The sequence below is a fragment of the Meriones unguiculatus genome, chromosome 6 (assembly GCF_030254825.1).
Source record: "Meriones unguiculatus strain TT.TT164.6M chromosome 6, Bangor_MerUng_6.1, whole genome shotgun sequence".
Classification (NCBI taxonomy): Eukaryota; Metazoa; Chordata; class Mammalia; order Rodentia; family Muridae; genus Meriones; species Meriones unguiculatus.
In genome coordinates this window covers 65,637,128-65,781,306 of record NC_083354.1, presented here as the reverse complement: position 1 = coordinate 65,781,306, position 144,179 = coordinate 65,637,128, and the positions used below count along the sequence as shown (strand labels likewise).

Genomic DNA, 144,179 nt, shown 5'->3' with positions numbered 1-144,179 from the left:
ATTCTAGGTGTTGATATTTGGAGTTGTCTTTAGTAAGTTTGTGGTGTTTCATTTCTTGGTTTCTGTTGCTTTCTTTGGATCTTAGGAAAGTGTGTTGCCTGTGGGTTGCCTTGTTGGGAATGCTTCTAAGACCCTGCCAGGTGTGGCCACTGTGGACCCCAGGAAGCACTTGTTTCTAGATACTGGGGATGCTTAAAGGAATGGAGGTTGGCTAAATGGGGAGATTAAGGAAATGCTCAGGTAAGAACTGTGTCCACCACACAGTATGGCAGAGTTCCTATTGTTTAGAGGTAGGGTGGAAAACAAGCTCCCTGAAAATAGTGTGCTGTAGTGATGTGGATGAGATTAAAGACATTGGACTGGACTACAAAAAAAGATAGTAGGAATCACTCACCTCTGTCCAGCTTTATTATGTCTGCCCAGATCCCAAGTAGAGAGTTCTTTTACTTATTGGTCATTCACACAAATGAATGGGAGTAGAGCAGAAGAATGGAGTGAACCGGTCCTCAGAAAGCAGGAACTCTGGATTCACTGTAGTGTTTGGCACAGAGTCTAGGGAATGGATATAGAGTTGTAAGACAGTTCCATGGAAATTATCTGTTACAGATTTGGAAATGAAACTAAGGAATCTGCAATGGGGACCAGGAAGGAAAGTGCAGCTGGCCTAGGTGATACATCGATGGTGTTTTCAGAGTGTTCCCAGGTAGATAGTGTTCCTAGATATTGTTAGTTCACACAAAGGAATGGAAATGGACTAGAGGAAAATCTGATAGTTAACAGCAAAAAGGAAACTAGAAAATCACAAGTGATTATCTGTATAAAAAGTAAGAACATGAACACTCCAAGGTACAGTTGAAAGGAAAATCTTTATTATAGATATGAAAAATAGTAAAGCCATAGGCATCTGAAAGAGTTCAGAGAAGGGAGAGAATATGGTAAACTAAAGAAGATCAGGCTCAATTTGAACATGTGATGAAAAAGTGATAGGAAGAGTAAGAGTGAGACAGAAAGAGGAGATATAGTGAGAATCAAGAAGAAAAAGGGCTAAGAGAGAGGGGGCTAAGGAGACCAATAGAGACCAATGTGTACAAAATCAAAATGGGATTGAGAAGCTGAGGGGGAAGATAATCCCATGAACTGGAGAAACTTATGTTATGGGAAGTGTGAGAAGAGATGATAGCAACCAAGATGTCAGCATGGACTCTGTAACAAGTGCTTGAAATTCTGAGGGCCTGGAAGCTATAACATGCTTTTTATGCTAATATGTACCACAAGTTAGCCATATGTCTCAGGTTCTTTTGGACCTGACATCTGCGGTCCTCATGGACAGAAATCAAAGAGGTACTAGAGACCCTTGCAAGAGGATCTTCTTTTTTAATTGTTTTGTTTTCTTTCTCTTTGTTGTGGAATTAAGTTAATACTGAGTTATTACTGAAAGAAATGTACTGGTTCTAGATAATCTTGTTCGAGATATTTTGGTTTGATAACAGATTTTAGAGAAATATAAATGAAAACATTTTTCTATTAAACCACACTCACTTAGAGCCATTAATTTTATTTTAAATACCAAATCCATGGCACAAAAGTGCAAAGGTTTGAAAAATTATGATCCATACGCTCATTCATTCCAGTGCTTTGTCATTAGGGAGAGGCCCTGCTTGGCAGGTACTATGATCTTATTGAAACAAGTGTGACCTTGTTGGAAGAACTGGGGTTTGACTCTGTGGTTTTAGAAACCAGGGCAGATCCTTCTTCTCCTCATCCTCCTTCCTCTCCTCTTCCTTTCCCATCCTCTCTCTCTATTTTTTGCTTATGGATCCAGATTAAATCTGTCAGAACTTCCCCAGCACCATACCTACCTGCATGCTACCAGACTTCTTACCATGATCACAATGAACAGAACGTCTGAATTCATAAGCTATCCCTAATTAAATGTTTTCCTTTAACAGAATTGCCATGGTCATTGTGTCACTAAACAGCAATAATAGAACACTGATTAAAACAGGAACAGTACAATAAATTGCCTCTTCCTTTTTAGTAAATAAGTTAATGCTATTTTGACCTTTATTTTTCTTATATAATTTCCCTTCAAATTTGTCACCTGCAAATATATACAAAGAAATGCTATTGATAATATTTTTATTATTTATTATTTTTCAGATTATAATAGAATTAAATCAGGTTTACCCTTTTATTTCTCCCTCCAAACCCTCCTGTATATCCCTGGCTGCTCTTTTTCAGATCCATTGCCTTTTTTCTCATTAATTGTCATATATATGTGTAGAAAATCACAAGTGTATATATGTGTATATATGACAATTAATATATATATACACATACACTAACATACATAAGTACAAACTGCTCAGTCTATATATTACTTTAAATTGTTTTTACAAGAGTGATTATTTAGTGTTGAGTAATCAATTGACATGTTCTCCCAAGGGAAAAGACTTTTTACCACTCTAATAATGTCTTTGTAGTCTTTAGTTCTTTTATTATATTTCAGGCTATGAGGGCTTTCCCCTATGTAGGTTAGCATGTGTATTGGTGTCATCCTCATTTATCTCATGTATAGACATATATATTGGTGAGACTTTATGAGTATAGTATTGCTGGGATCACAATCTCATGACAAAATACCATTACCTTGGTTCTTAGAATGTTACCATCCCTCCCTTGCAATGAACCCTGAGTCTTGGGTTCAGAGGTTGTAGATGTATTCTTGGGTCATGGCTATACAACTCTTCTTTAGGTTGAGTATTAAACTTATCCATGGGTACAAAGACAATCATGTTGATCTTTTATGTGGTTCACAGCTGAGAAGATTATAGGGTACGAAATATGAAAATATAGTCCTGTGGTTTCTTGAAAATGAATAGCAGGAAGAACACTTTAGTGAACTCTCTCTTTGCTCCATGCTTTTTTGCATTTCAGGTGTTTATTTTCTTTATTTTTTATTGAAGGTAAATGTTTTTCTTGTACAATAAATAAATTCAGACTACACTTTGCCTCCCTCTACTTTTTCCATCTACCCCTTACCTCCTTCCAGAACCTGCCAGCAAAGTCAAACAGTACCCGAGTGGGGAGTGAGGATCGAAATAAATCAATACACAAGAGGTCAGCTTGAGAGGGCTGTCAGTAAAAATTGTAGCCTCCTGTTTTTTCCACAGCTCCTTTTTATACTCAGAGCAAAACACATCAATACAAGGAAGGGGTTCATGGAGCAGTCAAACTTGTTTTCTTAGAACACCTCTCTGTACAGCAGAAATGGTGCAAGATCACACAGTCAAGTTAAAGTAGCTTGGTAGAATATCCTGTTATTTTCAAGGTAAAGGCCAGGGAAAACCATGTATTTCACTGCTTGCCAAATAAGCAGCTCTCCATAACCTCCCTTCTAACCTAGAAACACTCCTCTTTCATTTCCTCTTTAGAAAAGAACAGGCCTGTAAGTTTGTAACAGTCAAAAAGGAAAAAGAAAATACAACAAAATAAGACAAAGCCTTCATAGAGAGTCACAAATGAACTCATATTTGGAGCGAGGTACCTCAAAAGGAGAGTATATACAGGTTTATATTTCTGCATCTGAGTTATCTCACTAAGCATAATATTCGTTCTAATTTTATCAGTTTATCTGTAATTTTCATATTTAAAAAAACAACTGAATAGTATTTCCTTTTTCTTCCTTTCTTTTTTTTCTATAATTGCATCATTTTTTGTCTGTCCTTTTTTTTTCTCTCTCTCTCTTTCTGAATAGTCCCAAACACCTCTCCTGGCTCTCTGTCAAATTCATGCCCTCTTTTTTTCATTACATTTTATTAAACACATGTATGTATGCATATATCCTCCTAAATAAAACTTGTACAGCCCCTTTAATGTTATTTGTATGTATTTTCCAGGTCTGATCATTTGGTGTTGGGTAACTTGTAGGTAGGGGCTTGCCTGGAGAAGACTAGTCCTCATATTCTTAGGCTGCTTTAGTTCCCTGTAGATTTTTTTCTGTAGGGTTGATTATTTATGGATTCTCCATGGATGACTTTATCATGCATATTTGCATTTTTTTCTTTTTCAGTTCAAGTTTACGCATTAATATTGGTAAGACCTATGGCTGTAGCATCTTACATTACTAGAAAACATTCATTATTCCAGAGCATATGCTAACTTTCTGTCATTTACACTTTTCTACCCCTTGTTTTGTACCTTCCTTGAGCCTTAGATATGAGAATTGTTTGAAAGATGCATCAGATGTGACTATTTTCCATAATTCTGCCTTTTGATTGGTCGTGGCCTTCTGATTATTTTTGTGAAGAAAAGCCTCTTTTGTACATGGTGAATTATACTTATCTGTAGGTATAATGAAATATGTTTAGATTGATATTATTCTACTTTATTACAGATGATCATTGCAGGTTCTCCATTTAAACTACATTTGTATATTTATTCATGAACTTATGAATAGGCATTTTTAGGTAGATATTTTATAGTATGATTGCTTATGGCTTTTACAGATATATTCACTGTCTTATGCCAACTTCCTTCATTTGAGTTTATCTCCTGTATTTATATAAAGAGTACCCTTTGTTCTCCTTTCCTCAATCCAATAATACATACCCTGCTATTCTACTGTCCACTGCTTCCATGGCACTCCCATATCTAATGATAACATCAAAAGCCAGGAAGCAAGCACAGTTATTTGACAAAGCTCCAGCAAAGCTGAGCTGCATGTTACAGTAGCCTTCATGCTGTCTTTCAGGTTTGGTCTTGTTCTCCACTTCCTATATGCTTAGGAGGCTTTCAATACATGCACTTCTTGGGGACATTAGATCAATGGGGAATTTTTTAATGAATTATTTATGCCTTTGCCCAAGAGTACTGACCTAAGCTTCTGAGCATAATACACCTCTTATTTTTAGGAAAAATATACATTTTCTGGCCCTAAATGAAGGTGTTCCTTGTGCTCTGGAAGTTGTAATTCATATAAAGATGGCAGAGAACTCCTTATGAGACTCCAACTCCAAGATAGTCTTGCAAAATCTGCCCTTGCACTTCCTCGAAAACAAAATAATCAGAATAAAGTACTCTAAAAAAGGCAAGCAAAGTTCGTAATACTAGAAGAGTTGGCAGCATTTGAGATTAAAAGCCTCTTACTACTGTATCCTTAGGTGATTACATGGCATATAACATTAGGGGCTGTATATGGTATGACCCTCAATGAAAATATAGAGCTATAAAGAAATGGCTGGAGACATTGTCACCTTAAACTTGGGCTTATAATGATGGACAAAAATTTTTTTTTGAATGATAAAATGGTGAGGTATTAGGACCTCCTTTTCCTAGAAATATCAGTTTGGACAGTGTCACTGTGGTGTTGTATGACCAAATAACAAAAGAATACCTAGATTAAACATATAAATAAATTCAACAAAGATATGAGTTATAAACATTGTATTATTCCAGAAACTGAATAATAATGGTTGCAGCTTTAGCCTAAATTGTTTTTCTTGGGGCTGACCATTAAAATATGTTAGTATACTTCTTGGGACATAGCAATATGCCCAGGCTGGCTTAAAGATTTTTTTATCTATCTACTGCCATTTGAAACTGAAAAAGCTGAAATCCTGAGAATGGGATTTCAGATTTTGGCAAATATGCCTCCAGATTCTCAAAAGCTTAGGTTATGCTATTGATGAAGAAAAGTGATAGTAAAAGATAAGATTTATCAAAGATGACTAAATTTATAACCAAGAGTCAGTAAAAATACTTGTCTAGGGACAAAAATGATATCATCTATGTTTTAAAGCACTGTGAATCTATCTTTTATTATAGAATTCTGTCTAAATAAAGAAGTACTCTGGCTGCCAGTCAGTCAAGACTCTATGTTTCTTTGGACTACCATGCCTAATTCATTTCTGCCATGCCTTATTCTTCCCTTTTCTCTCTCTTTGTCTCTGTCTCTCTCTTTCTGTCTCTCTCTGTCTCTCTGTCTCTCTGTCTCTGTCTCTCTCTGTGTGTGTGTGTGTGTGTGTGTGTGTGTGTTCTCTCACTTACCTACTTTCTCTCATCTCCCTGATTTTCTGTCTCTACCTGCACCTCTCCCTGGCTTCTTTTATTGGAACTGTGAATCCCAAGATAGCTATTCCCAATTAATATGAATTCATCATCTCTAACTTGGCTTGAATTGACTCATTTTATTCACTGGAGGAATGCTTATCACAAAGAAATAAACAAGATAAGAGCTGGCTCTCTTTGAGGACAATTGATATTCACAGACACTGGGCTCAAATAACCCCCTCAAAATAGAAGATTCAAATTAACAGAATCAGAAGTGACAGGAAAAAAACTACAACAGACAGCAAAGAAATTCAGAACATTGTAAGAAACTATTTTTTAAAGATTTATTTATTATTTACACAGAATTCTGCCTGTATGTGTGAGTGCAGCCAAGAAGAGGGCATCAGATCTCATTATAGATGGCTGTGACTGCTGAGAATTGAACTCAGGACCTTTGAAAGAAAAGGCAGTGTCTTAACCTCTGAGCCATCTCTCCATCCCAAGAAACTATTTTAAAAAAATTACTGAATTCTAGCTTGAAAACATACTGAAATGGATACATTTTAGATTAGGAAAAACCACCTAAATTAAAACAATAATTTAACATCATAAAGAGACCCATAACACATTGAAATTGAAATATTAACAAAAGATCCCTCACCTCTAAAAAATTCCATGTTCAGTTGAAGTCACATCAGAACTTCTACCAGACATTCAAAAAGGAGCTATAATAATCCTTCCTAAACTATCAAGAAAAGAAAAGATGAGAAAAAAGAAACAGAAGTAGTCCTTCAAAATTTCTAGAAAGCCAGCATCGCTATCATAACCTAACCATTTATAATCACACAAAATGAAAACCACAGACCAACTCCTAATCCTGCCTCTGCTGCCCAGTGAGTCTTGAGACTCTGTCCAGGCTGGGCCTTGACTGGTCAATGAGAAAGGGATGGGGAGGAAGAAGGTGAGAGCTTTCCTGATTTGATAGTAGTTGGCATTAGCAATGAGTAAGCAGGAAATCAATTGTAGATAATCACTGAAGTCTAACCTGGTCATGTTTTGGTTTCAAACACCAAGCAAATAAAAAATCTAGATATGGACATGAACTTATCTCTAGAAATGAAATTATTGTAGTTGCATTCATTCAACCAACACAGAAGATCTTGACAAAGTGGTGTGGCAGTGCCTAACAGGAATGTTATTTTTTCATGTCTAAAAATGTACAGTCTGAGAGAAAATGTGTGTGTCAGATTTGGTGTACTCTGTGGATATGTCTACTTCTGGAAAATACTGGACCATAAAGCTTTTATCAACATTTAAAAGTGATTTTTTGAGAATATACTTAAATCATTTCAATCTTCTCATTCCTTCCCACTATTCAGTCTCAATTCCTAGTTAAAAGACTGAGGTTTAAAAAAAGATAAAAAAAAAAAAAAACAAACACAAAAAACAAAGCAGATCTGCCTACCAGGTTCTCCCAGAATCCCTCATTCCCTATGTATTGCAGGGTAATGGTTGGTGTACCCTGTCCTCTAGCCCAAGATTTGTGCAGTCCTTCTCCCATTTGCCCTTCTCTATGTAATTCAACCATGTTGCTTACCTGTGTTTTGTTGTTGTTGTTTGTTTGTTTTTTATAATTTATCATTTACTGTCCTAGTCTCTTGTTCTGGCTCCCCTCTACTTCTCTCTTCTGTCCCCTAACATGGCTCAGGGTCATGTCCACCCTAGACTCTCCCTGATGTGCCAGGCTGGGTATGCTCTCTGTTTTATATATAATAGTATTTCTACTCCATCATACTTAGGAACAGTCATGTTCTTTCCTCTTTATTTTTCATTTACCTCCCATTTACCATTACTTAAATTTCCAAATCCATAGTCACATTTTGCCTTCACTTGTTGTCCCTGTATGAATTTGATTGAAGGTTTGCTGCAGGATTCCTTAGCTATGAGGTAGAAATGGCTTCACTTGACATCAAGAGTATAATAGAATTTGCACATGAAGACCCTATGCCATATAAGGTGAACATGTGCCCTAGGAGAGTGTAAGATTTTACTAAAAATAAAAATGTAACCAATTATGGCTCTGTCTGCCCCATGGAAAGGCAGTGTTGAGAAGGCTTGTGTCATCCTTCTGAGCCATTTGATCTCTAATTATCCAGTAGAAGAGCTGATATAGTCCTGATGCCCAAATATCTGCTCCAAGCTAGTGATGGACTCTGGCAAGGCTTCACAATCAGGACAGAGTACCATTGGGAGGTAGACTATAGGTTATTTCCAGTATTTTGCTGTGGTTCTCCTCTAGCAAGATGTGAGTGAGACATACCCAAGCCCTGAAGAATTATGGGGTCCCTGTCACTACACCAGGAGGAGCAGGTCTGCTGAGCTATCAGAGTCCAACCTCTTGTGACTGGAATAGAAGCCAGACTGTGGTTCTTTTCGTATACCTAATTACAAGAGCAGAGGTCTTTGGCCTATGAGCATTCCTGGCTGTGGATTTCTTTGGAGGGGGAGGCTCTGCCACTTTGGCCATAGGAAGCTCTGATGCTTATAATATCACTGTCCACATTATTGTACTAGTTTTGTGTGTTGTGGGAAGACAGGTTAGAAAAATTAAGGTCAAATTTCTAGAAATTTTCAACATTGCTTTCTAAATTCATTTTTTTCTGATAGAATTTACACATGTTAGAAACTGGCGTGAAGGAAGCAATGTGGATCACACTTTACCAATAGTTGGCTTGCATCCTGTAACCTTTCCACTAATAGCAGCTACAATGATGTGCCTTAAAGAAATCAATCCAAGGGTATAAAAGGAGTTTCTAAACTGCAGACGTGTCTCAAGTGTGCATGGTGTTATGAAGTTAGATATGATACATTTCACATCTTATGCAGATCTGCTTTGATGCCTTGTTGGGTAGAGCCTTTCTCAGGCCCTTTGTGGTAGGCTCCCATTTTCTCACTTTTCCAATGTCTGTCCCATTTGCCTTTCTGAGTGAGGATTGATAATCCTACCCAGGTATCATCCTCCTTGCTTAGCTTCTTAACTGTACAGATTTTAGTATGTTTATCCTTCCTTATATGTCTCATAACCACTTATAAGTGAGTATATACCATGTGTGTCTTTCTGCTTCTGGGCTACCTCACTCAGGATGATCTTTTCTAGTTCTTTTCTTTTCTAGTCTGAAAATTTCATGATTCCCTTGTTTTTAATTGTTGAGGGGATGAGGGAGGGTACTACAGAGGAGATATAAAATGATAAGAGTGCTGGCTACTCTTCCAGAGGTCTTGAGTTCCATTTCCAGAACCCATAAGGTGGTTTAAAATCATCTATAATGAGATCTGGTACCCTCTAGCATTCAGGTGTACATGTACACAGAACACTGTATATATAATAAATAAATTTAATTATTTCTTGACCTTGACCTTCAAGGTCCCCCTGACCCTGGCTCCAGAGTATACTAATTAAATGTGTTACAATATGCATTTTTTTGTTTTAACATTATTTGCTGATGGTCCTGGAATGTGGGTTTTTGTACATGTCAAGCATATGCTGCTGTTTTGATTTTCATTTATATCTACATTTGAATTATTAAATTTGGTAGAGTATATTCTATTTCTTAAGATGGCCTGTGTTTACCACATTAATACTTCCTATGTCTTCAGAATCATTGCATTCCAGGTGTATGACATTCTTCCTACCTGTCTGTTTTGAAGTTTTTAAATGAATGAAAATGAGTATTTTACCTGTATACATGAATATACATGTGTGCCTCACAGTAGTTAGAAGTAGTCCTCACAGTCCTCAGAAGATGACTTCAGAGCTCCTGACATTCAAATAATGGATAATTGTGAGCCCCATGTAAATACTCACAATTGTGCTCAATTATTTGCGAGAACAGCAGCAGCTCTTCACTGCTGACCTATTTGTTCTGCCGTATATTGCTTTTGTATGAGCAACTCTTCCATTGCTAATATTTCATTTGTCCATTCATAACTGTTTAAACATGCATTTCCTTTTAGTAAGATGTTATTAATATTATAGTTTATACTGGGACCCTTCAGGTTTTTAGAAGATGAATACAGAACTGGAGTGGATGTATAATTCTTTGTAGAAACAAATCCTGTGAGTTTTTTCAGTTGTTTTTGTTTATTAGAGTGCTTTGTGCAGAGTAGATAGGGCCTTAAAATGTACGTGTGCCTGTCATAGAACACATAACAGTCAGGCTGGAATCGAACTTTGTCTCTGCCTTCAGAGTGCTAAGATTAAATACATGAGACAACACTCTCAGCTTGCCCATCAGTTTTTGTAGTTATTAATTGTTCATACAATTTTTCTGATGTGTGCTCAGTACTATTTTTCTGTTTGTTGTGTCTCTCACTCTTTTCTGTGAATTAGCATTTCTCTTGCCAGGAAATATCCTATTCAGAGGCTGCAGAAAATTAAAAAGTTAACCTCATTATTCAGTTTCCTTTTAAAATGACTTCGGGATTACATTAGTACTGTTATGTAAGGAAATAAGTTAGGGGAAGCACCAGAATTTCATGAATATATTTTCCATAGACTACATATTTATGTAATGTCACTATCATGTTTTCTGTTGTACACATATATGGAATATTTCAGGATGCATTGAACTATGATGCTGTGCATGTGAACTTCACCTGGGAAGAGTGGGCTTTGCTGGATCCTTCCCAGAAGTTTCTACAAAGATGTGATGCTGGGGACCTACAGGAACCTGTTTGTTATTGGTAAGACTGTGAATTTTCTTTCACTTTTTAAAACAATGAGATAACTGTTGCTGATGCTGCTGATGTTGTGGTTATTGGTGCTCTTCTGTAATTTTAATTGTAATGAAGGAAGAAAAAGCTGAATAAATCAGGCATTATTCTACAGTTCATAGAAGATAGTAACTTAAAATTTGTGGAATTTCTAATAGTAGATCATACATTTTCTTGTACACATTTTAGATTACAATTGGGAACACCATACTATTGTAGAATGTTGTCAAGCTTCTGGAAGGCTTGGAAGGTGATTTTCATGTACAAGCTGATGTGAATATGAGTTTTCCCAGTGCCTCTGAAGAAATGTTAATGTGTCCCAGAAGTTTTAAAGAAAAGCAACTGTGTAAAAAAGCACTGCTTCAAGTTTTATTAATGAGTATTACATTCTCACAAATCCAGATACCTCAATGTCAGGTATCTAATTTTTCTTTACAAGGCATTCTTCTCAGAAAGACAAGGAAACAAAGAATTAACAGATTTCAACCATCTGAATCATAAGCCCATCAGACCTATGCTGTAGAACTCCAAATCTATATCTTCTCATACCACACAGATGCAAAATGAATAGACATTGGATCGGTGATAAGTTTATGTCCAATAATCTTCTAATAAGCAAATAGAACACAGTAAAGCTGATGTTACTCATTCATACACTTGTTTAGTGAGAGGGACATTCTATGAGAGTGAAGATGTTGTTGTGGAGAAACCTGAATCCCTATTCCACATGTCCAGGAGGTGCAAAATGTCAAACTGCAGGAATGTGGTAATCTTTGACTTGTTATTTTAATTTTAATGGTATATCATTTGTCAAAATAGTTGCAAGAGAAGCAACGTATTTTTCTCTCTGAGAACAGTCTGAAGATATGTAGGAGTCCCCACTTTGAATACACTTTCTAAATGTGATACAAGATTACAGTTACTTTATTATTAAATATTAATTAGTTAATAATGATTAAATTATTATTAAAATGTGAAAAAAATCACTGTTCAACTTATAGGAGTGAGGTTCATGTAGGTCTCCAGCATTACATGCTTGTAGAGACTTTTGTTGGAGCAAAGCATACTCTTCCTAAGCAAAGTTCATATATATGTACATCAGCATAGGTCAGTGCATTCTAAAATATCCAATATATCTATACAAGAGAAAATTGTATAATGATAACACTGTGAATCTATACTTTCATTTTTAGTTAACTCATTAATTGTTAATACATTAATTATAAACTGTATCACTTTCACATAATCTATTCTATGTTTAGGACTACTAATACATTAAACTAATACAATTAAGATGGGAAAGCTTACACATGTACCAATTGTCTTTGCAGGCATGAAAGAACACATACTGGAGAGAAACCCTCTGAATGTAACCAAGGTGATAAAGCCATTTCAGGGGACAGTCAATTCCAAAGACATAAAAGAACACATACTGGAGAGAAGACCTATGAATGTAACACATTTGGTAAAGCCTTTTCATTTCACAGTAGTCTCCGAAAACATAAAAGAACACATACTGGAGAGAAACCCTATGAATGTAACCAGTGTGGTAAAGCCTTTTTCCATCATGGTAATCTTCAAACATATAAAAAAACACATACTGGAGAGAAACCCTATAAATGTAACCACTGTGGTAAAGCTTTCTTATATTACAGTAGTCTACAAATACATAAAAGAACACATACTAGGGGAAACCCTATGGATGTAATCAGTGTGGTAAAGTCTTTTCACAAAACTGTCATCTCCAAAACCATAAAAGAACACATACTGGAGAGAAACCCTACAAATGTAATCATTGTAATAAAGCCTATTCACAATGCAGCCAGCTCCGAAACCATAAAAGGACCCATACTGGAGGGAGAAACCCTATGAATTTAACCAGTGTGGTAAAGCCTTTTCAGATATTAGACATCTCAAAATGCATAAAAGAACACATACTGGAGAGAAATCCTATACATGTAACCAAGGTGACAATCCCATTTTAAGAAACAGTCAAATCCAAAGACATAAAAGAATACATACTGTAGGAAAAAACCTATTAATGTAACCAGTGTGTAAAAGGCTTTACCACACTGGTTACATTCATAGGGTTTCTCTCCAGTATGTGTTCTTTTATGTTTTCGGAGACTACTGTGAAATGAAAAGGCTTTACCAATTTTTTCATGTCACAGTAATCTCCAAATACATAAAAGAACACATACTGGAGAGAAGCCCTACGCATGTAACCAGTGTGGTAAAGTCTTTCCACAAAACTGTCATCTCCAAAACCATAGAAGAACACATACTGGAGAGAAACCCTATAAATGTAATCAATGTGATAAATTGTATTCAGGACACCTTCACCTCCAAAACCATAATAGGATATATACTAGAGAGAAACCCTAAGAATGTAACCAGTGCGATAAGGGCTTTTCAGAAGATACTTATCTTCAAATACCTAAATGAACACTTACCGAAGAGGAACACAATCAATGTAAACAACATGATAAAGGCTTTTCACAAAACAGTCATCTCCAAAGACATCAAAGACACATACTAGAGAGAAACCCTATGAATGATTTTAATGATTAAGCCTTTAAATATTTCTATATAGCCTTCATTATCATGAAAGAATTCATACTGCACTGAAACCCTGTGAATGTATATAATATGGTAAATGAAACCTTTGCATTTTCATCTATCTGGTAGAGATGTAATGAAGTAAAATAATCACGAGTCGTCTGTATATCTCACATCATAGTTTGATGTTGTATGGATGTGTCATTCCACAAGTCTTGTTCTCAGTAAAGATCCATTTGACACTTCATCTTGAAGTATGTTCTTTTTTAGAATTATGTAGTGAAGGTAGATATTGGAACAACAATGAGATTTATTTTAAGAAATTCTGGTATATTTTTATATGTGTGTATGTATGTAATTGATTATTCCAGTTTATAGACCATGGCACATATGTGGAGACTGGAAGCAAACTTCGTGTGGTCTAATTTTAGCCTGCCTTCCTGGTGATCATAGATCATATTGCTGGTTTTCACACCGGGATATTTCCCCCTGAGCCATCTCATTGATTCTTAAATAACATTGGTTGAAACATTATAATGTAAATACATTGTCTTCTTTTCAGTTGTAATCATTGTCATCTAGGGATGGAGAAAACAGGACAATTTGAATAATAAATCTCATTTGCAAAGATGAGAACATATTGCTGTATTTTTTTAATGTGTTAGTTTATTTTTAGGTATATGTTATGGGTTCAGGAATAGTCACAACCTGACCACTTCAATGTCAGACTCAAAATCAAAGTAGCTTATTGAATGCTGAACAAAAACTGATTGGTCAGGACACAGCCTGGCTGCGGGAACAGATTGTGACACCAGTCTGTTTCTAAGATGAGCCTCTTATAAGAAAAACCTTAAGCAGAAAACAACAAGATAACCAGATGGGAAGCAAGGGAAGGCTAGCATTACATAATTTTGCCTAGCAAAATAGAGAATTGATTTTGTTCCAAGTGTATTGTATGTAGCTAGTGAGACAATGCATTTTAAGCTGATTATTTGGCTATAGGCTTGGAGACTTTCCAGTTCCCTATCATTCTGGGAGAAAGGAACACAGAAGGGTATTGTGGTTTTGTTTAAGTAGAGCATATATCATTAATTCATCCAGAATGTTTAACAAGTACTGAATTGTAAGTAAAAGGCTATTCAAGCTCTCAGGCTGGCAGAGCTTGACAATGTGAACTTAATTCTACCTTCTGGTCAAAATGGATACTTAAAAACTAAATGTCTATGGTTGTTAGGGAGTAAGGTCTAGACATGCCTGGACATATCTCAATGTTGATACCCCTAAACAAGTAAACAGTGTTCATAACATTTCTCAGAAACGTAAATATATAGCAAGGAATTGTCTCAGTATTGAAGGTTGATGCCTGATAATCTGTATTCAGTTTCATACATGTTTTCTGTCATTTGTATGCTTGGACTGTGGCATATGCACACTTAGGCACCTGCATATATATAAATAAGTTTTAAACCTAAATAAGGGCCAATGAGATCACTTGAACCAAATGACTCCCTTGGTCTCACCTCTAGAACTCACTTTGGGGAAATAGATTGTAGATAGCAATAAGTTGACCTCTTACTGCCATCTACATACCATCACACACACACACACACACACACACACACACAGACAAACAGAGTTCATATATTTTAAGTGGATGAAATTAATAAATCAAAGAAAATAACCCAATTATTGAGAGAATATATGAAATTACTTGCCAAATTATTATTATAGAATTTAAAGAATTATTATTAGTAATGAAAACAATAATAAATTGCAGGAGCCTGCCAACAGAGTAAAACAGTTCTTGAGTGGAGAATGAGATTGAAAGAAAATTTAAAAACCAACACACTACCTGTGGGATCTGTTTGAGAGGGCTTTGAATAGAAACGGTTGCACTGGTTTATTCCACAATCCCTTTTTCATAGTCAGAGCAAACCACCTGAGTACAATGAATGTGTTCATAGAGAAGTCAAACTTGTTTACCTGGACCACCTGTCTCTGTGATCCTCACACAAACAAAAGGAGTGAACATGACAAAACATACCGCCTGCTGTCTCAAAACAAAACATGATGTGGACTTGTCAAAACATCCTGCTTATCCCTGACTCCAGCTGAAGGGCAGAGTCAAAACATGTTTTTCTGATGAGAGCTCAATACCAAGGCAGCCTGACAAACAGTGGCTCTCCCCAATTGAAGGACATCTCTCTTTTCTATATCACCTCATATTATTCCTTCCACAAACTCCAAGGTATTTTTTGAGGAGAGTTTGCACACTGAAAACATTTGGTAAATGTTTTAAAGTATGGATTACAGTTAAAATAGTCTTTAATAAAAACATTAATTAAAATTAATAGGTATCATATACATATATATATATATACATCTTTTTGTATGCCTCCATGAAAGACTCATGTATACTATTAAAAGTTTTAATAGTATAAGTTATTTAGAGAAAGCATTTATATTTTCCTGAACAATGTATTCTTGTTTCATGTGAAGTGATTGCTAAAGTGTACAAGAATTGTGTTTTCGGAATGTGGCTCTCTTTATCAATTTGTTTTACTTCTGGGAAAACAGAGGGATAAAAGTGTTTATTCTTTGATTTGTGGCTTAAGGCAGTTGTATAGCTTTAGCTACACATACAACTTCATTCATTTTAGTACTTTGTCACTGAGGCATTTAAATCATGCACAGACAAAGCAAAATTCTAGTTTTGAGAGACCATGGTACACCTGGCATGGGGCAAATGCTCTGTCAAGCTCCAGTGATCTTTAACTTGATTTTTCTCTCTCTCCATGACAACTTCATTCACTTTCCTCTTCCTGTGTAAAGAGCATTACTCTGTTGGAGGTTTCCTACATTCCTTTCATTTCATCCTTTGAAACCAAAAATAGATGCTAGAAAAACCAGCAAAGTCTGTGTTTCCTTACCATATTCCCTTATTTTCTCAGCTGTAGTGCTGACATATGACCTAGGAGCTGAGGACTGTTCATGGATTTGAAGTGTATCCTCTCAGGATTAACTTGTAAGTTCCAACAAAGCAAAATAACTTTTCAGGACTTAAAAAAATAGTGTGACATAATAATTAAGAATTAGGTTAAAATGTTACGCTCACTTGTTTTATTCTAAATCAGCATGGAAGAGAAGCAATAGAAACAAACATGACTTGTCTCTGGCCCTGAACGAAGTAGGTTATCAATCAACATCTTACCCAATGCATGTTTGGATGCATACCATCCAACTGACACAGTCTGGAGAATAGGGAGATCAAAATATATGAGGAGAAGGAGTAGGGCTCTCAAAACAGTCCTGGGTCTGTTCTTATTAAATTAAATACATATTAGTAAACCTATGAGATATATAAATTAGTAATCAATGGCAGGAGCACACACATGCACAGATGATTCTGGGATGTGTAGTTTGCGTCCACTCCACCTTCCGGGCTGGACATGGAATGATGTGAATTCAAACGATCCCAGAAGTCTTTGCTCTGCAGCCATATTTGTAGTTCTCACACAGGCCCCGGGGCCGGTGCAAAGCATTCTAAGATTGATTGTAGTTCTTGAAAGGTGGAACGCTCCGCTGTTAGAAAGGAAGGGAAAATTCTGGGTCCGTGATAAGATTTGTGTTTACAGCTCGGGAACACGGTAGAGTCTCCCTGAAGACAACTACAGACACGGAAATCTCTTCTCCGATCTCCCAAGTGTGCTGCCCTGGCTTGCGTGGAGGTACACCTGCAGGCATAACGCAGTAGCGCCTGGGCACTGCTGTCCGGGTAAGGTGACTCCCTTAGGAATGAAGCTGGGCCCCTAGCAACCGCTACTATGTTCCTCTCAACCGCTACTCAGTCCCTAGCCAAAGGTACAGAACCCCTAGCAAGTGCTATTTCGGTCACGTGACACAGTTAGGAATTAAGCAGCAGAGCCTAGCTACCCAAAAAGTCCACATAAAAGAGGGGAACCTCTATCAGGTTATCAAAGCAGATGCGGAGACTCATAACCAAACTTTGGTCAGAGAATCTTATGGAAGAAGTGGGACATATAAAGACCTGGAGTGTCCAGGAACTCCACAAGTAGTCCAACAGCCAAAAATATCTGGGCTCAGAAGATTCTCCAGAGGCTGATGAATCAACCAAGGACCATGCATGAAAAGGACCTCGACTCCTGGTCAGACATAGCCCATGGGCAGCTCAGTTTCCATGTGGGTTCCCAAGTAAGGGTTGTCTCTGACATGGACTCAGTGGCGGGCTCTTTGATCACCTCCTCCTGGTGAGGTGGCCTACCTAGGCTGCAGAGAAAGAGTACAAACTGTTCTGAAGAGACTTGATAAGCTAAGGTCAGATAGTAGGGGAGGAGGGCCTTCCCTATCAGTATACCAGGGGAAGGACATGAGGGGAGAAGAGGGAGGGAGAGTGGGACCAGGAGGAGATGAGGGAGGGGGCTACAGCTGGGATTCAAAGTGAATAAATTGTAATGATAATTATAATTTAAAAAATGTAAAGTAGAAAGGAGTATGTGTGCATACATATATGTACATAATGACAATTAATGAAAAAAGACCATGAATTTGAAAGAGAGACAGGAGAGGTATTTGGGAAAGTTTAGAGGGAAGAAAAGAGAAGGCAGAAAATTATGTAATTATATTTTAACCTCAGAAATTAGTTAAATATTAGTTTGTGATTTTAAAATGAATTACTACTCAGGAGTTAGAAAAAGTAAAACTTGCAGGTAAATGGATGGAACTAGAAAGTATCATGTTAACTGAGATAATCTAAACACAGAAAGACAAATTTCACATATTTTCTCTTCTGAGGTTCCTAGCTCAAAACTGAGTATGTATGTACTCAGTTGTGAGTCCATATCTGTCAGTAATTGCAATAACCAAGAATGAAAAAGGGACCATTTCCAAGGTGAGAATGGAGTTGTTGTGGGGGCAGTAAGAAGTAGAAGGGTATAAGTGATTTAAAAGAGGAAGTGGATAAAACATGAGGTGGTTGTAATAATTAGGGAGGTGAGACTGAGGGAAATAAAAAAGGGAGTACAGTAAAATAACAATAAGGATATCTGAAAAAGTGATATGGAATCATACTAGTAAAACATTTATAATACATGTAAGTTGTATAAAATGAAAAATTTAGTTTAAATGAAGCTTTGTCATTTGTAATGACAATAATCCTGCCGTCTAACAAAGACTCCAGGCATGAAAACTTTTGAGTTATTGGTGAGTTTTGTTTAAGAAAATCCTCAAACATTGTATTCTACTGCTATTTCCCTTTTTGTCCCAAAGGTGGGTGGCCTATCCATATTGCTGATGACACCAAGCACTTCATACACAAGCCCAGAGACATCTGAGCTGAAACCAACTTGAACACACCCTCCCTGAGGACTAGCATTCATGGATCAGAAGGTGCTATTGACGGTTCCAAAGGTGGAAATCATGCCACAGCTCTTTCTTGCTATGATGCCTATGGACCATAACAATGATCAGCAACAAATGATAACCCTGAGGGTGAAGTAGTGGCACCCATGCCTTGGCACTAACTAAGCAGCACAACTCCTAACTTCATCCTAAATATTTGTCCTTATACTTACAGATAAGTGTAGTCTTCATCCCACATTAGGAACTTTCTCTTTGTAATTGAGAAGGAAGGGGTAGAAACATAAGAGACAAAGGATTTTGATTTAAGATTTCATTTCTTTGTAATATATATAGTTGCACTCAAAAAATAATTATGTGTATGGAAGTGTTTGGAAGAAGGAGAGAATAGGGGTTAATGATGAAATTATAATTGAAAAATAGAAGAAATAATATAAAGAATAAATAAAATCACAGGTGTTTGTTTATATTTGCAGTTGATGAGATAGAAAATTCAGGGAAATGAAAGAAAAGAATAGCTCTGTTTCTAAAACTGAAGAGCTGGAAGAACAATTTAGTGGTTTCTCCTTTTTGTGGAGAGCTGTTAGTTTGTCAAGCTACTTTATTATTGAGTATTCAGCGAAAAACATGTTTTCACCCTGGCCTTCACCTTGAGACAGAGATAGGAGGATGTTTTGCCAAGTTCCTTAAAATTTGTTTGTGTGACCTTGGACCATATCTGCTACAGGGAAGTAGTTTTAGAAAACAAGTTTGACAGTTCTTTCTTGTATTGATGTGACTTGGGTTTGCTTTGCCTATAGAAAAGAATTGTGGAAAAAGACTCAAACAGCAATCTTACTGACAGTGCTTTCTTGCTGATCCTATATGTAGTGTGACTTGCCTTAATTATTTCAATCCATACTCCCCACTCATGACCTGTTTGAATGTGCTGGTGGGCTCTGGAAACCTTTGAATGCTTTCTTAGCGCATAATTTCTTTTGTAAATTTTTATTTTTTTTTCTCTTGGAGATTGATTTGAGGACATAATTTCATTACAACATTTCTTCTTTTTTTTTCTCCCCACAAACTGTCCCACATACTTTGCCTGCCCATCTTCAAATTTATCTTTCTTTCTTCACTAATTGTTATTTCATGTGTCATATAAACATGTATTCTGAAATATAAACTGCTCATTTTGTATAATACTACCTGTATGTATGTTGTTGGGGCTGAATATCAATTTTCTTAGAAAATTAAATGTTCTGAGTGATTATAGTTAACTATACAAATGAAAGGTATCCTATACTAATCATTTTTAAATCTAAGGAAACAGCACAAAACAACAAAATAATGAGAATTTATAAACATCTTTCAGTAAAACCTCAATAGGAAGAGATTCCATTTTACAACTAAGTGGTAAAAAATATTACATAAAAATTTTAATTAGAATTTTTTCTGCCTTTAAAAAACTTCAATCTGTCAATGATGATACTTTTTATTATTTTTATGATTTCTTCCATTTTTTCAATTATAATGTAATTTCAAATATGTCATCATTATCCCCTCCTCTTTCATCCTTACAAACACTTCCATACATTCTTCATTGTTCTTTTTCAAAATCATAGTGTCTTTTTTCATTGTAATTAAACACACAGACACACACAGTGTTTGATCCCAGCAATAGAAACCCTAACAATATCTGACACTAAAGAAAACATCTCAGTCTGGAAAATGCTTGCTGAAAAATAACCCCATGCTCAAGAATAACTGCCAGCATAGACAATTCCTGAATGAAACGTCCAGAAATGTATACACTGAACCCCCACCATGATATACCCTTCTCCTCATAAAGCCTTTTAAAACCTCAAGTAGGCAGTATCACAGCACATATTCTCCACTTCCCTTCAAAACTCTAGCCCATCAGTGTTCTGAATGGCAGAAAAATCCCTGCTTCTGTTGTTATGATACCAGTTCATGAGACCCCCTAAAACCACCAGGAATCAACTCCACTACAAAACACATGAGGATCTTTTATTACAAGCTTGAGCATGAGTTGCTAAACTTTCTGTGGAAGCAGGAGAGTAATGTGGCCCCATGGTCTAGGGGAACAAGGTTTTTAAAGGGAAAAAAACACAAGCAGGGAGTTACATGCCTTGGTGTTACATGATTGGGAAAGGGAAATTGACTTTTGAAATGATTGGTTTACTCTAAGTGTCAAGACTATAAATGTTTCTGTCCAGGCCATTTGGTTCAGTTCCTAGCAAATGTGTCTCTAGTGAGGAGGAAAAGAATGTGTAAAGCTAGTTCCTTTGCCCAGGTGGCTGGACATGTCTACACCTGCCTGGCCTTAATCCCGGCCTGTTCTTCAAACCCCAAGCTAGTAGCCAAGAAATCTTTTTTTTTTTCAATTCTTTGGCCTCTCACTAGAAATGCCTGTCTTCTTTTATTCCTGTGTCACATCCATCAATCCTGATCTGACAGACACTACAACATTCACTGAGGAAATCGGAGAATCATAAAATGTTCTCCCTTATCATCATCTCCATCAGGGTAAGCTCTCCAGCACTGCTCCAGCTAGGCTTCCCAATGCTACCATCAGCTTTCCTGCTGTCATACCCTTGGGGTGGCTCATCAGCATCTAGAGCTTAGGTCTTTATGTTTCCTGTTGAGTCCTAAGAAGTTTAAGTATATCTACAGTAGTGATATAAGACATGACAGAGTCATGTTGTCAACAAAGGGGTCAGGAGTCAGGGCCTATGGGCCCAGGACACCTGAGCCCTAAGACTTCATGACTGTCCTGTTACAGATTGAGAGAACAGAGATCAAAAGAATAGAGATGACTAGGAGATCTGGTGCTTGGAACCAGGTGAGTCAAGGCTCAGGGGTCAGTGATTAGGAAAGGGAGGGGCCTGGGAAAGAGCTGGAGACACATGTGACAGGTGAGAAGCTTGGGGAGGGGCCTGAGGCAGGCTCAGGAGGTCATGTGACCTTTTGTTATGGTATTCTATTATATTGTATTGTTCCTTAGGCCTTTGGTCTTAGGTGCTGACCTGTCCTTGTCTCTCTACAGTGCTGTTACAAGATGTGATGATGTCATGGATGAGTACATGTGGTCAAAGAAGGGGTCAGGGCCAAAGGGCCACAGGGCTACAGGAACTAGGACACCTGAGCCCTGAGTCTTCATGACTGTCATGTTAAAGATCGAGAATAGAGAGATGACTGAGGGGCCAGATGCTTGGAACCCAGGTGGCTCAGGCTCCAATGGTCAAGGTCTGGGCTTAGGGCTTAGGCTTGAGGCCTCAGGGCTCAGGGCTCAGGGCTCAGGGGTCTGGGTTCAGTGCTTAAAGCTTAAGGTTGAAGCTTGAGGCCTCAAGGCTTCAGGAATCAGGGGTCAGTGCTTAGGTCATATAGCTGAGGCCTCGCGTCAGGAGTCATTGTTTAGTGCTTAGGGATGAGGCCTTAGGCATACAGTTCTTATTTTGTCACTTAAGATAGGGTCAGGAAACCAATAAATTTTGTATTAGGATTTCCCCTAAATACTTTCACAATGGCTGTTTGTGCAGGAGGTGCCCACAAATACCCAAAGTCTCATGGTTCTGAAAAGGGTAAGAAATAATGGTCAGAGAACCCAGAGTGCCTTTACATTTGTGTTAGAGGCACAATACTGATTGAGGTTGTAGTTCTTACCTATTCCAGATAGCCATTCTCAGCTCTTTGTTAAAGGCAAGACTCGCTCACCTCATCAGGGCCTCCTACTGAATTCAACTGGAGAGTGCCTTTAGACACAAACATCCCTAAGCACATTTGATGTATGGCCTCTGACAGAGCTCCCTGCTTAGCTCTCCCCTTTCTCAATGTTCATTCTGTTTTTGTTTTGTGAAGTAATTTCAGGAGTATTGGTGTTATCTGGTAGAATTCTAGGCTAAGAGATTCTGGCCCTGTGCTATTTGATTGGGAGCTATTTAATGACTGCTTCTATTTTTTTTAGGTGTTATAGGTCTATTTAAATTGTTTATCTGGTCTTGATTTAACTTTGATATATGGTCTCTATTGAGAATATTGTAGTGTCCAAGAGGGTTCCTAGTAATGGGAACAGGGACTGTCTCTGACATGAACTCAGGGGCTGGCTCTTTGAACACCTCGGCCTGAGGGGGTGGGGGCAGCCTTACCAGTCCACAGCAGAAGACAATGAAACCAGTCCTGATGAGACCTGATAGAAGAGGGTCAGATTGAAGGGGAGGAGGACCTCCTTTATCATTGGACTGGGGGGAGGGGCATAGAAGAAGAAGAGGGAGGGAGGCTGGGATTGGGAAGGGATGGGGAAGGAGGCTACAGCTGGGATATAAAATGAATAAACTAATAAGAAAGAAAGAAAGAAAGAAAAAAAGTAAAAAAAATTCAAATTTGACAATTACAAGTTTTTGAAATAGGACCTAATGATTCACTGGATTCCCTCAGTATCAATAGTCACACCTCTCTTTCTGTTTCTGCTTTTGTTAATTTGGATATGATCTTCCTGCCTATTAGATAGTATTGGTTACTGTTTTTCTATCTTTCTTATTTTCAAAGAACTACCTGTTTCGTTGATTCCTTGTTTTGTTTTCCTTGTTTCTATTTTTTTTAATTTCAGCCAATAAGTTCCTAACATCTAATCCTCTTGGGTTTGTTTGGTTATTTATGTCCTAGAATTTTCATGTTTGCTTTAAGTTCCTAGTATGAGATTTCTCCAACTTCTTCATGGAGTCCATAGCCTCTTTTTTGGCCCTGTGTTTTATAGTTTTTTTCTCATCTGTCTGTCTATCTATTCATCCATCTATCTATATCTATGTCAATGTCTATCTCTATATCTGTATTATCTATATCTATATCCTATCTATCTCTTTTCTTATCTTCCTCTACATTTTACTACTTGCACAGACTCTGTGCTTCCATGGTGTACTTCAGTCTAATTACCATGTTTAGTCTATTACTTTCTCTCCCTGCTCTGAACTCTTCCAGATCTCTTCTTCATATCTACATAAAAACCTTCCACTCATTCATAACTTGGAGGGTTCATATCCTAACTTATACATGGGGATCCTCATGTCAGACTCAGATTTCCTCTTTCCTGTGAACACTGTCAGCCTTCTTTCTAGCCCATTCCCATTTCTAGTGTCAGCCAACCACACCTGAAGACCAAAGAATCCTTTGAACACACCAGTTTAGGCTTCAGGTAGGCTAGTTGCAGTCTATTTTCTGTCTTCAATTCCGGATTTCTCAGTCTAATTTCCAAACCTGTAACAATATTTGCAGGTACCTGTCCTCTGATCCTACATTCATTCCTGGGTAACTATGCCAAATCCTACAGTGGCCCCAGATTTTCTCCTTCTCAGTCCTCAGGACCTTCTCAGTCCCCTCTTCCAACCCAACCCCATTTATTTGTATCAGTGACAAATATGTAAAAGCACTCTAACCACATCAAAGCTGGGTACAGGCAAATGATTCATACTGTCTTTTGTCATACCCCAGTACAAGCGCTTCATTCTCAACCACAGTGCTGCAGCACACCCCTTTCAGAGGTTTGTTCTTCCACCCTAACTCCAAACAATTGCAAATCCATGATAACTTGTGATGGAATCAAAATTCTTTTTCCTGAGCATGCTCTCAGCCTTCCCTCCTAGCCCATCTTTATTTTTTAGTGTAATCTCCAGTACTAGAAATGGGTTCTACCTAGGATCTCTAATGGCCTATCAAGGCAGGAACTAAGAAGAATTTTCTACAAGACAACACACAGCCTATAAAGTTTCCTTAAGATCCAGAAAGTGAAACAGAAGTGAAGAAATTAAACACCAAAACCTGAAATAGATGAGTCCAGATAATCAACAGCTCGAATCACACTCTTCTCAAACCCAGATACCTTGACACTAGCTTGAAAACAAAATCATTAACACTCAAGACAATATTACTCTACCTAATCACAACAACCCTACTAGAGGAGACCCTGAAAAATTCAGTATAACCACAGCACAAGACAATTACTTCAAAACATAAATATGCTCAAGGATATTCCAGAGAGTATGGATAAAACTCTATGAAATCTATGAAAACAAACAACCAGTGAAATAAATTGCTTAAGACAGGTCAAGACATCATAGTAGAAAAGGAATCAGTATAAATGAAAATTATGATTAATCCAGAAAAGAAAAATTTAAGATGTCAAAATTAAAGAGATAAGCCTCAGCAACTAAGTACAAAAGGAAAAGAGAATTTTAAGAATACAAGAAATACTAATTTGTTTAGAAATTATTTTTTCCTCATCAAGTGAGTTCAAGGCTATTCCATATTTTTATATCCATCACATTCACTGTATCATGATTTTAATGAGGTCTTTAATCCATTTGGTGGTGAGTTTTGTGCAGGGTGATAAGTAGGGATGTATTTGCATTATTTTACAGGCATACATCCAATTTGACCAGCACCGTTTGTTGAAGATGGCATCTTTTTTCCATTATGTATTTTTAAAATTCTTATTAAAAAAAAATCAGTTTTCTGTAGGAGTGTGAATTTATGACTGCGTTGTCAATCTCATCATTTACCAAAATGTATGTGACTCTGCCAGTACCGTGCTGTTTTTACTACTATACTTCTGGAGTTTAGTTTAATTCTGTGGATAGGTGATCCTTCAAGCAGTTATTATTCAAGATTGTTTTAGCTATCATGGTTTGCTCATGCTTCTATGTGAGCTGAAATTGTCCTTTTAACATCTGGGAAGAATTGTCTGGAATTTTGTCGGAGATTACACTGAATATGTTGATTGCTTCTCTTAGGATAGGTAGTTACTACTGTGTTAATCCTACTTGCCCATGAGCAGTGGAAAGCTTTCCAACTTTTGCATGGGCATAAAGATAAACAATTTTTAAAATAATGCATATAACTGAATATCTTCTACACAACAAAGGACACCAGTATTCTGACAATGTGGCAGCCTACAGAAAGGGAAAAGACATGTTAAAACTACACATCCAAATAAGGGCTAATGTCCAAATGTATAAAACTGTAAAAAGGAAAAAAAACTAGATATAAAGAAAACAAAATCTAATTGAAACACATATGCAGTTTTAAGTAGTGAATTCTTAAAAGAAGAAATTCAAATGGCTGAGAAACATGTAAAGATATCTTCAAGATCCTTAGTCATCAGGAAAATGAAAATCAAGAGGACTTTGAGATATCATCTAAAAAGAATCAAAATGGCTAAGATAAATAATACAAATTACAGTTATTGCTAGAAAGGATATAAAGGGAACATTCAGACATTACTAATTGAAGTGCAAAATTATGTAGCCATTAAGGACATTCTCATGGCTCTTCCTCAGCAGGATGGGAATTGTTCTACCTCAAGATTCAGCTGTACTATTCTTGAGCATATATCCAAGAGATTCTTCATTCTACCACAGAGACTTTTGTTCAAACATGTTTATGGCTGCTATAATCAGCATCTCCAGAAACTGAAAATAACAGAGATGTCTATAGATACAATAATAAAGAAATTGCAGTATATGTATACAATGAAATATTCCTCAGTCATCTAAAAAAGGAAAACATGAAATTTCCAAGTAAATGAGTATTTACCAGTAAACTAAAAATAATCATTCTTAGTATAGTAACCCACACTCCAAAATACAACTATGGTTTGCATTTTCTTACATGTGAATGTTAGTTAAAAAAAATGATAAGCAAGCTATAGTACATAGATCCATGGGGATGCAAACAGAATAAAGGACTAAATTCTGAGAAGAGGTAAGTAGCTCTCCTTAGGAAAGAGAAATAAAATAGGTAGTTATAGATGGAAGTTGGACTGGAAAAGGAGACTCATTTGGGAGTGAGGAGGAAAGAGGACATTAAGGAAGGTAATTTGTAGAGAGATAGCTAAAATTAAATGTCATTTGAATGGTACTCTAGTAACCAAAGACAGTAGGAGCTTCCTAAAATATATACATATTGGAAGATGATCTAAATGAAATCACATGAAAGAGTTCAAACAGGACATCAATTGTCACCAAATAAAGATTCCAATACTGGGAATTGCTATATGTACTTGAGGTTTTGGCCAAAGGAGTCTGATTGGAAGGCCCAAACAATTTAGGCCTTTGTAAATACTATAGTTGCTCACCACACATTGATTGCTAGGCCCTACTGAAAAATAGAACACCTACACAACTCATTGAGTATAAAAATTTATCTGGTGCATTCACAGAATCTTCATGTCTACGTGCTAGCAACTTTAAGGCAGGACAATACTCACATACTCTAAAAGAAGAAACATAACATTGAACTCAAATGATGTTCTTTGTGCTAGTGAAATCGTTTTGGGATTAACCAGCCAATATCAGGTTTGACATAGGCAACACTCTACAATATTTCCATATTTCCTGTACGTCTCACTGGTTTGGTGAACAAGAAGATGAAACTAGATAGCAATAAGGTCTATGAAAAAGGTAAATACTACTGATCTACTAAAAATAGTGTAGCAATAAAATGACTCCTAATGACATTCTGCAGTAATCATAAAACTGTGCTTTGCTCACCCATCATCTAACATGCTTCCTCATACAGCAGATGGGAACAAATGCAGAGACCCACAGAGACAATGAGATAGCTCAGAATACTCAAGACTACTCTTTATCACATTCATCATACATATATGTATATGTGTGTGTACATATATATATGCATGTGTGTCCTGTGCATATATTAAAAATTCTGATAACCAACATTTCATAAGATTACACATAAGAGATAACAATTAATTTTACTCATTTATTTATTTGTATGTTAAAATTATAAATACATCCTATTTCTTTCACTTTTCTCCCTTCAAAGCCTCCAGAAAACACTTCTTACCCTTTTGAAAATTCATGGTCACTCTTTTATAGACTGTTTTTACATAAGTAACATACCAAAACTTTGTTTGTATTATACTATATATATTGTATTATAGTAACAGTGATGCATAATAGTACCATGAAGTTATATCAAGTATATTTATGATATACGGTATTACAGAAAATATGTAAAATATTATCCTTTTTAATTGTTAGAAGATGGTTATCAGGGTTAAGCCATCTCAGGAACAACCACCTTCTTGCTGACAGGGGCAAAACTGAGTTCATGTTCCTAGGCCCCAATACCAACTCCTAACCTTCTTCAGATGTTTCATGTTTGTCATATTTACAGGGAATCTGCTGATCATCTAAACTGAGGCACACAAATTGTAAATATGTTGCCTGTCATGTCATAAATTGACTATGAGTAGCTTTACCCCTCTTTTGTTCTTACAGAATTCTGAATTTGGGGCCAACAGTCCAGGAGGGGATGTGACTGCAAAAGCTGAGTCAAGAACTCAGAAACCCTGTGTCTTGGATAAGGCTCAGTCACTAACGTTTACTTCCTTGCTCAAAGCTTCTGTGCTAAAGTTTGATTGGAAAATTCTATGGCCCACCCTAATCCCCTTCCTTTGGAGTTCCATCCTATAAAAATTCTGTACAAATTCACTTCAGTGTCATAGTTAAGCTCCAAAATCTGTTCTTAGACCTTAATTGATTAATAGTAACCTGAATGCAATAGGATTTTGTCATCTGCTTAAATATTTACTAAGATGAATGTTCAGAGAATCGGTCAGTCCCCAAATCTGTGCTTTTCTCCCAGACTGGTCAGGTTTTGGTGCCTAATTCAAATAAGGATATTGATTTCCTGGACTTTTTGACATCTTGTATTGTTTTAGTGGTTCAGAACCCAACAATGTGATTTATTATTAAATATAATCATGGAGTGGCTGGTACAAGAGTATGCTGTTAGCAGAACACAGATTGTTAGATTAAGACTTGAGAATCTTAATACTATGAAAGGATGATATAGGAAATGGTTATCTGTGCTTGACTATAATAGCTTTATATATATATATATATTTTTTTTTTACAATGTTATAATTGTAGCTGCCAGGAGAAGACAACAGATCAGGGAGTCAAAATAGATACAAGGCTTCTGAATGGCAGACAGGAGAGACTGACATCACCAGTTCCCCATCTTAAAAAAGTATTCTATGGAATATTTTAAATGCAGCTTTGTGGAATACAGCTATGTTTTTTGATCACCTGTTCAAACTACTTTTCACAATAGCCATCCAAAACAAACAAGCTGTTTTTGATGACCTACAACTCTGTCTCATGCTATTATGCTCTCCAAAGTCACTGTGGACCATGATGAAATCACACAGTTTGTGGAAGAAAGAAAGAACCAAACATGTTTTTCACCCACATTGAGGATGCAGGTGCAGAGCCCCAGGGCTATGGGATTCCCACCGCACACACACGAGAGAGAAACAGAACCATGAAAACTAGGACATTCAGAGCCACTCTGGTCTGGTTACAGATAAAAATTCAACATTGTGACCTACCCTCAGTTCTCTGGACTTTGTTGAACTGTGTGCTTGTCCATCATAAGAACCATTGGGTATGTACAGACTGAGAACCTGAAGCCACAGTAAAAGCAGCTGTAGCATACAAAGTCTTCTTTGTTGCTATTGGTGCCTGAGCCTCTTCCATGACCTAAGCCAATAATCTCCTTGGATTAACGTAGAAGCAGAGTACTGTCTCTGTTTAGAGAGGACCCTGACACGTCCTTTCCTTTGCTTTGTCTCTTTCTATTCCTGAAATCTGCACTTACATCAACAGAGATGATTTACCATGGCTGTTTTGAGTCCTGGCAGCCCAACACCTACATGAAGTCAGACATAATACTAGGTGCATTTATCCCTACTTACCTCAGGATAGATTCACTCATCAAAGAGCTGGATATTTTTCACAGAGAACAAAGTCTACTGTGGGAAGCCTTTCTGTGAGTACTTGTTTGAATGTACTATGGGTGTTCTAGCTACAAGACAGTCCCTGCTCTTCTGTGCACATGTAATTTCTTTGATAATATTGAACTAGATACAGAGAAATGTAATACTGTCCTCCTTCATGATACATCTACAAACATTTCCATTTCTCTTCCTTACATGTCCAGTGAGGAAGAAATGAGAGAGAGAGAGAGAGAGAGAGAGAGAGAGAGAGAGAGACCAACATTTGTGTCTGCTCCATGGTGTAACTCCATGGTCAGGCTTCTATATGTCAAGGAAATCTTCTATATATCAAGGAAATCTATATATCAAGGAAATTTTCCATGCTGCTTACCTCTATTTGGGCATCTAAATGTCTTTTGTTTGAATGTCAGTTTCTTTCCCCAGATTTGGAGCTTTTCAGCAAAAACGAAGTTCAATATCCCTATGTGCTTAGTACAAATTTGAGCATCTCCTGTTCCACATGTTTTAATTTCTTTAAAGTGTCTCAGATTTTGGACACTGTGGTCATATTTATGCCTTATTTGCTTCTCAGTGATATTTTAATACAGTGTCCTGCATGTCATGTCCTTCATGCCTGATACTCTGTTATCAGCTTAGTTAGCTCTGCTGGAAACACCCTGTGTTGTGATTAGAGGCTTAGTGGTTTCCATTTCTAACATTTCCATTTTCGCCCTCTCCTCTTCCAGAAACTGAATTTTGTCTTAGTGTTTGCCTTTTTTGTTACTGCGTCTTTTATTTGTACTGCTGCTTTTTGATCCCTCATTCAAGATCTCCAGAGCACTGTTGCTTCTTTGGTAAACCCAGTCACATTCACTGTTTTATTCCATCTTTCTTTGAGTTATTTGTCTCTTTGCTTTTTGAAGTATTTCTCTTCTTCGTCTATTTGCACTCATTTCTTGTTTATGCATGATAACACAGAGGAGTGATTCAGCCTTTTCATATTTCCTGTTTTTCCACTAATGCTCTACCTGGCATACTTGTTCACTTGAGCAACAATTTTGCCTTAGGATGGTACTTTACTGAGAAATATGTTCTGGAAGGATCATTCTATGCAAATCTCTGTGAACAGGAAACAAACATATAAACCTGTAGTCCTGGTAGGTGTTGTGTTATGGAGTACGTGAAGAGAAAAATTCCAGGATTCCTGATTAATTTTGCAATTTAAGTACTCTTAGGAATTCACAAATGGAGAAACTATAGTCCAGTAGCCCCCTACAGCAATAGGTAAAATGTGTCCCATGATCAGATAAAGAAAAGAGCCCATCATCAGAGATAGGAAAGAGGCAGAACAGACTGAATTGTTAATTGATAGAAGGCTTAATCTAGAGTATTTCACCAGTAATAGGTGGATCAAGTCTCAATTCTTTGAAGCTTAAATTTTCTTTTAACTTTACAAAAGTAGATGAAAGTTTCAAATATATTGACATGAACACCATCTGAAATACATACTGCAGTCCTCACTGTAGAAAAAGCCGGTAACAAGTGTCTGTAAACATCTGGGTTAGACTCATGTTTTACAGCCTAGCTAAAGCTTTGGGACTAAATAGGATGGTTCTGGGCTAAAATCATGAAAAATGAACAGCCTTTCCTCTGTCTGTATATGAAATGACAGATAAGATATCAGCACAATGAGAAGCACTGAAGTATGTCTTTAACAGCAATGAAAGCATATTAAAAAGTTTGATTCTGTAACTATGAGAAGAGAAGCCAGTGCTTTCACAAGGTGGTTTCCGTAGCATATATCAGAACTTCACTAATTAGTATTTTAAAACTCTGAAATTTTGAAATCTTAAAGTCATATTCACATACTCTAAACCACTTTCTCAGATATTTACAACTTGCATTTACATACCTTAAATCACTTTCTTAGACATTCAAAATACACATCAATTTTAAAGTGTTTGCTTCCCCCCATCCAGCCAGTTACCAGGAGAAAAAAGTGGCTGATTAATTGAGCAGTGACGGAAAGCAAATTCTTTTAAATAAAAGAATACTAACACGTAAATTGTGAGATATTAATAACATGGTAGCCTTAGTTTGATTCTCATTTATATCTATTTTTGCGAGATTATGTTGTTCAGTGTGATGCGTGTCAGCAAGGTAAACCTGTGATAATCTCCTTCAACAAGTGACCTACTGGCTGTAGAAAATAACAAGGCTGACTTTCACATATGATATGGACTAATGGTGCAGCTGCATCCTTGTTTTGAGGGGCTGCCTAAACTACTAAACTTCTATAGTAACAACTTCCTGTCAACATCACCAGAGAGCTGAGAGAGGTAAATGTGAGTAGGTAGTATAATCCAAATGGCCCCTGTATCAGTCAAAATGACTGGGCACCCAGTCTGGGATCTTCAAGGGAAATCTCAAATACTTTGTGGGGAACAGAGGTAGACACTCTATGGATATTATCCAAGACAACATTAAGGCTTCAGCTGGCATGCAGAGAATCATTAGCTTTCAAACACCAGACCTGGGAGGTCTGAGAGATGATTTTATGGAGGAGGAAATTTGGGAAAACTAACCTACGTTGGCCAGGCAGAGTAGGGTATCCAAATCAACGGTGTCCATAGGTTAGCCAGTGATATAGTGGTGGGTAAAGCTGTGTCAGTCCTTTCTTCTTTTGCCAGTATTACCACTATTGAAATATGATCAAGATGAAGGCCATTTCTTCTGGCAGTATTTGTGAATTGCCTTAGCTTCTGACTGTAGAAGTAGGTATTTTTGTCTGCAGTCCTCACTGTAGGAAAAGCAGGTAACAAGTGTCTGTAAACATCTGTGTTAGACTCATGTCTAGAGGAAGCCTTTTTTTTCATTATGTTTCTTAAATCCATATTCAGAGGAACTCCATGAAGAGTTCGGTGGACAGCATCTAATTTATAACCACATTTTATTTTATTTTAAACAAATGTCATTGATGTTTAGTTACTTGTTTCAGGTTTGTCCTTGTTAGTATATGCAGAAGCTTTTCTCTCTGAATAGGAATTATATTTGTACAGAACATGATGATAAGCCTACCTCTGTACATGTTAAAGAATTTGTAAGGTGACTGACCATTAACTTGCATGTCATAATTATCTTTTACCATTTGCAACAAGTTTGCATTTTTGTCCATGTTAAGTTTGAGCCTCAAATTTTTGAATTGAAGATTTTGTTAAAGATCTTTTGCAACAAAACAAAACCTTAAAACAGAAATACTATCAGACAAGGAATATTACTTTCCCGGATCCATTCATATTGTACCTTTAGAGAGTATTAGTTTCTTATGTAACTCAGTTTATCCAAATAGCTAAACTTTAACAAACTAAGCAAAGACAAAGAGGTTCTATTTACATCTTCAAGTAACATTCTGGTATCCTGGATAGACCTTAGGAAATTATAAACCTTATTTATAAAATATACCTTAGTCATTAAACATATGTTGTTCCTTAGCTAGGTGTTTCAAGAAGCATAATGTTGAGCACAGGTAATAGAGATATATGTGGGTTTTTAGATACTTATAAACTTAGACATTCATCTCTAAGTCAGTTTTAATTAACCTGAATAAACATTTATGACCTTAGGAATTTATAAACCATGGTCAAACATTTGATGTTTGTAAGTTCTATTTTCCAGAAAGAGTAATTGTATCCAGATAACATATACACTATGCTCTGACAGATCTGTTTTTCTAAACAAGAGATGAATGCAAGTTACATACAAGCATGCTGTATTTTAGCTATCAACCATTTTACTTGCAACTTTTAATCTGACATTTTTTGAAGAGTTTGCAAATTTTGAAAGCAAATCCAAAGAATTTACAAATCATGAGATATAAAAAGTATACAAAATAGTTATAGAAATCTTGAAATGTATTTAATACATTAGCTAAAGTTTTTTTATTAATTTATATATTGATTCATTTTTCATTCCGGTAGAAGTCCTCCAATGATTCTCTCACCTCATACACCCTATCCTCAGTTTCCCCTCTCCTCCTCACAGCAGTGGGAGTTCCCCCATGATAATCAACCCATCCTGGCACATTAAGTCTCCAGAAGACCAGATTCATCCTCTGCCACTGAGGTCAGACAATACATCCCGGTTATAATGGAATCCAACAACACAACTCAGGAAGCCATTGCTTGGCATACTCTCCCCTGGTAGAAAACATTACTTCCTCTCTCAGAATTCTTTAGTTGCCTCTTAATCTTTGTATAGTTTTTGGGAACTTGTGGTCATTCTTCTGACTGCTTTGGCATATCTGTTGCTGTTGGGCTAGTATAGTTCATAAGGTTAATTAGTCATGTTGATGAAACTTATAAGGCTTAGATGCAATCTCAGAGAAAATTCCCTGATTTTCTGATTCCTACAATCATTCCACCCTTTTATCTACAGTGTTCCATTAGCCTTAGGTTTGGGAATTGTTTTGCAGACTTATGAGATGGAGCTGCCTCAAAAATTCTGCATTTTCATTGTACTGTAATGGTTTAAAACCATTGCAAAGAGAAGTTTCCTTGGTGAGGATTGAAAACTACACTTATCTGTGGGCATGAGGAAAATGTTTCTAGATTCTTGTTAGGGATTATGCTGACTTAGTAAATGGGTGGTTTTGGAATCTTTTAAAAAAGCCATGACTTTACTAGTACTGAATACTTAAGTTTTAGGTAAAGCCATATTTTCCCTGTGTTGAGCAGTTATTGAATTCAGTGTAGAGAGAAGTTGGTTACTGTCAAGGTATGCATGCCATTCCTGCACCCTTATTTGTATTGTTCCATACTGGTCATTGTTATGATTCATAATTGTGTGAGCTGGTTAGACTGTTGGCCGCCTCCCTCCATTGAATGCTTGCATGATGCCTTCTGGTATAATTAAAACTAGTTCTCTGGGTAAATCCTTCAGGTAAGTTCTAGCTCAGGAGTCTCTAAACCCCAGTTCTGATGTGTTGGGAGCCGCGTGATAGTCTCACCGGCAGAAACGCACACGGACACAGGAATCCTCCTGCAACAAAACCTTTATTACAGTCACGCGATGGAAAGAGGAGAGGAGAGGGCCGCGGGCATTGGCCGAGAGACGCCGTGGCCTCCTGCGGGCCACCCGCCCCGGGCGGGGAGAGAGGGAGGAAGAGAGGAAAGGAGAGAGAGAGCCCCGATGTGGCACTGTTTATATAAGCCCAGGTCGCACCTAAGTGATGTGTCAATACCCTGATTGGCTGCTCACTCTTTACCCCGCCTGATGACTCGGGCCTAGCATGCTTAGCGTGCTTATGCAATTCGTGCATGTGTACTGGAGGCTGTTTACAGTTTTGAGGGTGGAATGTCAACGCCATCTAGTGGCGTCTGAGTCTCAGCTCTCCACATCCCCCTTTTGTTTTAATAAATGAAAACTGCCTTAAAGCCTATATAAGCACGGTACAAGAGGGCCCTAAGCTCGATCGAGCGAACTCCTTCTTTGGGGAGTAAGCGATCAAGAGCTTTAGATTACCTCCTTACCCCACCAGGTGCAATGGAAACAGGTCCTCTGGGTGCAGGGGCTAAGGGAGAAGATTAAAGAAGGAGGTGACACCCATTCCCGTGCAATGGAATAAAATTCCAGGGAGTGCAAGGGCTGTCATTCTCCTATTTAGGTACCATAGCCGCTTAGGCAAAGGCAAACATTGAGACTTGGATCACTCATCGACTCAGTGCAATGGATAAAACCCCTGAGGTACATCGACTGAGTGTCACAGTCTGTTTTAATTTTTTAACATGGATAACCAAATTTTTGGGAGATGATCCTTGTTCCAAGGCTGCTAGTACTTGCACGATTGCGACCTAGTCACGTTTGTTTTGGGTATTGAGTTTGCAGAACAACCAGAGTAAAAACACTAAGCCACAACATAACGCTGCACCAAACATTCCAACCCCCACCCAATCTTAAAGTAAGAAAAGGCAGAAGAAACCCAGGGTAAAGCCAATCTGTGGGCAATGAATCCACTGAGTAGAATTAGTGGTCCTCCTCGCCGCCCTTGACTCTTTAAGCAGTAGCAGGTGTATCTGTTGAAAGATCATCTTCAGCTGTCACGAGCTTTCGTGTGAGGTGCTCCAGTACCCAGAATGGATTGTTTTCTTCCTGTGGGAAAACACAGACAGCTCCCCTGGTTCTTATTAAAATAGGATCCGGGCCTTTCCACTGACCAGTTAAGACATCTTTCCATTTAATCATTTCCTTGGGCCTATTAGGCCCTGAGCAGTGGCGATCAGCCGCCGAATGGCCTTGACTGTCCAAATTTAAAAAATTGAGTGTGAAGAGTGCCAATGAAACGGTCACTCGTGGCACTGAGGGCAGAGCCTCCTGGACTCCTCCCTTTTGTTTTATTAAGTAGGATTTTAGGGTGCGGTGAGCACGTTCAATAATACCCTGACTTTGAGGGTCATATGGGAGACCGGTCAGATGGGTTATTTCCATCTGATGACAAAACTGTCTAAATTTTTGAGAAGTATAGGCTGGCTCATTATCAGTTTTTAGAATTTTGGGCTTTCCCCAGGCACTCCATGCCTCTAGACAATGTTGAATAACATGGGCTGCCTTTTCTCCAGTCAGGGGAGAAGCAAACATACTCCAGAGCAAGTATCAACAGAAAGATGCAAATATTGAAGTTTACCAAAAAATGAAATGTGGGTAACATCCATCTGCCACACTTGTAGTGGACAGATTCCTCTGGGATTAATCCCAACATGAGGCATAGGTAAGAACTGACAGCAATTTTGACATTGGGTAACAATATCTCTAGCTTCTTTTTTAGTAATGTCAAATCGATGACGCAATGTCTCAGCTGTAACATGAAATCTTTTATGAAACTCCTTAGCCAATTCTAAATTTGAAAGGAGGGCAAATGCAATCATCTTTGTGGCTCGATCTGCCAGGTCGTTTCCATGGGACATGGGCCCCGGTAGACCGGAATGAGCCCTAATATGTGTAATGAAAACAGGGGATCTTTTGGTAATTAAGGCAAACTGAATCCTTTGAAAAATTTTTGCAAGCTTGCTAGACGCTTTAATTAATCCAGCAGCCTCTAAGATTTTGGTTGCATTTACCACATAACTAGAATCAGAAACAATATTTAAAGGACCTGGAAATTTTTTTAAAACTTCTAGCACTACTAAACATTCCACAATTTGAGGTGAGGTCTCATGATATTGCTTAGAAATAACTTTATTATTAACCACATAAGCTCCTATTTCTGTTTTTGACCCATCTGTATAAACTACCAATCCATCCTGAAGTGGTTTCTGGGACGTTACATGTGGGAAGACTACCTCCTGAGTTAAAGCAAATTGCAAAATAGGATGTTTTGGGTAATGATTATCAATTGAACCACTAAAGGAGGTAACTAGCACCGCCCAAGTATCAGAGGTAGCAGTTAATACCTGAACTTGATGAGCCGTATAAGGCACTATTAAAGACTTTGGCTCCTTCCCAAAGTATGTAATGGCTGTTTTTAACCCACGAAGTGCAAGTTGAGCGACTGCATCCGCATACCATTCAATAATTTTTGTAGGAGAAGCATTGGGATGAACCCACACTAAGGGTCCATCTTGCCATAATACAGCAGTTGGTAAATGTTTAGTTTTAATGACACACAGGTCAAAGGTCTTAGTTTCATCTACACGTCTTAATTGGGCATCCTGTAAAGCGTTTTCTACCACTCGCAGGGCGTGGCTTGCAGCCGGTGTTAAGGCTCTGGGTGAAGAAATATGAGCGTCCCCTTCCAAAATATCAAATAGGGGTTTTAATTCAGCAGAAGGAATCTTTAAAAACGGCCTAAGCCAATTTATATCACCTAATAATTTTTGAAAATCATTTAAGGTATGTAAATGATCCCTGTGAATTTTTATTTTTTGAGGGACTATTCGTTCCGGATAAATAACAGTCCCTAGAAAGGAACCTACTTCTGAAATTTGGACCTTTTCAGTGGCAATATGCAATCCCCATTGTTGCAGGGTTTTTTGCAACAAAGGATACGACATTAAAATTGAACAGTACCTGAATAATATGGTGGCAAACTTATAGCTCTACCCTTTTTATCTCCAGACCAGTATGGCGGCTGGCCACATGCAACTGAACTCAGCAATCCTAAACAAACATGGCAGCCAAACTATAGCTTTACGTGCTTTTATTGTTGAACCATGATGGCAGCAGGCCATGTGCTAGCATTAGCAGGCTGCGGCTGACAACACCAAGTATAGCCACTAGGTGTTGCTGATACAGTAAACACTGTGGAGCATCTATAATCCCCCACAACCAAAATTTTTTAGTGATTAAACAAGTTTTAAAATTAACTGCTTAACAGAACAATTTTAAACTGTAAAAATTATTTTAGCCATACCAAACCTATCAGCTAGAAGTTTTTTCTTAAAAGAGCATAAAAAACATTTTGTAATGAACAATCACCAGTCCTTTAAATGAATTATGTGGAGAGCACATGGGAGGCAGGGCCTCTTAGCCCGAATTAAAGATGGCGCCGACCACGTGGGGCGGGCTTCCTTGCCCGAATCAAAGATGGCGCCGGCCACGTGGGGCGGGGCCTCCTTGTCCGAACTAAAAATGGTGCCGGCCACATGGAAACCATTGATATACCCAAGGTCCCGCCCATTTTTCCCAAAGCCAAGATGGCTGCGCCCAGTTGCCAGCCACGTGGAAGCCTCTGATGAAAGCCAAGATGGCTGCGCCCAGTTGCCAGCCACGTGGAAGCCTCTGATGAAAGCCAAGATGGCTGCGCCCAGGCATATAGCGGGAATTTTAATCTTATTTGATAAAGAGGCCTTTTTATTGGGTTTTTTCTTTTTCTTTTACCTTTTATTCCCAGGGCGTTCTTTCCCTTATCTCTCACTTCTGTGACTTTAACATCCACAGAAGGGCCTTTCTTCTTAGAGACGTCTCTATTTCTATCCATTGGGGCCCCTAATCTTTCACGTCCTGTTTTTGGCATGTTGTCTCGCATCTCCCCTACCCTTAGCCTTTTGCTAATCCCTTTCCTTCTGAGGCAGCCCTCAAGTTTACACAAAACTAAAAAAAAAAGGAGAGCTATGGCAGCTATCACAGCAGGGAAGGCCATAAGGGCTTCTGCTAGCCGAAATGAGAAACGGGATAAATCAAGGTCGAACATATCTTTCAGGACAAACCTTAATGTTGCGGTTCTGAATTCTTCCCCACTAACCGGGGCTGTCCTTACCCAGCACTGGCGGTAGCAGGCTCCCTGCTCCCGGGTTTCAGCACCAGATGTTGGGAGCTGCGTGATAGTCTCACCGGCAGAAACGCACGTGGACACAGGAATCCTCCCGCAACAAAACCTTTATTACAGTCACGCAATGGAAAGAGGAGAGGAGAGGGCCGCGGGCATTGGCCAAGAGACGCCGTGGCCTCCCGCGGGCCACCCGCCCCGGGCGGGGAGAGAGGGAGGAAGAGAGAAGAGGAGAGAGAGAGAGCCCCGATGTGGCACTGTTTATATAAGCTCAGGTCGCACCTAAGTGATGTGTCAATACCCTGATTGGCTGCTCACTCTTTACCCCGCCTGATGACTCGGGCCCAGTATGCTTAGCGTGCTTACGCAATTCGTGCATGTGTACTGGAGGCTGTTTACAGTTTTGAGGGTGGAATGTCAACGCCATCTAGTGGCATCTGAGTCTCAGCTCTCCACACTGATGTACAAGATATATTTAGCAATGGAGAATTACCTTCAACCTCTGCAGGATAAACAAGCCAACATCAGTAGGCTGTGTGCATTAGGACTGTCTTAGATTCCTTTGTAAAACTTAAAAGAAAGATTCTGATGTCTGATAATGGGGTTTTGTATGCAGTCTTGGTCATGGATTGAAGGACTTCAGTCTTGATGAGAAAGGATTACTAAAATTAAATATGTATGAAGATAAAGAGAATTAAGTGCATTATACGGGTTTTTTGGTAAATAGTAATATTATTAATATTTATGGATTTTTCAGGCTCCTTATTAACATTTTACACACCTCCCTCTTTCTGTATTTATACAAGTCTTACTTCCCTTAAAGTTCTGATTTTCCCTATGAGATCACTTATTCCTTTTCCAGGCATTCTTACTGTTATTTCACTATCTTCCTTCCTTCAAATGTACTTATTTCCCCTTTGCTCCCATAATGAGAGTCTCCCTTTTTTGCATTTCCCTCTTTAGGTCAGTTCTTCTGCGCTATTCTACTCTCTGTGTAACAGAGGGCCCTGCTTCTGCAGCAGTCCTGTTTAAGTTCCTGTCTTCTGCAGTTTCTCCAAGATATGCACTCACATTTGAGGATTTGGACCTCAGATAAGAAACATTTTTTTCAAGATCCTTTCTTTATCAATCTTAAGTTTTTGGTGTTTTTTTGTTGTTGTTGTTATTGGTTTTTTTGTTTTTTGTTTTTTTTTTTTTTTACTTTTTTGCCTTTTTATTTATTTCTTTAATTTTTTATTTAAATTTTATTAATTACACTTTATTAATTTTGTATCCAACCATAAGCCCCTCCCACCTACCCTCCTGGTCCCACCCTCCCCCCCTTTCTGCATGCATGCCCCATCCCAAGTCCACTGATAGGGGAGGTCCTCCTCTCCTTCCTTCTGATCTTAGTCTATCAGTTCTCATCAGAAGTGGCTGCATTGTCAGGGTTCTAGGTTATCTCCATGAATAGTCCTTGGTTGGAATATGAGTCTCTGGGAAGTTTCCCTGTGTTCAAATTTTCTTGTTCTGTTGCTCTCCTTGTGGAGTTCCTGTCCTCTCCAGCTCTTACTATTTCCCACTTCTAGCCTAAAATTCCATTCACTCTGCCCTACGGTTGGCCATCAGGCTTGGCATCTGCTTTGATAGTCTGCAGGGAAGAGGTTTTCAGAGGCCCTCTGTGGCAGGTTCCTAGTTTGTTTCCTGTTTTCTTCTTCTGGCTTTCAGAGGGCCTCTGTAGCAAGTTCCTAGGTTGTTTCCTGTTTTCTTTTTCTTCTGATGTCCATCCTCTTTACCTTTCAGGATGGGGATTGAACATTTTAGTTAGGGTCCTCTCTTTTGCTTAGTTTGTTTAGATGTACCGATTTTAGTGGGTTTATTCTATGTTGTATGTTTATATGAGTGAGTATATACCATGTGTGTCTTTTTGCTTCTGGGACAACTCACTCAGGATGACCCTTTCCAGGTCCCACCATTTATGTGCAAATTTCATGATTTCCTTATTTTTCATTGCTGAGTAATATTACATTGTATAGATGTACCACAGTTTCTGCATCCATTCTTCAGTTGAGGGGCATCTGGGCTGTTTTTAGCTTCTGGCTATTACAATTAAAGCTGCTACAATCATGGTTGAGCAAATGTCCTTTTTGTGTACTTGAGCCTCTTTTGGATATATACCTAGGAGTGGTATGGCTGGATCTTGAGGAAGCGCTATTCTTAGTTGTCTGAAAAAGCATCAGATTGATTTCCAGAGTGTACAAGTTTACATTCCCACCAGCAGTGGAGAAGGGTTCCCCTTTCTCCACAACCTCTCCAGCATGTGTTGTCACTTGAGTTTTTGATCTTGGCCAGTCTGTTGGGTGTAAGGTGAAATCTCAGGGTTGTTTTGATTTGCATTTCCCTAATGGCTAATGAGGTTGAACATTTCTTTAAGCGCTTCTCTGCCATTTGATATTCCTGTATGGAGAATTCTCTGTTTAGCTCTGTTCCCCATTTTTTAAGTGGATTACTTGGTTTGCTGCTTTTCAGCTTCTTTAGTTCTTTATATATACTGGATATGAGTCCTCTGTCAGAAAAAGGGTTGGTGATGATTCTTTCCCAATCTGTAGGCAGTCGCTTTGTTTTGATGACAGTGTCCTTTGCTTTACAGAAGCTTTTCAGTTTCATGAGGTCCCATTTATTGATTGTTGCTCTTAGAGCCTGTGCTGTTGGTATTCTGTTCAGGAAGTTTTCTCCTGTACCAATGAGTTCTAGGGTATTCCCCACTTTTTTTCAAGCCGATTTAATGTGTCTGGTTTTATGTTGAGGTCTTTGATCCACTTGGACTTCAGTTTTGTGCAGGGTGATAAGTATGGATCTATTTTCATTTTTCTACATGTAGACATCCAGTTGGACCAGCACCATTTGTTGAAGATGCTATCTTTTTTCCATTGAATGGTTTTGGCTTCTTTGTCAAAAATCAAGTGTCCATAAGTGTGTGGGTTTATTTCTGGGTCTTCTGTTTGCTTCCATTGATCCACCATTCTGTTTCTATGCCAGTATCATGCAATTTTTATAACTCTTGCTCCATAGTACAGCTTGAGATCAGGGATGGAGATACCTCCAGAAGACCTTTTATGTAGAGGATTATTTTAGCAATTCTGGGTTTCTTGTTATTCCATACAAAGTTGAGAATTTTTCTTTCCAGGTCTGTAAAGAATTGTGTTGGCAATTTGATGGGAATTGCATTAAATCTGTAGATTGCTTTTGGTAAGATGGCCATTTTTACTATGTTAATCCTGCCAAGCCATGAGCATGGGAGATCTTTCCATCTTCTCATATCTTCTTCTAATTCTTTCTTCAGACACTTGAAATTTTTTTCATACAAGTCTTTGACTTGCTTGAGCAACAGTAAAACAAAGAGAACAAAAGATCTTTTGTGGCGCTGGACAAAATGAAACTTTTATAGTAATAGAACAGAATTCAAAACCCATATTTACTCACATATTACTTCAGTCATTTAATATTCAATAAAACACCAAAAACCCTAACCAAACAAGTCAAAGTTTTTAAACATGAATGGATGTTGGATTTTGTCAAATACCTTTTCAGCATCTAGGGAGATTATCATGTGGTTTTCTCCATCAGTTTGTTTATGTGGTGGATCACATTGATGGATTTCCATATATTGAACCACCCCTGCACGCCTGGGATGAAGCCTACTTGGTCATAGTGGATGATATCTTTGATGTGTGCTTGGATTCAGTTTGCAAGTATTTTGTTGAGTATTTTTGCATCAATGTTCATGAGGGAGATTGGCCTATTCTCTTTCTTTGTTGGGTCTTTGTGAGGTTTAGGTACTAAGGTGACTGTGGCTTCATAGACTGAGTTTGGTCGTGTTCCTTCTGTTTCTATCTTGTGGAAAAGTTTGAAGAGTATTGGTGTTTGCTCTTCTTTGAAGGTCTGGTAGAATTCTGTGCTGAAACCATCTGGCCCTGGGCTTTTTTTTGCATGGTAGAGTTTTGATGACAGCTTCTATTTCCTTAGGGGATGTAGGACTATTTAATTAGTTTACCTGGTCTTGATTCAGCTTTGGCATGTTGAATAGGTCAAGAAAATTGTCCATTTCATTTAGATTTTCAAATTTTGTGGCATATAGACTGTCATTTAGAAGCAAGTTGTTCAGTTTCCATGTGTGTGTGGACCTTTTGCTTTTTTTGTCATTGAGGTCCAGTTTTAATCCATGGTGATCAGATAGGATACAAGGGATTATTTCAATCTTCTTGTATCTGTTGAGGCTTGCTTTGTGACCAACTATATGGTCTATTTTGGAGAAGGTTCCATGAGGTGCTGAAAAGAAGGTAAATTCTTTTGAGTTTGGGTGAAAGCTTCTGTAGATGTCCATGAGATCCATTTGATTCATGACCTCTGTCAGAGTTATTGTTTCTTTGTTTAATTTCTGTTTTGTTGATCTGTCCTTTGTAGAGAGTGAGGTTGAAGTCTCCCGCTATTAATGTGTGGGGGACTATGCGTGGTTTAAGTTTTATTAAAGTTTCTTTTATGAATGTGGGTACCCTTGCATTTGGGGTGTAGATGTTCAGGATTGTGATATCTTCCTGGTGGATTTTTCCTTTGATTTGTATGAAGTGTCCTTCTCTATCTCTTTTGACTGATTATTTTTGAAAATATACTTTATTAGATATTAGAATGGCTACTCCTGCTTGCTTCTTGTGTCCATTTGCTTGGAAAACCCTCTTCCAGCCCTTTACTCTCAGGTAATGTCTATTGTTGTGATTTAGGTGTGTTTCTTGTATGGAACAGATTGTTGGGTCTTGTTTACGCATCCATTCTGTTAGCCTGTGACTCTTCATTGGAGAATTGAGTCCATTGATGTTGAGGGAGATTAATGACCAGTGGCTGTTAGATCCTTTGGTATTGATGTTGGCCATGGTAGTGTGTTTGTGTGTGTGGCTACTTTTTGTTTTCCTGTAGTGAGGTTATTTATTGCCTGTGATTTCTTGAAAGTAGTTAGGTTTTTTGGGTTATATTTTTCCTTCTAGTATCTTCTGTAACGCTGGATTGGTGTGTAGGTATTGTTGAAATTTGTTTTTTGTTGTTGAATATCTTGTTTTCTCCATCTATGAGGACTGAGAGTTTTGCTGGGTACAGTAGCCTAGGCTGACATCTGTGTTCTCTTAGGGTCTGCATGATATCCATCCAGGCTCTTCTGGCTTTCATAGTTTCTGTTGCGAAGTCTGGTGTGATTCTGATGGGTTGGCCATTATATGTTACTTGGCCTTTTTCCTTTGCAGCTCTTAGTATTTTTTATTTGTTCTGTATGCTTACAGTTTTGATTATTATGTGGCGGGAGGATTTTCTTTTCTGGTCTAATTTATTGGGTATTCTATAGGCCTCTTGTATTCTTATTGGCCTCTCCTTTAAGCTGGGAAATTTTCTTCAATGATTTTGTTGAAGATATTTTCTGGGCCTTGGTGCAGGGAATCTTCTTTTCCCTCTATTCCTATTATTCTTAGGTTTTTGTCTTTTTATGTTGTCTTGGATTTCTTGGATGGTTTTTGTCAAGAATTTTTTAGATTTATTATTTTTTTTTAATAGATACATCGATTTCTTCCATTGTATCTTCCACACTTGAGATCCTTTCTTCCATCTCTTGTAGTCTGTTGGTTATGCTTACCTCTGTAGTTCCTGTTTTCTTTCCTAGGTTCTCCCTCTCCATGATTTCCTCCATTTGTGTTTTCTTTAATTCTTCCAATTCTATCTTCAGATCTTGAACCATTTTGTTGATTTCCTTCACCTGTCTGACTGTATTTTCCTGTTTTTCCTTCAATTCTTCAGCTGTTTGTTTGAACGTTCCTCTGTTTCTTTTATTTCTTTCAGTGACACAAACTGTTTGGCTGCATCTTCCTGTATTTCTTTACGGATGACCATAATCTGTTTTATTATATCTTCCCCTGATTCTTTATGCATTTTATATAGTTCCTCCATTATCCTCTTCATAAGCATAGATGTAAGGTCATCTTCTTGAGTTTCACTTATGTTAGGGTGTCCAGGGCTACTTGTCCCTGGATAACTGGGTTCTGGGGATGCCATATTGTTTTGCTTTTTGTTGGTTGTGGCTTCTACCCATCTCTCTGTCTCAGGTGTTATCTCTTAAATTCTGGTGCCTGCTGAGTCCTTGGGCAGGGAGAATCCAGTTGGCAGGGTTCTGAAGTTCTCCTCTGCTTTTTGGGTATGGTCAACTGAATAGTGGTGCTTCTCAGGAATTGTCACAGTTCACTTCAGGTATATGGACCTGTATGGTAACTGTGGTGTTTGGAAGGCTCTCCTCTCATCAGGAGAGGTCCTGGTGATGGCTGCCCTGCTGTTGGGTTTCTTGCTCTGAATTGAGTGAGCAGCAGTTGCTCTTAAGGTGTAATTTTTGGGTGTATCCCTTTTGAAGAACCAGGGATTCCCACAGTTTTGTCAGTCTAGCTAGGGATAACTGGTTGATCCTTCGTGTAGTATCTGAGGGCTGCTGTAATGGCTCTCTGGCTTTTGTAGGTCTGGGGATACAGCTGTGTGCCCCAGTGCCCTGTCGGTACTCAATAATGGTGGATGAGCACAGCGCTCCCGCCTGCAGTAGAAGCCTAGAGTCTGCGTGAATCCAGAAAGTCTTTTGGCGATGGGTGTCCTGAGCATTAGACCTGATGATCCCTCTGCTGTGGGGTTTCTTCCTGACAGGGACACCCAGTCTTTGCTTTGGGGATAGCCTTTCTGTATGTGATGGCAAGTAGAACCTGTCGGCACAGACTTACGTGGCTCTGCCTTTCTGCCTTTCTGGGGATTGGGTGCCTGGGTGTCTGCCGAAACTGGGTAACTTTTCCCGAGACCTTTTCGGGTGATGGTATCAGTTGAGTGCTCTGAGATCAGACCAGCTGTTCCCCTCTCTGCGGGTTTGCATCTGACAGAGAAACTCAGTCTCTGGTGCCCTGGGGCCCACAGTTCTATCTGGGGCAATGAATCAGGCGCACAGGCAGGGCTCTGTGCTGGCGTCTGAGTCCCCGGCTCTGGCTCTGGGCTGGCTCCTGGGGCGCCCGCAGAGACCGTCTTTTCCAGGGGATGTCTGGGTGACCTAAGGTTGGTCCCAATCATTTCCTGCACCGTGGGGTTATCTCTCGACTGGAAATCCCAGCCTCTGATGTTGTGGTGCCCACAGTTCAGTCTGGTACAGTGACTAGAGCACATTGGCATGTGTCTCTGGGCTGGCAACCAAGCACCTGGCAGAACTGGGATCTCTTCCGAGGTTTAGCCGGGTGAGTTAAAGCTGATTGAATCCCCCACTGTGGGGTATCCTCTCACCTGGGAAACACAATCACTTGTTTTTTTATGGCCGCGAGTTCTGACTGCTGGTCACTGTGCTGATCTTGCTGTGCTGCTGGTCAGAATGAGAGTCATCCTGGCACCGCCATCTTGCCCTCCCCCCATTGAACATTTCTTAAATGCATTTCAGCCATTAGCACTTCCTCTGCTGAGAGTCATCTGTTTAGACTGTATAACATTATTTAAATGGAATATTTGGTTGGTTGGTGTCTGATGTGTTCAGTTTCTCTCTCTCTTTTTTGTCACTGTAGAGCAGCCAATATTTATTATTTTTTTATTTATGCTTTACTGGCCCATTACATTTTGCAGTGGATTTAGGGCAGTGTCTAAAAGAATCTATGCAATTTCTATGTTTCTTTAATTTTCTAACTTTTTATTAATTACAGTTTTTCACTTTATATTCCAGCTGTAGTCCCCCCCCCATTTCCTTCAAAGCCCACCCTCCCTTCCTCATCTCCACCAATTCCCCTTCCCCAGTCCACTGGTAGAGGAGGTCCTCCTCCCTTCCATCTGATTCTACTCTATCAAGTCTCATCTTCCTCTGTGGCCTGGTAAGGCTGCACCCCCTTGAGGGGGAGGTGATCAAAGAGCAGGCCACTGAGTTCATGTGAAAGACAGACCCTGTTCTCATTACTAGGGAACCCATTTGGACACCGAGTTGCTATGGGCTCAGTGCAGGGGTTCTAGGTTATCTCCATGAATGGTCCTTAGTTGGAGTATCAGTCTCAGAAAAGACTCCTGTGTCCAGATTATTTGGTTCAGTTCCTCTTTTTGTGGAGTTCCTGTCCCCTGGCCCTGGTCTTGCCCCTGCTCCTGCCAGTAGTCCTGGGTGAACTTACTCACCCTGGGCCCAGCTTCCATACACCCCAGATGGGGTCCAGAACCCTTCCCACAAATGAGGGTTGGGTGGGGGCAAGGCTGTTCAGGGCGTGAGAAAGTGTGTTGTGTGACAATCCCTGGGGAAGGTAGAAGGCACCAGCTAGAGCCCCACCTCCACCTCAAACACCCATGTCTGGCCATGTCACTTTCAAGGGCCAGGTCTGGGACCCAGTCAGTCATCCAGGTTCTGTGAGGGCACAAGGCCCCAGGGAAGAGCAGGAGGAGGCTTGGAGGCCCAATCCTGGGTGGAGCTCCTCGCCTGCCTTTTCAGGATCAGGTCCAGAACCTCCCAGGTGGTCACAAACTTTGGATAAAGGGCCAGAAAGAGGCAGAGGGACACCCTGTCATCCTTTTGCACTGGAGTGGGCAAATAGCGGACCATCTGTTGGACTTAGTCCTCACCATTGTTGCTGAATGTAGGGAAGCAGCACAGGGAGTCTCACTTCCTCTCACTCTGAGGAAGGAGCAGGCCAGGAAGGGGGCTTGTAGTGTGCAAACCCCAAGGGGCACCAACGACCCCTTTCTGTACATTTAAGGGGGAAGCGGGCATGAAGAGTGTTCCTGGGTGTCTTCACGGTAACTCTCACCCAAGCCTGGATCATGGTCGATCATGGGGTCGGGCGTGGGACTGTGCAGAAAGCTCCCCTGTAGCAAGCTGGCCCAGTTCACCTTGGTCTCCCAGCGAGGAACAGGCCTGCTTTGTCAGGTAGTGCATCAGAGGTGTCCAGCAGCTGCTCAGGTGACCACCATGTGTCTGGCTTCTCAGCGGCCTGAGCCACTGGAGGTCTGGAAGCAGGAGAATGGGCTTATCTCTCAAGGTCCTCCAGATGGGCAGGTCTGTCCAGGCTGCTGCTGCTGTTGGCCTCTGGTTTCCTGGCAACCGTGGTTTGGTGTTCTATCTGAGGAAGTAGGGTCACTTCATGGAGTTCTCTGGCCCAAGCCTCTGTTAGGCCCAGCATGAGCCTAATTTTCAGAAGCGATGAAGAGAACTCAGGAGACCAGATATCATCATTGCAAAATCACAGAGATTTATTTTAACCATTGTGCAATGGGGTCACCCCTGCTGGTCAACAAAGAGTGGCACTGGGAGACAAAGGCCTTGGGTTTTTAAAAGAGAAAGCGTGAGAATTTTGAAGTTGCAGTCTTGGCAATTTAGGATTGGATGAGGAAGCTATAAAGTAAGATAATTGGTTAGTCTTAGGTGCTCAAGCTTGGCCAGTCCTGCCAAGTGTGGATGCAGCTACAATTAAAGGTGGGGGTGCTTAGCTCATCCTTGAAGATCAGGGCTACGGGCTTTTGGCTGGAGGTCAGGAGCTATTCAGAAGGATTGAGGCCGTCTGGGTTGGTTGCTAAGAAACACTATCTTGAAGACAAGGGTCTGGTCATTCTTTGTGCTGAGTGAAGGTCATTGCTTGCTCACCTTTTTTTTTTTATATCTGTCCTCACAGATAGGGTCATATTCCTCCATTCTCTGGAAAGGTACTAAGAGGCTTTAGCTTAACCTAGACCTAAAACTCAAAACTATAGGCTTTAGAAGACATATAGGTTACAAAGTTAGTCTGACCCTTTCACCTCACCCTCAGAGGCTCTCCCTGGGGGGCAGGAGTCCTGCTGGCCTTGCTCCTTCAGGGTTTCCAGAGTTGCCATGGGACAGGGCAGAAATGCACTGGAATACACCCCCTCCTCCCAGAGTCACTTCCCTGGTGGCATTTCATCACAATGATGGAGAGAGGATGCATCATCTTGTCTGTGTAGGTACAGATCCCTTCCTGTGAGCTAACATTAAAAAAACAACAACAACAAAACAAAACAAAAACTGACGTAATTCATTTGGACCCTTCCGAGCCTTTCTCTCAGAGGCTCTGGCTCCTTTCTCAAGGAGGTGCTCAGTTCTAGGAGCAGACAGGGGAGCAGAGGCCCCTGCAGTGCTGCCTGGAAAAACAGCCAATAAAACTGGTGACAGGTCCCTGAGAGAAACGATGGAGAAATTGCTTCCAATCACCACTAGAGGGCGCACTGCCTAAAAGAAGAGTAGGAGCAAGTAGGAATGCCTGTTGTAGGAATGGTCCACCAGTTAAGAACAGAGGACCATTCCTGCCCCACACATGCTGGCTCACAAGGCACCCTCTGCAGTCCAGCTCTTTCCTAAGATTCTCTGCACTTTGCCCAAAGTATAGCTATGACTCTCAGCATCTGCTTTGATACCCTGCAGAGTAGAGTCTTTCAGAGGCCATCTGTGGCAGGCTCCTGTCATGTTCCCTGTTTTCTCCCTCTTCTCATGTCCATCCCTTTCACCTTTTAAAATGAGGATTGAGCATATTGCCCAGAGTCCTCCTTGATTAGCTTCTTTAGGTGGACAGATTTTAGTGTGTTTATCCTAGATTATATGTCTAATTTCCACTTATGAGTATATATACCCTGTGTATATATCCTACCTCTGGGATACCTCACTCAGGATGATCTTTTTTACTTCCCAACATTTCCCTGCAATTCTCATGATTTCCTTGTTTTTACTTGCTGTGTAGTATTCCATTGTGTAAATGTACCACAATTTCTATAAGATGAAAATGCAGAGTCCTTTTGATTTTCATTTCTGTTGTGGGTTAAAATATTTACTATTGGCTTATCTTTTAGTTAGCCATCTGTTAGTCCTAAACAGCTGTATAGCCAAATCACCACACAAAGACTAGGATTTATGTAATTAACCTAGAGTACAAGGCTGGGCAATAGTTACTCGATCCTAAATCTCTAAGACCGCATAGTTTCCTACCATTCTGATTTCACCCATTTTACTTGCTTTTAGTCATATCTTAGGTCTAGTTCATTTCTCCACAAGGTTCCAAGACCTCTCCTGGGGATTCTCCTTCTCCCTCTTCCCCTGCTTCCTTTCTCTTCCTCCGACTCCAGAGCAGGATGTGCCACCCTATTCTCTCCATTGCTCAGCATTGTGGCTGGTTATTTTAATTGACAATATAGAGAACAAATGGTGGCATGTTTATACAAACTTGAGGCGTTAAGCATCACAATGCAATGTCTGGATTGAAATCAGATAGTAGGATAGAGAAATCAGCATTTGAATGAACAAGTGTAAATTGTATACATTTCAAAAAATATTAAACCAACATTTCCCCCTTCAAGTCCAATAAAATGCTCCTTTTTGTTCAATACAATAGTAATTAAAAAATTATGAAAACTATTAGGTAAAATCTACATGTGCAATGTCCAGTCCATGTGTATTTAGCAACTTAGGAGAAAGTATCTGATTATCCTATCTATCTTGACAAGTTTAGAGTTTTATACCTAAATTAACTTTTATCCTTATTGGTATTACCCATATGAAAGCATTTTCTTAAATTCTAAACAACTTAAGCTTAATTGTAGAACTATAACTATTTGGTCTTCAACCCCATTAGAGACTTGAGACGGAATAAAACTAGTCACTAGAGTAAATAGGAAGTGCATGTTAACAGGTTCCAAAAAAAAAATGACAGGGACAGTTTGTTGCCTGAACAGTCACCCATAACTCTCTATAACATTGGAGCATCATCTCCAGCCTTCCAGTTCAGAAGATGGCAGACATATATGTGAAGCAAGAACTGTTTAGGACTTGCTTATCCTGTGTTGACAGAGTGCAGCAGTCGACTTGTCCTACATTTAAGCTTACCCATTTTTGACACAATTTTTCTCTTGTAAAGGCAGGGTATTTTCTTTACTAGAGTGACTTGTTTTCCCCATTTGAAGCCATCTTCATATGGAGTTTCTTTGATGCTCATTATCTTTTTTGAGGTAAGCGGGGTGCTGCCAGGAGATGACCTGTCTCATTGTCAAAGAATCTTTAAATTGATCAAGATATTTTTAAATGCCATATTCTGTAGGTCTCCGAAGTTTTTGAAGACTACTTATCTTTATGTAATCGATATGTCTACAAAATCATATCTGTCAAATCTAAGATGTATACTCCTTTGATAAATTAGAGTGTCTGACATGACTATGAGTTGATTAACTAGAATTAACTTGCATTACCTAATATCCTAACCAGTTTTTAAATAGCAGTTTAAAAGTATTGAAAGTAACGTTGAATTTGTATCAATATACTAAAGCTTATACCAATGTATAAAAAAATACTTATTTTTGCATCAATATGCAAAATCCTATACCAGAGTTAAAATTAACCTTATTTGAGAATAACAAATAAAACCCTAAGTTGAGTAGATTCAATAATCTACCTTTTGTCTTATTATTCATATAAGATATCTCTGTATTCCCCTTTCTTTCTTTTCAATCTCCTTTCTCCCTATCTAAGAAACAAAGAGAAATGAAAAAGGAAAGGAAAAAAGAGAAATTCCCAAGTCTAACTCTGTTTCCCTCTGAATAAGACCATTAATAATTTATAACCATCTCCCAAGACAATAAACATTCATAGCCACAGAAAACAACCAAAACCTACCCCCTCCCATTTAAGGAAAATTGGACTTTGTTCTCATGGATTTCTACTAGCTGACATTTTGGACATGCAGAAATCCTGTGGGTGCCCAAAGAAAGTTGGGGGAAATGGTTCATTAAGCAACCATTAACCTTTTTGGTTCAGTCTTTGAATATTGAGAAATTTCAGGCTTAATAAAAGTCTGTTTGGAACAGTCTAAAATCCTGGACCAATTGAGATTAGTAGCTTTCCTCAAAGCTCTCTTGGGAACAGGCTTTGATGAGAAACATCAACTGAAGCAGTTGAGGCAGCAACAAACAGAATGCTGGAACATGCGAAATCCTGGAACAGATATGTCAATGTCTCAGCATGCAGGAAAGAGGATTTCTGTAGGTTTTGATCCAGCATCACCAGTGTCTGGTCCTTTTGTTCTGCAAACATATAATTTCTCATGAGCATTATACAGTCCTAAATTTATAAATGTATGAGATGTTGAGGATGAAATTAAACTGTAAACCAATTTTATTTAGGCCAATTGAAAGAATGGCATAATAAATTCTGAGGATATTGTAGCCAAGGATTTATTGCCTATGTATTGTTGAAGTTCTTGCTGGAGAAATTTTTTTGTCTCAGTCAGTTTTAGAGTTGTTTCCATGTAAAGCAATGAGCAATATAAGTTACCATTATTATTGAACATACAATCATTATCATGTTGAAATCAAAACGAGGTTTTATAGATCAAAATATCTTTTGGGGGATCTTGGGTGCCTGTTGTATTAGGCCAAGCTTCTCTCTATCTCTGGAGAGAAGGCCTCCCGTTAGAGAGACAAGCTGGTTGCCTTGAGCAACAGAAAAGGCATGTTTTAAGTAAACTTTATATAAACTCCATTTTAATTTAAAATTTAAGCATACCCTAGGCATCTTGTACCTGTTTACAGGTTTAGATTTAGACCTAGGATTTTATGTATGTCATAGCTATTTTTGTCCTATCCCCTTTTTATGGCCAAATTTTATATAAACTCTCTTTTACCTTTAGCATTTAAGCATGTCCTAGGCATCTTGGATCTGGGTTTTTACATTTGTTTTGGCTATCTCTGGCTTGCCTGCTTTTTGATATGGGATGGACAGTTCTGTCTTTTAAACATATGAATTATAATTTTGAGTTTTTATGGCCTTAACTAGGCTGGCATGTACTTTGCCACCTGTAAGCCTCCTGTGTCTTTTCTGCATCAGGCCTGACCAACATTTGTCCTCCGTGAAAATGTCTCATGTTCAAAAGGATAAGCCAGCTTCCAGAGCAGTGTGACACCTTAATTTAATCAGCATTTAAAAGTTTTTTAAATGGGAGGCATGCAGTTTGCATGTTTGTCTCCCAGACTAATTTTGCGCCCTTACATTGACCAACAGAAGTCAAAATGCCCTTTGGTGCCAGTTCTCCTGTGAAAGTCCCACTTTCTGAGACTGGCTGGCCTTTTTAGAGCAGTTTGACATCATCTCTCTTTACATAAACCTAAAATTGATGTGAATCCAATGTTTAGAACACTAAGGACATAACACCTATTATTAAGAAAAAAAGAACTCATATGGTAACCTTAAGGAAAACTTTGTCATTTTGAATCTTAGGCTATCTTTGCAAGGGGCTAAAGAGCAGGAGTTGCCACCCTGGCTTTTATTATGTAAACTAGGCTGATCCTGAACTCAGAGATATGCCTGTTTCTTTTTATTTTGTGTTGGGACTAAAGGCATGTGCCTTCACCAACTTGTTCAAATATTTTTTCTCAAACCCGTATCATTGTAACTCAATGCCTTTAAATGAAAATCAAGCAGAGACAAGAAAAGTTTAAGTATTGCCAATTTAGGTTGTAACAAGCAAAGCCCAGTTGGTTATTTTTTGGAATTTTGTTGTTACAGTGAATTTGCAGACCCTTACCAGAATGAGCTGACAAGTATCTTGCAGTCAAAGACCTTTGAATTTCAGCCATTATTAATATAATTTTTATTAGGAAGAGTGCCCTTTCTATTGTCGATAAGTTAGTATTCCAATCCTTGGCTTTTTCACCATTTTCGCCTTGAACTTTCTTGGAGAAGGCTTGGAGAAGGGCCATCACCATTAAGCATATTGCCACCAGATCCATGACTATGACAACCAAAACAAAGCCAACAGGAATTAAAATACCCTCTGTCATCACATTTTTAAATTTCAGATACAGTTTTAGGCTAAGCTCTGTCTAGACGTCTGTCTGCCTCCAGTTTCTCTCTTTCCAGCCATAACTGCTTTTGTTGCTCTAGCAGAGCTGAGCCTGCCTCAGTATAAGGAAGCCATGCTTATGTACCCCTCCTGTTAGACTGTAGGCAGCCAGTTTTGTTATGTTAAGTCTAAGGTCTGTCCACAGTAGGCTGTCTTTTGCTCCTGGGCCTGTTTAAGAATCTCTCTTAAAGAGACAGTAATTGACCTGGGAGTTTTTAGGTTTTAAGTTTGGGTTTTATCACTGGGAGCTTTTTCCACCCACCACCACTAAATTATCTTAAAGTATGATTTAAAGTTTGATTGGTTGGGCACCATTTGTTATGGGTGATTAATATTTACTATTGATATATCTTTTAGTTAATCATTGGTTATTTCTACACCAGTTGTATATCCAAATCACCACACAGACACTGAGATTTATTTGATTAACCTAGAGCACAATGCTGGGCAATGATTACTCCATCCTAAACCTCCAAACCCACATAGTTTCCTACCATTCAGATTTCACCCATTATACTTGCTTTTAGTCATATCTTATGTCTGGTTAATCTTTTCTCCTGGTTCCAAATCCTCTCCAATCTATCTCTGTTCTACTCCCACTCGCTTCCTCCTCCTCCCCTCTGAACCAGGGTGCCGCACCCTAGTCTCTCCATTGCTCAGCATGGTGCCAGAAAAACTCTATAGAAAAGATCTGACTGCCATTTGTGAGGATGGCAATCTGCCCACAGCAGTTGTGGTAGGTTACACATGGTTCTTCTCTGGCTGTTCTAAGGACAAAATCTGCTTCTTTAACATACCTCCGTTTTCAATTTTGTCATCAATCTAGAAGCTACTCGGCATCAAAACATTAGCTTCAGAATAGGAAGTTAAAAAAGGACTATTCAGGGGGAGCCAAGATGGCGGCGCCAGGAAAACAGAGCGTCTGAGAAGCAGGACAGTACTTTCCATGCAGAGACCAGGAGACTGAACTCGGGGCCCTGACACTGCATCGATCATGTTTCCCAGGTGAGGGGAGGCTCCCACGGCGTGGGAATCGGTCGGGTCCACTCAGGACTACCCAGCCAGAACCCGGAAGAAATCCCCGGTAACGCAGGCTTTGGGTCTCCGGGCTGGAGCCACAAGTGGGCGTATCCCAGCCACTTTCCCAGGCTGATCTGTGGGCACAAGGGTTACTGAGATTGGGAGTCCCAGTCGCGGGGGGACCTCACGGGGAAGCAGGGTTGCGGGTCTGATCGCAGGTCACCCAGTCTTTCCCCGGAAGGTCTCTGCCGCCATCACAGCTGAGTTCCTGCCACCCGCGGAGAGCTTTGCGCTCAGCTAAGCAGTACAGACAAGCTGTGTGCCCCAGTACAACAGGGACTGGGAACCCCTGTCCAGAGAGGACCCCACAGAGAAGGAAGAAACCGTGCTGCTGGGGTCCACCTAGGGAAAGTCTAGCAGACTGCAGATTGCAAACAGACAGAACTGAGTGCCCCAAGACACCAGAGCAGTACTCACCCACCACAGATTACCGCAGCTGATCACTAAATTTATAGCAAGAAACCCAGAAGGAGGGCAGCTGTCTCCAGGACATCTCCCGGTGAGAGGAGAGCCCTCTTGACTAATCAGGGCCACAGTTACCACCCAGGTCTCTATGCCTGACGTGAGCTGTAGCAACTCCTGAAAAACACCAGACATCCAGGGACTATACCCAAAAAGCTGGGAAGGCTTCCTTCAGGAAAAACCATCTTCCTGCCAAAGGGATTCTCTCCACTACAACAGTCCAGGAACAACCAGAAACTAAATTCAAACAACTAAGATAGCCCAATGGGTAAAGGACAGCGTAAAAGTTCAACCAACAAAAGCCAGAGCATTATGGCATCTCCAGAACCCAGTTATCCAGGGGCAAATAGCCCTAGACACCCCAGCATAAATGAAATTCAAGGAGACGACCTAACATCTATGCTCAAGAAGATGATAACAGAGGAAACAAATAAAATACGAAAAGAAATAGAATAAGCTGAAGCCAAACGGTATGTGGCCTTTAAAGAGGAAATGCTTAAATCACTGAATGAAATAAAAGAAACAGTGGATTGTTCAAACAAACAGCTGAAGGAATTGATGGAAAAACATGAAAATATAGTCAGACAGGGGAAGGAAACCAACAAAATAGCTCAAGACCTGAAGATAGAATTGGAAAAATTAAAAAGAACACAAATGGAAGAAATCATGGAGAGAAAGAACTTAGGGAAGAAAGCTGGAACTACAGAGGTTAGCATAACCAATAGGCTACAAGAAATGGAAGAAAGAATCTCAGGTGTGGAAGATACAATGGAGAAATAGATGTATCTGTCAAAGAAAATGTTAAATCTAAAAAATTCTTGACACAGACCGTCCAAGAAATTCAAGACAACATAAAAAGACAAAAACCTAAGAATAATAGGAATAGAGGAAAAAGAAGATTCCCTGCACCAAGGCCCAGAAAATATTTTCAACAAAATCATTGAAGAAAATTTCCCCAACTTAAAGGAGAGGCCAATAAGAATACAAGAGGCCTATAGAACACCCAATAAATTAGACCAGAAAAGAAAATCCTCCTGCCACATAATAATCAAAACTGTAAGTATACAGAACAAAGAAAATATTCTAAAAGCTGCAAGAGAAAAAGGCCAAGTAACATATAATGGCAAACCCATTAGAATCACACCTGACTTTTCAACAGAGACTATGAAAGCCAGAAGGGCCTGAACTGATATCATGCAGACCCTAAGAGAACACAGATGTCAGCCCAGGCTACTTTACCCTGCAAAACTCTCAGTCCTCATAAACAGAGAAAACAAGATATTCAATGACAAAAACAAATTTCAACAATACCTACAAACAAATCCAGCATTACAGAAGACACTGGAAGGGAAAATACAACCCAAGAAAGCTAGCTACATTCAAGAAAACACAGGAAATAAATAACCCCACTACAGTAAAACAAAAAGCAACCAAGCACACAACCGTATGACCACAGCCAACATCAAATTCAAAGGATCTAACAGCCAAGGTCATTACTCTCTCTCAATATCAATGGACTTAATTCTCCAATAAAAAGACACAGACTGACAGAATGGATGTGTAAACAAAACCCAGCAATCTGTTGTATACAAGAAACACACCTAAGTCACAAAGATAGACATTACCTGAGGGTAAAGGGATGGAAGACGGCTTTTCAAGCAAATGGACGAAAGAAGCAAGCAGGAGTAGCCATTCTAATATCTGATAAAATAGACTTTCAACCAAAATTAATCAAAAGAGATGGGGAAGGACACTTCATACTCATCAAGGGAAAATTCCACCAGGAAGACATCACAATCCTGAACATCTATGCCCCAAATACAAGGGCACCCACATTTGTGAAAGAAACATTGATAAAACTTAAACCACATATAGATCCCCACACACTAATAGTGGGAGACTTCAACACCCCACTCTCAACAAAGGACAGGTCAACAAAACAGAAATTAAACAAAGAAACAATGTCTCTGACAGAGGTCATGAATCAAATGGACCTAACAGACATTTACAGAACTTTACACCCAAACACAAAAGAATTTACCTTCTTCTCAGCACCTCATGGAACCTTCTCCAAAATAGACCACATAGTTGGTCGCAAAGCAAGCCTCAACAAATATAGGAAGATTGAAATAATCCCTTGTATCCTCTCTGATCACCATGGAATAAAGCTGGACCCCAGTAAAAACAGAAATAGCAAAAAGCCTACACATACATGGAAACTAAACAACTTGCTACTAAAAGACAGCTGGGTCAGGGAAGAAATAAAGAAAAAAATTAAAATCTTCCTAGAACTCAATGAAAATGAAGACACAACATACCCAAACTTGTGGGACACAATGAAAGCAGTGCTAAGAGGAAAGTTCATAGCACTAAGTGCCTTCAAGAAGAAATTTGAGACAGCGCATTCAAGCAACTTAATGGCTCACTTAAAAACCCTAGAAAAAAAAAGAAAGAAAAAAAAAGAAAGAAAAAAAAAAAAAAGAAGCAGACACACCAGGAAGGAGCAGACGGCTGAAAATAATCAAACTCAGGGCTGAAATCAATCAATTAGAAACAAATAAAACAATTCAAAGAATCAATGAAACCAAGAGCTGGTTCTTTGAGAAAATCAACAAGATCGACAAACCCTTAGCCAAGCTAACTAAAAGGCAGAGAGACACCATCCAAATCAACAAAATCAGAAATGAAAAGGGGGACATAACTACAGACACTGAGGAAATCCAAGCAATCATTAGGACTTACTTCAAAAGTCTATACAGAACAAAATTTGAAAATTTAAATGAAATGGACAATTTTCTTGATTGATTCCACTTACCAAAGCTAAATCAGGACCAGGTAAATCAATTAAATAGTCCTATATCCCCCAAGGAAATAGAAGCAGTCATTGAAAGTCTCTCATCCAAAAAAAGCCCAGGACCTGATGGTTTCAACCCAGAATCCTACCAGACAATCAAGGAAGAGCTAACACCAATTCTCCTCAAACTATTCCACAAAATCGAAACAGAAGGAACATTACCAAACTCATTCTTTGAAGCCACAGTCACCTTGGTACCTAAACCTCACAAAGACTCAACAAAGAAAGAGAATTTCAGGCCAATCTCCTTCATGAATATTGATGTAAAAATACTAAAAAAAAAAAAAAAAAAATACTTGAAAACCGAATCCAAGAACACATCAAAGATATTATCCACTATGACCAAGTAGGCTTCATCCCAGGTATGCAGGGGTGGATCAATATACGGAAATCCATCAATGTGATCCACCATACAAACAAACTGAAAAAAAAAACACAACACATGATAATCTCCCTAGATGCTGAAAAAGCCTTTGACAAAATCCAACATCCATTCATGTTTAAAGTATTGGAGAGATCACGGATACAAGGCACATATCTAAACATAGTAAAGGCAATATACAGCAAACGTATAGCCAACATCAAACTGAACGGAGAGAAACTTAAAGCAATCCCACTGAAATCAGGGACAAGACAAGGCTGCCCACTCTCTCCATATCTTTTCATCATCGTTCTGTAAGTCCTTGCTAGAGCAATAAGACAGTTGAAGGAGATCAAGGGGATACAAATTGGAAAGGAAGAAGTCAAATTATCACTATTTGCAGATGATATGATACTATACGTGAGTGACCCCCAAAACTCTTCCAGGGAACTCCTACAGCTGATAAACACCTTCAGCAAAGTGGCCGGATACAAAATTAACTCAAAAAAAACAGTAGCCCTCCTGTATACAATGACAAAAGGACTGAGAAAGAAATTAGGGAAACAACACCCTTCACAATAGACACAAATGACATAAGGTACCTCAGAGTAACCCTAACCAAGGAAGTCAGACTTGTATGAAAAAAATTTCAAATCTCTGAAGAAAGAACTAGAAGAAGATATGAGAAGATGGAAAGATCTCCCATGCTCATGGCTTGGCAGGATTAACATAGTAAAAATGGCCATCTTACCAAAAGCAATCTACAGATTCAATGCAATGCCCATCAAATTACCAACACAATTCTTCACAGAACTGGAAAGAAAAATTCTCAACTTCGTATGGAATAACAAGAAACCCAGAATTGCTAAAACAATCCTCTACAATAAAAGATCTTCCGGAGGTATCTCCATCCCTGATCTTAAGTTGTACTATAGAGCAACAGTTTTAAAAACTGCATGGTACTGGCAAAGAAACAGATTGGTGGATCAAGGGAACCGAAAAGAGGACCCAGAAATAAACCCACACACTTATGGACACCTGACATTTGACAAAGACGCCAAAACCATACAATGGAAAAAAGATAGCATCTTCAACAAATGGTGCTGGTCCAACTGGATGTCTACATGTAGAAAAATGAAAATAGAACCATACTTATCACCCTGCAAAAACTGAAGTCCAAGTGGATCAAAGACCTCAACATAAAACCAGACACATTAAATCGGCTAGAAAAAAAAGTGGGGAATACCCTAGAACTCATTGGTACAGCGGAAAACTTCCTGAACAGTACACCAACAGCACAGGCTCTAAGAGCAACAATCAGTATATGGAACCTCATGAAACTGAAAAGCTTCTGCAAAGCAAAGGACACCATCATCAAAACAAAGCGAATGCCTACAGAATGAGAAAGAATCTTCACCAACCCTTTATCTGACAGAGGACTCATATCAAGTATATATAAAGAACTAAAGAAGCTGAAAAGCAGCAAACCAAGTAACCCACTTAAAAAATGGGGAGCAGAGCTAAACAGAGAATTCTCTGTAGAGGAATACCGAAGGGCAGAGAAACACTTAAAGAAATGCTCAACCTCACTAGCCATTAGGGAAATGCAAATCAAAATAACCCTGAGATTTCACCTTACACCCATGATAATGGCCAAAATAAAAAACTCAAGTGACAACACATGCTGGAGAGGTTGTGGAGAAAGAGGAACCCTTCTCCACTGCTGGTGGGAATGTAAACTTGTACAACCACTCTGGAAATCAATCTGGCATTTTCTCAGACAACTAGGAATAGTGCTTCCCCAAGATCCAGCCATACCACTCCTAGGCATATATCCATAAGAGGCTCAAGTACACAAAAAGGACATTTGCTCAACCATGTTTGTAGCAGCTTTATTTGTAATAGCCAGAAGCTGGAAACAACCCAGATGCCCCTCAACTGAAGAATGGATGCAGAAATTGTGGTACATCTACACAATGGAATATTACTCAGCAATGAAAAATAAGGAAATCATGAAATTTGCAGGTAAATGGCGGGATCTGGAAAGGATCATCCTGAGTGAGTTGTCCCAGAAGCAAAAAGACACACATGGTATATACTCACTCATATAGACATACAACATAGGACAAACCCACTATAACCTCTGCATCTAAAGAAACTAAGCAAGAGAGAGGACCCTAACTAAATTGTCCAATCCCCATCCAGAAAGGCAAAGAGGATGGACATCAGAAGAAGAAGAAAACAGGAAACAACCTAGGAACCTACCACAGAGGGCCTCTGAAAGCCTCTGCCCTACAGACTATCAAAGTAGATGCCGAGCCTGATGGCCAACTGTTGGGCAGAGTGAATGGAATTTTATGTAAGAACTGGGAAATAGTAAAAGCTGGAGAGGACAGGGCCTCCACAAGGAGAGGAACAGAACAAGAAAATTTGAACACAGGGAACTTCCCAGAGACTCATACTCCAACCAAGGTCTATTCATAGAGATAACCCAGAACCCCTGCATAGATGTAGCCCAGGGCAGTTCAGAGTCCAATTGGGTTACATAGTAATGTGAAGAGGGACTGCCTCTGACATGAACTGACTGGCCTGCTCTTTAGTCACCTCCTCCTGAGGGGGAGCAGCCTTACCAGGCCATAGTAAAGGACAATGCAGCCACTTTTGTTGTGAACTGATGGACTAAGATCAGAAAGGAGAGGAGAACCTCCCCTATCAGTGTAATTGGGGAGCGGCATGCAAGCAGAGGGAGGAGGGAGGGTGGGATTGGGAGGGGAGGAGGGAGGGGCTTATGGGGGGATGCAGAATGAATAAAGTGTAATTGATGAAAAATTTTTTTAAAAAAAGGGAAAAAATAATTTAAGAACCTTAAATGACTTTCAAAAGTGGAGGAAAACATGGAGTTAGTCAATTGGCATGGAGCACATCTCGCCCCTGGGGGCAATGGTCTCCTGAACCTACTCAGACCTCGGACACCACCACTGTTAGTTCTAGAACTGATGCAGGATGCTCCAACGAGGGGGTTAAGGCTTCTCATAATATTTCCTATAAGCCCACACCTTTTTGTTTATATCTCCCATTTCTATTCCAGATAGAGCCAAGTAATTGTGGTAATGATACTTGCTTTTTTGCCCAATGCTGGAATGCTAGTAAATTTACTAGCTGGTTACTCACATGCCTCGCTGGGTGCCTGTGCCCGTTGATGCCCCTCACGCTATGACTCTCTTCAGACAGAAAAGGGATCTTGGAACTACAGCCACCATTGTTACTGCCATCTCATTGGCGGCTGTTGGAGCTACCACCAGGGCATTAGCCAGGAGTCATACTGTGCAGACTGCTCAGACCCTGAATAATCTTTTAGCCAATGTAGCTCATGCCTTAGATGTACAAAAAGAAATTAATGCTCAACTAAAAGGAGGCTTGATGGTGTTCAATCAGAGGATTGACCTCTTGCAGGAGCAAATTGATACCCTATGGCAAATCGCTCAACTTGGCTGTCAATGAAAGTATGCTGGACTTTGAGTCACTAGCATACAACATGAAATTTTTTCCTGTGCTGAAAATCTGTCTAAACAATTGTCTAGCTATATTTTAGGTAATTGGACTGGAGAATTCGATACTACGATGGAGCAGCTGAGAGTGGCCATTATCACAGTAAATTCTACCAGAGTGGACGCAGGACTAGCCACAGGCTTATCATCATGGATTGCTGCAGCCATGAATCATCTGAAGGAATGGGTGGGCATGGGAGCGTTAGCAGGCCTTCTGGTGTTGGTCTCCTTGGTTTGCCTGTGGTATATATGCAAGATTAGAGTCTCACAACAGCGTAATGCAGCCATGACCATTCAGGCCTTTACAGCCATTGAAGCAGGACAGTCTCCCCAAGCATGGTTGGCTACCATAAAAAGCTAAAATGTTATGCTCAGGATGTGAGGCTAAGCACTGCACTCAGGGTCAGCCGCTTTGGACCCAGAGAAGAGCATGTCTGATTGCATGCGGGTTGATGCCCCAGGTCCCGCCTCTGAGAAAAAGGTATTGGACGGGTCTGATGCTCTTTGGGTGGATGACACCTAAATGAACATCAGTACAAAGTCCCAATTTATTTCTAATATCAGAGATCAGACCTCTACTCTTGCCTGATGCGTCTAAAACAAAAAGGGGGAACTGTAGAGAGCTGCGTAATGCCGTGCCTTAAAGATGGAGCTGGTTTCCGCCTTCCACCTTTCAGATGGTGAGTGCTCTCTGTCATGAACAACTCCACATTTGGCTAAGGCTGAGGATCTGGCTTGCTTCCATGTATGTGGACCTATCTGCATTGCCCACGTGGCATGCCGGGGTTGGCTACCCAGAGGCTATTTAAGCTGTGGGCTGGCTTTCCCCAGGGTCTGATGATTGTTCAAGCTTCCTGAATAAACTGCATTGAAAAAAAAAAAGACTATTCATCAGAAACCAGGTATTTGAAAAGTTGGATTTAATCGCTAATATAGTAGAAAATTTTATAGAAACAAATGTTGCCTGAGGTTTCAGGCTTAATGATAAAGTGGTATGAATACAATAAAAGATAGCGGAATAAGACAGGTCAAGGTTCTCTTCACCCATGCAAACTTTTGTATTGCACCTATGAGCACTGCTGGTCTGGTTCAAAAGAAGCATAGAATGCCCTGTGCTGTAGATGGAGTGACAGGTACTTCCTTTTCTTCCTCTCAGGAATGCTGTCCTGAATCAACAAAAATGGTCCAAACACTGAGGGCATTTTTATCATATCAGCTAACATGACATCATGCCAAATCTGAAAGGAAAAACTGGATTGTGGAGTTTATGTAAACCTGAGCAAATGAATGTGTTCTTGTGGTAGCATCTGTCCTAAAGGTAGAGAGAGTCCTTGCATCAGCCACCCTCAGGATTCCTCTGAATTGTGTAAGTGGTAGACATCTGTTAAACTATAAGGTTCCTCTGATGTTCACAACATAAGAAATATGGATTTGAACATAAACCAGCCATAATGAACTGTAATGTAACTAAGTGTTTTTCATCTTCCTCATGCAACACACAAGGACACATGCAACACATATTACTTCAAAATAATAATAATGCCTGCAGGGTCATTTCACATATACATGTAAGTGTTACCTGGTAAGCATCCCTAGCACATTCTTTTTTTTTTAACACTGTTCTTCATTCTCACTCACTTTCTAGTTTATTCTGAGACAGGTTTTTCCTCAGTATAAAATGTGTCTCCTTCACATATAACTTACACATCTCAGTAAGACCTTACAATCTTCCTCTCTTTCTCTCTGTCTCTCTCTCTTACACACACACACACACACACACACACACACGATTAGTATCCAAATGCAGGTCCTCATGACTGAAGCAGGTATTCTTAATCACTGAGATACCCCTTCAGCTCCATAAAACGATTTAATTCATTTTATTTTATATTATTAAAATAAAATTCCATTACATCATTTTACACCTTCCTGTTCCTTGCTGTAAAGTTCTTTCCCCACAACCTCCCACTTCCTCTCCAATACCTGGCCAATTTTCTTTCATTGTTATTATACAGATACATATAAATCCATAAATATGTTCAAACATCCTGATGAGTCCACTTATGTTTGGTAGTATATGTATTATTTCTGAGCTAACCATTTGGAATTGGATTACCAATTAGGGGCTTATCTTTGTGAAAGATAATTTTCTCACACTCAATAATATTTTTGTACATGTAATTCTTTGTCTAGAGTTTGGCTTCATGAAATTTCCATGTTCCAAGTTAGTGTTCCTAATTTGGATGATGTTTTCAGTCAGGTGTTGTTAAAGGAACCATATTGATGTACTATCATGAATGAAGCCTGCCCTTCAATTCTAGGAGACCCAGGTTTAATGCCAATTTCTGGATCTTCTGGTTTATAATACCTCTAACTCTTTTAACTAATCTTTTCTAAGACCACATGTTAAGGAGTTACCTTGTATATGTGTCCATTGGGCTAGGAACCATGGTAACATTTGTTCTCTGTATTTTGAACAACCGTGGTTTACTGTAATAGTCTCCATCCACAGAAGAGAGACTCTCCTTTGATTAATGGGTAAGGGCTACATTATCTGAGAGTATTAGCTTAAATATTTAGAATACCATTAGGACAAGACTTTCTCCTCTAAGAGGCATGACCTTAATTGCAAGATTTCCAGGACTGGGCATGGTTTTCTGCTACTGAGAAATCATACAATATCATGCTTGTCATTGTTGTAGTTCATAGGTGCAGTGGTGTAGAATTATTGTTTCCTGTCCGCAGTCCCTTCTGTAGCTTGCATAGCACCTTTGAATACTGTTAAACCTAGTCCCCAGGGAGGATATTTACATGTCAGACCCAGCTTAGATCTTCCAAATCTTAAGTCTAAAATGCATGGCGTCTGCAGCAATGGAGACTTATCTTCAACTTCTCTAAGTTACCCAAGAGTAGCAACAATTGCATGTATACTTTAGAGACTCTCTTTGACATTTCATTCCTGGTTCTATGATGGTTATTAGTCTTTGTCCATTGTATAGAGCATTGTTAGCCCAAATTTTAATTTTTATATATACTTAAAACAAATAAACTTATGCGATTTATATGCAATTTGCTAAATAAAACAATATGGCACTAAATACATTTTTCATACAACCTGTGTGCGTTTTGCCTCCTCACTTTCTTTCCTTCTGTATTAATGTCTATCCTTCCTCAATTCATCCTGTGCTAGCCCAAGTTTAGAATGTATAGATGTTTAAATTATAAACAATTATTTTTCTTGTAAGTATTCAATATGCAAAACATACTTGAGGGCTTATCAAGAGCTCTATTCACTTATTGACCATAACTGTTCCCATCTTCAAACACTGACTTTATCATTGGTCTGAAATGACTGCTCTATATGTTTCCTTCAGTATTATAAGCTTTGGACTCTTTTTAGTTCTTTGTCATGTCACACAAAAAACCATTGCCTGAACATAAGTCACTTTGGATATGCTTGCTCTCTAATCTTTTTCCTAAGGACCTATTTGAACTCTGATTTCTGAAAATTAAATTGCATTGCTACACTAACTCCAGGAGTCGTCTGTGAAAACATAAAAATGTGCTATGTAAGCATAAAATTATGTTGCCAGATGGAAGATACGTTTCCTACAGGAATCAGCTTCCTGGAAGTCCCTAGCAAGAACCCTAACATGGCCATCTAAGCCAAAAGACGTATTCTAGGTCCCACACTTACTTGGTTGCAGGATTAAATTGATGAGCTTTTTTGCTGTTTCTTTATGTTTCTTGGAACAGCACAATTAACTATCCAAGGAAACACATTGCTAATAGATTACTAAAAGCTTTAGCAAATAAGAGTAGAAGGAAAATAAAATTCTAGGAGAGGTAATAAATCAGATTCAGGATCAGGAATTGTTTGTGGAAAAACCAAACATTGTAGGCAATAAAGGAACAAGAGTTTTAGGGCTTTCTAAAGAAAATGTTTAATCAGGATCTGTTAGGATAAATGCTCTGGATATTCCCACTGCAGTAAAACTACTACAAAACCATTACCTAACACAGATGTTTATGATGAGGCAAAGGAAGATAGGCAAACATAGAAGGTCAGAGAGTTTTGTATTATACTATAAGTTTTACAGACAGGCTAGCTCAAGCATCTTATCTCTAAGGAAAGATTGTAAATCCTTGGCAAGACAAACAGGAGAAATTCCTCTCAATGCTTAACCCTAGGGGGGTTGTAAATCTTTAGCCGACTTGGTATGGAGGGTAATGACAGTCCCTGGCCTTCCACTCACTAATTAGTAGCAGTAAACTGTGTAAACACCACTAGTTCTATGTTTGCTCTGCTTAAAAGCTTTTAGGCCAAGATTTGTTTGTAGACACTGCTTCTACCAGGTTACTCTTTCAGTTAAAATGTAAACTTTGTATTGTTGGTAAAAAGGCTGAATACTCCGGGAAATATCTCAACTTCAGGTGTTTCTTTATGTAATCACTATATAAGTGTTGGCTTGACTTCAGTAAAGCACAGTAGATCCAAACCAACTACCTGGTGTGGTATCTGTCATTTTCGCTTACCTGTACCTTCCTGATATCTGAACCCCTGATTTTCCCGCGGACGCTAGGCACCCAACGGGGCCGATCTGCAGCAACTTTGGATATGCTTGCTCTCTAATCTTTTTCCTAAGGACCTATTTGAACTCTGATTTCTGAAAATTAAATTGATTTATGCAAAAATGAGCTATGGAATAATAAAGGTAAATTCAAAATTATATAATTATCTTGAAGAAACATTACAATAGAGCAACAATTCATATTGATACTACGTATATTAACATTTTTTTAATTTATTTTTTCTTTTATGTACATTTGTTATGTACATGTGTGAATGGGCCAGATCCTCTTGAACAGGAATTAAGACAGTTCTGAGTTGCCATGGGAATTGAAGCCAACATCCTCTGGAAGAGCAGCCAGTGTTCTAACTGCTGATCCATCTCTCCAATCTCATTTATTAATATTCTAAAGACTACAAACCTATTTCTGAAATTAATCATCTCTAGTATACAGTATTTTCATGACCCCCATTATGATCTGTCTACATGAGAAGGGGCAACAGTTCACAAAGAGTTTACAATAGACCATGTCACCCATAGCTGTATAAAGGTTATTGCTTGCAGGAGGTTCACAACTTACTGAGTTGATTATATAGGAACACATATAGTAACAAACTCAGTTTTATAAGTTTGCCTCTGTAATACCAAGTCACATTCTCAATGATTAGTTTAACCTGCTAATAAATATGGTGTCAGCACCACATAGAACTTGCCATGAGCTGTGTTTATGCAGTGTTTCAACAGCAATTTTCTTTGGCATAATTTGGTTCAGTGATACTCAGAGGATAAGCATGTTCTAAGGAACATATATGTTCAGTGATATCAAGAAAAGATGCTAATAATCCCTCCCAGACTATCTGAGCAAGCCACAGCTGGAGTGTTTTCTGCTTTCAAACACTGATAGCCATTCTTAAAAAATATGTTGATCAATTTAAATTGCCAAAATGGGTTTTGTACATGTCATATACTTACAATGTATCGAGATGGTGACTGGTACAGTTTCTTCACTGGTCTCTCCCAAGTAATTCAGACCATGCCTGGTACATAGGTCAGCTCTAAAAATATTGTAATACTCTAGTAATTTACTGAAGTGTAATCATCAGAATAGCTTGGTGAATTTACTGAAAGTTAAATCTGTGAGGCCTGTACAAATGACATGTGTCTAGAAACTGTCAAAGGGGTTTGAAATCTTCTCCCTGTTTTTGAATGACTAAGAATGGAGGTTCCCTTGGGTTTTCTCTAACAAAGAATAATCCAGGTTGTTGTTGTATTACCCAACTTGAGCTCTAACTTGAGATTGTTTTCTTCTCCTGAACACTCAGATCACACACTCAATCCACTATACTTTCTTATGGATCACAAAGTTTCACATTCCCAGTTTTCTGATATATATTTATTTATATTCATTATACAAAGATATACCTTCCATTTCCTCCACCACTTATAGGATGTCACTAGAACCTTTTCCTCTCAATGTATAAAGTATAAGAGATTAAGTCCAGGCTCACTCAGCCTTTGCTTATGAGTATATGGGCACATGCAGTTAGATCTCTTGATTCAGAACCATTAAGGTTAGAGGCAAAGAACCTTTAACCTGAAGAATTTACCATGATGTGTCTGTTTATGCCATTTAAAAATAGGAGTTGAACTGAGGTACTGGTCCCTTCAGTATGTGCTACTTGGCTCAGTTGTCCAATAGAGTCCTTTTGAGCCGAGAGGATATCTTTCTGCAATCCCAGCACTACCGATAATCTGCTTTTAGGTTTCTAATTTTGATGGACCAAACTTAGTGAACCTGCATGTCAATCAAGGTTCTAGCTAGGGGATAAGTTGAGAGCTATGACAAAAGTTTTGACTGAACTTAATTTATACTTTAAAGTAGTTTGAGTATTTTCTGTGATTTGTATTTTTCCACAAAATATTTCTTTTCTATGTATATAAGGAATTAATCCAAAATATTTAAGGAAGTCTGATGACATGAAGACTATATGACAAGTGGCATGGTGTCCTGGACCAAGTCAAAGAAGAGGAGAAATTCACCAATGTAAAGAGGTAATGCCTTGCTAATTTTTGAAAACATGAACAAAAATAGAAATAATGTTTGCTTAGACACATTAGGTAACATCACAGAATTATTCACTAAAAGTATTTACTGACAACAAAGTTGTCAATTGTTCACACACAAGAAAAACATTTTAAAAAGAGACATATGGTGAGTCACAGTTGCCCATGGTTATAATCTCAGCATTTATACTGCAATTAAATTTCTCTTTTTTTTTCTAAATTTGGTGAAATATTTGAAGCACATTCTTACTTTCATTTTATTCTCATAAATAAGATAGAATTACTCTGTTCCCATTTTTCATTTTTATAAATTAATGAGTAAACTTTATTGTTTTGAATTAAATTGTCTCTGTGTTCAGTCTTTTAGAGCAACTACCGCATGTGAATGTCCTTCTCTTGATTCAAGTTTTCAGGATATTATACAAAATTGAGAGAAATTCAGACACAAATATGATGACTGGTGATTCTTTAGTTGCTTGCCTAGCTCCAATTATATTCTGGATGCCTGGTTTAGGATTAGGACAGGATATTGCCAAAAAGGTAATGAGGCATATATTTTATGCATAAGGTAAACAAGTGTTTACAAAGAGAAAGGAATAGAAGACTATCATGATAGTCTGTTTTGGTTTTGTTTTGCTGTGTTTTGTTTTTAAACAAATATACACTTGATTTATGTTCTTCTGGAGAAGAAGAATCATTGGTGCATTTTACGTAATTAGAATGTAAATGGTTATTTGAGCTCAATGATTCAGTCCTTGGTCAATCCTATCCTTAAGCTAACCCTCTGAGAGCAATTGTTGTGAAATGATGAGAAAGCATGGGTAAAATGTCCAGCAATTAAGACTGGATCCTGATGTCATCACTAAGGAATGTGTGAACTTTTACTTGGTTCCAATGTGGTTTTCTCAACTAAACAAAGCCAATACAGGTTGCTTTTTAACAAATGTGGTTGTTTTGAGAACTGGTTAGTGTGATTAAATATCTCCTTGGTCTCATATTGCTAATTATGGTTGGTTTAAAGAAATTATGGTGTACAGACTGTATGGTATGCATCTTTCATATGTTATAATAAAAATACCATGCTTATAGAGTATAGATAGCAAATGGTTATATTCATTCTCAGTATTTGCATTTCTGAGTTATTATTAAATGACCAGTTGCTCTTGGACCAGTAAGGAGTACACTATAAGAAAGCATTACTCAGAAAATATTTTCCTCATAGTGTGTATAATGAAAGGACAGGAGAAAAAGATAGGATCTCCAAGAACTGGCATTTCAGATCCCTAATAATCCAGATCTCCCCAAATAGGCCTTATTTCACATACCTCTCAATATAATGAACCCAAGGATGAAGATGTTCACATTGCATCTGCCCTCGAGCAGAGACTCATGACTGCTGCTGTTCAGTTGACTTTGCCTGTCTGTTCCTTTTCAGTCACCTATTGGGAACTTTTAGCAGGATGGTACCCATATTCAGAGGTACCCACATTCCCTGCTTGGTTGTACCTTCATATGAACATCCTTCCCCATCAGGCTTAGCCATGAGTAAGACAAGTGGAATTAAAGTTACGCAAGTTGACAGAATATACCAGCCATTAAAATGTAGAAAAATCTAGAAACAATCCTCTTTTATAGAAATGCACTGTGATGATCATATTTTAACATCTGATCTCAAAATCAAATTTTAAATTTCCAACATAAATATCCCCCCTTTATCTTGTAATAGCTGATTCTTATATAAAATTAAATTTACAATTATGCAAAATGACAGAGACCCTCTGTTTCTGCCCCATTATTCTCAAACATGCCTCTGGTAAATATTCCAATTAAAAATGCACTACAAATATTTGGATAGGACAGGATTTTAGTTTATTATGAAACTTCACTGTATTGCCCACAAGAAGGCTTCAGGTTCCATGAACAATCTATCTGACATTGATGACAGCAAGGAAAGAGAAAAACAGGATGACAACTGTTCCAGAAAATGATGGAGGACCCATAATTGCAACTGTTTCTCTTCTCAAAGACAAGGTTAGAGGTAAGTGTAGATGTTCTATTATGTAACATTTTTTTTCACCATTGAACTTGTTTAATATATCTATACAAAATGTGAAAATCCTAAAGTATATACAAGAAGTAATGTGGGGAGCTGCTGGTCTGCCAAGCTGCTTTGTTATTTTGATTGCAGCAGAAAGACATGGTTTCACCTTGGCCTTCAATGGAGTCAGTGATAAGCTGCCTAGTCTATCTCTTTTCCTTTGAGACAGCAGGTGGTATGTCTTGGTAAGTTCACACCTTTTGTTCAGATGAGGATCACACAGACAGGTGGTCAAGGTAAAGAAGTTTTGACTTCCCTGTAAATTCATTTATTTTACTAAGGTGTTTTTCCTCTGACTTCACAGGGTTTTTTTTTTTTTTACTGGAATAAAGCAGTCACAGCTAGTTTTTCTACTAGAGCCCTCTTGTTAAGATCCCATGTGTTGTGTGTTGGTTTATTAATTTTTTTTTCAGTTTTCACTCCTGACTCAAGAACCATTCGACTCTGCTGGTGGGCTCCAACAAATAATTATAAAGTTGTGGCCAATACTCTAAGCACTTCATAATAAATGGAAAACACTTTCTGGTTAAAAACTACATCTGGTAGTCAATGTAGCCCTGAAGATCTCTAGTAGGGCTGGTCTCTGCATTCCTGATGCAGATAAAGTGGAAGTATTAAAGATTTCATCTGTTCCTCCTTAAGAGGAAGGTCCTACATGTAAGGGTTAGCATTAAGTAGTAATCAAATGAATGGAAGAATGACATCATTTCCTGATTTCACAAAATTATAAATAGCATCACAGCAGGATTGGGGCACACATATATATTTAGTGTGTAGTAAACCTTTCTTTGAAAACTTTAATTAAAATTTTAAATATAAGCATACATATATGCATACTACATAAACATACACCTATACACTTAAACACATATACAAACAAACATGCATACATATTTTTCACACACATGTGCATATGTGTATGCGTGAAAGATGTATTCCTAATTTACCTCTGTAAGATTCCCAGAATATTGCCTGCTGTATTTCTCCCCTCTATTTGCCCTGGTCTCTGAAGAAATTTGAGATATTTTGGACATTGAAATTATTGTGTTTGAAAAGATCATTGAAAATAATGGATTGATTCAAAAATCCCTCAGATATTCTGCAACATAAAAACTGTGCCACTGTCATGGAATTTCAGTCTCCCAAAAAATCTATCTGACATTGATGACATTGATGGAAACAACTGTTACATTTAAATGATGTGTCCCTCAGAAATTGATGCAGGGCCCATAATTGCAACTGCTCTTCCTCAAGGACAAGGTTAAAGATAAGGATAGATGTTCTATTGTCATAACTTTTTTCACCATTGAACTTGTTTAATGTTTCTCTACAAATGGTGAAAATCCTAAAGTTTAGACAATGTGTACTTATAAAGATGTGGCCAACACTATAAGTAGTTCATTATAAATGGAAAACACTTTCTGGTTAAAAACTACATCTGATAGTCAATGCAGCCCTAGGGGTGGTTTATATATTCCTGATGCTGATAGTGCACATGAATTAAAAATTTCATCTGATTCTCCTCAGGAGGAAGGTCCTACAGGTAAGGGTAAGCATTAAGTAGTAATCAGATGACTGGAAGGATGACATCATTTTCTGATTCCACAAGATTGTAAATAGCATCCAAACAGGATTGTGGCCCATGCTTATATTAGTGTATGTGTAACCCACTTTGAACACTTTCCTTAAAAATTTAAATATAAGCATACATACATGCATGCATACATATAAACATTCACTTACACACTTTTAAAGATTTATACAAAAGCATTCATGCATATTTTATATACACGTTTGTATGTATGTGCATGACAGATATATTCCTAATTTAGCTCATGTTAGAATCCCAGAATATTTTCTGCTGCATTTCTCCCCTTTGTTGCCCTGATCCCTAAGGAAATGTAAGATATCTTGGATATTACAAATATTGTTTTTGAAAAGATCATTAAAAAGAATAGATTGATTTAAAAATCCCACAAACAGTCTGCAACATAAAGAACTGTGCCACTGTCATTGAATTTCAGTATCTGTGAAAATTATATCTGACATTGAAGACATGGAAGATACTGATGAAAACAATTGTCACATTTTAATGATGTGCCCTTAAAAAATTGATGCAGGGCCTATAATCGCAAGTATTCCTCATCTCAATGACGAGGTTAGTAGTAAGAATATATGTTCTATTTCCATAACTTGTTTAGAAACTTATTTAATGTTTCTAAATAAATGATGAGTATCCTAAATTATAGACAGGGAATAATTATAAAGTTGTGGACAAAAATATACGTAGTTCATTATATCTACACATCAACCCAGTACTATAGAAGATACAATAAGGAAAACTCCAATCCAATGAAATCAACTATACCCAAGAAAACACTAGATACAGACAACTTCACAACAAAGAATTAAAAGAAAACAAGCATAGAAACACAGTAATGCCACATACTCCACAATAAAAGGAACTAACATTCATTGGTTACAATTATCTATCAACATCAATGGACTCAACTCTCCAATAAAAAGACACAGACTAACAGAATGGGTGCAGAAACAGGATCCAACATTTAGCTGCAAGCAAGAAACACATCTCTGCCACAAAGATTAACAGTACGTCAGAGTAAAGGGCTGGAAAAATGTTTTTCAACCACATGGACCCAGAAAACACACTGGGGTAGCTATCCTAATATCTAATAAAATAGACTGATATCTAATAAAATAGACCAGGGCCAGATGGTTTCAGTGCAGAATTCTAAAAGACATTTAAAGAAGAGCTAACACCAATACTCTTAAAACTATTCCACAAAATAGAAACAGAAGGAACACTACCAAACTCATTCTATGAAGCCACAGTCACCTTGGTACCTAAACCTCACAAAGACTAAAAAAGGAAAGAGAATTTCAGGCCAGTCTTCCTCATGAACATCGCTGCAATAATACTCAACAAACTGAATCCAAGAACACATCAAAGATATCATCCACTACGACCAAATAGGCTTCATCCCAGGCATGCAGGGGAGGTTCAATATATGGAAATCCATCAATGTGATCCACCACATAAACAAACTGAAAGAGAAAAACCACATGATTATCTCCTTAGATTCTGAAAAAGCATTTGAAAAAAATGCAACATCCATTCATGTTTAAAGTATTGGAGAGATCAGGGATACAAGACACATACCTGAACATAGTAAAGGCAATATACAGCAAACCTATAGCCAATATCTAACTCAATAGAGAGAAACTTAAATCAATCTCACTGAAATCAGGGACAAAGCAAGGCTGTCCACTCTCTCCATATCTTTTCAACATTGTTCTTGAAGTCCTGGCTAGAGCAATAAGACAATTGAAGGAGATCAAGAGGATACAGATTGGAAAGGAAGAAGTCAAATTATCACTATTTGCAGATGATATGATAGTATACCTGAGTGACCCCAAAAATTCTACCAGGGAACTCTTACAGCTGATGAACACCTTCAGCAAAGTGGCTGGATACAAAATTAACTCAAAAAAATCAATAGCCTTCCTGTATACAAAAGACAAAAGGTATGAGAAAGAAATTAGAAAAACAACACCCTTCATAATAGCCACAAAGGACATAAATTACCTTGGTGTGAACCTTACCAAGCAAGTCAAAGACTTGAATGGAAGAAATTTCCAGTCTCTGAAGAAGGAATTAGAAGAACATATCAGAAGATGGAAAGCTCTCCCCTGCTCATGGCTTGGCAGGATTAATATAGTAAAAGTGGCCATCTTACCAAAAGCAATATACAGATTCAATGCAATTCCCATTAAATTACCAACACAGTTATTTACAGACCTTGAAAGAAAAATTTACAGACCTTGAAAGAAACACAGAATTGCTAAAACAATTCTCTACAGTAAAAGATCTTCAGGAGGTATCTCCATCCCTGATCTCAAGCTGTACTATAGAGTAACAATACTAAAAATTGCAGGGTACTGGCATAGAAACAGACTGGTGGATCAATGGAACTGCATAGAAAACCCTGACATAAATCCACACACTTGTGGACACCTGATTTTTAACAAAGATGCCAAAACTATTTAATGGAAAACAGACAACATCTTCAACAAATGGTACTAGTCTAACTGGAAGTCTACATGTAGAAAAATGCAAATAGATCCATACTTATCACCCTGCACAAAACTAAAGTCCAAGTGGATCAAAGACCTCAATATAAAACCAGACACACTAAACCGCTTAGAAGAAAAGGTGGGGAATACCCTTGAACTCATTGGCACAGGATTCAACTTCCTGAACAGAACACCAACAGCACAGGCTCTAAGAGCAACAATCAATAAATGGGTTCTCATGAAACTGAAAAGCTTCTGTAAAGCAAAAGACACTGTTGTCAGAACAAAATGACTGCCTACAGATTGGGAAAAGATCTTCACCAATCCTATATCTGACAGAGGACTAATATCTAGTATATATAAAGAACTCAAGATGTTAAATGGCAACAAATCAAGTAATCCAATTAAAAAATGGAGTACAGAGCTAAACAGAGAATTCTCAATAGGGGAATATAGAATGGCAGAGAAACACTTAAACAAATGTTCAATGTCCTTAGTCATAAGGGAAATGCAAATCTAAACGACCCTAAGATTTCACCTTATACCCATCAGAATGGCTACGATCAAAAACTCAAGTGACAACACATGCTGGAGAGTTTGTGGAGAAAGGGAAACCCTCCTCCACTGCTGGTTACAACCACTCTGGAAATCAAACTGGCGCTTCTTCAGACAACTAGGAATTGCGCTTCCTCAAGATCCAGCTATACCACTACTAGGCATATACCCAAAAGAGGCTCAAGTACACAGTAAGGACATTTGATCAACCATGTTTGTAATAGCCTTATTTATAATAGCCAGAAGCTGGAAACAGCCCAGATACTCCTCAGTGGAGGAATGGATATAGAAATTGTGGTACATCTATACAATGGAATATTACTCAGCAATAAAAAAAAAAAAACCAAGAAAATCATGAAATTTGCAGGTAAATGGTGGGATCTGGGAAAGATCATCCCGAGTGAGCTATCCCTGAAGCAGAAAGACTCACACAGTATATATTCACTCATATAGACATATAATATAGGATAAATCTACTAAAATCTGTACACCTAAAGAAACTAATCAAGAGGGAGGGCTCTTGCTAAAATGCTTAATCCCTATCCAAAAAGGTAAAGCAGATGGACATCAGAAGAAGGAGAAAAGAAGGAACAAGTCAGGAGCATGACCCAGAGGACCTCTGAAAGGCTCTGCCCTGCAGACAGTCAATGCAAATGCTGATACTTATGGCCAACCTTTGGGCAGAGTTCAGGGAATCTTAGAAAAGAAGTGGGAAACAATAAGATCTGGAGAATACAGGAACTCCATAAAGAGAGCAACAGAACCAAAAAATCTGAGCACAGGGGTCTTTCCTGAGACTGATACTCCAACCAAAGACCATGCGTGGAGATAACCCAATACCCCTGCACAGGTGGAGCCCATGGTCATTCAATATCAAAGTGGGTTCCATTGTAATAGGAACAGGGATTGTCCCTGACAGGAACTGATTGGCCTGCTCTTTAATTACCTCCTCCTGAGGGGGAAGCAGCATTACCAGGCCACAGAAGAAGACAATGCAGCCACTCCTAATGAGACCTAATTGACTAGGATCAGAAGGAAGGAAAAAAAGACCACCCTTGGGGAGAGGCATGCATGCAGAGGGTGGAGGAAGGGAGGCTTTGGGACAGGAGGAGAGAGGGAACCACAGAGGGAATACAAAGTGAATAAAGTGTAATTAATAAATAATTAAAAAAATAGACTTTCAACCAAAAAAAAAAAAAAAAACTTAGGAGGGGCACTTCATTCTCAAAGGAAAATTCCACCAGGAGGACATGACAATTTTCAACAACTATGCCCCAAATATAAGAGCACCTACATTTGTAAATGAACCATTATTAAAGCTGAAATCACACATTGATCCCAACACCTTAATAATGGGAGACTTCAACACTCCACTCACACCAAGGGACAGAGCATCCAGACAGAAGCCAAATAGGGAAATAAGAACACTTACAGAGGCCCTAAATCAAATGGACCTAATATGCCTACAGAACTTTTCACCCAAATTCAAAAGAGTATACCTTCTTTTCAGCACCTCATGAAACCTTCTCCAAAATAGACGATAGATTTGGTTACAAAGCATTCCTCAACAGATACAAGAAGATTGAAATAATCACTTTTATCCTATCCGACCACCATGGTCTAAACCTGGACCTCAACAACAACAGAAATAGCAAAAAGCCTACACATACATGGAAAATAAACAAGTCGCTACTCAATGACAGCTGTATTAGTGAAAAAAATAAAGAAAGAAATTAAAGACTTCCTAGAATTCAATGAAAATGAAGGCACAACATACCCAAACTTATGGGACACAATGAAAGCAGTGCTAAGAGGAAAGTTCATAGCAGTAAGTGCCTTCAAGAAGAAATTTGAACCATCTCATACAAGCAACTTAATAGCTCACCTGAAAGCCCTAGTAAAAAAGAAGCAGACACATCCAAGAGGAGTAGATGGCTGGAAATATTCAAGCTAAGGGCTAAAATCAATAAGTTATGAACAAATAAAACAATTCAAAGAATCAATGAAACCAAGAGCTGGTTCTTTGAGAAAATCAACAAGATAGACAAGCCATTAGCCATACTAACTAAAAGGCAAAGAAAAACTATCCAAATCAGCAAAATCAGAAATGAAAAGATGGACCTAACTACAGACAGTGAGGAAATCCAATCAGTCATTATATCATAGTACAAAAGCCTATATGCCACAAAATTTGACAATCTAAATAAAATGGATAATTTTCTTGATAGGTTTCACTTATCAAAATTAAATCAAGATCAGGTAGAAAGACTGAATAGTCCTATATCCCCAAGGAAATAGAAGCAATCATCACAGTCTCCCTTCCAAAAAAAAAGCCCAGAGTCAAATGGTTTCAGTGCAAATTTCTACCAGATCTTCAGAGAAGAACTAACTACAATTCTCTCCAAAGTATTCCACAAAATAGAAACAGAAGGAACATTACCAAACTCATTCAAGGAAGCCACAGTCTACTTGATACCTAAACCACACAAAGACCCAACCAAAAAGAAAAAAAAAGAGAATTTCAGACCTATCTTTCTTATGAAATATTGATGCAAAAACACTCAATAAAATACTTGCAAACTGAATCCAAAAATACATCAAAGATATCATCCACCATGACCAAGCAGGCTTCATGCCAGGCATGCAAGGGTGGTTCAACTTATGGAAATCCATCAATGTAATCCACCATATAAACAAACTGAAGGAGAAAAAACACCTGATCATGTCGTTAGATGTCTAAAAAGCATTTGACAAAATCCAACACCAATTATGTTTAAAGTCTTGGAGGGATCAGGGATACAAGGCACATACCTAAACATAGTAAAGACAATCTACAGCAAGCCCATAGCCAACATCAAACTCAATGGACAGAAACTTAATTCAACCTCACTTAAATCAGGGACAAGGTAAAGCTGCCCACTCTCCCCATATCTCTTCAACATAGTACTTGAAGTCCTAGCTAAAGCAATAAGGCAGCTAAAGGAGATTAAGAGGATATAAATCGGAAAAGAAGAGGTCAAAGTTTCACTATTTGCAGATGATATGATAGTATACATGAGCGACCCCAAAATTCAACCAGAGAACTCCTTCACCTAGTAAACACCTTCAGCAAAGTGGCTGGATACAAAATCAACTCAAAAAAAAAAAAAATCAGAAGCCCTCCTGTATACCAAAGACAAAAGGGCCAAGAAAGAAATTAGAGAAAAAAAAACCACCCTTCACAATAGCCACTAATAACATAAAGTACCATGGAGTGACTCTAAGCAAGCAAGTGAAAGATCTGTTTGAGAAAAACTTCAAGTCTCTGAAGAAAGAAATTGAAGAAGATACCAGAAGATGGAAAGATCTCCCATGCTCATGGATTAGTAAAATTAACTTAGTGAAAATGGCCATCCTGCCATAAGCAATCTACAGATTCAATGCAATTCCCATCAAAATACCAGCACAATTCTTTACAGACCTTGAAAAAAAATTCTCAACTTCATATGGAGAAACAAAAAACAAAGAATTTCCAAAACATTACCATACAACAACAGATTGTAGGTATCTCCATCCCTGATCTGAAGCTGTATTACATAGAAATAGTAATAAAAACCACATTGTATTGGCATAGAAACATAAAGTAGGATCAATAGAACCAAATAGAAGACCCAGAAATAAACCCACACACCTATGGATACTTGATTTTTGACAAAGATGTCAAAACCATTCAATGGATAAAAGAAAGCATCTTCAACAAATGATGATGGTCCAACTGGATGTCTACATGCAGAAAAATGAAAATAGATCCATATTTATCACCCTGCACAAAACTAAAGTCCAAGAGAATCAAAGACCTCAACACAAAACCAGTTACTCTAAATCAGTTAGAAGAAAAAGTGGGGAAGAACCTAGAACTCATTAGCACAGGAGACAACTTCCTGAAAAGAACAACAACTTGCTTGAAAAACCTTTTTCCAGCCCTTTACTCTGAGGTAGTGTTTACCTGTGTTGCATAGGTGTGTTTCTTGGATGCAACAGAATGTTGGATCCTGTTTCCACAACAATTCTGTTAGCCTGTGTCTTTTTATTGGTGAGTTGAGACCATTGATATTGATAGATAATAGTGACCAATGCATGTTAGTTCCTTTTGTAATGGAGTCGGTGATCTTACCCTGTTTCATTGCTTGTTTTCTTTTCATTTTTGTTGGGATATTATCTGTATGCCCTGTTTTCTTGGGTGAAGTTGTTTTCGTTGGATTGGAGTTTTCCTTCTAGTATCTTCTGTAGGGTTGGTTTCCTGTGTAAATATTGCATAAATTTAGTTTTGTCATGGAATATTTTGTTTTCTCCATCTATGTTGATTGAAAGCTTTGCAGGTTCTAGTAGCTGGGTTGACATTTGTGATCTCTTAGAGTCTCCATGATACTTGCCCAGGTCCTACTGGCTTTCATAGTTTCTGATGAGAAGTCCGGTGTGATTCTGATAGGTCTACCTTCATATGTCACTTGGTCTTTTTCCCTTGCTGCTTTTTTTTTTCTTTGTTCTGTAGATTTAGTGTTTTGACTATGATGTGACGTGATGTGTTTCTTTTCTGGTCTAGTATATTCGGTGTTCTGTAGGCCTCTTGTATATTTATGGACATCTCTTTCTTTAAGTTGGGAAAATTATTTTCTATGATTTTCTTTTTTTCTGTTAGTATTTTTTATTATTAATTACACTTTATTCATTTTCTATCACCCCATAAGCCCCTCCCTCCTCTCCTACCAATCCCATCCATCTTCCGCTTACTGCATGCATGCCCCTCCCCAAGTCCACTCATAGGGGAGGTCTTCCTCTCCTTCTTTTTGATCTTAGACAATCAGTTCTCATCAGAAGTCACTGCATTGTCCTCTTCTGTGGCCTGGTAAGGCTGCTCCCCCCTCACAGGGAGGTGATCAAAGAGCAGGCCAATCAGATTATGTCAGAGGCAGTCCCTCTTCATATTACTATGTGAACCACTTGGACACTGAATTGCCATGGTCTACATCTGTGCAGGGTTTCTACGTTATCTCCATGAATAGTCCTTGGTTGGAGTATGAGTCTCTGGGAAGTTCCCTGTGTTCAAATTTTCTTGTTCTGTTGCTCTCCTTGTGGTGACCCTGTCCTCTCCAGCTCTTGATATTTCCCACTTCTTACATAAAATTCCATTTACTCTGCCCAACAGTTGGCTATCAGGCTCAGCATCTGCTTTGATAGTCTGAAGGGCAGAGGCTTTCAGAGGCTTTCTGTATAGATGTACCACAATTTCTGCATCCATTCTTCAGTTGAGGGGCATCTGGGTTGTTTCCAGCTTCTGGCTATTACAAATAAAGCTGCTACAAACATGGTTGAGCAAATGTCTTTTTTGTGTACTTGAGTGTCTTTTGGATATATGCCTAGGAGTGGTATGTCTAGATCTTGAGGAAGCGCTATTCCTAGTTGTCTGAGAAAGCGCCAGATTGATTTCCAGAGTGGTTGTACAAGTTTACATTTCCACTAGCAGTGGAGGAGGGTTCCCCTTTCTCCACAACCTCTCCAGCATGTGTTGTCACTTGAGTTTTTGATCTTGTGCATTCTGATGGGTGTAAGGTCTCAGGGTTGTTTTGATTTGCATTTCCCTAATGGCTAATGAGGTTGAACATTTCTTTAAGTGCTTCTCTGCCATTCGATATTCCTCTACAGAGAGTTCTCTGTTTAGCTCTGTTCCCCATTTTTTAAGTGGGTTACTTGGTTTGCTGCTTTTCAGCTTCTTTAGTTCTTTATATATACTGGATATGAGTCCTCTATCAGATAAAGGGTTGGTGAAGATTCTTTCCCAATCTGTAGGCAGTCGCTTTGTTTTGATGACAGTATCCTTTGCTTTACAGAAGCTTTTCAGTTTCATGAGGTTCCATTTACTGATTGTTGCTCTTAGAGCCTGTGCTGTTGGTGTTCTGTTCAGGAAGTTGTCTCCTATACCAATGAGTTCTTGGGTATTCCCCACTTTTTTTTTCTAGCCGATGTAATGTGTCTGGTTTTATGTTGAGGTCTTTGATCCACTTGGACTTCAGTTTTGTGCAGGGTGATAAGTATGGGTGTATTTTCATTTTTCTACATGTAGACATCCAGTTAGACCAGCACCATTTGTTGAAGATGCCTTTTTTTTTCCATTGTATGGTTTTGGCATCTTTGTCAAAAATTAGGTGTCCGTAAGTGTGTTGATTTATTTCTGGGTCTTGTGTTCGGTGCCATTGATCCACCATTCTGTTTCTATGCCAGTACCATGCATTTTTTATAACTGTTGCTCTATAGTACAGCATGAGATCAGGGATGGAGATACCTCCAGAAGATCTTTTATTGTAGAGGATTGTTTTTAGCAATTCTGGGTTTCTTGTTATTCCTTATGAAGTTGAGAATTTTTCTTTCCAGGTCTGTAAAGAATTGTGTTGGCAATTTGATGGGAATTGCATTAAATCTGTAGATTGCTTTTGGTAAGATGGACATTTTTACTATTTTAATCCTGCCAAGCCATGAGCATGAGAGATCTTTCCATCTTCTCATATCTTCTTCTAATTCTTTCTTCAGAGACTAGAATTCTTTTTCATACAAGTCTTTGATTTGCTTGGTTAGGGTTACACCAAGGTATTTTATGTCCTTTGTGGCTATTGTGAAGGGTGTTGTTTCCCTAATTTCTTTCTCAGCCCCTTTGTCTTTTGTATACAGGAGTTCTACTGATTTTTTTGAGTTAATTTTGTATCTGGCCACTTTGCTGAAGGTGTTTATCAGCTGTAGGAGTTCCCTGGAAGAGTTTTTGGGGTCACTCACGTATACTATCATATCATCTGCAAATAGTGATCATCTGACTTCTTCCTTTCCAATCTGTATCCTCTTGATCTCCTTCAACTGTCTTATTGCTCTAGCAAGGACTTCCAGAACTATGATGAAGAGATATGGAGAGAGTGGGCAGCCTTGTCTTGTCCCTGATTTCAGTGGGATTGCTTTAAGTTTCTCTCCATTCAGTTTGATGTTGGCTATAGGTTTGTTGTATATCGCCTTTACTATGTTTAGATATGTGCCTTGTATCCCTGATCTCACCAATACTTTAAACATGAATGGATGTTGGATTTTGTCAAAGGCTTTTTCAGCATCTAGGGAGATTATCATGTGTTGTGTTTTTTTTTTCAGTTTGTTTGTATGGTGGATCACATTGATGGATTTCCGTATATTGATCCACCCCTGCATACCTGGGATGAAGCCTACTTGGTCATAGTGGATAATATCTTTGATGTGTTCTTGGATTCGGTTTTCAATTATTTTTTTTGAGTATTTTTACATCAATGTTCATAAAGGAGATTGGCCTGAAATTCTCTTTCTTTGTTGAGTCTTTGTGAAGTTTCGGTACCAAGGTGACTGTGGCTTTATAGAATAAGTTTGGTAATGTTCCTTCTGTTTCTATCTTGTGGAATAGTTTGAAGAATATTGGTGTTAGCTCTTCTTTGAAGGTCTGGTAGAATTCGGTGCTGAAACCATCTGGCCCTGGGCTTTTTTTTGCATGGTAGAGTTTTGATGACAGCTTCTATTTCCTTAGGGGATGTAGGACTATTTAATTGGTTTACCTGGTCTTGATTCAGCTTTGTCATGTAGAATAGGTCAAGAAAATTGTCCATTTCATTTAGATTTTCAAATTTTGTGGCATATAGACTTTGGAAGTAAGACCTAATTATTGTTTGGATTTCTTCAGTGTCTGTGGTTATGTCTCCCTTTTCGTTTCTGATTTTGTTGATTTGGATAGTTTCTCTCTGCCTTTTAGTTAGTTTGGCTAAGGGTTTGTCTATCTTGTTGATTTTCTCAAAGAACCAGCTCTTGGTTTCATTGATTCTTTGAATTGTTTTATTCATTTCTAATTGATTGATTTCAGCCCTGAGTTTGATTATTTCCAGCCGTCTACTCCTCTTTGGTGTGTCTGCTTCTTTTTTTCTAGGGCTTTTAAGTGAGCCATTAAGTTGCTTGCATGAGATGTTTCGAATTTCTTTTTGAAGGCACTTAGTGCTATGAACTTTCCTCTTAGTACTGCTTCCATTGTGTCCCACAAGTTTGGGTATGTTGTGCCTTTATTTTCATTGAATTCTAGGAAGTCTTTAATTTCTTTCTTTATTTCTTCTCTGACCCAGCTGTCATTTAGAAGCAAGTTGTTCAGTTTCCATGTGTGTGTAGGCCTTTTGATATTTGAGCTTATCTCTTATACTGCTCAGAATCCCCTGCCTCGGGAATACCACTGTCTACAAGGGCCTAGGACTTCCTCCATCAATTAACAACTGCGATTCCTGAATTTCAGTAACTTGACAATTACTAACCCACCATCTTCACACCTAACATACCAGCTTTGACAGCTCAGTATACCAGCATTCCATGTCTTATGATTGGCTTTTCTTTTGTAATCCCCTTGCTGGCTGGCAGCTGCAGCTCACAGCCTAGGCCAGTGTCACAAGGAGGGTCGTTTGCCATGTCCTTGGTGGCAAGACTGTAAGTGTGTGTGTGCACTTACATGTGTGTGCACTTTGATCTTTAGTATATATATGATAATATGTGTTTATTTTTTTCTTTTTCCAGTCTTTATTTCCAAGACAGAGTTGCTCCAAATAACACCTCTGGCTGACCTAGAATTTTGCTGACCTGAGAGCTTCTGTAGATCAGGAAGGCCTTAAACTTAAGGAAATACCCATGCCTCTGGCATGAGTGAGAAAAGAGTAGGAGGGTGGGATTGGGAGGAGATGAGGGAAGGGCCACAGCTGCAATACAATTCGAATAAATTGTAATAAATGATAATATTAAATAGAATCTTAAAAAATCAGTAATATAAAAAACATTGGGAAATTTATATTCTTCTTCAAAGATTATCAATTCCTAATTCTTTTAACCTGTTAAAGGTCCATGTGAAAAAAAGACAACATGCAAAAATTAGTAAGACTGTGAACCTTAAGAGTCTAACACATGGAAAAATCACAGCATACTTTAGAAATAAATGAGATTTGCTGAGATACAGTCTGAAAGTTTCATGTACAGAGAAGTCAGAAAGGTTTGAAGAGTGCAGAGGAGTATATGTGCTTGTTATATGTAGCAATTTTAAAATATTAATCCTAGAGAAACAAGGAATTGTGACAAAAACATGGGAGATATTCTGTAGATTTCATAATAAAATATGTAGTACACATTGGACATATAATAATCATGGACAAATAATTCAAAATTAGAATGCCTGTCTTTAAAATGATTGTATTTTGGTGATAGTAATAATTTTTGACTTCTGCAAAGTGTGTGATTTTATTAATACATAAAATTATACAGTTCTAATTAAGATAGCAAAATTCCAGCAGACTGTAAAGTTCTTCATAAAGATATTCTGCTGAATAATTATGATTTAAAAAGACTGATACATTTGAATATGAGAAATAAAAACACATAAGAAGAAAATCTATATAGTGGCATGCAATATTTAACCCATTATATTTTAAAAAGACATAAATAGGTGTGAAGAAAGTAATCAGGCTTTCCTAACAGTTTCAATTAGTTAGGTGCCTGGGAGTGCAAATATTAAAAAATGCCAGTCTTAGAACTACTCAACATGCACTATCGAAGGAATTCTGGTGATTAGAAACAAAAAACCCAAAAAGAAACAAACAACTAGATGAAAGAGAAAATAATCTCTCATAACTTGGGCAGATAGTTTTGAAGATACACAGATATCATTCTTTTGTATAGCTCAGAGCATACCTATCTGAAATGATAACATTGTTTCATTGTGACAATGGTATTGACTATTGCTAATAGTCATGCAGCTAATAGTCATGAAGCATCTGTTAAGAATTAGTTCACATGTTCTAGGGAAATCGAGACTTCCTGAATCCAGTAGTCTATCATGAGAATCATAATAGTCATTTTAAAACATCTTTACAGTGGAGCCTGGAATAGAAAAACTTTCATTTGGCATAAAATGATCATTTTCTTTCCTGGCACTAACCAAAAATGGCTGCAGCAGTTTGTAGACAAACCACTGAAGTGTAAACATTCTGTAGTAGTCAGGGGGAGAAGCCACTGTTATGTCAACATTCCAAGTCTCATGTCATAACTGACAAAGTGACACATGCATTTCAAATCCTTCAAACTTTTGACTTTAAAACATTTTTGAACAAATTTTGAACCACATGTGTTTGGAAGAAATAACAGATTTTCACAACCATATGTGTGTGTTTGTGTTAGGGTGGGTGTGTAAGAGATATATGATATAGATAGATGATAGATGTTAGATAGAAGGATAGATAACTGTAATAATATGTGTGCTACAATCAGAGGAATACTTGTGTAAAACATCGTGATAGGCTAGGGTCCTTTCTTATCAGTGGACTAGGGGAGAGGTGTAGGGAGAGAAGAGGGAAGGAGGGTATGACAGGGAGGAGATGAGGGAGGGGGCCATAGCCAGAACACAGTTTGAATAATTTGTAATAAATGATAATAATTAGAAGAAAATTAAAAAACAGTAATGTAAAAAAATGCATTGTGAAGTTTATATTCATCTCCAAAGATTATCAGTTCCTAAATCTTTTAACCATGTGGTTAAAGGTCCATGTGAAAAAAGGCAGTATGCAAAATCATTAAAACTGTGAACCTTGGAGTCTAACACATGCAAAAATCATAGCATACTTTAAAGACAAATGTGCTTTACTGAGATACAGTCAGAAAGCTTCATGCACAGAGAAGCCAGACAGATTTGAAGAGTGGAGAGGAGAGAATATTGGTATATAGTAAATTTTATGTTAATCCTAGAGACACAAAGAATTGTGACTGAAGCAAGTCAGATACTCTAAATTTCATAATAAAATATGGAGTATACATTGGACATTTAATAATCATGGACAAATAATTCAAAATTAGAATGCCTGTCTTTAAAATGATTGTATTTTGGTGATAGTAATAATTTTGACTTCTGCAAAGTGTGCAATTTCATTAATATGTGAATTTATACAGTTTGAATTAGATAGCAAAATTCTAGCAGACTGTAAAGTTCTCCATAAAGATATTCTCCTGAACAATTATGATTTTAAAAATATGATACATTTGAGTATGCAAAATAAAAAACACATCAGAAGGAAATCTATATACTGGCATGCAATAACTAAACCCATTACTTTTTAAAACGACTTACATAGGTGTGAAGAAAGTAATCAGGCTTTCCTAACAGTTTCAACTAGTAACGTCCCTGAGAATGCAAATATCCAAAAATGCCAGGAGTGGACCTGCTCAACATGCATTATCAAAGGAATTCTGGCTATTAGGAACAAACAAGCAAAAAACAAACAAACAAATATTTAAAAAACAGTAACAGGACAGGAGCCTACCATAGAGCCTACCATACCTGTCTGAAAGACTCTACCTAGCAGTATATCAAAGTAGATATTAAGACTCATAACCAAACCTTTGGCAGAGTGCAAGGAATCAGATGAAATAAGGGGGAGTTAGTAAGACCTGGAGAGGACAGGAGCTCCACAAGGACCAAATATATCAGGGCACAGGGGTCTATCATGAGACTGTTTCTCCGACCAAGGACCATATATGGATATAACTTAGAACCCCTGCTCAGATATAGCCCATGGTAGTTTAGTATCCAAGTGGGTTCTCTAGTAAGGGGAACAGGGACTATTTCTGACATGAACTCAATGGCAAGCTCTTCGACACCCCCCACAGGGAAGAGCAGCCTTGCTAGGCCACAGAAGAGGACATTGCAGCAGTCCTGAAGAGACCTGGAGGAGGGAGGAGGTCTTTCTCTATCAGTGGACCTGGAAAGGGGCAGGGAGGAGATGAGGGAGGGAGGGTGGGATTCGGAGAGAATGAGGGAGGGGACTATGGCTGGGATACAAAATAAATAACCTGACTAAAATAAAAAATAAAAAAATGCATTACCTCAAAATAAAAAAAAATAATTTGTGAAGTCATTCTTGTCCAGTGAAATAACTATTTTCCTTGCTCTGACAAAAGAAACATACGGTTCTCTATTGACCTCTGGCTCCTATCAGGCTATCAACACCCATGGTGGCCTCCAGGTTTCATGAAGGGGGAGTAAATGGACTTGTTACACATCTCAAAACACGCATCTAGACTCCTGTGCCTTCCGAAACAGTCTCATCTCATTCTGCACTATTATCATTTCCTAAATATTCTAGAAATACCCTGTGGTTTTTGTCCACTAATTAATTTATTAATTTTACATCTTCATCACAGGCCCCATCCTTTAACTCCTCACAGTCCCACCATCATTCTCCCCTCCTTCATTCCCTCTTTCTCTTCAGAGGGGCTCACTATGTATAACAATCCACCCTGACACATCACATCAGGCAGGACTAAGAGCTTCCTCTCTCACTAAGGACAGGCAAGAAACAGTCAGAGAGAGCTCTCAGTCCAATTGTTAGAGGACCCACATGTTGACCAAGCTGCACATCTGCTACATATGTGTAGGGGGATCTAGGTCCAGCCTGTGCATTTATGAAAGCACAGTTTGTCTCTGTCTAAGCTATCTCTAATTTTCTAATATTCTCCATTCCCTTCTAGACAGTCTTGGTCATATCAAGTCTGCTTCATTTTCTCTCTGCTCTGAACTCTTCCATGTAACTCTGAACACTTTTCCTCTCTGACCCCTAATAAAATTATTCCCTGTAATAATGTAGTAGCTACTATTTTGCTGGTTTCTTTGCTGTCCCTGCTTATACAGTTTGAATATTTAAAGTACACACACACACACACACACACACACACACACATATATATATATACTTTATATGCATATTACATATGTAGTATTAAGTGAATATTACTATGCCTAATCATGTTACATCCTTCAAGGAGTAAGTACAGAGCAGCCATAATTTTTCCTTGGGAAGGAATAAAGAACCCTGTGAATCAAAGTGTCAAAAAGAGACATCAGCCAATGGTTGTCATCAAACACATCAGGCAACAATGTAAAGGTATTTTATAAAATATTGCCAACTCAGTTTCATAATAAAATTGAAATTAAATGAGTATTCCTGGAAAGTTATTTCTATCTAGCTGAATCAATGTTAAAATATTGAGAAATACATGTTTGAAACCAGAAAGTTGTTGTATAGCTCAGTGCATTCCTCTTTGACATGATAATTTTGTTTCTTTGGGGCAATGGTATTGCTTATTGCCAATAAGAGCAGCTTGTCATGAAGCAACTGTTAAAAATTAGTTCACATGTTCTAGAGAAATCAGGACAGAACACTTCCTGAAACCATTTGTCTATCATGACAATCATAATAGTCATTTTAAAATACCTTCACCATGGATCCTGGAATAGAGAAACTTTCACTGGGCATGAAATTCACTTTTCTTTCCTGGCGCTAACTAAATATGGCTACTGCAGTTTATAGACAAACCACTGAAGGATAAACATTCTGCAGTAGTCAGGGGGAGAAGCCACTGTGATGTCAACATTCTAAGGCTCATGTCATATCTGAAAAAGTGACACATACATTTCTTTTCCTTAAACTTTTGACTTTAAAAAGTTGTTTTTGAACAATTATTGAACCAAAAGTGTTTGTAATGAATAACATATTTTACAACAATATGTAAATATATATATGATAGCCATATAATATGATACATATGATTGATAGATATTGATTAAAAGCAGTAGTCATGTGCCTCGCCATACAAGGACTATTTTATGTTGCTTACTCTTTTGTAATGACAAATCGCCTAGTCTCATCCATTTGTTCTCTGCAAATCCTAACCAGCTGATGTCATTTCATACCAAATGCCTTCATAGATATGTCATTCAGGAAAGAAAACATGTTGTGAGAAGAAGCCAGACAGAGTGAAAAAGAGGTTGCCTTACTCTCTTACAACTATCTTGATGCAAGGACTACAAAGAATTTCAGTAAAACATAAATCTCTCAAGAAGGGAGTACTTCCAATGACAGAGCATTTTCAATATAGACTTTGTCTCTTAAAGTGTCACTACCTACCATTGCAACACTTGGGGCTAAACTTCCAGCAGATGAGCTCACTAGCACCAATCATTTCCAACCAAAGTACCAGGGTATGAGTTTGTATACAGTGAACAGTCTGACATTCCCACTACCATAAGGATCCTTTACATTATTCTTTAACAGATTCTCAATTGAACGCCATGTTGAGCACTATTTAAATGGCACTATAGCATTGTCCATTGTGTAAAAATAACACAATTTCTGTATCCCAATTCTCCACTTTTTGTTGTCTTATTTGGTTTGTTTGCTTGTTTTGTTTTTAAGATATATATTCAGGAATATATGCAATATTCAGCATTTTTTATTTTTCTAGTCAATATAATTGAAGACTCATTCAGTGTTTCATATTATTGCATAGTATTGGAGGTTCAGATATAAACATAACATGTATAGGGGTGTATATGGGTATTAAATATGGTGCTTCTTTTACTAATAACAGATATATGGTTGCTTCAGGTTTGGAAATACAATTGGTTTTTTTTTTTGAGATATCAACATTTATTTTTATTATTAATGAAATTTATATATGTATCATGAGTCAATATAAATTGCCCTCGCATGCCCTCATCGGGCCCTAACATAGATTTTGTGATCCACTGAGACTTCATGATTTTTATCGTGATTATTTATATATTTCTTTTAAAGAGATATGAAAAGGAACTTTTTTTTTCATTGATTTCTTTAAGGTATTTGTTCCTTTCCTCTTTTTTTATATTTATTTTTTAATTTTTTTTACTATTAATTACACTTTATTCACTTTGTATCCCCCCATAAGCATCTCCCTCCTCCCCTTACGATCCCACCCTCCCTCCCCCTTCTTCACACATGCCCCTCCCCAAGTCCACTGATAGGGGAGGTCCTCTTCTCCTTCCTTCTGATCTTAGTTTATCAGATCACATCAGGAGTGGCTGCATTGTCATCTTCTGTGGCTTGGTAAGGCTGCTTCCCCCTCAGGGGGAGGTGATCAAAGAGCAGGCTAATCAGATTATGTCAGAGGCAGTCCCTCTTCCCATTACTATGTAACCCACTTGGACACTGAACTGTCATGTGCTTCATCTGTGCAGGGGTTCTAGGTTATCTCCATGAATAGTCCTTGGTTGGAGTATGAGTCTCTGGGAAGTTTCCTGTGTTCAAATTTTCTGGTTCTGTTGCTCTCCTTCTGTGGTTCCTGTCCTCTCCAGCTCTTACTATTTCCCACTTCTTACGTAAGATTCTATGCACTCTGTCCAACAGTTGGCCATAAGTCTCAGCGTCTGCTTTGATAGTCTGCAGGGCAGAGCCTTTCACAGGTCCTCTGTGACGGGTTCCTAGGTTGTTTTCTGTTTTCTTCTTCTTCTGATGTCCAACCTCTTTGCCTTCCAGGATGGGGATTGAGCGTTTTAGTCAGGGTCCTCTCTCTTCCTTAGTTTCTTTAGATTTATCCTATGTTATGTCTATATGAGTGAGTATATACCGTGTGTGTCTTTCTGCTTCTGGGACAGCTCACTCAGGATGATTGTTTCCAGTTCCCACCATTTACCTGCAAATTTCATGATTTCCTTATTTTTTCATTGCTGAGTAATACTCCATTGTGTAGATGTACCACAATTTCTGCATCCATTCTTCAGTTGAGGGGCATCTGGGCTGTTTCCAGATTCTGGCTATTACATATAAAGCTGCTACAAACATGGTTGAGCAAATGTCCTTATTGTGTACTTGAGTGTCTTTTGGATATATGCCTAGGAGTGGTAGGGCTGGATCTTGAGGAAGTGCTATTCCTAGTTGTCTGAGAAAGCGCCAGATTGTGGAAATACAATTGTTAAAATCATTTGTATTAAGAAATTTTTAAAGGGCATGGGAGTTTAATTTTTCAACTACATACCGATAGGATGATGATTGGTATACATATGATAATAACCTTTCTCTTTAATATTAACCTTTCATATTTCATATATTGAACTGTTTACTAGGGCCAAAATTGTTAGAAAAAATACCTTAGATGAAAATCAACATGTTAATTCTTTTGTCTACAGTCTCATAATTGATACCAACTTCGTCAGTTGGTGAACATTACATGACTTATAGAAGAATGTTCTTTCAAAAGTAATACAGACTTGTCTTCTTTGTACATATTCTGTAGATAAAATATAAACTGCATCCACTTGTCTAAAGCACATTCATATTAGGTGCACTAGGAAGTCTTCCTGCCAACATTCCATTAATAGTAATTTTACTTACAAACACAACCAATGGAAAAATGTAGAAGAAAATAAATTTATCTTCTTTACTAAATTAAAACTTAGTAATATAATTTCAACCTCTAAATATATACATAGATAGATAGATAGATAGATAGATATAGATATATGTATGTATGTATGTATATATTCCCTACTAACAAAAAACTATTCCCTGATTTAAATAAAAACCCAATTAAATTACATTTTAAAGAGTAAATACTATTGATTAATTATTCAAATAATCTTATCTCTTTGTAACTTTCTGTACACTGTGCCACTACTATTTTACTTACCACAAACTTAATCTTACTTTTTATATTTCTGTTTCTATTGCAAATCCAGGGAATTCAGGCAAAGCATGATTGGTTTCTCCAAATTAGAACATGCTCTCACCAAACAAAAGATGCTTTCATTTTTGAGACACATTTTTAATCTTTAAATCCAAAAGTCACATCACTTAGTTCAGAAACCCTTCAGATATTGCAGTTTAGGCATTTTAATGCATAATCTCTTGTGTGTATGTCCAGGTTTATATGTTTTTGTGTTTTCATCAACCTAGACTGTATGTTTTTTTATGACAACAACTACATTTTAACTAAACACTAAGTTTAAATATCTCAGTCAATACATGGATGGAGTGTTATTAATAGATCATTTAAAAAAGGAATACAGCCCCAGGTCCCGCCTCTGAGAAAAAGGTATCGGACGGGTCTGATGCTCTTTGGGTGGATGACACCTAAATGAACATCTGTACAAAGTCCCAATTTATTTCTAATATCAGAGATCAGACCTCTACTCTTGCCTGATGCATCTAAAACAAAAAGGGGGAACTGTAGAGAGCTGCGGAATGCTATGCCTTAAAGATGGAGCTGGTTTCCGCCTTCCACCTTTCAGATGGTGAGTGCTCTCTGTCACGAACAACTCCACATTTGGCTAAGGCCGAGGATCTGGCTTGCTTCCATGTATGTGGACCTATCTGCATTGCCCCCGTGGCACGCCTGGGTTGGCTACCCAGAGGCTATTTAAGCTGTGGGCTGACTTTCCCCGGGGTCCGAGGATTGTTCAATGTTCCTGAATAAACTGCATTGAAAAAAATTAAAAAAAAGGAATACATACTAATATTTTTGCTTCAATAAAGAAACAAAAAATATTTTCATTCTATTTCATGTCAACTAGTACAGCCCTTGATTATATGTAATCAGAAAATTATAAGCATATCTAAAAATATTTTTCTAAGTTACACTGGAATCTACATTAGTTAATACTATCAGTTCAGTCTAAATTTAATAGTTAACACACTACACAAACAATTCCATGTCAATTATATACTTATAAAGTCAACAAAAAAAGAAGGATTTTGGGAGAACCTGGAAGATCTGCTTTAATATGTTAAATAGGAACCTCAGCCATTTGTCTCAAAATTTGAGACTTAACAGGAAGGTGAAATGAGAAGGTTGATTTACTTATAATCTCAAACACTATTTTACAATTTTGACACAGGCTTTATGGTAGAATTATTCTCCATGAACTAGACGAATTTATCAGAGGACATCAAGTATTACTCACATTTTTCTCTCAGGTTGTGTATTTTCAGAAAGGAAAAGTAACATTCCTTCTATGTACAGTCACACCAATTTGACTAGATCTCCTGTGTTGATTGAACTAGTGTTAACTACAGAAATTTGTTTTCTAGAAATGAATTCAAGTCTTCATTGAAATTCTTGTTTGCTCTTGTGTGTTAAACCCCAAAAGTGTTCACTTTGTAAATTTAATGATCTTTCCAAACTAATTACCAGACTATTCATTACAGTTTTCTTCTTGAGAAAAGTATAGTTCTGTCACATGGGCAAGACATCAGTTTGGAAGAGGGGATAAGGGAGGTGGTGACAGCTGGGATTCAAAATGGGTAAATAGTAATAAACTTAAAAATTAATTAAAATAACTACCTACATCTGTAAAAAATAAAAAATAATAAATAATAAAATAAAATGTCATTCTATCAAGAAAGCTCAACAGAGATCAGTAGTAGGTGAAGGGTTAGAAATACAACACTTTAGGAGTCACTTTGAGTTGTTTTTGTAGGAGTTGTGAACTCTGCATTATCTTGTTTTACACATAGAATGAATGTAACTTTGGTCAAATTCACACTTTTCTTGGTAGACTTTACTTAGGTCTTTGGATTAAAACTTGAATATATTTTTAGGCTTATAATTTGGGCTTTTTCGTGTTACCCACTCATTCTTTCACAAATATTGTACACAATCATGATGTTTGTAGCTTTGTATTGAGTACAGAAATCACATTGTCCCAATGTGTGTTCAATTTCTTCATAATCCTATTGAGAATTCTGAGGTTTTATACATGACACATAGCTTTGGAATCATCTTTCCTCTTATACATTTTTAGAAATTTTCTTTGTATTGTATTGAATTTATGTTGCAAATTGTTATCTTTTTAGGACATTATTTTAGTGGTGTTGCTTACAGTAATACTAATGGGTAAAAGATATTATTCTACATAATCATGTATTTAGCAAGCTACATTAAGATGTAATACCCAGATGGCAAGTTCCCAAATGACCAACATATGAGTCCAATGCAAAACCACCAAGGGTCTTTATTACAAACTTGAGCTGGGTGGCTGCTCTTCACAAGAACAAAGGTGCAAGAGACCCCAACTCTGGGAGAACAGAGTTTTAAAGGGACAAAATGTAATTGGGGAAGTGCAAGCCTTGGCATTACAGGATTGGGTGAAAGGGTCTCTAGGGGAGCTGACCTTTAAAATGATTTGTTTGTTTTTAGGAGCCAAGACTGCAAATGGTCAGGCCTGGCTAGCTGACCTCCAGTACCGCCCTGTTATGTGCAGGTTAGGTTGTAGCAAGGTGGAGGGGAGGGGTTAGCACATTTGGTGGGCTTTCTTAAGGGCTATGTCACAACCTAAGGTTTATCTGGGTGGGGGACTGCTGCTGGATCCCTGCTCTGAAAGAACTGTGATCTGGTGATTTTTGCCCAGAATTAACTCAGGAATTAATTAACTCAGGAATTAACTCTAAGTTTTTGAAACTCTCAAAATGTGTAACTGAAAACTGATATGAAATAATGAAAATAAAAGGAGACGGCAGTGTTCTACCCAGTTCACGAACCCCAAAAGACCAGGAATAAACAGACTCTGCTGTAAATACATGAGGTTCTTTTTATTGTAAATTACAAGCTTCAGCTTGGGGCCACACACCCCCACAGCCAAAGTGGTAGGAGCTGATCACCCTCTCCTCAGGTTAGTTGGGTGATTTGAAAATTCTGGTCCATCCCAGCATGCCCAAGGCAGGGGCAATTCCTGCCTGACAAGCATCTATTGGTCAAAATGCTACATTTTGAATTGATTGGCTATAGGAAGGTCCTCAGACCATAATGACCTGGTGTCCCTCCCTAGGGGGATGGGCCAATTTCCTAACAACTGTTTATCTCTAGTGGGTGGGGAAAGAATGCAGTAAGGCGGTCCTTCCCCTCAGGGCATTACTAGATTTCTCCACCCACCTGGTTCAGGCCTTAATTCATAGCTGATTTTTAATCTTTTGGTCTCTCAGGCAGCAGTTCCTGAAGCCTCAGGTGGAGCTGCTGTTGACTGATTTATCTGTCTGGAGGTAGTTTGTGAGCTCCAGCACCATCTCTGTGGCAAAAATGTATAAACTAGCCATTCCCCTGATATAGGGAACTTTACGTGGTCTGGCATGGTGAACCAGGTACCAAAATCAGGTATCTGCCCCTTCAGGAAAAATTCACAGTTTTGAGGAAATTTGAAGAAAATTGTTTTGCTTAGTTCAGAGATGAAGTCTGTGTAAACCCCTTGAGGCACAAGTCGATAGGTCCCTTGCCCGCACACTGCTGTAACTGTTACAATGGCATTTTCTGCCTCTGTAATTGTCACTAAGGCCATCTCGAACCCCTATGTAGGTCCCACCCCAGATTATGGTAAGTTTAGGTGAAAACCCTAAAAACATTCACTAATATCTGAGCAGCAGAATTCACCAATCCTGAGCTATCCCCACCCTCCACACACACACATTATCCATGAGTTGGAGTTCATACCAATCTCTGAACAGGAAATCCTGAACTCCCTTAAGTGCAGAATTTGAAATCCTCCCAATCCTCACTCTGAAAATCTCTGTCCTAGAAAGCTCTGCCCCATAACAAGTCATGTAAAAAGGCTGTGTCTGCTCACTTCTCTGCTGCCTTCTCCTGGATTTCTTCCTCCACTCGCTGGATCCTCCAATATAAACCCCTTTTATAAGATTTACTGCCAGGCCTGACTACCATTGGAAGGAGTCAAGAAGCACAGCAGAGGAGAGGTGAAGTAGGATTAGGGCCCAGGCTCCTGATGTCCTTCCTCAGTTCAGCTGAGGATGCCCTCCCATGGGAGCTGCAACACCTCTGTTGAAGAGCCCTCCTCTCAGAGTTGTGTGCTTCTTTGGCTCTCCTGTCTCAAGACTCCATTCTATGGGGACATTGTTCCACCTCAGAACTCTGTGGTTTCTCCCATATCTCAGGATGCCTTTTCATTGGGATACTGTGTCTCCTTAGATCTGACTTGTTCCTGGGCTGCCAAGTGCCAGGACAGCTTCCCATGTGGGTAGGAAGGCCAACAGCTTAACTTATGTCTGGAGGAACAGTCTGGAGGTGAGAGTTGCATGTCAGGCTAGGGGACAGGTTCTTCGAGGAGTCATGCTGGAAGTTCTGCTCTGTAGCTGATCAGACGTCAATGATTTGGTATGAGGTGCTCTGAGCACTGCTGCTAGGTTTTCTGAAGGAAGCTCAAGCAAGTTCCAAAGTCCTGACAAAGTGAATGGAGAGTCACTTCTCATAAATGGGCAGAGCAGGCTGCTGAGCAGAGCTTGCTGGAGTGGGGGGGTCCTGCCTGGGGATGGGTGGGAAGACAGATGGAGGATAGGCACAAGTGCTGCTGAAATGAAAATCTCTGCAGGCATGGAAAAGGCACAGTCCTGGGCTGGAAACCTGGGCCTGATAGTATTATGCCATGTCCCTCAGTGTTGGGAGCCATGACTCCAGAGGCCTGCTTTGATATTTAAATCTCGGCAGAGAGATGGCTTTTAGCAGGCCTTTACTAATGGCAGAGAAGAACTTGCAAGTCCATCTCCTTTTGTTTGTGACAGCAGGTGGGATAGCTTGTGAGGGTCACACCTCTTCCTCAGGCTCCTTGTGCAAATTAACCCATTCTTCTGAGATGTTTTATTGGCTAAAAGTAACTCCTCACAAATAAAGAGGTCAGAGGGCTGGAGGCAGAGGAGGAGGCAGAGACTTGAGACTTGCTGCTTGCACTGCTTGCTGCAGCATCCTGCCTTTTGCTGTGGCTGTCGAGTCTGGACCTTTAAAAAGTTTCCTGTGTGCTGTGTGTTTATTTTATTAATTTTAATCCTCACTCCCGACTCAAGAACCGTTCGACTCTTCTGGCTGGCTCCGGCACCTCAGCAAACTCTATCCCTAAGAGAAGTGCTCATGTCATTCAAGAATCCCTGGTGGATTGGGCATCTATGCAGAAGAGATGAGTTGTTCAGGGTGCCCTGTTCTAGGTTCCACTCTGTTTCTGAGCTCCCTTGAATGTCTGTGTGTGATGAGATCTGAGAGCTGCTGCTCGATGTTGTGAGGGAAGCTCAAGCAAGTTCCAAAGTCCCAAAATGGTGAGTGGAGGGTGGAGCCCACAGATGACAGGAACAGGCTGCTGTGCACAGCTAGCTGGAATGATGGGTCCTGCCTGGGGCTGGATGGGAAGACAGATTAGTACACTGTGGGAGGACAGATACAAGGGCTACTGAAATGCAAATGTCTTCAGATCTGGAAAAGGCATGGCCCTGGACTGCATCCCTAGGACTGGTAATGTGCTTTTTCCCTTCAGCACACTCTAACCCTAAGTGAAGGCTCATGTCACTCAAGACTCACTGTCCAATCAGGGCCTGCAGGCATAAGAGCTGGTGTGTTCTTCCAGACACCACACTGCAGCTTCTGCTGTTTCTGAGTAGGCTTTTGTCTCTGAGCACCACTGGGTGCTGTGAGGGAGGTCTAGCAAACTCTGAAGTTGCAACATGGTGAGTTAAGGTTCACTGCTCACAACGGGGAGGGGCAAGAAGCTGAACTCCAAAGGGTGGTGGGGTGGATTCTTGCCAAAATTGGGTGATAAGCAGCAGCCATATGCAGCCACCTCTGAGGTCTCCTGTGGTCCTAGTTATTTCCTTAACCCCAGGTGACCTGTGAATAACTATACTATGGGAGCTACATTTGGGTAAAATGTTTGTAACAGGGGCTTGTGTGAAGAAGCATCCTTGTCAATATGCCAAACCTGAAGAGCACTAATTTCTCTAAAAATCTTCTACATTTAACATTCATTTAACATTTAACATTCAGGTGTTAAGATCCATTTAGCGTTAATCTTACGGAGGTTGTGGCTCACATGCAAGGCCTTTTTGTTTTGTTTTTATAGTGTTACCTAATAGCCCTGGAATGTAGGTTTTGTACATGTCAAGGGTATGCTCTTGTATTGATCTTCATCATGATATTAATATTACTTGAACCTTCTGAGTCATATGATTGCAACTGTGTGATATTTTTTTCCTTTTTGGTGCTTGTTTTAAAATTTTTTGAATGAATACTACTATTTTTCCTACATATATGAATAAGTACCTCGTGTGTCTGGTCCTCGTAGTAGTCAGAAGATGGCCTCAGAACTCCTTAACTTAGAGTAATGGATAGGAGTGAACTCCTATGTGTGAGGTATGTTGAGGTAAGCCTTTCAGAGGCCCATAGGGAATGGCAAGTGAAGCTTCAGTGACTCCTACTACTCCTTGAAAGGTCCTGATCCACTGCACACAGTGTTGACCTACTAGGGACTGCTAGCACACTAATAAAGTGTCAAAATGGATTGGAGCCAAGGGCTATGACTGCTTCCCCTTCTTTATGGAAGTCTTCTATGGTGACCTTGCCCCCCCCCCACACATATATTCAACTCCCACACTTCCTTTTAGTTGTACCAACTGAATTGATTGTTACTGATACTTGGGTACATGGGATGTTCTGATTGGGCTTTCAGTCATTTAAAGGCTGTTACACTGGATAATAAAGTTAGATATGCCCCTTTTAGTCTTGTCTCTGGAGTTTGACTCCCAGGATTCTGCTTGGGCTCTGTTGCCACTCACTCCAGTTCCTGGTCCCCACATTTATGTAAGTACTGGCAATCAGGACTAATTATTTGCAAGACCAGCAAAACCTCTTCACTGCTGAGCCATCTCTCATGCCATCTGTTGCCTATTTATGACAAACATTTACATTTCTGATGCTTTCATCTGTTTTTTGTAACTGTTTAAAGATACATTTCATTTTAGCAAGATCATATTAATGTTACAATTTAAAGTGAGGCACTTCAGGTTTCTAGTAGATGTATACAGAACTATATGGAATGTATAACTTAGATCTGTCAGTTCTATCTAATTTGTTTGTTTGATTAATATTTGCAAAGTATTCAGGTTCTTATTCTGTGTCCCTGACTATTCTGGAATTCATTGCATAGACCAGGCTACTAACCAGCTCTATGAGATATAAGTTCCTCTGCCTCCAGTGGGTTGTTGGAATTAAAGGCATGAGAAAATGCACCTAGCTTGGCAGTTGTTCATACAATTTCTCTGATATGGGCTAAGTAAGTTGATCTGTTTACTTGTCTTCCCCTTTTTATGTCTGTTAATTAGCATTTCTCTTTCAAGGCTACATCCTAATCAAAGGATGCAAAAATTAGAGTTAAACCTCACTAATCAGTTTCCTTCTACAAGGAGTCGGTGATTACGTTATAACTTGTATATCAGAAAATAAGGGGAAGAAACACCAGAATCATGTGAAAACATTGTAAATGAAGTATACATTTCCATTGTTGTCAATATCATGCTTTCTGTTGTGCACATGTGTGGACATTTTAGAATGCATTGACTTACAATGATGTGCATGAAAACTTCACTCAAGAAGAGTGGGCTTTGTTGGATCCTTCCCAGAGGAGTCTCTATGAAGATGTGATGCTGGAGACCTACAGGAACCTCACTGTTATAGGTACAACAGTGAATTTTCTTTACTTTTTAAAGTAAGGAGGAAACACTTTCTTCATTATTGATGGCTCTTCTGTAATTTCAGTTGCGAATGAGGAGGGATGAGGTGAATCGTTCTATGATTAACCATAGATAGTGACTCAAATTTTGCCTAATTTCCAATAACACATTATGCATATATTTTAAGCTATACTTGGAAAGATCATAATACTGAAGAACATTGTCAAAGTTCTAGAAGACATGGAAGGTAATTTTCCTATGCAAGCTTATATGGACATGGCTTTGAAAAAAAATTAATATGTCCTAAAAGTTTGAAAGAAAAGCAATAATATAAAAGAAGATCTTTTTTAAGTATATTTATTGATGATTACTAACTTGTTACCAAACCATGTACCTCAGTGTCAGGTATTTGATTTGTGTTTGCAAGACACTCCTCTAAGAAAGAATGCAAGGAAACAATACCTTACCCAAGATCACCATTTAAATCATAGCTCCACTACAACTATGACCTAGAACTGCTATTTGTTTAGTCTTGTACAACTCAGATATTGCAAAAGGTATTCATATAAAATAGGTTAAGAAAGTATGTGCAAAACATTATACTAAGCAAATAGTCCATAGTAAAGCTGGGATTACTCGTAAATTTTAGTAATGTTGCTAAGTTTCATGAGAGGAGCAGTTTTGTACAGTCAAGAATGTTGTGAAAAAAACCATAATCCCTATACCGCATGTCTATGATGAACAAAAATCAAACTGCGTGAATTCAACATAAAACCATGTCATTGATTATTCTTCTTTTAACAGATAAATCACATGTCACAATGAAAACAAGCCATGTTAGCATAGGGATAGTGAAAGAAGCAATGTATCTACCAGAACAATTAAAAGATATATAATAGTTCCCACTTTGATTATATTTTTAATGTAATATCTGTTTATGATTTAGATGAGATTTTCAGACATGCCAGCACTACAAATAATGACACAGAGGCTTTTTAATATTTTTAAATTTAGGCAATTTAGCTGGGCAGATGTTGAGCCAGCTTTCTCCTTAACCCAAATAAACCCAGCACAGTGTCCTGCTGCATGGCCAGCTCTACCTCTTTGTTCCTGCTCCTGTCCATCGGGTAATCTCAGTGTCCTGCTGGTGAATCACTTGTGTTTTCCTTTCTTTTTCTAGCAACCCTCTCTCACTCAGAAGTTCTGCCCTCTGTTTTGTACCCTGCTATCAGTTAGCAGCTGTTTATTATTTCCAAAAGACCAGTAAGAAAGGACAAATATTTACAGAATAGACGACAGGTGATGGGCCATAGAAGAACAGTACTAAGATCTGGCCAGCACTTACCTCTCTGCTTGTTCAGCAATCAACAAACACATATACAGATACACTTTCACACAATATACCCCAACATCAATTCACCTTCATTAGGAATACTCATAAACTCACATTGCAGAAAATATAAGTTTTAGGAATGTGGAAATTCTTTTGTTTGCCCCAGTTATCTATGCAAATTTACCATAGCTCACATTATAGGAAAACTCTTGAATCCAGCCTGTGTGGTAAAGCTCTGAGGACTTGCAGTTTTCTACAAATATGTGGAAAAACATCTTATAAAAGAAAAATATAGTATAAATGTGACCCAGGTGATATTCTTCCCATCACAATTATTTTCAAATATGCAAAGCAGATCATAGCAAAGGAGAACACCATGAATGTAAAACTAGTGATGAAACCTCAAGATCTAATTCCAGTTTACCTTTAAACCAAATTGTAAAACTAATTGCCATGGATAAAAAGATTAATCAGTGTAATGAGTGTAGTAAAGCTTTCATATGTGCTAATTATCTTTACAGGTTTGAAAACAGTCATATTGGAGAGAAACCCTCTGAAGATATGCGATATGGTGATGTTTTTGCACATCAAAGTATTCCCCACATATACAAAAGAACTCATACTGGAGAGAAGCTCTATGAATTTAACCAATATGGTAAAGCCTATGCATATAAAAGTGAACTTCAAACACATGAAAGAATTCATGTTGGGCAGAAATTGCACAAATGTAATAAATGTGCTAATGCCTTTGCAAACAACAGTTGTCTCCTAATACATAAAAGAATCCATAATAGAAAGAAATCTTATGAACGTAACCAATTTGGAAAAGCCTTTGCACATAACAGAAATCTCCTAATACATAAAAGAACACACACTGGAGAGAAACCTTATGAATGCAACCAGTGTGGAAAATCATTTTCACATAAAAGACATCTCCTAATGAATAACAGAACCCATACTGGAAAGAAGCCTTATGAATGTAATCAATATTGTAAAGCATTTGCATATAAGTGTTCTCCTAATTCATAAAAGAACACACAGTGGAGAGCAATCTTATGAATATAACCAATGTGGTAAAATCATCTTCAATGTCATGAAAGAATTCATACTGGACAGAAAGACTAAGAATGTATTTAACATTTGTATAATCATCATCATGAAAGAATTTGTGCTGGAGAGAAACCTTATGAATGTGTTAAATTGTGAGGCCTTTGTACATATCTATATTCTTCATCGTCATAAGAGTTTCATTCTGTGAATATTCTGTGAATATAAGCAGTGTCTTAAGGCCATTGTGTTCTTTGTTCCACTGAGTCCAATATCACTCAAACACTTGGTCAATGCAAATGATAAAAAAATTATTGTCATCCAGGCACTACTGGTTGATTAGGGCCACATAACATTCTTGAGAGCTGAAATGGGACACCAACACACCTACTGAGCCAGAAAGTTACAGAGGTTATGGGCTTGAAAACCTTAAACATCTGTGCTGTCGTACAACCTAATTTTTTCCATCAATCAGAGTTCAGGGATATGGGATTTGTTTATGTCATTGATATAGTCACCTGATTCAAAATGTAGGTTTTACAGTCTGACCTGGAGGAATTGAGGATGACAGTCATGGCTCCATTTTGTTTCTCAGACTCTATCTTAAGTTGAGTGTCCTTGGAGTGACTTGGCCCCCACCTTTGTCTTCTGAGAAGGGCCACTTTGCCCTCCACCATGCAGGTTGTCCTGGATACCACAGAATGTATTAATAGATAACTATAATCAGGCCTCCATTCCCCAGGTTATCATAAATACCACAGAATGGATTGATGGGTCCTCTATTCAGGAGGCTATTGTACAGAAACCTTAGATATATTGTAGTTTGGTAAGGTGGCTTGGAACAATCAGCCTAAGGGTCACCTTACTTGCTGAACTGTGCCCCTACTTACCCTTCCCTGTAAAGCCAATGCTTGGAATTCTCTGATTGTGGTTTTTCCCTTTAAAAACTCTACCCTGCTGAGTCTCGAGGCCTCACTTTGTAACCTGCTGTGTCAAGGAAGATTGGCACCCAGGCTTAAGCTTGCATAAAGATCCTCCTGTGATTTGCAATGGACTCGACTCCTAGCAGTCCTTTTGAGAATCAGGCATAACATCCAATCATATCCATTTGTTATTTTGTGGTTAGGAGAAGATATTTTCTTTTAGGGAAGAGAAGCTGTGATTTGGAATAGTCACTAAGTTTTGGGGAACAGAGCCATGGTACAGAATAGTCCTTTTTGGGGGCACAAAATATGAATGGCCAAAGCTGGTCAGGGATTAGCACTCTGCAGCTTTCCTAGGGACTATTAATTTAACTTTAGTTTTTTCCTATAATTGAATGGAGGCTGATGCCTAAAAGGCAAAACTTAGGACAAATTTAATATCACAGTAATCTTCAAATATTTAAAAGAGCATATAGTGGAAAGAAACCTTACACATGTAATCAGTGTGATAAAGCTTTTTCTTAATACAGTTATCTCCAAATACATAAAACAGCACATCCTGTAATGAAACCCTATGAATAAGCAATGTGGTAAAGCCTTTTCATGTAGCAGTAGTCTTTGCAATCATGAGAAAAAATTATGTTCCAGAGAAACACCATAAATGTAGTGAGTAAGGTAAAGTTTTACACTTCATAGTACTGTTATAAAATAGTAAAACCTTTAGTGTGTAAGCAACTTGTAAGCCTTTGCATGTCATAGCAGTCTTTAAGAACCTGAAAGTACTCATACTGAAGGAAATCTATTAGAATAAAGGATTTGTTAAGATGTTGAACCACCAAACTTGCATTCATTTACACAATATTATTTTGGGGGAAAAATCTAACAAATGTCAATAATCTATTCAAGCATTATGTCATGCATCCTTTTATTAGTGGCAAGCTCATATGGACAGAAGGTCTGTGAATTTAAACAATAATGTAACCCTTTTAGAATACACATTCTCTTCAATTACATGAAATAAATCATCTAGCTGTAAGATTTATGAGTGTGTCTTATTTCCTTTACTGTGACAAAACCAAATATCTAGGGAAACTTTCAAATGTGTTTACTTTGCCTTATGGTTCCAGAGGGATCACTGTAAAATGGGAATCACAAATATTACACATGGCAGCTAAAGTAGGAAGCTTAACACTCACATCCTCAACCTGCAGCATGAATCAGAGAGTGGGAACTACAAATGGTATGCAGCTGAAAACTATGAAATCCACCCCAAATAACATACTTCCTCCAGCAGGGCTGCATTTCCTAAACCTTCCAAAATGATATCACCAACTGGGAAGGATTAATTTCTCTGACATCAGACTACATGTTTGTTTTAAGTTCCATTATGTGATGTCAGTATGTCTTTGTGTGTTTATGTGTCTGTGAATTCTGGTCTCCAAGAAGAACGGACCCTTTGATAGTCTTACACCAGGAATCACAGAAATTTGTCAAAAACCTGACCTAGATCCTAAGAATGAACTTGTCTTAACTTCTTAGCCATGTCTCTAGTACTGTAAATATATTAAATCCCTTATATATCATCTTGTCATGAAGAGGGAAAGAATTCATAGAAAAAAGCAACCTTATTTATGTAAAAGATTTGATGACTTTAGACATCATAGATGTATTCATTTCAAGAAAAATACTGATTTTTAATCTGTTTTGACCATAGCCTTGGTTGATGTAAATTATTTACCATGTTTACTTAATTGTAGTGGAGGAGATCAAGAATTATGGTTGTGGTCTATAGTTTGAAACAATGGAATAGGTAATGAAGTTTTTAGTATGTTTAGCAAATCCATTCACAGAATTTTATTACGTCATTCTGATATTCTTTCTGTGGCTGATGTTCATCTTCTAATGCATTTCAACTCAGTGATAGGTATTTTTCTGCTTCAATGTATAGAATTGGATTGACATCATCTATGTAGTCCATTGCTTATTAATATCAGGCAGTGTGTGATCATACTTTTCAAGGAAGAGTCTCTGAGAAAGCATGTTGGTTTTGTTTTTCATATTTTCAAAAATTCCTTTGAAATGATTCTTTTAAAACCTTGTTTGGATGTCTGTAATTAGTCAAAGCTACATTTGAAGTCTTGATTCTCATGTGCCAGCCTTGTGAGTCCAAGGGTGGAAAGTGTACCCCCAATGTGTTATATTTTGTCAACATGTTTTTACCAATGTTAAAGTTAAAATGCTTATTAGTATGTATGTATACATGTATGTATGTATGTATGTATGTATGTATGTATGTATTTTTGAAGTTCCATGCTTCTTCATGTTCTCAATAGTTACTATATAGCACATCATCTTGAAGTACTTCCTTCTAAGAGAATTATCTAGAGGTGCTAGATAATGAAACAGCAATGAGATTTATTTCAAAAAGCATGTTTTGGGTGTGTAATGTGACTGCATTCTTAGGCTATGAGAGATTTGAGAAGACTTGGTGACAGCTTTGTGGGGTTTATTTTGGTCATTGTTATATGATATTCAAAGTCATGTTGCCAGTTTTGCTTAGCATAAACATTCCCCACTAAGCTCATTGATACTCAGATAACTTAACTGAAACATTATGTCAGTAAAATATTGTCTTCTATCCAGATTATAAACCTATTGTCATATAAAGATGGAAGAACATGAAATAATTTTAATAATAAATGTTAATTTCAAATGAAAATGATATAATGTTGTAGTGTTTTTTAATGTGTTAGTTCATTCTTAGGTGTAAAGACTTGTTCATAACACTTTCTCAGATCTACAAGTATATGTCAGAGAATTGTCTCAGTGGGCAAAGTTGGTTGTTTCTAAGCTTGATGATTTGAGCTCAATATCTTGGTAGCCCATATTACTCCTATATACTTTTCTAATATTTCTACACTTGGACTATTGTATATACAAATTCACACACCAGCACATACATAAATCATTTTTAAACCTAAATAAAGTCCAGTTTGTTTACTGGCCAAAAGACTCTTTTGGTTTCATGTTGAGAAATCATATATGGGATTTAAACAGATAGTAAACAGCAATAAGTTATCCTTTCACTGGTGCATATACACTCAAACATTTTTCAATAAATGAAATTAAAGCAAAAGAGAAAATCCATTTATTGACAACATCAGAAATTATTTGCAAGTGTAAATAATTGTAGAATTTGTAGACTTCTTACTGTTCATTAAAAGAAAAATGGTTCCTCTTTACATTTTATTGTATCCTTTCATTCCTTGATTCTGGAATAGGTCATTTTTAAAAAATACATCTTAGTTTGGTTCAGAGGTGCATCCTGTCATCCTAGACCTGGGAGTCCATGGCAAACTAATCATTCTGTGATTGTGGTCAGTTTGGTCCACCGAGTGAGTTCTCTTCTTTGTTCATTTGTTTGTTTGTTTGTTTGTTTGTTTGTTTGTTTGTTTGTTTTTAGACAGAATTTTCTTGTGTAGCCTTGGCTGCCCTATACTCACTTTGTTGATTGGCTGGCCTCAAATTCAGGCCTCTTCCTCCCCGAGTGCTGGGATTACAGGTGTGTGCCACCATTCCCAGCTCCAAAGACTGAGTTCTAAAATTGGTGTGGCTATGTAGAAATATGTATTTAAATGATCCCAAAAATGTACACTATTTCTCAAATTATAGATTTTGTTCCTGGTTCTGGTCCTCAGAGCCTAGCCTTCAGCCCAGCTGTGCCCCAAAAGTCCACTGTCAAGTGCTGGCCCTGTTGTTCTTTCTCTCTGGGGCTCAATCTATTCCAGTAGACCCCCTGGGCGCCAAATACACACCTGGCAGCATCTTCTATAGATGGATGCACAAGCTCAATTCGCAGGAAACTCTTGACAAAAACAGGCTCCCCTCCGCAGGGGCTCACCTAGCCAGGACCACAACAACCTCACCTGTGGGTCGCTCCACAGGGATGTTCCACCCACTGTGGGCAGATGGGGAGGCCTCATCTCGGAATACATCAGTTACAATGAGTTAGCAATACCTTTTTAATAATAATGTGAAACCAACAACAATAACCCAACAGTGAAAAACAGCAATTAAAAAATAAACAAAATGAAGGGAATCTTTTCTCTAAGGGGAGCAGGAGCTGGGTGCAACTCAGCTGGCGATTGTACCGACTATATATCCACTTTGGGCAGCGAGGACGCTGGCTCAGATACCCCCAAGTGCACCACAGTGGAGAGAAAGAGCAGCTCATCAGCCAAGTCCAGGAGGGACTCCCCGTCCTCTGATGCTAAAGCCGGATGCTGCTGTGGTCCAGCTTCTGGCATGACTGGGAGTCCCGCAGTCACAGGTTCCAGGAACACAGTATCCTTTTGGGGCCTAGGATCTGCCCCTGAAGCCGGTCTCCGTGTCTCCTGCGCCCCTGAGGACTCATGCATGGGTGGTTCTGCAGTCGAGACCCCAAGGAGCCCAGGATCTGAGCACAGAAAGAGGTGAGCCATCAGCTGGGATGGGCGGGGGGAGAGGGGCTGAAGGCACCCAGAATGGGGTGAGCTGGGCTAAGATGGCCTCTCCTTACCAGGGAAGGCACAGTCCCCTCTCCTTCCCGCAGGACGGTCGAACTGACCAGCTTCCGGCTCTGCTCCCCTCCCCAGAACTTCAGGACACTTCCCCTGTGCCACTCAGGGCTGGAACCTAGCCGCTGGCTCACGGGGCACCTCCCAGACCGGGCTCCTCACCCTCCTTATCCTCCTTCTCCCCAGGCTTCAGTCTCTTGGCCTCCTGCTCCTCCAATGCCCGGAGGATCTCCCCGGCCTGGCGGTCCACCTCTGCGGTGGGCACATGGATCCTGGCATAGTCCAGCAGCCGCCTCACGACAGCCAGGTCTGGGGCCCCACAGAAATCCTGGGGGAATTTCTGCAGCCACTGGGACAGGAATGAGAAGATGGCGCTGCGGGCAAGAGCAGAGTAGAGGGATGCAGGGTCGGGCACCCGGCCTTGTTTCGGAGCTGCGGGGGGCATAGGTATCCCCCAGGACCCTTCCTCTCCTCTCCCTCCCTCTGCTGCTCAAAACCCAGGAGCCTGGTGGGAGATCTCTGTCCTCAACCAGCAGGCAAGTTCACGGGGACAGTCCCTAGGGACAGAACACCATGGGCGAGGCTCCTGGCCATCATTTGGTCCTCCACCCTGGCCGCCCCAAAAATCCCTCCCAGCTCACTTCCCCCTCCACCCCAAGCCCACTCACGTCTTTGTCTGCTGGTTTTCTGCATCGTCGGGCCTGAAGGTTCCATACCTGTGCCAGGTCACGGGGGTGTCACCCCTAAGGCCCCATGTCCCCACCCACCCACCCAGTCATCTAGAGGGAGCTATTCCAATCTTCCCAGGGAGGTTGGGGGGCCTCCTTTCATCCCATAAGCCCCAGATGGGGTCTAGAATCATTTACACAAACTAGGAAAGCCAGCTCAGGGCTTGAGAAAGGGGGTGCGTGAAGCTCCCTGGGGAAGGTGAATGGCACCCGTTAGAGCCCCACCCCCGCCCCAATCGCCCATGTTTGGCCATGTCACTTTAAAGGGCCAGGCCCTGGAGCCAGGCTGCTGGGACACAGTCTTCCTGGTTCTGTGAGGGCACAGGTCCTGGGAAACAGCAAGAGGCCTGAGGGCAGGATCCCAGGTGGAAGAGCTCGCCTGCCTTTTCAGGATCAGGTCCAGAACCTCCCAGGTGGTCGCAAACTTTGGATAAAGGGCCAGAAAGAGGCAGAGGGATACTCTATCATCCCTCTGCACAGCGGTGGGCAAATAGCGGACCATCTGTTCCACATAGTCGGCACCATTGTTGCTGAGCATGGGGATGCCATGCAGGAAGGTTCGCTCCCTTTTGCTCTGGGAAAGGACAGAAGGGTGGAAGAGAGGCTTTAAGTGTGCAAACCCCTAGAGACACCAACAACCCCTTTCCGTACACTGAAGCGGGAAGCAGTTATCGTGTTCCTCAGTGTCCCGACAGGAACACTCCCCCAGGCAGGGACAGAGGTGGATAAAGGGACCAGAAAACTTTCCTACCACTGGCCAGTCAAGGTTACCTTGGCCTCCCAGTGGGAAACATGCCAGAAGCGTGTCAAGGAGCGCACCACATGTCTCCAGCAGTGGCTCAGGCGACCACCTCTGACTTCTTCAAAGCTTGAGCCACTGGAGATCGGGAAGCATGAGAACAGACTCATCTCTCCAGCTCCTCCAGACTGCCTGGTCTTTCCAGGCCACTGTTGCTGCTGCCAGCCTCCAGTTACCTGGCAACTGGGGTTCCAAGTTCTAACTGGAAGTCTGATGAGTAAGCAGGATCACTTCCTGGAGTCACCCAGCCTGAGCCTCCCCATCATGGGCTCTCCCTGGGGGCAAGCAGTCCTGCAGGCTCCACTGATGAAACCATCAACAGTTCCAGAGAAAAATGATGGAAAAGTTGCCTTCCATCACCACTAGAAGGCACGAAGACACAGGAGAAGGTGCATGCATAAAAAGAACAACAGCAGCAGAGAGGGATGGTTATCAGGACTGCTCAGAGGTTAAAAGCACCAGGTGCTCTTCCAGAGGTCCAGAGTTCTATTCCCGCCACCAGTAGCAGCTCAGAGCCAGCGTCCTCTGCTGGTGTGCGATTAATTAGGAAACAGTGAAACAGGAGAATCCTGGTCGTGGTCCCAGTCCTGGTCTCTCCCATACTGGAGAGAAACCTTATGAATGCAACCAGTGAGGTAAATAATTTGTTTTGTAGTACTCCTCTCCTAATGTATGAAAGATCACACACTGGGTAAGAATCCATATGAATGTAATCAGTGTGATAAAACCTTTGCATGTAACTGTCATCTCCTAATACGTAAAAAGAACACACACTGGAGAGAAACCTTATAAATGCAACCAGTGTGGTAAAACAATTTCATGTAACAGTCATTTCCTAATGCATAAAATAACCCATATTGGAAAGAAACCATATAAATGTAACCAATATGGTAAAGCTTCTGCATGTCACAGTAGTTTCCAAAAACATAAAAGAACACACACTGGAGAGAAACCTTATGAATGTAATCAGAGTAGGTTCACCTTTGTACAACACAGCCATCTCCTAATACATAAAAAATGCATAGTGGAGAAAAACTTTATTAATATAACCAATGTCATAAAGACTTTCTATGTAACAGTCATTTCCTAAAACAAGAAAACATATTGGAGTGAAACCCCAATGAATGTAACCAATGTGGCAAAGCCTTTGCATGGCATAATAATCTGAAAATACATAAAAGAACACACAATGGAGATAAATGTTATAAATGCAACCAATTTGAGAAAGCCTTTGAACATAAAGAACACATACTGGAAAGAAACTTTATGAATATAACCAATGTGGTAAAACATTTGCTCATCAGAATCATCTTCAAAGTCATGAAAGAATTCATACTGTGCAGAAAGGCTATGAGTGTACTTAACATTTGTATAATCATCATTATGAAAGAATTTGAATTGGAGAGAAAACTTATGGATGTTTTAAAATGTGAGTCCTTTGCACATATCTATAGTCTTCATAGTCATAAAAGTTTCATACTGGAGAGAAATTCTGTGAATATAATCAATGTGGTAAGGCCTCTGCTCTTCAGTCCACTCAATACAACTCAAACATTAGGTCAATGAAAATGACAAAAATTTATTGTCATCCAGGTACTATACTGGTTGATTAGGGCCACGTAACAATCTTTGGAGCTGAACTGTGACACCTACATACCCACTGAGCCAGAAAGTTATAGAGGTTCTGAGCTTGAAAAATCATAAGCATCTGTGCTGTCTTACAACTAAATTTTTTTTCCCATCAGTCATGGTTTAGTGATATGTGATGTCTTTATGTCATTGATGATGTGACCTGATGCAGGTTTTAAAGTCCAACCAATCATATCCATTTGTTCTTTTGTGGTTAGGAAGACATATTATGGAAGACATATTATGTTTTAAGGAAGAGGAATTGTAGTTTGGAACAGTCATTATGTTTAGGGGAAGAGAAGCCATGGTATGGAACCATCATGTTTTGGGGAACAAATGATGAATAACAAAAGCTAGTCAGCTATGGGTAAGTCTGTGTCTGCGGCTTTGAAGAGTGTATGCGACCAGATAAAGCCTTTGCATATCACAATAGACTTTGAGAACTGGAAAGAATTTATTCTGAAGGAAATCTGTTAGAATAAAAGATTTGTTAAGAGCTTTTACCAAACAACTTGCATTCAGTTACACAAGATTAATTGGCTAGGGGGATTTTAACAAGTGTCAACAACATCCATCTTTATTTTGTTTTCAATTGAAAGCTCAAACGGACAAAAGGCCTATGAATTTATACATTAAGGTAACCCTTTTAGATTTCACAATTCTCTCTAACTGCATGAAATGAATTGTCCAATTGCAAAATTTATGTGCGTGTATTACTGCCTTTTCTGTGACAAACCACAATGTCTAAAACAACTTCCAAAAGTGTTTACTTTGCCTTCTGGTTCCAGAGGGATATGGGATCACTATGAAATGGGCATCACAAGTGTCACACATGTCAGCTAAAGTAGAAAGTTTGGATATTACATCCTCAACCTACAGCAAGAAGCAGAGAGTGGGAACTACAAATGGTATGCAGTTGAAAACTATCAAGCCCACCCCAAGTAACATACTTTCACCAGCAGGGCTGAGTTTCTTAAACATTCCCAAATGACACCACCAACTGAGAAGGATTCATTTCTCTGACTTCAAGCCTACATGTTTGATGTCTGTTACATGAAGGAATTCATGATGAAGAAAAACTCTGTAGATAAGCCTGTAGGTGCCTCAACACCTCAGGTACAGGAATGAATGCTTACACAAGAAAAACATTCATAAGTAAACATATATTAGTTTAAGAATTAGTATTCATTTCCATTATGTGATAACAGTGTATCTTTGTGTGCCTGTGCATTCTGGTCTCCAGGAAGAACAGACCCTTTGATTTTCTTTAACCAGGGATTACAGGAAGTTGTCAAACACCTGACCTAGATCCTGGAAATGAACTTGTCTTAACTGCACAGCCATGTCTCTAGTACTGTAAATGTAAATCCTTTATCTTGATGTCAAGAAGTAGAAAAGAATTCATAGAAGAGAGCAACCCTATTTATGTAAAAGATTTGTTGACTTTGGACATAATTGAGTATTCACTTTCAAGGAAAAAAAACCTTTTTAAATATTTTTTTTCATAGCCTTGTAAGAACTAAATTATTTACCATGTTCACATGGCAACATGAGGAGATCACCAATTGTGGTTGTGGTTCATGTTTTGAAACATTTGACTAGGTATTGAAGTTTGTTGTATGTGTAGCAAATCCATTCACATAAGTTTATTAGGTCATTCTGATATTCTTTCTGTGGAGTCTGTTGATCTTCTAATGTATTTCCACTTGGTGATAGGTATTTTTCTGGTGCAATGTATAGAATGGGATTTCCATCATCTATGTGGTCCATTGCTTATTAATATCAGGCAGTGTGTGAACATACTTTTCAAGGAAGGGTCTCTGAGAAAGCATGGTGCTTTGGATTTTCATGTTTTCACAAATTCATTTGAAACTTTTGTTTTCAAGCCTTCCTTGGATGTCAGTAATTAGTAAAGACTACATTTGAAATCTTGATTCTCATGTGCCACCCTTCAGCGTACAAATGCATGGGTAGAAGATGTTCCCCCCAATGTGTTTTGTTTGGTCAACATATTTTTACCAGCATTAATGTTAAAATGCTTAATTGTATGTATGTATGTATGTATGTATGTATGTATGTATGTATTGTTTGAAGTTCATGCTTTTCCATGTTCCCTTATTTACTATATGGCACAGCATCTTGAAGTACTGCCTCCTAAGAGAATTATTGAGAGGTGCTAGATAATGTAACAGCCATGAGATTTATTTCAAAAAAGCATGTTGTGTGTGGATGTAATGTGAATATGGTTTCTTATGCCATAACAGATATGTGAAGAGTATGTGACAGGTTTGGGGGGATAATTTTGACCATTCTTATATGATGGTCAATGTCATGTTGCCAGTTTTGCATACCTCAAACATTTCCCACTAAGCTCATTGATATGCAAATAAAATTAGTTGAAACATTACATCAGTAAAATACTGTCTTATATTCTGAGTGTAAACTTTGTCATCTAAGAATGGAAGAAAAATGAAATGATTTGAATAAATGCTGTTTGCAAATGAAAATGATTTACTGTTTTTGTGTTTTTGAATGTGTCAGTTCATTCTCAAGAGTAAAGAGTTGTTTATAACACTTTCTCAGAACTACAAGTGAATATCAGAAAATTGTCTCAGTGGGTAAAGTTGGTTGTGGTTACACATGATGATTTGAGCTCAATCTCTGGGTAGCCATTATTATTCCTACAGATATTTCTAATATTTTTATACTTGGGCAGTTGTGTATGCAAACTCACACACCAACACATACATAAATAATTTTTGATCCTAAAAGGACCAGTGTGGTCACTGTACAAAAGACACTTTGGATTTCCTGTCAAGAACTCACAAAGGGGAAGTAGATAATAAACAGCAATAAGTTGTCCTCTCACTGGCACATACACACCATAGCATAGGTGTATACACACAAACACACTCAATAAATGGATGAAATTAACAAAGCAGAGGAAAGAACTCACTTATTGACATCAGAAATGATTTGGAAGTATAAACAACTGTAGAATTTGAAGAATTATTACTGTTTATTAAAAGAATAATGGTCCTTTGTACATCTCATTTTATCATTTCATTCCTTGATTCAAGGATAGGTCATTTAAAAAATACATCTCAGCTGAAGCTCAGAGGTGCATCCCTGTCATCCTAGACTAGGGAGTCAGTGGCAGACCCCTCTCTCTGAGGTTGAGGCCAGCATTGTCCACAGAGTGAATTCTTTTGTTTGTTTCTTTCTTTGCTTATTTTGGAGGGAGGATTTGCTTGTGTATCCTTGGCTGTCCTAGACTCACTTTGTAGACCAGGCTGGTCTTCCTCTTGCTCCCTGAGTGCTGGGATTACAGGTGTGTGTCACCATGCCCTGCTCCACAGATTGAGTTCTAAAATAGCTTTGGCTATGTGGACATATCCTGTCTACAAATGATTCCAAAAAGGTAGACTATACCTCAAATTATGGATTTTTTTCTAAGATAATCTGACCGGTTTCCACAAAGCTTTTGTTACATTTACTCACATCAGGAGGACTGTGGTAACAATGAATATAAGGAGCAATATGGAAAGTCCATTTGTACAGCAATAGAAATCCATTGAGTCCTTCTCCAGGCATTTATTAGGTACATCATCACCTTCAAGTGCTAGGAAACATTTGGGGTAATGCAGTATCTTCATCCTTTGGATTATAATGATACCATTGGGAACTAGAGGGTTAGTGTACTGCTCCTTTGTTAATACAGTTTAATTCCTAGCACCCACATCAAATGGCTCAGAACTACCTGTGTTTCTAAGTCGAGGATATCGAATTGTAGTCTTCTGGCCTCCTGGAGGACAAGACAATGAAAATGGTGAAAAGACACATACACATGTGATTCCCTAATATAAAACATTTTCTTCACATATGTTATTTTTTCCTTAAAAATTAAAATTGATTTAATTTAGGTTCATAAATTATACCAAATACACACATGATATCAGTGGAAGCCAGAAAAGAATGTCTTTTCCCCCATGATGGGAGTTATAGATAGTTGTGAGCTATCTACTGGGTAGGCCATGTGGCTGAGCAGCTAGTGCTCATAGGTGCTGAGCCATCTATTCAGCACTAGGAACATACCATTAATAACAGTAATGTCTATCTTTAGTGCTGAGGTGTGTTTCTTATACGAAGCAAAAAGAAAGATATTTTTTTCATATCCATTCTGTTAACCTGTGTTTTGTTTCCAAAGGGACTTGATGCCATTGATGAGATATTAATTTCCAGTTTTTGTTACTTCCTGCTATTTTGACGTTGTTAACTGTAATGTGTGTGTGTGTCTATGTGTATGTGTTTCCTTTCCTTTGATTTCGCTAATATGGGATCACATATTTCCCAAGTTTTCCTGGGTGTAAGTCTCCTCCTTGGGTTGGAGTTTTGCTTCTAGTATCGTCTGTAGGGCTGAATTTGTGGATAGTTACTTGGCCCTTTTCCCTTGAACTACCAAGGTCCATGCATGGACTGGACCTAGATCACCTACACTTATGTGGCTTATTCACAAGTTACTTTTCATGTGGGTTTCCCTAGTAAGTGGTGTGGTGGCTGTTACTGTCATGGACTTTGTTATCTGTTTTTCAATCACTTCTCCCTGGTGGGGCTGCCTTCATTAGCCTTAGTGGAAAAGGATGCACATCGAGTCCTGATAGCACTTGATGTGAAGTGGTGTGGGGGATGTAGGGCTCCCCTTTTCTGAGCAGAAGAAGAGAAGGGGAGAAGGACAATAGGGCCATGATTAGGTTATAAAAAAGTAAGTAATCAAACATTTTTAAAAAGAATACAGTAAATGTTAAGTATCAATTGCATGCAAAAGTATTATAAAATAAAGTTTTTAGGGAATACAGTGATAAAATTGATTCTCACCATTTACTGTTTTTCATTTCCTCACTTTACACAAGAAAATTTCAGGCCAGTAAATGAATATGAGGGGAAGGGTGAACTAACATCAGTCAGAAAGCTCTCTGAGAGTAGCACAACAGTGGTAGCCTGTAGATGTTTCTTTGTGTACACATACCTATTGTTCCAGTGCTACTATTAAAAAAACCTCACAACACAGCCTGAATGTTGAGATGTGAGGGAAGAGGCTTTCTATACCATGTAATACCCTACTACTGGCCTAGATGTGTAACCATAGTAAGAGTGATTTTCTCAGTGTTCTTTCATCTGGACATTCTTACTTTTCTTCTACTTACTACAGACCCTGAAAAATCACATGATTCTGGAACCATTTTTGACTGAATTCTACAACCCACTCATAAAACTATTAGTTTACATTGTCTTTTTGTGCCACATAAACTTCTCAAATATTTTTTTGCTAAATAATTATTTTTGTTTGTTTTTACCATGGTTATTTTGGAATTTCCTATATAGACCAGACTAGCCTCAAACTGACAGAGAATCTTCTGCCTCTGTCTCCAGAGTTCTGGGATTAAAGGCATGAGCCACCCACCATCGTGATTATTCTGATTAATATTTAGACAACAAAATGACTGTGTTAATAGTATTCAACTGTTTTAATTATTTTATTTTGAATTATGTGTTTGTATAAATGGAGGAAGACACCCAACATTGTCCTTTATACTTAATAGCATATATGTGTATACATGTATGCACACACACACACCCAGATATATACTGCATCCATGTTCACACAGAGATTACATTTCTGTACAATTGATAAGTTTCATTAATGAAATAGTCTTTTTAAAAACATGTGTTTAAAGATTTTGATGCACATGCCTTTAATATCAACATTTGAGAGAGGAGGAAAATAAGGAGCTCAAGAAGATCTGCTTGGTACAAAGTTAGATGCTCATCCACCTACCAGCAAAATAAAAAGCATTTGTTATTATATATGATATTATAGATTTATTGTTAGGTGTATTTTATTTTTAATTAAGTATGTTTGTAAGGGTTTGTGTGCAAGTATGTGCATGTGAATGCAGGTATCCTTGGAGGCCAGAAGAAACTTTCAGACTCTCTGAAGGTAAAGTTAAGGGAGATTGTGACCTGACTGATGTACACAATAGAAACTGAACTTTGGTACTCTAGAACAATGGCTGATTGATTGCTTCAGAGCACTTTTTGCTCTTGAGGACCGGAGTTTGTGAATGTGAAAACCTTAAGAGCTCTGATAACAAAAGATCTCCATTTTCATGTTTTTTTAAATTTTTTATTAATTATAGTTTATTCATTTTGTATCCTCCCTGTAGCTCCCTCCCTCCTCCCCTCCCAATGTGTCCCTTCCTCCCCCTTCTTCACTCATGCCCCTCCCCAAGTCCACTAATAAGAGAGGTCTTCCTTTCCTTCCTTCTGATCCTAGTCTATTAGGTCTCATCAGGAGTGGCTGCATTGTCTTCCCCTGTGGCCTCATAATGCTGTTCCCCCCTCAGGGGGAGGTGATCAAAGAGCAGGCCAATCAGTTCATGTCAGAGACAATCCCTGTTCCCATTACTATGGGATCCACGTGGACACTGAACTGCCATGGGCTACATCTCTGCAGGGGTTCTAGGTTATCTCCATCAATGGTACTTGGTTGGAGTGTCGGTCTCAGAAAAGACCCCTGTGCCCAGATTTTTTGGTTCTGTTGCTCTCCTTGTGGAGCTTCTGTCCTCTCCAGGTCTTACTATTTCCCACTTCTTTCATAAGATTCCCCGCACTCTGCCCAAAGGTTGGCCATAAGTCTCAGCATCTGCTTTGATAGTCTGCAGGGAAGAGCCTTTCAGAGGTCCTTTATAGCACGCTCCTGACTTGTTCCCTGTTTTCTCCTTCTTCTGATGTCCATCCTTTTTGCCTTTCTGGATGGGGATTGAGCATTTTAGCCAGAGCTCTCCCTCTTGATTAGTTTCTTTAGGTGTATGGATTTTAGTGGGTTTACCCTATATTATATGTCTATATGCGTGAGTATAACACAATTCTTTACAGAACTTGAAAGAAAAATTCTCAATTTCATATGGAATAACAAGAAACCCAGAATTGCCCAAACAGTTCTCTGCAATAAAAGATCTTCTGAAGATATCTCCATCCCTGATCTCAAGCTGTACTATAGAGCAACAATACAAAAAACTGCATGGTACTGGCATAGAAACCGAATGTTGGATCAATGGAATCGAATAGAAGACCCTGAAATAAACTCACACACTTATGGACACCTGATCTTTGACAAAGATGCCAAAACCATACAATGGAAAAAAGATAGCATCTTCAACAAATGGTGCCGGTCTAACTGAATGTCTACAGGTAAAAAAATGCAAATATATCCATACTTATCACCCTGCACAAAACTAAAGTCCAAGTAGATCAAAGACCTCAATAAAACCAGACACACTAAACCTGTTAGAAGAAAGAGTGGGGAAGAGCCTTGAGCTCATTGGCATAGGAGATAACTTCCTGAACAGAACACCAACAGCACAGGCTCTAAGATCAACAATCTATAAATGAAACTGAAAAGCTTCTGTAAAGCAAAGGACATTGTCATCAGAACAAAAACAACTGCCTACAGATTGGGAAAGGATCTTCACCAACCCTAAATCTGACAGTATATATAAAGAACTAAAGACATTAAAAAGTAACAATTCAAGTAATCCAATTAAAAAATGGGGAACAGGGGTAACAGAGAATTCTCTATAGAGGAATATAGAATGGCAGAGAAGCACTTAAAGAAATGCTCAAAGTCCTTAGTCATCAGGGAAATGCAAATCAAAATGACCCTAAGGTTTCACCTTACACCCATCAGAATGGCTAAGATAAAAAACTTATGTGACAACACATGCTGGAGAGAAGTGGAGAAAGGGGAACCCTTCTCCACTGTTGGTGGGAATATAAACTTGTATAACCACTCTGGAAATCAATCTGTCGCTTTCTCAGACAACTAAGAATAGTGCTTCCTCAAGATCCAGCTATACCACTCCTAGGTATATATCCAAAAGAGGCTCAAGTACACAATAAGGACATTTGCTCAACCATGTTTGTAGCAGCTTTATTTGTAATAGCCAGAACCTGGAAACAACCCAGATGCCCCTCAGCTGAGAAATGGATACAGAAATTGTGGTATATCTACACAATGGAATATTACGCAGCAATAAAAAACAAGGAAATCATGAAGTTTGCAGGCAAATGGTGGAATCTAGAAAAAAATCATCCATTTTCATTTGTTAAGTACACGCTAATTGCAAACTGAATGTCTCTTCTCTGTTTCAGGTTGCAGCCCTACCAGTCTAGATAGCCATTCTGAGCTAGGCATTGCAGTTCAGGAATCTCTCTCCCAAACAAAGCCTCTTGATCTCTGCCTGACTACATCTGGAGAGTGTCTTTAGACATAGATGCCACCAACCACATTTGATAGATAGCCTTCATTTGATACAGATCCAGGCTAACTCCCCCCTCCCTTCACCTATAGGATAATTACTTACTATTAGGAGTGTGCTGTTTAATGCAAATCAATCATCCTTGAAGTGCCTAGTTTTAAACAATTATTTACACCTATCCTTGGGTGACCCCAGTCATTCCCCAAGGGATATATACCCTCTTTTTAAATTAAATTTTAATTTTTTATATTAATTACAGTTTATTCACTTTCTATACCAGCTGTGGTCCCCTCCCTCCTCCATTCCCAATTCTCCCCTCCCTTCCTCCTCTCCTCCTATGCCACTCTCCAAGTCCACAGATAGGAGAGGACCTCCACCCCTTCCATCTGGCCCTAGCTTATCTGGTCTTATCACAGCAGGCTGCAATGTCCTCCTCTGTGGCCTGGCAAGGCTGCTCCCCCATCTGGGGAAGGCAGTCAAAGAGCTAGCCATTGAGTTCATGTCACAGTCCCTATTCCCTTACTAGGGAACCCACTTTCATACTGAGCTGCCATGGGCTACATCTGAGCAGGGGTTCTAGGCTATCTCCATGCATGGACCTTGGTTGGAGTATTAGTCTCACAAAGGACCCCTGTGCCCGGATATTTTGGTTCTGTTGCTTTCCTTGTGGAGCTCCTGTCTTCTCTAGGTCTTGCTATCACCATTCTTTCCTATGATTCCCTGCATTCTGCCCAAAGTTTGTTTATGAGTCTCAGTATCTACTTTGATACAATGCTAGGTAGAGTCAGTCTTTCAGAGGCCCTCCATGGTAGGCTCCTATCATTTTTCCTGTTTTCTTCTTCTTCCAATGTGTCCCATTTGCCTTTCTGAGTGAAGATTAATCATCTTATCCAGGGTCCTCCTTCTAGTTCACCTTCTTTAGGAATACAGATTTGTGTAGGTTTATTCTATATTATATGTCTAGTAGCTACTTATAAGTGACTATATACCATGTGTGTCTTTCTGTTTCTGAGATATTTCACTCAGGATGATCTTTTCTCGTTCCCACCATTTGCTTGCAAATTTCATGGTTTCCTTGGTTTTTTTAAATTAAATTTTTATTTTTTTATATTAGTTATAGTTTATTTACTTTGTATCCCAGCTGTAGCCACCTCCCTTCTTCCCTCCCAACCGCACCTTCCCTCCCTCATTTCCTCCCTGCCCCTCTATAAGTCCACTGATAGGGGAAGTCCTTCTCCCCTTCCATCTGACCCCACCTTATTGTTTCATCAGGACTAGCTGCAGTGTCCTCCTCTGTGGCCTAGCAAGGCTGTTCCTCCCTTGGGTGGTGTGATGTCAAAAAACCAGCCATTGAGTTCACGACAGAGACAATCCCTGTTCCCCTTACTAGGGAAACCCACTTGGATACCGAGCTGCCATGGGCTACATCCAAGCAGAGATTTTAGGTTATATCCAAGCATGGCCCTTGGTTGGAAAAATAGTCTCAGAAAAGAACTCTGTGCCCAGATATATTTGGTCCTTGTGTAGCTCCTGTCCTCTCCAGGTCATACTAACTTCCTCTTCTTTCATATGATTCCATGCACTCTGCCCATGGTTTGGTTATGAGTCTCAGCATCTGCTTTCGTACACTGCTGGGAAGAGTCTTTCAGTGATCCTCTGTGGTAGGCTCCTGTCCTGTTACTTGTTTTCTCCTTTGTCCATCCCATTTGTCTAAGTGAAGATTGATTGTCATACCTCAGATCCTCTTTCTTGTTTATCTTCTTTAGATGTACAGATTTTAGTATGTTTATCTTATCTTACAGGTCTAGTATCCACTTATAAGTGAGTATATACCATGTGTGGCTTTCTGCTCCTGGGATACCTTACTCAGGATGATCTTTTCTAGATCCCATCATTTGGCTGTAAATTTCATGATTTCCTTTTTTAATTGCTGAGTAGTATTCCATTGTGTAAATGTACCACAATTTCTGTATTTATTTCTCTGTTTAGGGACATGTGGCTTGTTTCCCTGGCTATTACAAAAAAAGCGGCTATGAACATGGTTGAACAAATGTCCTTGTTGTGTACTTGAGCACCTTTTGGATATATGCCTAGGAGTGGTATAACTGAATCTTGAGGAAGCACTATTCCGAATTGTCTAAGAAAGTGACAGATTGATTTTTAAGGTGGTTGTACAAATTTACATTCCCACCAGCAATGGAGAGGGTTCCCTTTTCTCCACATCCTCTCCAGCATGAATTGTCACTTGTTTTTTATCTTAGCCATTCTGATGGGTGTAAGGTGAAATCTTGATTTGCATCTCCCTGATGGCTAAGGATGCTGAGCATTACTTTAAGTGTTTTTCTGCCAATTTATATTCCTCTACAGAGAATTGTGTTTACCTCTGTACCCCATTTTTTAATTGAATTACTTAATTTGTTGCTTTTTAACTTCTTTAGATCTTTAAATATTATGGATATTAGCCCTCTGTCAGATATAGGGTTGGTGAAGATCCTATGCCAGTCTGTAGGTTGTCATTTTGTTTTGATGACAGTGTCCTTTGCTTTACAGAAGCTTTTCAGTTTCATGAGGTTTCATTTATAGATTGTTGATCTTAGAGCCTGTGCTGTTGGTGTTCTGTTCAGGAAGTTGTCTCCTATGCCAATGAGTTCCAGGCTCTTCCCCACTTTTTCTTCTAACAGGTTTAGTGTGTCTCATTTTATGTTGAGGTCTTTGATTCACTTGGACTTTAGTTTTGTGCAGGATGATAAGTATGGATCTATTTGCATTTTTTTACATGTAGACATTCAGTTAGACCAGCACCATTTGTTGAAGATGCTGTCTTTTTTTCCATTGAATGGTTTTGGCATCTTTGTCAAAAATCAAGTATCCATAGGTGTGTGGGTTTATTTCAGGGCCTTCTATTAGATTCTCTTGATCCACCAGTCAGTTTTTATGCCAGTACCGCGTGGTTTTTATTACTGTTGCTCTGTAGTACAGCTTGAGATCAGGGATGGAGATACCTTCAGATGATCTGTTGTTGTACAGGATCATTTTGGTAATTCTGTTTTTTTTTTCTTTTTCCATATGAAGTTGAGAATTGTTCTTTCAAGGTCTGTAAAGGATTGTGTTGGTATTTTGATGAGAATTGCATTGAATCTGTAGATTGCTTTTGGTAGGATGGCCATTTTTCCTATGTTAATCCTACTGATCTATGAGAACAGGAGATCTTTCCATCTTCTGATATCTTCTTCAATTTCTTTCTTCAGAGACTTGAAGTTTTTTTCAGACAGGTCTTTAACTTGCTTTGTTAGAGTCACTCCATGGTACTTTATGTTATTAGTGGCTATTGTGAAGGGTGTAGTTTCCATAATTTCTTTCTGGGCCCTTTTGTTTTTGGTATACAGGAGGAGTTGATTTTGTATCCAGCCACTTTGCTGAAGGTGTTTATCAACTGAAGGAGTTCTCTGGTTGAATTTTAGGGATCGCTCATGTACACTATCACATCATCTGCAAATAATAATACTTTGGTTTCTTGCTTTCTGACTTGTATCCCCTTCATATCCTTTAGTTGTCTTAATGCTCTAGCTAGGACTTCAAGTACTACATTGAAGAGACACTGAGAGAGTGGGCAGCTGTGCACTCTTATTCCAGTGGGATGAATTTAAGTTTCTCCCTGTTTAGTTGGATGTTGTCTATAGGCTTGTTGTATATTGTATTTACTATGTTTAAGTATGTGCCTTGTATCCCTGATCTCTCCGAGACTTTAAACATGAGTGGGTGTTGAATTTTGTCAAATGCTTTTTCGGCATCTAAAGAGATGATCATGTAGTTTTTCTCCTTCAGTTTGTTCATATGGTGGTTTACATTGGTGGATTTCCATATATTGAACCACCCCTGCATGCCTACTTGGTCATGGTGGATGATATCTTTTATGTGTTTTTGGATTCATTTTGCAAATATATTAATGAGCATTTTTTTGCAGCAATGTTCAGAACAGTGAGAGGTCTGAAGTTCTGTGTTTTTGTTGTGTCTCTGTGTTGTTTAGGTATCAGGGTGACTGTGGCTTCATAGAATTAGTGTGGTAATGTTCCTTCTGTTTCTATATTGTGGAATAGTTTGAAGAGAATTGGAGTTAGCTTTTCTTTGAAGGACTGGTAGAATTCTGCACTGAAACTATCTGGCCCTGGATTCTTTTTGGAATGGAGAACTTTGATGACTGCTTCTAATTCCTTGGGGGATATAGGAATATTCAATCTATTTACCTAATCTTGATTTAATTTGGGCAAATGGAATAAATCAAGAAAATTGTCACTTCATTTAGATTTTCAAATTTTGTGGCATATTGGCTTTTGTAGTAAGACCTAATGATTGTTTGCATTTTGTCAGTGTCTGTTGTTATGTTCCCCTTTTCATTTCTGATTTTGCTGATTTGGATAGTTTCTCTCTGTCTTTTAGTTAGTTTGGCTAAAGGTTTGTCTATCTTGTTGATTTTCTTAAAGAACCAGCTTTTGGTTTCATTTAGTTTTTTGAATTATTTACTTTGTTTCTAATTTATTGATTTCAGCCCAAAGTTTGATTATTCTATTCCTCTTGGGTGTATCTGCTTCTTTTTTTTCTAGGGATTTCAAGTGACTATTTTATGAGATATTATAAATTTCTTCTTGAAGGCACTTACTTTTATCAATTTTCTTCTTAGAACTGCTTTCATTGTGTCCCATAAGTTTGGCTATGTTGTGCCTTCATTTTCATTGAATTCTAAGAAGTCTTTAATTTTTTTCTTTATTTCTTCCCTAACACAGCTGTCATTGAGTAGCGAGTTATTTATTTTCCATGTATGTGTAGGCTTTTTGCTATTTCTGTTGTTGTTGAGGTTCAGCTTTAGTCCATGTTGGTCAGATAGGATACAGGGGATTATTTCAATCTTCTTGCATCTGCTAAGGCTTGCTTTGTGACCAAATATGTTGCCCATTTTGGAGAAGGTTTCATGGGGTGCTGAAAAGAAGGTATTTTTTAATTTGGGTGAAATTTTCTGTAGACATCTATTAGGTCCATTTGATTTAGGACCTCTATAAGTGCCATTATTTCCCTGTTTAGCTTTTGTCTAGATGATCTGGTGAGAGTGGAATGTTGTAGTCTCCAATTATTAAGGTGTTGGGATCAATGTGTGCTTTCAACTTTAATAATGTTTCATTTACAAATGTAGGTGCTCTTGTGTTTGGGGCATAGATGTTTAGAATTTTCATATCCTCCTGGTGGATTTTTCCTTTTATAAGAATGAAGTGCCCCTCCTCATCTTTTTTGATTAATTTTGATTGAAAAGTCTATTTTATTAGATATTAGGATAGCTATCCAAGCTTGTTTTCTGGGTCCATTTGCTTGAAAACATTATTTTCAGCCCTTTACTCTGGGGTACTGTTTATCTTTATTGCAGAGGTGTTTTGTTTTGTTTGTTTTTTGTTTTTTTTTTTTTTTTTTTTTTTTGGGTACAGCACAATGTTGGATCCTGGTTCTGCATCCATTCTGTTAGTCTGTGTCTTTTTATTGGAGAGTTGAGTCCATTGATGTTGATAGATAATAGTGACCAATGAATGTTAGTTTCTTTTATTGTGCAGTTGGTGGTGTTACTTTGTTTAATTGCTTGTTTTCTTTTATTTTATTATTTTTTTTTTGCTGTGAAGTTATTTATATTCTGTTTTCTTGGGTGTACTTATTTTTATTGAATTGGTGATTTCCTTCTAGTATCTTCTGTAGAGGTAGGTGGCTGTGTAGATATTGTTTAAGATTAGCTTTTCATGGAATATTTTGTCTTCTCCATCTATGTTGATTGAAAATTTTGCTGGGTCTAGTAGTCTGGGTTGGCATCTGTGATCTCTTAAAATCCATATGACATCTTCCCAGGCTCTTCTGGCTTTCATAGTTTCTGTTGAGAAGCCTGGCATGATTCTGATAAGTCTACCTTTATCACTTGGCCTTTTCCCCTAGTTTCATTTAATATTTTTTCTTTGTTCTGTAGAGTTAGTGTTTTGACTATTATGTGACATTAAATGTTTCTTTTCTAGTCTATTTGGTGTTTTGTAGGACTCTTGTATGTTTATGGACATCTCTTTCTTTAAGTTTGGAAAATTTTCTTTTATGATTTTCTTGAAAATATTTTCTGGACCTCAGAGCCTGGAGTCTTCAGCATCTGAGATTCTGTCTTCCACCTCTTGTATGCTATTGATGATGCTTTCCTTTGTGGTTCCTGATCTTTTCTCTAAGTTCTCCAGCTCCAGGGTTTTCTGTTTGTTTTTTCTTTGTTTCTAATTCTGTTTCCATCTTGTACCATTTCCTTCATCAGTTTGAATGTGGATTCCTGTTTTTCCATGATGGCCTCTATTTTCCTCTCTATATGCCACTAATTGTGCCTCTACTTGTATCTCTATTTGTTTGGCTGTATTTACCTGCATTTCTTTTTTTTTAAAAAAATATGGAACGCTTCATGAATTTGCATGTCATCCTTGCACAGGGGCCATGCTAATATTCTCTGTATCTTTCCAATTTTAGTATATGTGCTGCCGAAGAGAGCACTACCTGTATTTCTTTGATAGCTTTTTTCATTTCCTGTTTATTTGCCTCCATGTGTGTGGCTATTTCTTTGAGAGATTTGTTTGTTTCCTCTTTATGTGCCTCTACTTATTGTATAGGCATAACTTTAAAATCATTTTCCTGTGTTTCCAATGAAGTCTTGATTTCCTGATTTTTGTTGGATGTGTTTTTATGCAGACTTATGGCCATCTGCTTATCCCTAACCTTTCCTGTCTGTTCTTGGAGTCTGTACTTCAGACTCGGTCCATCTTTCTCTGGTGTCTGGAGTATTCTTTAGAAAAATGAGAGAAGTCGACTGGTTTAAGAGTGTGGGTTGGTTTTTCAGCTGTACCTAAGGGAGAAAGATCACAGGCATGGTGCAGAAGTACAGGCAAGCAAGCATGGGTGTGTGTGTGGAAGTGTGCCTTGAAGGACAGGGTGCTAGAAAGTGTAAATGGCTGAAATGTGGGTCAGGGTATACAGGCTCAGGAGAAGGTGTAGGTGCTTGTGCTATTTGTTTGTGCAACATGCATGCACATGTTTCCTACATACCTCAGTGGCCTACAGGCCTGTCATACTCTCATTCTGGTATTCAGATTTGTCTGGGTTGCAGGAATTGTTTGCCTGGATCTGAATGGTCTCATCTCACAGGTTATCCTCTCTAGCTCAGGAAGCCTCAATGTCAATGTTTTCGCTTCAGCTGTCTCTCCACTCACCAATTTTTGCATTTCAGATCCTCTGCCTCTCAGATATGGTGCACACTGGTCACTGACATCTTGGATCCATCACTCACACTGCATTTCAGATTTTGAAGGAAACAACAAAAAAAAAACGATAATAAATAAAAGGTGATATAGTTAGTATTAAAAGTAGAAATGATCAAGTAAGAGCAGAACTAAGGGTGTTCTTAGAAGAAAAATTTGGACTTGAATACAAATATATATATACAAATATTGTAAATATAATAGATAAGTCATAATATATTATAGGTTATATATGTATATACTACATACATGCATGTATATATATTCTCCATGATGTTGATGTCTACCTCCTCCTCCTTGTGCTGATAATACTGCTCCTCCTCCACTATCAATTTCCTCCACTCCTAAGCCCTGTCCATCAAGTGCAGTTCCTAATAATATAAAAATATTTTTCCTGTGTCATTTCATCTCTTATAGAAGTTATTGAGGTTTGTAGCCTCCAGACAAAAAGAATCATTTTCTCTTAAATCACACTTTAGGTCTGCTATGCAAGGGGCTTTATATTGAGTCCATGAGATGGGAAAAGGCATTATTCAATTTCCTCTTTTCCAGATAAAGTGAGGAACAAGTTACAATTATATCCTTTTTTCATTTAAGGCTCTTTAGGTTCTTAGTAGCCTTTTGCTCAATATGAGTAGACTGCTCCTGTTACATTCTGTCTCTGTAGATGCTTTTGTTCCCTCTGGTTGAAAGATCCTAGCAAAAGCTACTTTTATTGGGTGTGTGTATTTACTGTGTAGTACTGATTGTTTAAAAACACATCAAAACTAAGCTGACAGAAATCATCAAAATAATGTGCCTATAACTTTTAAAATGTTATCAGGAGAAGGCTTGTATAGTAATGACACATGTAATGACACATTACATATCCTGAGGTTTATGGGCAAATAAATGCTTTGGCACCACAAGCAGGGTATAAGTTAACAGATTCTGAAAGAAAGACGGAAGAACTTTCTAAAATTAGACAGGAGCCTGATGAGCCATATCAAGATTCTGTTACTCATCTTTTGCAGGCTGTTAGTCACCTGATGGTTGATGGAGAGATAGCAGTGATTAATGTCGAGCAACTAGTATATTAGAATGTTGATTCAGCATGCCAGACAGCCATCTGTCCCTTTGGAAATAAAGGAGGTATTAATGATTATATTGTCTCTGTCAAGGTTGCATATATTTCTTACTGTAACACTCTTGAGAGAAACAGTATCATAATATAGGCAGTGAAACAACAAGAAGAAAACATAAGAGTTATGACAATGGATTTATTTTCTAAATGTACTAGGCTTCAGAAGATACTCTGTGTGCAAGTAGTATTTGTAGATGTCAACAAAGATGGTAAAACATCCTTTGTTTCTAGAGATGTTTTACTGCTTTTTACTCATCCAGGCACTTCTGTATAACAAATGGAATTACAGATGATTTGCATTGCCTTAAAATGTTACCCCCAACCTCTAAACTTATATTCTGACACACAGTACCCAGTGCTGGCAGTGCAGCATCTAGAATCAATGTGGATTACTACATTGGTACCTCCATTCATGATTTATTACAATTTATTCAACAGAGATTAAGAACACAGGAATATCCAGTTTATTTCGGTCATTCAAGGTCACATTCTAATCTTCTAGGACTTTCATCTTAGAGAAATGCAATGGAAGATTCCCTTTTAATACCACCTCTTTTCCTAGGAAGTAACAACCTACAGGAAGCACAAGATTCTCAGGAATTTCTTTCATCAAAATGCTTTAGCACTGAAGTATCATTTTTCACTAACTAAAGAGCAGGCTCCCTTGATTGTTAGCAAATGTCCTTTGTGTGTAAGAGTTAATAAGCTTCTACACTCTTGTGCTGTATCTCCCAGATTGTTACTGCCAAATCACATTGTGATAGATGTTGCTTTGGTCCCCAGTTTGTGGAAGTTAAAAGAGGTTCATGAATGGGATGATGGGCTCATGGAGTCCTGAAAAACAGTCTCTCTCCCAACTACTAAGATGTAGAAACTAGTGACTGAGGAAAGATAAGAAATCTAAGGGTAAAGGATGTAAAGGAATAAATTTCTATTCCTTGCTATATTGTCTCTTTTGAATGCATATGTTACCACTGATAATATTGTTCCCTAGGCAAAGATGGGCACATGACAATTTAAGCATTGATGTTCAGGCCTTGCATGATGAAATATTAGTTATTCAGCATGGAAACTTAGATGAATTACCCTCCTTCACTTATGTGCAAAAACTAGCAAAAATGTTTGGTCGTTATGTTTCTAATTCTAGTTGAACTTATAAAATTTGATCCATAGACATGTCCCTAGACCTTTTTTTTCTTGGTTATGCTGGAGAGCATTATAGCCCTGAAATTGACATCTGCTTTGAAATCTGAATTGCAGATTCTGAAATTTAAAAATAATAAATATGTAACTATGGAGAATCATAGGTCTAGATACCTAAACACTACCAGTGACCTACACTCTGGGTTGTACTTTAAATGTGTCTGATAACAATGTCATCAGTACCTAAAATACAACAATAATAAAATGTCAAATTTAATAGACAAATAGGCAAATATTAACCAAAATAAAACTGTATACCTCTATTCACTTCAAATAGGTTTTCAGGTAAAATGAATTACCCAAAGAGACACTTCACAATAACAAAAAGCTTAACTTCCACATGAAGATGTGACCATTTACTGCCTAATGGCAGCCTCATTATATTAGAAACAAAAATTGAGAAAGAAATAAAACTGGCATAAATATGCATTATGTGTACATGTCTCTGAGTGATGGAAAAACAGACTTTTTCTCATGCTGTGGCTTATTCCTCAATATAAAGGAACTGAGAAGGAGGATACCATCTGGGGAAAACTTTAGTCACGATTACTTCATTGAGGAATTTATGTCCTGAAAGTAGGTAATTGGCTGCTTCAGTCATGGTTACTATACAGTATGATTAACTTTCTCTTGGCTCATCTTTATTACTCGACCTCTCTTTAAGAAGGGATCAGAAGAGCGACAAGATGGCAGCACTGGGAAGACACTGTGTCTGAGGAGCAGGACAGCAGTGCAGGGAATCTTATGAAAGAAGGGGGAGATAGAAAGACCTGGAGGGAACAGGAGCTCCACAAGAAGAGCAACAGAACTAAAAAAATCTAGACACAGGGGTCTTTTCTGAGACTGATACTCCAAACAAGGACCATGCATGGAGATAACTTAGAACTCCTGCACAGAAGTAGCCCATGGCAGCTCAGTGTCCAAGAGGGTTCCCCAGTAATAAGAACAGAGACTGTCTCTGACATGAACTCATGGTCTGGCTCTTGGATCACCTCCACCTGAGGGGGGAGCAGCCTTACCAGTCCACAGAGAAGCCAGTCCTGATGAGACCTGATAGAAGGGGACCAGATGGAAGGGGAAGAGGACTTACCTTATCTTTGGACTGGGGGAGGCACATAGGAGAAGAGATGTCAACCCCCAATTACAGATAACAAACCTAAGTATTACTCCACCAAAGTCAAACTTGCGGGACAAGTGGATCTATTAAGCTGACTTGCAGAGCCTGTGTGACCCCAAAATAGCCAGCAACACCAAAAGTCTCACCCCATAGCTGAGATTTTTATAGTTAAACTTGGACACTCTCTCTAAACACACACACTCGTGCACCTGGGAAAATAACATGCACTTAGGATAGAATCACAAATCTACTCCTGCAACATGCAGAAATGAACAGCAAGAATCTCTGGAAGGGCCAAATGACCCTCACTACCCTTTCTCTCTACATCCTATAAGAGAACCTCAACAGTTAAAAAGCCTAATCTTAGGGGTTTTTAAATAGTCACAACTGCTCTAATAAAAACATTGTCTGTTGTGCTCAGAGAATAGCACTAAACAACAAGGACTGAAACTTGGTCTGAGGCCACAGTACAAGCTCCCTAAACCAGCAATGCTAGGCATAAACTGTATAGATTTCCATGTGAAACACTTATCGTGTGGCCCAGCAGTTCTGCTTCTGTGAGTGAAAGCTTATTCTGTAATTGTGATCCAGAAATGGTTTTAAGCACTTATAAAAATTAACTCAATCATTACAGTAAATCTAGGAGGTATATGTTGCTAGTCACTATTACTTTGTTTTGTAAATGCCACAGAAACAGAACAAAGTACCTAACCTGTCTAAGGTCAGAAGTATTTAGAGGCAAAACTAGAAATCAAGTTCAGACCACATGGATTCACTCCATACTTTCAACTTTAGGAGATCTAAACTTTATACATTTTAAATGATAATCAGACACATCAAGAAACCTTAATGCTATCGTATAATATATATTATGTCAAAAGTAGTTATTAAATATGCAGTTAGTACAGATTGCATAAAGGAACAGATACTATGGCCTTGTTTCATAAGAAGTAAAGTAACAATACACATATATGTACATACAAATATGTACAAATAAGAATATATCTTTGAAGGCACATATATATGAATGCATACAAAAACTCAGGAAAGATCTTTTTAAAAATCAGCAGGCATAATGTATACCACTTTATCTTCACTGGGATAGCCATGACAATAAAAGAACAAGGCAAGAATTCTAGAAAAACCAGAGTGTGTAATCTTGACTCCTTAGAAGGACAGCAAGGCTTAGAAGTATAGTGTGGCTTAGACTCCTTAGAAGTACAGTGTGGCTTACTATCAAACATTACCAACTACTCATACAGTTTCTTTGAGTCCTTTAACAATGTCTTCAACAGATTCAAACCTCAGAACCACAAGTAAACAGTGATTTTATCATATGATTTCATTATAATTATATATTTAACATTGTTTCTCTGCTTTTTGGATAAAATCAAGTAGAGAATTATACATTTAAATAGTTCCTACAATGAATCTATGTACTAAAGAAATAAGATTGCTTTGTTTTGGCCTTTGAATTAAGTACTTTGATAACCAATTATTCTGTTTAATCATTACAAGCAATATATATATTCAGGCCTGTAATTCAAGGGAGTAAAACCAAAAGGATAGGCCAATTTTCCAAAACCATTGCAACTTATCTACATAAATTAATCAGCCTATAATCTAGATGCTTCTAGATTCGAACCATTTAAAAAACTCCACCAAGTAACTTCATGAGTACAGAGTAATCATTATTTTTACAGATTAATATAAAAAAGAGAAATATTATATCAATTAAAAATATAAATTCATTGTTTTATAAAGCTTACTTTCCCCTTAAAAATAGAAACTATGATGCTTGCTTAGCTGCACTATGATATGTTCATGAAAGCTGTGAGCATGTTTCCAATAACGTCAAGGTTTTCTCAGTGCTGGGGCAATGGGTGGCAAACAGGTACAAAACCATCCTATTCCACTGTTTATGAATCCCTGCTTATGCTAACTTTCTCATAGCCCAGTTGGTGCTGTTAAGAGTAGGGAAAGGGAGTTGGAGCTAAAGTCCAGTGACAACGCTCTTCCGTGGCATGCAGAAGGCCCATAGTACTGCAAAAAGGAGTAGGGAATGAAACATCTCCTCAGACATGTTTATATTTCTACCATCAATCATCCAAAAATCAGACTGATCCATGTCCAGAATATGAGATCCAGGAAAGGAACCTTAGAGAAACCTGACAATAATGTCCCTAAGTAGGGTCTACATACTGTCAGACATGTTGAAATACAACTTTTATCATATGGTCCCTTTAAGAGAACACAGCCTATAAAGAAGCAAGCTATACTTAGCAAACTGGGCAACTGACATAAAAGTTATTCTCTGGCTTCATCACCTTTTTATTTTCACCATTTAGAAAATCTTATTTCAGTGTTCCAGCCTTGCTTTAGCACTTCTCAGAAAATGAAAAAAAAAGGTTATTTGGTTTAGGGAGACGTGGGCCAAAATATTAAAGAAATGTGTTGCTCTAAGAGATCTGAGAAATAGAACTGAAGCACTGAGGTCAAGCCAACCTTAACCAAGCAGAGGCTTTCCTTACACTGTCAACTTTAGAGGACTGGAGTTCATATTATTAAACCAGGAGGTGCCTTTACTGGTGCTTAGAAACAAATTTACTGTGACAAGCTCTAAAGAGACAGACAACACACTTTGTTTTAAGATTTTGCAAATATGTACTATTTCAATATGACAAAAAACAAATTAGCAATTATGTAAGCAAATATGCACAAGGAATGCCCAACAGAACCACACAGTTGAGTCAAAGATACGTAGAAAAGCAGAGTGAGCAGTGCTCAGTGGCACAGCACACCATTAGTAAGGCCCTGGGTTCACCTCAGCACCAAAGGAAAGAAAGAATGGAAGTACATAAAGAAAGGAAAGCAGTTAAGCAAAGATTCTAACCACAAGAACACAAGTATTTAAGGGCTGAGCAGAATGGGTCAGTCAAAATCCAAGTCTACACAGAGATAGAGTCAAATGTGAGTGAACAGGTCATACAACTTGCTAAGAGAGAAAAAAAGGAGATTAGGCCACCAGTCTGAAATCAAAGGCATTAACCTGTTTTCCAGTAAAGCCGTATTTTCCCAAGGTGTTACCTCATTAGTACTTGTAGCTGAGAAGGAATAACAAGACACTGAAAGTTTTTAGCAGCAGTTCCCTATACTTCAACACTAAAACACAGTGTTTTACTTCCTTAAAGCTAATTCTGGTGGACATGATACCTATTTCTCTTAATTCTACTTACAGAATACAAAGCAAAAATATTTAATTTTTTTGGAAATACTGAATATTAGATTAAGTTCTGTGCTTTTCTTTCCTGAGGTAGAATGTACATCTTATGAATCTAAAACCCCTTTACTTATGTCACTTTATTCACTGTTTTTCCATGGTTTAAGAGTTGTCCTGGTTTCTCTGTTGCTGTGATAAACAGTGATCAAACAAGTTTGGAAAGGGTTTATCTGGCTTTTAATCCATCAAGGGAATCCAGGGCAGAAACTAAAAGCAGGGACTGAAGCAGAAACCATGAAGGAACAATACTCACTGGCTTGCTCAGTTACCTTTTTTAGACAGTCCAGGCCCACCTGCTTACCACCCACCTACAGGAAAGTACATCCACAATGGACTGGGTCCTCCTACATCAAATAGCAATTAAAAAAGAAATGTCTGTACTCCCCCACCCCCATTTCAATCTGATGGAAGCAATTATTTAGTTAAGGTTCCATCATCTCAGGTGAGTCAACCTGACAGCTCGAGTTAGCCATCATAATAGTCTATGGTTATAGAAAAGAAAAAAAAAAACAGGGCTGGAGATATAACTCAGTGGGGTAGGGAGGTAAGGAGGAAGGAGGGTAAAGAGAGAGAAAATGTGTTTTCTATGTACAATCCCTATTACAGGGTAAAAAGAAGGGGAAAGGGGAGGAATAGAAGAAAGAAAAGGAAAGAATATGGGAAAAGAAGGCCTCCTAATCCTCCTCAACATCCAGGACTAAGAATTGAACCTGGGGTCTCACTAGACAGGTGCTTCACTACTGTGCTATAGCCACAGCCATTTTTCTATTTTTACTTTTTATTTTGAGATTAAGTTGCCCAGTCAGGCCTTGAACTCATTCTGTAACTCACAAAAGCCTTGAACTTGCCATCTTCAGACATCTTCCACCCCAATAGCTGGGATTATAGACATGTACTACCAGGCCGAATGAAGAAATTGTACATTGCATATTGATAGATCATTCAACCACAAAGTTCTTCAATAACTGCTCCTCTCAATGGCCTCAAATGACTACACATGACACTAAGACACATTCCTTCAATATCTATGACCCTGGATCTTGATAATCCCATCCTGTCACCTTGTACCTGTTTTGCCAGCATGAAACTAAAAACTCAGAACTATATTGACTTAAACATATAATGTTATTACTTATCATGTTAAAAACAAACAAAAACAAAAACACAAAGCAGCTATCTAGTTCTGCTATAGCAACCCTACTGTCAGTCATTAGCTATCCAAGTTCGTTCCAGCTCTTTGCTCCATTACTCCTACCCAAGATGACTGCTAGATCTCTAATCCTGTGCTTGCTTGCTTGCTTGCTTGCTTGCTTGCTTGCTTGCTTGGTTTGGTTTCCTCTGTAGAGGTTTTCTGGCTGTTCTGAAACTAGATCTATAGACCAGCTGGCCTTTGATGCAGAGACCCAAATGTCACTGCTTTGCCTCCCAAATTCTGGGATTAAAGGCCTGAGCTACCAACACCAAGCTGATCTCCAGTCTCAGTCAAAAAAAAAAGAGCTGGGAATACACACCATTACCTCCTTAGAACACTTTTGAAACACTGTATACTGTATTCATCATTCCATTTATATTCAACTAATCCAGACATAGTCACATAATTATATCTGTTAAAATTTTAAAGAGAGCTGGAGATGGGTCAGTGATTAAGAGTGCTGAGGGAGTAAAGGGAAAGGGGGGAGAGGGGAGGGGAGGGGAGGAAAGGAAAGGAACGGCAATGAGTATAGCTCAGTGATAGAGTACGAGTGAGGGCCTGAGTGCTGGGAAAGGGGAGCAGTGCAAGGGTGCAATTATACAACACCGGTTAATCTCAGTGTATGAATCTAAGTGGAGAATAAGTCAAGCATTAAAAAAAACTGATTCGATCTATATGCCACTCTACAAACAACAAAATCATACAGACAGAAAGCAGATCTGAAACCAGAGACTAGAGAGAAAACAGACTACAAAAGAGTTTAAGAGGACTTCTGTTTAGTTTTGTTTTTCAAGAAAGGAATTCTCTGTGTAGCCTTGGCAATCATCTCTTTGTAAATCAGGCTGGCCTCTAATTCACAGAGATTCAACTGCCTCCGCCTCCCTGAGTGCTAGGATTATAGGCATGCACCACCATGACCAGCTTTATAAGAGGACTTTTCATAGGGAAGAAAATGTTCTATATCTTGATTGTGGTAGTGATTATACCAGTGAATATAATTGCTTAAAACCACTGAACTCCTTGCCTAATTTTTTGCACATAAATTATTCTTGAATAAACTACATAAATTATATAAAAATATAACAGTAAAAAGTATACATTTCATACTTCAGATTAAAATTTATGCAACATTCTGAGTTTCATTTAAAAAACAAAAGGAAAGAAATCTTCCCTTTGTTCAGTGTGGGAGAACAGTAGTCATAGAAGCCACAGGATAAAGGTGGGACTTGCAAACTCTCAAGCAAACTTTGGGAAATGGAAGAAACTCTCAAGCAAACTTTGGGAAATGTGGTCAGAGAATGGCCAAAGCCAAACACATTGTATAAGGGACTGTGGGTCTAAGCTGAAGGAACAACCTGGCCTGGAGCAGTAAGTTGCAAAGGGAATGAAAATGAAGATGCCTAAGTGTGAGTTCAAAGCATGAGCAGAATGAGAAGTGTGTCCACAAAAACCATCATAAGCACAAGCACATCAGAGCACAAGCAAGTTGGGGAGACCCTCTGTAGTAGCATCCTAACAAGGGTTCTTAGATCCAACAGGGCTGGAAGTGAGGGAGGAGGATATGAAATGAATAGCCTCAGTGGGGAGAGAAAACAACAGCTAAAAATAAACAAGATGTGTGTGTGTGTGTGTGTGTGTGTGTGTGTGTAAAGCCTGATTTCTCACTGTTTGAGAAGACCATTACAACATGAAAAAGGCAAATGCTGGATTGCTTGGCTGAAATCAGAAGTTCTGTATTAGTTCTCAGTTTTCAATGTACAGAGACAGAAATATAGATATATGTGTATATATGGATAAATATATGCTATAGCTTCAAACATGAAGAGAACCTGGGAATACTTGTAACCCAACAGTAATAAAGATGCAAGCAATGAGAAATAAGGCTCCACTGGGAGAAAGCAGGGATCCCTAGAGGAATACTTGATTACAGGTCCACACTTGCTTATTGTGTAAGTGGCCCCATGTCAGAATGTTAACACCACAAAGGGGAAGAAATGGTTGTGTATGTATGCCAGATATACCTTAGGTAAAAAAAAAAAAAAATAGTGCTACTTCAATATCCAGCTATACCACTCCTAGGCATATATCCAAAAGAGGTTCAAGTATACAACAAGGACATTTGCTCAATCATGTTTGTAGCAGCTTTATTTGTAATAGCCAGGAGCCGGAAAAAACCCAGATGCCTCTCAGTTGCAGAATGGATACAGAAATTGTGGTATGTGTACATAATGGAATATAACTCAGCAATTAAAAACAAGGAATTCATGAAATTTGCAGGCAAATGGTGGGAACTGGAAAAGATCATCCTGAGTGAGGTATTCTAAAGCAGAAAGACACACAGGGTATATAATGACTCATAAGTGGATATTTGACATATACTATAGGATAAACATACTAAAATCTGTACACCTAAAGAAACTAAACAAGGAGGAGGACTTTGGGTAAAATGCTCAATCCTCATTCGGAAAGGAAAAGAGGATGAACATCAGAAGAAGGAGAAAACAGGGAACAGGACAGGAGACTACCAGAGGGAATCTGAAAGACTCTACTCTGCAGGGTATAAGAGCAGATGCTGAGACTTATAGCTAAACTTTTGGCAAAGCACAGGGAATCTTATGAAAGAAGTGGGTATGACATGGAGAGGACAGGAGCTCCACAAGGAGAGCAACAGAACCAAAAATTCTGGGCACAGAGGTCTTTTCTGTGACTGATACTCTAACGAAGGACCATTCATGGAGATAACCTAGAACCCCTGCAGTGATGTAGCCCACGGCAGTTCAGTATCCAAGTGAATTCCCTAGTAATGGGAACAGGGACTGTCTATGACATGAACTGATTGGCCTGCTTTTTTATTATCTCCCCCTGAGGGGGGAACAGCCCTACCAGGCCGCAGAGGAAGACAATGCAGTCACTCCTGATGACACCTGATAGACTAGTATCAGAAGGAAGGAGAGGAAGACCTCCCCTATCAGTAGACTGGGGGAGAGGCATGGGTGGAGAAGAGGGAAGGAGGGTGGGATTGGGAAGAGGGGAAGGAGGGAGCTGCAGGGGGAAACAAAGTGAATAAACTGCAATTAATAAAAATATAAGTAAAAAAGAAAATTAATGATGCTCAAAAAATGATGAAAATGGGACATGTCAAAAAGAAACAGAAGGGGCTAGAGAGATGGATCAGAGGTTAAGAGCACTGGCTGCTCTTCCAAAGATCCTGAGTTCAATTCCCAGCAACCACACGGTGGCTTACAGCCATCTGTATTGAGATCTTGGCTACCCTCTTCTGGCCTACAGGCATACGTGTAGGCAGAACACTGTATAAATAAGAAAAAAAAAAACTTTAACAAAAAGGCATAGAAGTCAGATATGTGAGCTCTTATTGGTAAAATGGCAAAACAATTTAAACATCAAAATGGTCTGAGTATCTACGTCCTCCCAAAATTCTTATGTTGAAGTCCAAAGCAACATGAGTTCTTTGGGAGGTAGTCAGGTCTTGGTGGCGAAGTCCTTATAAGTAGGCTTATAACCTTATTAAATAGATTCTATAAACTCATGTGGCCCTTTAGCCACTGAGCTTAAAGTAAGAATAGGACTGTAGACAAGCATGCCTCCAACTAGACCTCCTATTTTAACTTTAGATTTTCCAGTGTTTACAACTGTGAAAAGTAAAGCCTTGTTTATAAATCATTTGTCACAGTAGCACCAGTAGATTAAAATGAACAACAGTACAGTCCACTACAGAAAACACATAAACCATTAATCCTTATTGATGTAAGTGTACAGCAAATGCACTAACATTCTGATGGGGACCAAGACACAGAGTGTCAAGGTACTCATGGAGGTGCAGGGTATTAACTCTGTAGTAGAAAAGCCTGGAAGACACTGATAACAAGTAATCAAAGTGAAAGTATGTATCACATGACAAGACATAGTGGGTGCCACTGTTGTAATACCCTTGTCCAAGTGTATGTATTGATCCATGAGAGCACAGAGAGCTGAGAGACAGTCTACAAAAATAACTAACCTGGGATATTAGCTATATAGTACACCATAACCATGGTACAACCCACAGACCCAAATAAACTAAGTAACATGGAGGGTTTAAGAGAGGATATTTGATTTCCTTAAAAAGGGGAAATAAAATAGACATCACAGACATGGGAAGTGGAGGGAGAGAGGAAGTTGATGGGAGAGGGGGGTGAAAAGAGGAACAGGAGGGGGTATCAGGTGTGGGAAAAGTGGGGATGGGGTGAAAGGGCTAGGAGAGAAGGGAAATTGGTGTTGGGGCATCTCTGAGACAAGATGAAGTCATGGAATTTTGAAGGTCCCTGAGAAGATATGGGGGTGTGAGCCTGGCTGATCCTAGCAGCAGGGATATTGAGACTGAAGTGGACATATCCTGTAGCCAGTAGGGGGAAGGGAACACCAACCAACTCACAAAATCCTCGACCCAAATTTGTCCTCCTACAAGATGTGCAGGACTAAAAGATAGAACAGGGATTGAAGAAATGGCCAACCAATGACTGGCACAACTTGAGACCCAACCCATGGGAGAGACCCAACTCCTGACACTAGCAATAATACTCTTCTATGCTTGCAGACAGAAGACTAGCATAACTGTCATCTGAGAGGCTTCATCCAGCAAATAATGAACAGAGACCCACAGCCAAACAATTAGGCAGAACTCAGGGAGTCTTGTGGAAGAGTTAGAGGAAGAAGGACCAAGGGAGCTGGAGTGGCAGGACACCACAAGTGAACCTACATAGCCAGCTCACCTGGAACCATGGGGCCTCATAGAGACTGAATCACCAACAAAACATGCCTGGACTAGTCCTAGGCCCATACACATATGAAACTGATGGGCTGCTTGCCCTCAAGTGGGTCCCCTAACAACTAGAGCAGGGCTATCTCTGACTTGTACTCTGTTGTCCCCCTCTGGATCCCATTTCCCTAGCAGGGCAGCCTTGTTTTGTCTCAGTAAAAGAGGAGATACATAATCCTCATGTAACTTGATGTGACAGGGTGGGTTGGTTGGGGGGCTATATGGGGAAAATGGGTAGGAGGGTGGGACTGGGAGGAGAGGAGGATTGTGATTGTGGTTGTGATTGGGGTGTAAAATGAACAAATAAATAAATTAATGAAGAGATAAAGAAATAATGCAACACTTAAAAGTAACAACTTTTTGACAATTATGTGAGTAATATAGTCAACAAAACCTAAATTAAATGGAATACTGTGTCATTGTGAATTTCTTGTTTTGATAACTGCACTGTCATTATGTAGGACAATGTTCTTCTTTGCATAAAACTGACACTAAACCATTCCTAGTGAAAGGGTATAAGGTCAGGAGCTTCCTCTCAAAATGTCCAAAGTAAAACAGCAATTAACTGTGTACCATACTTGGAACTATTTTCAAGTTTGTTATTGTTTCAAAATTGTTGTGGGGGAAGATGGGCATAGTCTTTAACCCCAGCACTTGGGAGGCAGAGGAAGGCAGATCTCTGTAGGTTCAAGGCCAACATGGTATACACAGGGAATCCCAGGATAGCCAGGGCTCTGTAGAAAGAATTTGTCTCAAAAATTGAAACTAAATAAAATTGTTGTAGGGGGAAGAACAATGTAACTAAAAACTGAACAAGATTTAAAAACAAAACTGATTCTCCATACTGGCAGTCTGTGTAAGACTATGTCTGTAAGAGACTGAGAAGTGAAATGACATGACATTTTGGAGCAGCAAGAAGATTCTCTAAATACAGCCCAATGTCTTCTTTTTTTTTTTTTTTTTTTTTTTTTTTTTTTTAGTGTGTATGTGTGTGTTCATGTGTTCATGATGCAGGTAAAGCATGCATACTAGGGAACACATAGGAAGATCAGTGATCTGTGTAATCACTTGCCTTCCACATTTTAATGAATTCAGGGCTCAAACTCAGGTCTCCAGGCTTGCCCAGCAAGAGTCTTTATCTGCTGAGCCATCTCACCAACCTGCAAGGTGTTCTCTTAAGTGACTTCAATTAGGTAGTAGAGGAAAAAAAAAGTAAAGTTTCCCTTCTCTTACACAAATTCTTAGGGATGACATCATAATAAAAAGATGGGTAGAACAGTGGTACCTTAGTGCTACCAATGAGTAACAATCAGCAAAACACAACCTAAGCACCTCCTGAGAAAAGGGCTGCAGGGCTGGTAGTGTTCTGCCCAGTTCACGAACCCTAAAAGACCAGGAATAACTAGACTTCACTGTAAATACATGAGGTCTTCATTATAAATTACAAGCTGCAGCTTGGGCCCACACAACCCCACCGCCCAAGCAGTGGGAGCTGAGCGGGCATCCTGATCCATCCCAGCATGCCCAAGGCAGGGACAGTTCCTGCCTGGCAAGCATCTATTGGTTAAAATGCTATGTTGGTGTAATGTTCTTTTAAAATGTGTATGCCTTACCCTTGTTAATTCAAATGCTGACTTCCCCACCCCCAACTCTCTGGTTTCAATTTGGATATTGCATGTGATACTCACTAAAAGCATCCTGTCTCAACTCTTATGTAAGCAGGACACAAATAAAGCAACTAGATACAATGTTGTGCAATGGGAGGAGCCAGAGGAGAGGAAAGAGGGGAGGAGCTAGAGAACAGGAAGGGGGAGAAGGAGGAGCTCGAGGAGAGGGGAACACGAGGAGAGCTGGAGGAGATCTTGGAGGTCGTGGAGCATGAACCAGACCTAAGATTTCACAAAAAGCAAGTATAATGTGGGAAATCTAAATGTTAGGAAACTGAGGGCTTGGAGGTTTAGGAGGGAGTAAATATTGCCCAGCATTGTGTTTTAGGTTAACTAAAAATCCAGTCTCTGTGTGGTGATTTGGTTAAACAGCTGTTTAAGATTAGCAGCAAGCTTTACAAGAAGATAAAACAATAGTAAATATCAATAACTACCTACAACAATGCTACATTTTGAATTGATTGGCTATAGGAAGGTCCCCAGACCATAATGACCTGGTGTCCCTCCCTAGGGGGATGGGCCAGTTTCCTAGCAACTCTTATCTCTAGTGGGTGGGGAAAAATGCAGTAAGGTGGTCCTTCCCCTCAGGGCATTACTGGACTTCTCCACCCACCTAGTTCAGGCCTTAATAATAGCTGCTAATTTTTAATATTTTTGGTCTCTCATTTCCCCCTTTCCCATAATCATTTGAAGACCCAATCTTGGGTCTTCCAGATATGACCCCTTGTGTCCTACAAATTTGCCTTTTTACAGTGGGATCTGAGTACCATTAGTGTATTGCTCTCAAGTGTTTCTTTAATGAAAGCCATTAAGCAATTGAAAATACAAGGCCCAAAGATAAAAATCAAAATGAATAGGGGTCCCTTCAGGGTAGTAAGCCAAGAAGAACTATTATCCTTTTTCTATAGGGTCTCTCTAGGCTTTTAGCCCAGTTGCTGTAATATTAGTTTCCATTTCAGCTAAGCAGATGCCCAAGATAACAGCTAATGCCAGGGAGCCCCTTTTGACTTAGCATTTCAGCCTGCTAGGGGGGATTTGGGCGAAGATCCATCTTCTAGAGCTTCTTCAATGCTGACCATTGGACCGCAGGCATCAGGGGCTAGGGAGGCTGAAATGCCAGACAAAGGCTGGGCAATGGGGAAGTCCCAAGCATCTGGTTAGTTGATCCACCCAAAGAGGCAGGGAGCAATTATGTCAGTTTCCAGGAAGTCCAGATGAAATCTGGTTCCCTCTTCTGGCGTGCAGGTGTACATGCTAACACACATTGCATAAGTAATAAATAAATAAGTCTTTAAAAAAATGGTGAAAATCTGCTGAGACAAATTCAGACTGGAGAAGTTAAAATGTGTCTATTAAATGGGAAAGATCAGGGAAAATCTCATCTGCGATCCTTTTGAGCTATGCCAGATCCAGGTCACATTCTGAAACTCATATGAATTTTTTTTTGTCCCACTGAATGAGTATCAGTTAGCTGTTTGTTTTATAACCTTTATTAACACTTTTTCTGTGGGCATAGCTGTTGGTAATTAGCCATGAATGGAGCTTGGCCATTTTCCATACACTCAGCATCTACTTTTAGACCCCATCTTCATGTTCACACTGGAAAGTTAGGCAGAAATGCATTACTGGCTTTAGTGCTAAACCCTGGATGCTTGGATTTTTCTTTATAAAGTAACTAGAAGGAATAGGTTTAAGATATTCCTGTGTCAAAGTCTACCCCAGAAATGGCAGATATTAAGAATACTATAGTAAAAGCTATGACTTTTGGGTCAGATATACACATTAGACAGATGTTTTTAACATGACGAGAAGCACCTTTAAGTCTATCTCCAGAAGACAACCAAAGGAAATTAAAATCTCAACCTGGTGACTGAATAAGCAGACAGTGCTCCATCAACTCTGTTGATGAATGCCAAAACTCTGAACTTCTGAAATCTCATAACATAAGCACAACAGTAGCAAAAAAAGGGGGGGAGGATCTAAAGTATCTCCAATTTTTAATGTGTTTTAAATTATTTTTGTCTCTTTATAACTCGTAATTATATACCTTAAAACACCTATTTAGACTCTCCAATTTTTCTTGCATTTATCAACCCTGAAACATTTTCCAAACCAAATAACACTCTCTGGATTTTTATGATCTAAACTTCTATATCCTCAGACCCTACATAAGCTCCATTTATTTATTTTAAGACACGGGCAACTAATATGAGTCCTGTGAGCAAGGCAACCCTGTTTTTCTTCTAAATAAGAGATCTAGTACCTAGTAGTTTTAACTAGCTAATGAACTGATTAATGAGCTAACAGTGGATCTAATTGTCTTTTCTCTAGCTGCAAAGCTACCATAAGCTTAGCATAGCCATCAAGGTGTTCAGAGACCTGAGAAGGATAAATTATATGCCAATCCATGTGCCAATCAAAATGACAGAGATGACTAGTTAGTCCATCACCTAGGCAGTATCTCTGGCTCCTGTGGTCTCATAACATTATGGGCAGAGGTGGTCCAGCTAGGCACAGATGAGAGACTGCTTCTGTGGAAAGAGGAACATGAGAGATTGACCTCACCTTGCCTCTTACAATGTGAGATAATGGCTCATCAGGTGTCCATGGCTTTGTTCACAGTTTAGGCTGGGCCCTAGCAGTGGGCCAGTTGAGGCAGTATTGCCCAGTGGTTAGCATACCACAATCCAGAGTCACAGTCATCTGTCATGCCCAAATCTTCTTGGAGACCTTGGGAGAGATACTGCCAGAATTTTGGGACTTTCTGTCCCAATAAGCTTACACAGTTAAAATGCCATATTCATCAGATATCTGACAAGCTTGAGGGCCAGCAAATCTGAGTTACTCTTTGTTTTTATCATCTGCTCTAAACTGTGTAAAAAACGCTAAACAAAGACACTAGGTATAGCTCAACATCTTAACCAACTGCAGTTGTTAGTATAACTTTAAATCTGCTCTTTCTGAACTAAAATTAAAGCAAACCTTTTAATCAGACTTTTAATCAGACACAGTTTATAGAGAGGCTAGCAAATCTTGCTGATCCTATCACTTGCATTGAAACTGAACAGTAAAAAGCTTTGCATTTAGCACTAATCAGAGGACTGAACATAACTCAGAAACCTAAACAAAGATGATCACAAACTCATGGCTCCACCCTCTTTATCTCTTGACCAGCATGGCGGCTGGCCATGTGTAACTGAACTCAGCTGGAAGCCCTAAACAAATATGGCAGCAAAACCACAGCTTCACGTGCTCTCTATCCCTGAACCATCATGGCGGCTAGCCATGTGTTAGCACAGGCTGCGACTGACAATACCAAACATAGCCATTAGGTGCTGCTGATGATACAGCAAACACTGTGGGGCATCCACAATCCCCCACAACCAAAAGTTC

At 38.7% G+C, this 144,179-nt stretch overlaps 1 protein-coding gene and 1 non-coding gene across 2 annotated transcripts; one reads left to right on the top strand and one right to left on the bottom strand.

Moving 5' to 3' along the window:
* The first annotated feature begins 47,643 nt into the window (after positions 1 to 47,643).
* On the top strand, positions 47,644 to 103,613 carry LOC110566334 (zinc finger protein 431-like). The gene is made up of 5 exons (XM_060386147.1): positions 47,644 to 47,868; positions 99,623 to 99,749; positions 99,932 to 99,992; positions 101,600 to 101,889; positions 103,579 to 103,613. The coding sequence occupies exons 1-5, from the start codon at positions 47,644 to 47,646 to the stop codon at positions 103,611 to 103,613; spliced, it is 738 nt and encodes a 245-aa protein (XP_060242130.1).
* A 21,907-nt stretch (positions 103,614 to 125,520) lies between these two features.
* LOC132655028 (U6 spliceosomal RNA) lies at positions 125,521 to 125,627 on the bottom strand. Its single transcript, XR_009592611.1, has one exon. It is a non-coding gene; the product is annotated as a U6 spliceosomal RNA (small nuclear RNA).
* Between the last annotated feature and the right edge of the window lie 18,552 nt (positions 125,628 to 144,179).

What these genes read in the sequence shown, in the direction of transcription:
- LOC110566334 (XM_060386147.1), top strand. Translation starts at nt 47,644, where the DNA reads ATGGGGTCGGGCGTGGGACTGTGCAGAAAGCTCCCCTGTAGCAAGCTG. An exon ending in AAGGTCCTCCAGATGGGCAG is followed by an intron (nt 47,869 to 99,622) that starts GTCTGTCCAGGC and finishes TGGACATTTTAG; the next exon opens with AATGCATTGACTTACAATGA. An exon ending in AGTTCTAGAAGACATGGAAG is followed by an intron (nt 99,993 to 101,599) that starts GTAATTTTCCTA and finishes TTATCTTTACAG; the next exon opens with GTTTGAAAACAGTCATATTG.